This window comes from Cyrtonyx montezumae, unplaced genomic scaffold (assembly GCF_038088225.1).
Source record: "Cyrtonyx montezumae isolate F1298 unplaced genomic scaffold, pur_monq_1.0 scaffold_17, whole genome shotgun sequence".
In the NCBI taxonomy this organism is placed as follows: domain Eukaryota; kingdom Metazoa; phylum Chordata; class Aves; order Galliformes; family Odontophoridae; genus Cyrtonyx; species Cyrtonyx montezumae.
The window spans coordinates 9262039-9380681 of record NW_027071903.1 but is presented as its reverse complement, the minus strand read 5'-3'; the positions used below and the strand labels follow the sequence as shown (position 1 = coordinate 9380681).

The 118643-nt window shown below is 39.9% G+C and overlaps 6 protein-coding genes across 7 annotated transcripts; 4 read left to right on the top strand and 2 right to left on the bottom strand.

Annotated features, from left to right (window-relative positions):
• Positions 1–8494: 8494 nt before the first annotated feature.
• Positions 8495–21248, top strand: CUNH16orf87 (chromosome unknown C16orf87 homolog). Its single transcript, XM_065733212.1, has 4 exons — positions 8495–8584; positions 12482–12578; positions 14349–14531; positions 20701–21248. Exons 1-4 carry the CDS (start codon positions 8519–8521, stop codon positions 20817–20819), a joined length of 465 nt encoding a protein of 154 aa, XP_065589284.1. The 5' UTR covers positions 8495–8518; the 3' UTR covers positions 20820–21248.
• Positions 21249–28351: 7103 nt separating this feature from the next.
• On the top strand, positions 28352–54888 carry MYLK3 (myosin light chain kinase 3). 2 transcript variants are annotated; one of them, XM_065733207.1, is made up of 13 exons: positions 28352–28447; positions 39846–39936; positions 40900–41326; positions 43512–44077; positions 45390–45495; positions 46854–46947; positions 47266–47375; positions 48408–48549; positions 49577–49647; positions 50936–51064; positions 52070–52222; positions 53506–53638; positions 54660–54888. In XM_065733207.1, exons 1-13 carry the CDS (start codon positions 28355–28357, stop codon positions 54729–54731), a joined length of 2187 nt encoding a protein of 728 aa, XP_065589279.1. In that variant the 5' UTR covers positions 28352–28354; the 3' UTR covers positions 54732–54888. The 2 variants fall into 2 exon arrangements, with proteins under 2 accessions (XP_065589279.1, XP_065589278.1); XM_065733206.1 differs by lacking the exon at positions 28352–28447 and adding an exon at positions 36457–37069.
• Positions 54889–57076: 2188 nt separating this feature from the next.
• ORC6 (origin recognition complex subunit 6) lies at positions 57077–61225 on the bottom strand. The gene is made up of 7 exons (XM_065733211.1): positions 61030–61225; positions 60746–60875; positions 60422–60585; positions 59971–60060; positions 58917–59029; positions 57997–58068; positions 57077–57610 (listed from the first exon to the last, which is right to left on the bottom strand). The coding sequence occupies exons 1-7, from the start codon at positions 61191–61193 to the stop codon at positions 57438–57440; spliced, it is 906 nt and encodes a 301-aa protein (XP_065589283.1). The 5' UTR covers positions 61194–61225; the 3' UTR covers positions 57077–57437.
• Positions 61226–61290: 65 nt separating this feature from the next.
• On the top strand, positions 61291–82304 carry VPS35 (VPS35 retromer complex component). Its single transcript, XM_065733208.1, has 17 exons — positions 61291–61363; positions 66631–66729; positions 68107–68203; positions 69017–69140; positions 70021–70203; positions 70642–70855; positions 71513–71596; positions 72065–72174; positions 74537–74633; positions 74719–74867; positions 75383–75590; positions 76094–76249; positions 77000–77122; positions 77826–78005; positions 79131–79370; positions 80038–80181; positions 81397–82304. Exons 1-17 carry the CDS (start codon positions 61361–61363, stop codon positions 81574–81576), a joined length of 2391 nt encoding a protein of 796 aa, XP_065589280.1. The 5' UTR covers positions 61291–61360; the 3' UTR covers positions 81577–82304.
• Positions 82305–83969: 1665 nt separating this feature from the next.
• On the bottom strand, positions 83970–85045 carry LOC136047305 (histamine H3 receptor-like). The gene is given in 5 exon segments (XM_065734364.1): positions 83970–84187; positions 84190–84341; positions 84343–84594; positions 84596–84936; positions 85019–85045. Coding segments are annotated over 5 exon segments (990 nt in total).
• A 9679-nt stretch (positions 85046–94724) lies between these two features.
• On the top strand, positions 94725–107873 carry SHCBP1 (SHC binding and spindle associated 1). The gene is made up of 13 exons (XM_065733209.1): positions 94725–94788; positions 95151–95321; positions 95658–95773; positions 95969–96177; positions 96829–96921; positions 99126–99359; positions 99458–99626; positions 100936–101056; positions 103950–104081; positions 104849–104967; positions 105700–105786; positions 106127–106265; positions 107052–107873. Exons 1-13 carry the CDS (start codon positions 94743–94745, stop codon positions 107363–107365), a joined length of 1950 nt encoding a protein of 649 aa, XP_065589281.1. The 5' UTR covers positions 94725–94742; the 3' UTR covers positions 107366–107873.
• The last annotated feature ends 10770 nt before the right edge of the window (positions 107874–118643 follow it).

Below are 118643 nucleotides of genomic sequence, written 5' to 3'. Positions count from 1 at the left end.
TCCTTTCCTCCCTCTTTTCCTTTCCTCCCTCTTTTCCTTTCCTCCCTCTTTTCCTTTCCTCCCTCTTTTCCTTTCCTCCCTCTTTTCCTTTCCTCCCTCTTTTCCTTTCCTCCCTCTTTTCCTTTCCTCCCTCTTTTCCTTTCCTCCCTCCTTTCCTTTCCTCCCTCTTTTCCTTTTCCTTCCTCCTTTCCTTTCCTCCCTCCTTTCCTCCCACCCGCCGCCCGCTGCGGTGCTGCTGTGCTCCGGTCCTCCCCTCCCGCAGGAACCATCCGCTGCTCTCACAGTGCCTTCATTGTTTCCAGATGATGGAAATGTTTTTATCTCTCGGGTTCAGTTCTGCTCTCAGAGCGGGCGGCTGGAGAGCTGCCATCAATACAGCAGCGGCACAATTCAGGGGGCGGGGAGGTAAATGCTCCCTTGGCATCCGTGGGGAGGAGAAGGCCCGGTTCGCCCCTCGTGGGTGCCCAGAAGAGGCTCCTTGTTTGTGCTCAGAGAGTGGAAAAAGGGACCATTCACTCAGGAATATTCCTATGACCTCATGTTACCTCCCTGAAGAAGAGCTTGGCCTGCAAACCGGGCTCGTTTCTGACTTATTTCTGTAGAACCTTCTTTCTTGTCCTTTCTCTTTCTCCACTGACTCGGAGAATGGAGGAAAACAGCTTCCTATTTTAGGGACCTAATTAGATGGTTCAGGACTTGGGCTCTGTGCTGCATGGTTTGGTATCCTCCCCTGGCAGATGGAGAGAAGGAAGCTGCTTTGGCAACGTTTGGCTTCATTTTGTCCATGCCATTCTATCTTGACTCTTCCCGTCTTCACTGTTTCCTCTTTCTAATGAGCTTCTGCCTGCTGAAGCGTTTAGCTCTGTAACCATGTAGCTCTAATTCTTACTTTATTTCAAGAGCAATGCTTGAGCTCTTGCTCTGTGCTTCTTTAAAGAAAATTCCTTTGTTATACTCAGGGATTTCATTTGGTACAATTTCAGTTGTACTCATTGTATCAAAAGCTTTTTGTTGTCTATTGCTCAGCTCGCTAAGGCTAACAGGAGTCAGGCCCTCTGTGTCTTCTCCAGAATTCTGTACCCAAAATGACCCAGTGGAGCACTGTCTGTCAGAAATTCAAGTTCTAGGGAGGATGTTTTTGTTTATCTGCAGCTTTGATGACTGTTTCAGCACGCTGGAGTCTGCATCTCCTCCAGACTTTCTTTTTCCACATTTTAAATCTTATTTAACTTTTAAACTGTCTCATTTTGGAGCCCATACATTTGGATGCTGTTCCTTTATGGTTGTCATCAGTTGCATGTCTGGAATGCTGAGTGTTACCTGAATGTTGTTTTTTGACTGATCATTAACGAGCTGTGTTGTGGTGCTTTGACACTAGGTTTGATAATGTACTTCACAAGAAAAGTTTTCAAGCTGTGATAAAACTCGGCTAGGTAAAAACAACCAACCAACCAAAAAAAAAAAAGCTCACCACAAGACCAGAATACATTCTGCAATAAGATCTAATCAGTTCACTTGAAGTGTTTGCCTTATTTTGAATTTCAGCATAAATTATTGGAAAACTATTATTTCTATTCTCTGCATGTCAGTAGACTTGCTGGATACCTTAGTCTGAGTTCATCGGGGTCAAAATGCTGCCTGCCATATGAAAATCTAAGTCCAGTGGATTTGGAACCAGTGATTTTGTTAGGGGAAGTACAGAAATTAACCTTTGCTCTTGGCGTACACTGTTCCACCCCTAATCCACCCCCCAGAAACAGCTGGCGAAGCAGAAAGTTTCCAGTGCACGCTGCCGTGGTATCTGATTGATCCCGAGGAGGATGAGGCACAGGCTGCTGCCTGGCAGCCCTGGATCTGCCTCCAGCTGGCAGTCCAAGCAGGACCTTGTTTGCAGATTCTGTAATGCTGTTTGTTAGCACAGCAGCATTGGGAAATGGCTAACAGTCGTACAACACATGTTGCACAAGTCAAAACATATGCTTGTAATAAAACAGTTGAATGAATATATGCAGACTTGAAATTCAACAGTTTGATTAATTTCCCAAGTTTAGAAATGTACACAGTGGTAAATAAATAGGATGAGAAAATGCCTTCCCTATGAAATGTTATTTATGTTACAGAAATAGGTATTTATTTATGATATATCTATGTTATTTTCATATGGATACTTTCAGGAAGGTAATGGCATGTGATGAACTTGCAGTTCTGAGGTGAAGTTGTGCCTATCTTCTTGCCTTTGGACATTAACAGCAAAACTCAGAGTGACTTCAGGAGAGGTGACTCTGGAGTTGGTGTGACTGCATTTGTACGTGCCACTCTGACTTACTGAGGCTTAGCATTCCTACCCAAACAATGAGGAAAAGAAAGCTTAACTTGTGAGCAAAGGTACTGTGAAATTAGTTAATGAATGTTTGTAACAAAGTTGAGCAATGACCTATTAAGGATGAAGTGTCTTCTTGTATTTGCTTATGGAAATCTTCCTTTCTCTCACCCCTTGCCCCTGGAGTTGAAGGGCAGATAGCATGCATAGTCACAGGCTGCTGCTACACCCTGCGGAGGAGACCGTGGCTCTTGCACGTTGGCTTGAGATGATTGATAGGTACAATCATTGGGCAGCTTATGCAGTTGGTACAAACATATGAATGCAAGTTTCAGAAACTGGACAATGACAGTGGCACATACTGCTTACCAAGTGTGATTTTTTGATCCCCAGTGTCACGTCAGGTCTTTAGTTGTAAAGAAAGACCAAATTTGGTTTTCTTGCAGTCATGAGAAGCTAAAATGAATTTCACAATGCTATTGAGTGGTTGGAGATATGGAACAACAGCAAATGTTTAAATACATGGAAAGCTAGATACGGAGCTGGAGAAAAGCCTTGATAAACAGACCAACAGCTGTTGTCACATGTTTTCATGATGACAGACCTTCAGCAAGCTGCTTATCAGGAATGGGTGCATGGTTTAAACCGCATGATTGTAATAGTGATGTGGTAGCTGGACATTCGTTTTTCTTATGCTGTTTCACTTAAATAAATGCACTGGGTAGAAAACTACTCTTAAAATGGTGAAGTGGTTTTAACTCTACTTAAATAATAATTAACATTTGAATGGCATTTGATTATGATGAGACATCAAGTAAGTGAAAACCATGATGCAAAACTTATGTTTTTTTAGGCAAGAAGGCAAGCTGTTCTTGTGTTCTGTGTTGTACAAGTATGAGGAATGTTTCCTGTGGAATATTGCTGATGGTGGTAGTTCAGAATATAATGAGCATCTTCAGAGAAATTACTGTTCTGAGTATTCTACCAACTGAACAGAAACCATTACAATCTGGTTCAGAACTGTGCAATCAGTGGAAAAAGTGCCAGTTCAGTGACTTCGTATCTTAATGTTTACTGCCTCTCATTCTCTTACGATAAGCAAAAAGAAAGTCCAATCCGCAACCCAAAGAACTAACCCAGAAGGAAACATGAAACACTATAACATTTTCTTGTTAAGAACTGAAAAAGTACTCTATGAAAATAATGGAATTCTGTTTTGAAAAGGATGCTTTATATGCAAGACGTTTAAAATAAAACTGCTTGGGTGATTTTGTTGAAACCAAACTGTTCTGAACAATGTGTGAATTGTAATCATTTCTCACACCTGTGATGGGAAATCCATGAAACTAGGACCTTGAAACTACTTCTGGGTTTGTTTTTCTGTATCTTATACTGAGAAGGTTCAGATATAGCAAAACACTGAAAACTATTTAGTATTTCAGAGGGTTTTAACATCAAGCAACCATGAGCTAGAAATTTAGATGTTTCTTTTGAGTTCCAAAGGAAGCACAGTAGGAGTATGGGTATATGGCTTCTGGATTTTGTGCTTGTAAAATTGGAGTTGCATACCAGAATACTGCAGTGTGTAAGAACCCCGTATGGTAGGCATCTTAGTGAAGGAGAGAATGCTAAGATCACAGGCGATTCAGATCAGCCAGGCTGTGCTGTCGGAACTGCATCAAAAAGCAACCATCGAGAGCAGATACAGAACTTCACATGTAGCTTTCCATAAAATACATACATGGCATAGCTTTATTATTTTCTCTTTTAAATTAGTGTAGAACACATTTTAAGTGAGGCTTGGTCTTGCAAAGTACCGCTGTTACTGAGATAGTGGTTAGGTATCTGTACCCTTAAAAAAAATATGTTGCTTTTTCTCAGTGCTGAATTAAACCTCTAAAGGGTTACATAATTTTGACATAGCAGTAGTTTTTGACATTCTGAATTCAAAACTCGTGTGTTAATAAAATAGAATAACCAGAAAAAATATCACAGAACAGCACAGTTTGGAAAGAAGTGTGACAGATCATCAGGCCCAACCTTTAGCAGATGTCTGTACGGTAGATCTTAAATATCACTAGTCTAGCCACGAGTGCTATCTTGTTTGTGTTCTACAAGGAAATAACTTTTATTTTTTGTTAAAGTATTTGAACAGCTGTTGCTGTTTTATTTGCTCTCAAAAGAAAAGGAGTATATTGTAATAGGACTGTGGTAGTTCTTTTGTATATTCATTAACTCCTTTACTAGACGGTCACACACACTGCAGAGCCCCCTGCTGTTAAGGGCCATCCGAAGTATTTTTCTATGTTTTGCCATGCCTGAAACTTCTCAGTTAAGATGAAAAACAAAATCCTTAAATATTTTCCAAGTTCTCACTGCATGATTTCAGCCCAGAAATAAATCTGCCTCTACAGAACACAACTGTGCTTTTTGCAGCAGTCACGGTTTATAGAAAATGTAAACTTGTCTTTGTGTTTCTCTGGAGGAAGACCTCTGCTGGCAGCAGATTGGTATAGGCTGAAAGCAGTATACACAGCGACAAGGTAAACAAAACCCACCCTCAGAGAGATAGTTTAAGTACTGAGAAGAAAAGGAAAATGGCAAGTCTGCCAATTCAGTCACTCTGCATGCAGCAGGAACCACAGCATGGAGATGGATGCTCACAAGTGCAGAATATCTTCTCATGCCCTGTGTGGGAGCTGGACCTGGAGCAACAAACAGCTGTGGAGTTCATAGGCATGACTTCTAAGGATTAGAGAAAGAGTGGGAGAAACAGAGGGGCCACACAGCACTTACATTAGCTGTTAAGAATGAGACTCAAGGAGGAAGGGTAGAAACAAATCAGTAGGTTGTACTGTTCTAGGAAAGGATACTGCACATGATGAAAATGTTTGGTTCTTTATTCACCATACAGTAATTGTTAGTAAGGATGGAGTGGCATGACAAACTGACAATCTTAAGGGGACTTTCTAGGGCATAAATGTAATTTACTTCTGGGAAATTACATAGCAGAAGTCCAGCACTTTTCCTGTTGTTTAGATTGTGACAGTGGTAATGTTACTGTAGTAGCACACTGCTGTCTGAGAGCATCTACTGTGGAAGATGTCAGCAGGAAGAGGAATGTGCTTTGAGATTCTAATAAGGATGGTATGTATGTGGTAAGGAGACACTGGGCTGAGAATCAGGAAAATTAGATTGAACAAAACTGTACACTGTAGATCTTACATTTATCTATAAGAGATAAAGTAAATACTTATGTATGCTCATTGTGATTTAAAATGTGGCATGTAGAAAACCACTCTGGGTTTATTTGTGTGGAGAGATTATAATCAGAGTTCAGACATTAGTGTTGAACTACGCTTAATATTTAGGATTTTAAACAGTTCTAGGTACATTGTGAACTATGTATTGTGAACTGATTTTTGTTTGCCAACAGTTCATAGCACTCACCCATTCCAGCACTGCTTTCATTTCATAATAACATGTATGAAATGACCATTGCACCTGAAGTCTAACTACTCTTTGTTCCTGTGGTGTAAATCCTGGTTGCAGAACAGTTTAACAAGCATCTTCCCTCTTTATGTGGGTAGTTTGAATTCAAAACACTCAAATTATTTTATTGTCTTTAATATAAAATATAATGCAACTGGGAGCTGTTAGATCTGTCAGCATTTATCACCTGAAATAATTAAAAAAAAATCCTTTGTGCTGCAACAGTGTGAAAGCTTCCACTGGAACCAGTTGTGGCATGTAGGACCTTTAGTGGAGAACAAGTAGAAAACCACTTACTGAACAGAGCCTTGTGGTGATGTAGAACTTGCAGCAGTTTTACATTTAATCAGTTCTTTTAAGAAGAATGCAAAACAACAACTAAGAATTTGTACAGTTGGTCTGTTGCTAGAATATATATTTTTATGTGTCTTTATTAATGAAATAATATCTATTCATTTATGAATAGATATATATTCATAATATATATATTTATGAATATATAAAGATCTACTTATATAAAAATGTGAAATCCAGTATGCTGTACAAATATGGATCATAATGTGTTGCATTTAGGTGGCACATGGTGGCTTCATGAAATCCCTTTCCAATGCAAGGTATGCCTGTATCCAGTAGGATGCTTTGAGGTGGCTCTTCCCTCTTCAGGATGGCTGCTAAAAAAGGGTGTTGGAGTATGGGAGAAGTGGAAAAGTAGGCCTTAATGTTTACTGGTGATTTAAACCCTTCAGTTTCCTTGATTTGCATGTGAAAAACAGCATAGACCAGAATTGTGTTGCTGTTTGGCCAGGAGCTCTCTTGGGGGAGCTGCCCTGATGATTACAGAGATAGGCTGTCAACAAGAGAAGTCGGTAAATGATTGTGTATGATTGTAGGTGGACCTGGAACTGCAACTTCCCTCTTCAAACAGTACAAGTGGGACATCTCCACTCCTTGGGTCATAGTTAGTGTGAAATGAAAAAGATTTGTTTTTCAAATTTAAAAAATAATTTTTTTACCCTAAAATAGTTAGTTGTGCACTTTGTCATATGAAAAGGTCAATTGTCAGGATTACTGAGAGAAACCACGTTTCAAATGATTAAGGTGGGAATATACGTCTTTACTGTTAAGTTTATTATGTTACGTGACTTTCCTGTGTTATCTCCTAAATATTCTGATTTTCCTTAGTATAGATACATGAAATCTGTTCTGTGCTGATTCAGAAGACACTGCAGTTTTTACAGCCTGTGTTTAAGTTACGCACAGCAGTAATGTTGCTTAGAAACCTGTAATAAAAACATATTGCTGATGTACAGTATGTGTGGGCTTTCACAAATCTGGAACTCCATTTTCCAGTTTCACAGAACCTGTCATAAAACAGCGTCAGCAGCTGAGCTGAATAAATCAAGCGTGAGTGAGGCTCCAGATAACCTCACTTGGCAACTGGGATACCATTATCTGGTCAACACACCATGGGAAGGTAAGAGCATTCAACAGGCCTTCAGCTGTCGGGAGCTTTACTCTGTGAGGAGTTAGAGCATGTGCTGGTCTTCTGCATGAAGGAAGACGTGTGTTTTTCATTTGACAAGCAGGGGAAAGTGATTTGGGCTGTCCTGTCTGATGAATAGATGCTCTCTGTAGATTCCTGTTTACCAAGAGCTGACCAAATGCCTCAGAATAACTCAGCAGTGAGGTGGTAGACAGCATTAAAGTCTAAGTAGCTGTAAAAGTAACTTTTAAAAAGTGTTCCCTGAACTGCTTTTAGATGGATTTCCTTAACAGAAAAATGCAGACGGTAAACACCTTGCTAAAATGCCTCTCGTGCAGTGTTCTTCCTCAGTGTGTTGGTGCAGCAAGCTGAGCCCAGCCCTAACCAACAAAATCAGATTCTGCTACGCCAGGCGCGGTGCCAGCCTTGCAGATGCTCCCATTGCTGCCATGTGAAAGCACCGCAGGCCCAAGTGCTTCTTTCGGATTTGCTGGCAGAGGTACTCAGGGCTATTTTAAACAGCAATCTTTAGGATTTTCTCTTGAGGCTTCGGTATATAACAAAACAAAACAAAACAAACAAACAAAAAAGAGCCCAACTCTTACTAGAGGCATTGCCATTATCACTTCCCTCTTTTTTGAGAGGTGAGCTTTGCACAGGAATACGGAACGCTTCCATGCTGATGCGCAGCTCTAGCTTTTCGCAGTGGGAGGACTGCAACTGCTACTTTTCTTTGGAAACGTGTAAGAAATATAAGAGCGCAGCTAGGTTACGTCACGCTGCTAATATTACCGGGTGGGAGTGACAAAAAATACCACGCTCCTGAAAGAACATAACGCTAGCAAGCGTGGCAAGGCGGAGAGGCACAAGCGAGCAGCCGAACCGAGCCGAACCGCGGCCGTTAAGCGGCCCCGCGGCCCCTCGCGCTCAGCCAATCCGGCGGCGCGGACGGCTCCTCGCGCACGCGCCCCGCCCCGGCTCCTCCCGGGTGGGCCGGGCTTCAGCGGCGGCGTTGAGTCGGGGAGCGGCTCCTTTGTGGGCGTCGGGCCGTGCCCCGCGGAGGCCGCGCTCGCTACGTTGGTGCGCGCTCCCGCCCGGCGCCGCGCCCCCGCCCGCCTCTCCCCCCGCCCTCCCCGGCCTCCGAGGGGCGGGGCGGCGGCGCTCCGGCGGCGGCGGCGGCGGCGGCAGCAGCAGCAGCAGCAGCAGCAGCAGCAGCAGCGAGCATGTCGTCGAGCAGGGCCAAGAAAGTGAAGATGGCCACCAAGTCGTGCCCGGAGTGCGACCAGCAGGTGAGGCGGGGCGTGGTGCGCCGTGCCGCGGGAGCTGTCCCGCCCGGCGCCGCTTCGCCCTCAGCGCCCGCGTGCTTCCCGCCCGCCCCGCGCTGCAGCCCCCGCCGCCGGAGCTCCGGCTGGGAGCGGGAGGAGCCGCGGGCAGTGCGGTTTCGGTGCCCCCGCCCCGCGCCTCCGGGTCCGGTGCCCGTCCGGGCGCTGCCCGCTGTGCTCCGCCGCTCTTCCTGTTTTCTGTCAGCTCCTCTCGCCTGTGGCTGGCTCCCGATGTTCGTGCTGTAGGATGTGCGTTTGCAGCGGTAGCGCCAGAAGCTGCTGGCTGAGCTGCTTGGTTTTCAGACGGGGGAAATCCGCGCTGCTGTGGAGCAGCGTTTGTATGAAGCACGGGGTTGCTGCCTTCGCGGTCAGTGGTGCGTACTGGGCTCCTAACTCTGTAATAGTTAACTCATGCCAAAGGGTTCTGCGACATACAGTGTTGCTTAGGCATTGGTATTGTTTAGTGACGACATGATCTATAAAAATACAATTAACTGTACAATGCAGCCTGTTCCTGCGATGACTCACGCGCCTGGGGCCGGTCAGCAGTCCTCACTGTGCTGCTTTCTGGTGGAGTAGTTCAGAAGGAGCATAACTGGGAGCTTGGCTGTAATTCCTCTCGTGTGGTCCCAACGCGCGTGTGCGGCGTTGTTTACCTCTCACTGCAGTTGTGCTCAGCATGCAAACCGCAGTTGCCGTGTTTTGACGTGAGCAGCAGTTGGTCCGCTGGCATATTATGTGCTTGCCTTCGCATCCACTTCCTACTCGTGATGATGTTACTCATAAAGCAGACCGGCTTGTTACAGCAGTGCCACTCTGCTGGAACAATAGCACAGTGCTGCAGAAGGCTGCCGTGGGGCTCGGGCAGGGGAGAAGGCTTTCCCGTGTAATTATGGGAAACACATTTCTGTTGTTTGATCCTGGAACGTGACCGGTGTTCACATTTTCAGTTGAGACATAATCCAAAAAGCCCTCACACCACTTACTGAAAAAATTCTAAAAACCCACTTGTTCTGACTTGCATGGTTTCTGTAATGTTCCTACGCGTCCCGGAGCATCTGTGAGTATTCTGCTGCGTGGGGCAGCCTTTCATGTTTTAAGCAATACATGAACCACTGCAGCTGCTCACATGTTGAATACGTCGCTGCAGTGCCGTTTCTGAGAAAAGGAAGCTATGTGCCGAGTTCTGGTGATGGGTTGGTAAAAGAAGAAATGGAAATGAGTGAGGAGAGGTTGAGTGTGAGATGGGTGTTTTTTGTTTTGTTTGTTCGATTTAATGTGTATGACAAACTAGCAACACTGGGAAGGGCAAATAAGTATTACAGATTTTTTAAACCAATACTGGAACCCTTAAGACTAACCTAGATGACTTTTGTGTGTCAGCACAGACATGTTATTAGCAGGTCTTCCATGGCTAGAAAGGAATTATGTGCATCTTGGCCTGGCACACGAATTGCTCATCAGACCTCACTTTCCAGAAACAAGTGATTTCCAAGGCAAGAAGAAACTAAAACCTTCCCCTGCAACAGCTATGTCTTAAAGCTGCTCTTGAAAGCGAGGAGCCACTGTGCTGTGGCGAGGCCTCTCGGTGGCTGTGTCTTGTACCAGTGTTTCTTGCATAAACAAGAGCTTTGTGTCTGTTTGTGATCTCTGTGATACAAGTGATATACGTGGAAACACTTAAGACCACAGATATTACAGTGTAATACTGACTAATGTTTCTTAGGCTTTTGAACTTGTTTATTTCTGACATTTAGCTGATATATAATTGCCACTTAATGTCATTGTTTTTCATTTTGTTACTTTTTCTGTTAACAGAGTTTTGATTGTATTTTCGCAGCACCAATAAACTATGGAGCCTGAAACCCTTGTAGCCATTCATAGGAAATAATTAACCTTAATTTTCCTTTGAGTGATCAGTCTTACGTAAGAAACTCCTTTTTTTTTTTTGTTAGGAAAACATTGAACAGACTTAAATAGCATTTGTAGGACTGTGCTGCTTCAATGGTTGCTGTAAGATGGTTTGTGTAGTAGGTAATTTTCAAAGGGTGATTGAGAGCCTTGGGTGAATAAGCTTCTTCCCACCTGACCCTGCCCCCAAACGTTAGGCCCATCTATGTGCCAAACCTATAGCAATATAACTGTTAAATGCTGTGAAGTTAATTAAAAAACAAACCAACCAACCAACAAAACAATATTGGTTCCTCCAGTTCCCATTGGTTGTTTTCCACCAGCGGTGGGAAATTTATTTATTTATTTATAATTTTGGTGGAGCCCAGGGTTATAATTATTGGAGTAATCCAGATGTTCAAAAGTGGGTTTGTAGTGTGAACAAACCTTAAGAATGCAGTTGAACTGTCTGCTGGATTGAGTTTGTGATACTCTCATATTGAGACATGAACAGTGGGATAAGAGTGCACATAAGCCTAATAACTGTGATTTTAGGGTTATGTAAACCTTGATTAAAATTGTTTTTAATGTCAATGTTCCCATTAAAGGGAACAGGAATGTCTGTACTTAACCTGAACTGTATCAAGTCACTCAGTAATCTGTTCCTGAGGTGGTGCACAGGAGTTGAGATGCACTGCAGGAAGCAAAATAGCTATTTATTTGGAGTAATGAGTAAGTTCCGCTTTGTTTGTGTTTTAGCCAGTTGAATACTGGAAACCTTATACATGTCTGGTAAAATTCAGCAGATGGTCATCAGTCTGTACTTGCTGTTCAGTGAATGCTGGCAGACTTGTAGAGACCTGTTTTAATTTGGGAAGTTACCTCCTGCTTCTTTTCCCCACTCTCCTGCTTCAACATGACTTCATTAGAATGGGCAGGAAGATTGGACTAGATGTTCTCTAGAGGTCCCTTCCAACCCCTATAATTCTGTGATTCTGTGTTATTTAAGTCTATATCTGATCTTTGTTAATGGTAGCTTTAATTTATGTTTTCAGTCTTGAATCTAATCAACATTAGGTGGTTATTTACTACTTTAAAAGATTTTGAAATATCTTGGCTTTAGATGAAGCTCTCAAGGTTTGTCATTTGTCAGCATCAATCTTTTTATTTGCTCAGTCAATTTTGGTCATATTTCTTGTCAGTGTGGCGTTTCCAAGTTCTTGCACCTTGATTTAGACTGAGGCAGCGTGTTGTTCTGGGCTTCACTGCTGATCAAGGGAAGCTCTGTAGCCTCAGACTCTGTCTGCAGCCAGCTTTGGGCGAGCTGTGGCAGGTTATGTGTTCTGCATTAACTGGTCCTTCTGAAACTCCCTGGCCTTGTCTGCAGCCCCGTGATAGTGTGCTACTGCATCTGTTTCACTTCAGGCTCTTTTGAGTTTCTCTTGTCAAGCTGCTCTTTTGGACGAAGGAGTTGGTTTTGAAAGTTTCTGAGGGTGAATGTGTTCTAAATGTATTGGCAGTTTTTAATTTAGGTTTTCTTTTTTAAATAAATGAAGGAAGGAGTGCTGGGAGTGGCTCACTGCTATGGCTGGGGATATTTGTGAGCTCCAAAGAAAAAACACTTCTATTCTAAATTGCCCCTGGTTTGATGCTCTCTGCTTTCCCTCATCCATCCCTGCCAGCCTGGGGAAAAGGGCTCATGATGCAAAGCACAGCAGGGTTGTGTTCCGTGCTTGATTTCTGCATGACAACTGCATGAAGAGAAGGCTTCATGGGTGATTAATAGCAGAATCTGGTTTTACTGCTTTCAAATGTAACTATATGATGGTCCAGGATGTAGTTTTTCAATAAAAAACTAAATATGAAGACGTAGCTCTGTGTGGTTGGAATGCAATATACTGTTATTTTTTTCATCAGATAGGAATTTGGTCATAATTCAAACTCCTCTGAAATACTTTTCTTTTTCTTTCCCAGGTTCCTGTTGCATGTAAGTCGTGTCCCTGTGGCTACATATTTATTAGTCGAAAACTCTTGCATGCTAAACGTGCCGAGAGATCGTCACCCATTACAGGTAATCCTTAGGAAGATCTGGAAGAAGGTGATAATAGCTCTTCTTGTTGTGTTGGCATTTATTCTGTGCATGCTATAGCTGCTCATGTTAATCACTATGCAAAACAATCCCTTACAGAAAGATTTCTGTTAATGTTTTGAAGATAAAAGTCTACGTACGTCAAAGGGATCAGATTTCAGAGTATGTGCTGATTGAAGCTGGATTTTCTGAAAGTAAAATTGTTTTTTCTTTAAGTTATGCTGCATGTTGCTTACTCATGAGCACTAGGATGGCATTCTGTATAAAATTGGTGAAAGAAATAAAATTCTTTCTGTATGGTTAAATTAAAAAAATCAATTTTGTGTCCAGTTTACATTTCTGTTGTTGATATGCATGCTGAAAAATTGGTTGAGTATGTATTCTGTCATAATTAACATTCTCCTCGTGTCCAATTTTTTATCACTTCCTCAAATGTTAGTAGGAATTAGTGAGATCAAGCCCCTGTTGAGGAATTTTGGTTTTTAAATTGTGAACTTGATGTGAACTTTTTAGACCTCTTAGATAATTTAGAAACAAAACTGAAATTAAAATCTTGATATTTTTGTATTGATGTTCTGAAGGGTCCTTGTACTTCACAAGCTAGAGGAATTATATGTTGATATGATAATATTTAAAAATGGAACAGATAAAGCATACTGTGGTATTGTCTGGAAGGGTTGGTTAGTTTTTGCTCCCAATCTCCAGTTGTCTTAAATACAAGTTTCCAAATTAAATTGATGGCCACAGTGTGATAGAGCAAACTTCTTGCATAAGTCAGTTTTATACATGTGAAATACAGCTTTTGTATTAAGATCAGTGACAAGTTAGCATACCATCCAGTTTGTAGCCTGTCTATGTAAATGAGATGACAGAAGCAGAAGGAAACTGATTCCCCAGGAAGATATGTGTATATCTATATTGTGCTTGTAAGTAGAACTGCAGCTTCTTTTAAAAAACATTGTTCAAATCTTTTTACCATGCAGTTACTGCAGAATGGAGCTGCAACCTTGCAAATGTACAACTAGTTTGTGTTGAATAGCCTGTGGTATTTGTAGTATATAGGTAGTTGTATACTATTTTCTCTAATCAAACTCACTAATCTATAATTGAACATTAAGTGTAACTCCTGTAAATGCTCTTTGATGTGTAGGAAGATGATACATTTGTTCAGCATCAAGTAAAATGAGAGCTGGTCTTAGGCTGGATTTGGTGGGAGAGGTGTGTTGTGTAATGACATCCAGTGATAATATCCTTGAATCAGTATCCTGGTTTGTGTGAGCAGTGGGAATAATTTTATTACTTGTGTCAGAAGAAGTACTTTATTATATAGTTCAACTGATATTGATATCAACTGATGTTCAACATATGATAAACCAAATGTTTTTAACTTATTTTTTGGTAATGAAAATGAATGTAGTATCTTGATGGCTGTGTTCCTGAGAGTTTTTTTCCCACATCTTGTAATGGGAAGCTAAGAACTGGTGTACCAGTGAATGTCATATATTGCCAGATATTATTTATATTTGATTGAGTTAAAGGCTCAATCCCTGTAATCAAGAAATGCCACTTTGCATCTGACACCTGAATTTCTGCATGGATGTCATAAATATGTAATCGTTCTGTAACTGTATAGACCTGAAACTATTGTGAAGAGAAGTAAAGTAAAAAGGTTGGGTGGGGGAGCACTGAGAGTAAGTTACAAACAAAGATGAAGACAGCCACAGATCATTTAATCTCTGTTCATTTACACAGAAAACAAGAGTGAGGCCAAAAGGAGACGGACAGAGAGAGTTAAGAGGGAGAAGATAAATTCTGCTGTAAATAAAGACTTAGAAAACCGAAAGAGATCGAGGTCTAACAGCCATTCAGATCATAGCAGAAGAGGAAGAGGAAGACCTAAGAGTGCCTCAGCCAAAAAGCACGAGGAAGAAAGAGGTATGAGAATTAGGGAAATATTCTATTAAACTATTAAAATGGTTGGTTATTTTTTACTGTTATTAACAATAAACTTTTACACTGTTCTTCAGAGTAACTAGGCTAAGTCAGTCAATACCACATATAATATGGGGAAGGGACTATTACATATACATATATTCAGTTTTATGAATTTTTGGTGTTTGATTTGAAGGAATTCCTAATAATTAAATCAGTACTTTAAGTCACCATATCCAGTTTTATCATGTAGATTGAAGGCCCTGGGTCTGTAGTGCTTAGTGTTGTTGTTGGTGTTTTTTTTTGTAATCCATTATCCTAGATCATTAGGACCAACAAGCTGGTGGCTGTTGTCAGAGTGATTAGGGTGACAACATCACTTAAAAAAAAAATTCTTGAAACCCTTTAGGGAGCCTGAAGCAGAAAAGGCATGTTGAGTCACTGCAGGGACTTGAATGTTTATCCTGTTTTTACATAATGTTATTGCACAGGAAAGAATGCCTCCTTACTTATTAAGGTACCTGCTAGTTTTAATCTTTGTGCAATAAAGAGACTTCTACATGCACTGGAGTAATTTTGGAGTCCTTCAAGCATGTGGCTATCACTTAGACTCCCATCTTCAAAACAACTGTTGGTTTTACACTTTCTGCCATTGTTGCACGTGGCTTATTGATGTCTGCATCTCCACCAAATATGGAGCTTCCCTATTTATTATTGATCTGAGCTGAACTTTGTCTACAAGCACCTATAGGATCATTTCTGCACACTTTTCCGAGAGTCTAATTCATGCACAGCTATGGTTTGAAATTTCTGCATGCTATTTGGGTTGCCTTGTGAGAGCAAGTAATAATATGTCAGTGCTCTGAGGTGGAAAACTAGAAATATAGATGTAGTGAGGTCTTTACATAATAGTGGGTATATGTGTTTGTGTGGATTTTTTGTTGTTATTGTTACATGTCACTTGAAGACTGCCTTCATCTGCTTGTTCTTTAATGAAACTGTGACTACTGCTACTGTTTCCTCTTTGTCATCTGCAGAGCTGGTACAGAGCTTCCATCTGTGCCTCCTTGAAATGCATTTGCTCATCCCTTGTACAACACTTACTTGGCTAGGAATAAGTGGGCATCTGATATTTCTTACTTCTGGTGAATGTACAAATTAAAAAGTCAATAATTGCCTGCAATGTCTGTAAAAATGAATTTGGCAGAGCAGTCATCACAACATAAGTGATTCCTCTAAAATAAGTTATCCATGATTGTGTTTTATAAAATTGACTGAACTGCTATGTTGGGAGGAATCAGTGGGAATTTTAGAAATATTCTTTCTTCATTGATCTTGCAGCCTGATGGTTTTTTTATACAAAAGCACACTAAGCAACTAAAATTCTGTTTCAATTGAAGTGGTTTTTTGTAATGCTTGTTTAGTCCCTGTATCAGTGCATTGCATGGGAGTGTTTGAGGCTGCGTTACCTGATGCTTTTAGGTGGACACAGAACATCTACATTAGAATAGCATGCAAGAGCAGATAATTTGTCTGTCTGAAGACCACCCAGCTGTAAAAATTTTATTCCTAAAGATGTCTGTGGCTTTGCTTTGCTTCTGAGATTGCTTAATGCTCTTTTCATATGTTATGTCTGCTTTTGGCCAGTTCTTTTGTATCCTTTATGACTGGTTCACATTAGAGCAGCAGAATTCAGCAACAGTGAAGAAGAATGGGGAGTGCAGAAGGACTTTTTAAAATAATCTCTTTCCTGTAGATTATTTAAGAAGAAATTGGGGGGGGGGGGAGAAGAAGAAGATGACATAGATTTAGGGGATATGGTAGAGGGCTGGGACCTAGAGGATACTTCTATCATATGTTTCAGAGTGATGTGATAACCATGGAAAATAACTCACTGAAAGCTTGAGTCAGAATCGTCAGTTGTTGGTTTTTTTTGTCAAAATGCTGCAATATATTTTGAAAATAAAAACACTTCATTATAAGCTGATATTGATTTTGCTGCTGTTGTGGTATGATTTGATTTTGCTGTGTGGGACTGCTGGGTTGGTTTGCTGGCTGCCTTTTTATGTAGGTAACAACTCTGTATGTTTCAGTACCCTGGTACTATCTCAGCTGAAGTAGTTACCCTCCCCAGCAACTTGTTACGCTATTATTTGTACATGTGTTTACTCAGAGAGCACAGTTGAAGTAGTGCTGTCTTAGATAGAGTTCTTAGAATCTAAGCACTTTGGATTTTGAATCCATGCAAAATTTATGAGGGAGTAGAGTCCACATTTGATTTATGCATAGAGGACAGTTTAAAGCTCTGTAGGTCCAGAGTGTTGCATAAGATGTGGGAACGGTGAGACATGGTCTAGAAAGACTGAGTATTTTCTTCACCTTAATATCCTCTCTGTTGTATGACAAAGGACCTGATATTTTTAATGTATTACATAAATGGTATTGTGATTTTGTAAGACAGTCCTTTGCTAATAATAGAGAAGTGAGTCAAAACTACTTTCAGATAGGAATGTGAAGTGGAAAGTTTTAATAGTGTCTGTAGAAACCATGGTATCCTATGAATAGCTTATAATGAAATGTCAGCCAGATGCTAGTTCTTTACTAGCTTCTGGTGAAAAATGAGATAGTCTTGATGCATAAAGCTTATAAACCTGTGTTAAACCCCAATACCGTTTGTATAAAGATTTCAATTGATTCTTCTAAGTGGAAGCCTATTGGGACTGACTCTATAAGGGGCAGTAAGGAAGGGATATCTTGAAAAATCTGCTTGGCTAAGTCGTCTGTAGTATTAACCTCATTATCCATGGGGTGAGAAGGGAGTGTGATTTAATTTTTCTTTGTACTGGCATATACTGGGTTTGTTGGGATGAGGAAGTCTGGAAAAAAAAAAAGGGGAGGTCTTTAGATAAGAAAATGGGAAAGGTTAATGTGAAATGAGTTGTGTGTATATAGTAGCTGCACTGAGAACAACTCCCTCCGTTGTTAAAATATATAAAAATTGGGAAGGAGGAGGTGGAGCGTCCAGACTGTATGTACGTGTAGAAATTAGTTTCTTAGGTTGCTGGGTAGGGCTTATGGTGTGAAACTCCTTAGCTTTTCTTTCAAACTCAGTACACTAGATAATATGGCCTTGTATAGCTGGGGGAACCAACAAGAATCACATTGCAAATATCAAACATGCTTTGATTTCTATTACTTTGCTAAGGTGAATTTTATGTCTTAAATTTAAATGCTGATGCATCTTGTATCCAGGCTGCTCCCTTCTCATCAGGGGAAGAGTGAGTGATTTTGAGTTGCATAGAAATCTTTTAAGTAGAGAGTTCTGTTGCTGTGTGCATCTAAGTCAGTATTAAATCAGAACACAATGGTAAAGGATTTTTTGGTTTCTCTTACTTGGTAGTTTTAACACAAATGCTTGACTTCTCAGGGAAAGCAGTCTATTGGAATGGTGTTCTTAGCTGTACCAGACACTCAGATGTGAAGCCAAATGTAAAAACATAATTATGAGTATGAACCCAGTGGAAGAATAACTATGTAAGTAGATGGACATAAAATCATTTAGGTTGGAGAAAACCTTCAAGATAATCAAGTCTGACTGTCAGCCTGGTCTGCCATGTTCCTTAGTGTCAGAAGGACATAGATCTTTTTTCCATGTTGGTGCTTTTATGTATGGACTTTCTCTGTCTTCCCATTTGTGGAAAAGGCTTGGTCTATTCTTGTGAAGATTTTTCCATCTGGGCTTGGGGGAGCTTCCAGTCTTTCATCTCTGCTTTCTCTGACTACTTAAGTACTTTGCCTACAGATTTTACTGCATCAGAGATGAACAACTGTTAGCTTATTGATTAAGCCACCGTTATTTTCCTTTTTTTTTTTTTTTTTAATTTCTCACATCCATCACTGGTTTAGGCTTGTAGGTAAAGCAGCGTGCTGTGGTTGGAAAGAGTGTGTATGTGTGTCTGTATGTTAATGAGATGAGAGGTCGGATGAACATTTATTGTAATCGTTAATTAGACCAGGGCACTGTGGAATGTGCAGTGGAAATGGAGCTTCAGAGCTAAAAACTGTGAGCAAAGATCAGATTTGCAACTGTTCCTGGAGCCTGAATGTGCACAGTTCTGTGGGTCCTGCTGAGATGCATCCCAGAATCCTGAAGGAATTAGCTGACATAGTTACCAAGCAATGCTTGATGATTTTTGTAAAATCATGGTGGTCAGGTGAAGTCTCTGGTAGCTGGAAAAAAGGCAGTGTCACATCCAATTTTAAGAAGGGTAGAGAAGATGACCCAGGGAACTGCCAGTTTGTCATCTTTGTCTCAGTGCTGGGGAAGATCATGGGGAAGATCGTGGAGCAGATCCTCTTGGAAGCTATGCTAAGGCATATGGAAGGGAGGGAGATGATATGAGCTGACCAGCATGACTTTATCAAGAGCAAGTCCCGTCTGACTAAGCTTGCTGCTTTTTATGATGGTGAAACTGCATCAGTAGACAAGGGAAGAGCCAATGATGTCATCTGTCTGGGCTTCAGTAAGGCCTTTGACACAGTCCCCCCTAAGATCCTTCTCTCCAAATTGGTAATATATGGGTCTGATGAGTGGACTAGTTGTGAGATTGTACTAGAGAGTGGTAATCAATGGCTTGATGTCTGAATGGAAATCAGTGGTAAATGATGTCCCACAGGAATCAGTACTTGGATTAGTGCTCTTACAAGGTTCAACAAATCCAACCCCTACTATCAGTAAAAGCTGGGGGTAAGGATGGAGGACAGCCCTGCTGAAAAGGCCCTGGTGTAGACTTGTTGGAGTGCATCCAGAGGAGTGCCACAGAAATGACCCAAGGAATGGGACACCTCCCCTACCTGGGCAGGCTAAGAGCTGGGTCTGTTCAGCCTGGAGAAGGGAAGGCTTTGGGGGATCTGATAGTGGACTTTCATTGTATAAAGGAGGGCTATAAGAAAGGAGACAGACTCTTTAGCAGGGTTTGATGTGACAGGGCAAGGGGAAATGGTATCAAACTAAAGGAAGGAAGATTTAGATTGGGAATAAGGAAGAAGATTTATAAAAATAAAGGTGATGAGGCACTGGAGCGGGTTGCCCGGAGAGGTGGTGGATGCCTTGTCCTTAGGGGCATCCATGGTTAGGCTGGATGGGGTTCTGATCAAGCTGTTAATTGTCCCTGTTTGTTGCAGGGACATTGGACTAGGTGGCCTTTAAGGGTCCTTTCCAACACAATTCTATGATTCGAAGAAAACCACCCTTAGAACTGTATTTTCTGTGTATTGCTGTCTTCTGTATCTACAGGGCTGGTCTTATGGCTGACAAAACTGTTTTTTTATTGTTTTCTTTTGCTTTCTCTGAGTTGTCAGATACCTGTGGCTAGCTAAACTGAAATATAAATAGACATGATCTAAAGTGGTATTTATGAAAGCAGTGTTCTCAGTTCTGTCGTATGCTGCAGAGTTAGTTAAGCAAGCTCCCTTGCTTGCTGTTACGTGTCTGCAGCCCTGAAACAAGCCAGTGTTTTCAGAGTAAGCTGAGGGACCTTCCCTTGCTTACAGAGATTTGTGTTGTTCTGCATCTGGGATAAGATTGAAAATCTCCAGTACAGAAAGTGCAGAAATGATTGTGGCAACAAATCGGGATCCTGACTTGTGCTGTGTATGTGCTGTGTATCTGCTATTTGGGCTTGGACTCTGTAATTCATGTCTTTGTTACTTAGATGTAAAGCAGAGGTACAAAAAATGTTGTATTTAATGAGGATATTTTGAAACTTCATTGTTTTTTGGGATGGGGGCTGTTTTTGTAAGAGCAAAACAAACACAGCAAAACAACCCAACCAACAAAATCACAACGAGGAAAACAAACTGCAGAAAACCTGGAGGAACACTGGAACTCAGTTTTGTGCCAGGAATCAATATAGTGTTAATGACTCATGCTTCCTTAATCATTAAAGAATTGAAATTCAGTCATACTTTTGGGTGACTAATTCTGTGACTCTTCTAGCACCTTTTTGTGCCTCCCTCCCTTCCTTATCTCTCTCAGTCCTTCCCCGAGTAGGAGTTGGCTAATTTCTTTTGAATTACTGTACACATTATAATATTGTAAGTTACATAGTAGTTAATTTAACTTTAGATAATGAAAAAAGCTTCTAATAGTGACTTTTTTTTTCTTCTACAGAGAAACAAGAAAAAGAAGTTGACATGTATGCTAACCTTTCAGATGAAAAGGCCTTCGTATTTTCAGTGGCCTTGGCGGAAATAAACAGAAAAATTATCAATCAAAGACTTATTCTGTAACTTGTAAGCACAATCTGATGCATTTATATATGGAATGGCTAGCATATTTCCAAGGTGTCATGGACTCTCGGAAAGCATGTTGTCTGCGCCAATAAGGACCATAGTATTTCCTGTTAAAATTCTGCTGCTGTTTTTGGAAATCACATTCTGTCTCTGCAAAGTGAGAAAGAAAGTGTTCTCAAGATTGTGCTATGAAAATCAGAAAGCAGAAGGTTTTTATGCCTTGAAGACAAATGCTAGACAAATGCACAGAGAGACTGCATCCATGCTAGAGCACTTCTTTTAGATTTGCTGCCAGAAATGCAATATTTTAAATATTTTCAGAAAGTAATGATTTTCCTTTAAAATCATATATTTCAGATTTTTGTCTGTATTGCAGTTTACATATGTACAGTTCACTTAACTTTTTAATAAATTGATATTCCAATATTTTATTGAGCTGGAAGTTAAGTACATTTGTGATACTGTAAGTGTGCTGGTTTTAATCCTCTTAGAAATCTGGTGTTTGTTGTAGGGGTGGCATTAGCTTTTTTCTTTTTTTTTTCAATAGATGTGATATAATTCAGTAGGAAGAGACCTAAAGCCATTTCATTTTGTGTGATTATTCTGCTTGACTACTTAGTACTGATTATGAATTCTCTCTAAAGAAAAGAGTTCCTTTTTGCAGAGAGTTGTTTTTCAAAAATCATGTACAGTTTTTGGGGTCAGGCTCCTGGGGTTTGAAAGGCAAATACTTGTTCTGTAACTACTGTTTGCTAGGTATCTGTCTTGTCCGGTTGGTAAGTACTTAGTCCATATTCTTAATTGGTCCATTATTTAGTGGAAAGAGAGAGTAGGTATCTGTGATGTAGATTTGCATCTAGCAACTGCTCACTGATATTTCCAAAACATGATGTGCTGGTTAAATTTTGTTTTCAAAAGCTTTTTTTTTTTAATTATAGTTTTATGTAGTTCTTTGCAGCATTGTCTTTGGGCTGTTCATGTTAAAAAACAAAGCAAAGCAACAGCAAATGTGGAAAGATGAGCTGTTCTAGTAGAAATACATTTGGGAAAGATATTCAGCAATGGCCATTGTGTTAAAATGGTATAATGCAGTTTGAGCCCAAATTCTTCCATTAATATGTATTTTTTTTTTCCTCTAAGAATGAAACAACCAACAGAAACAAACTTGAAACTGTAGAAAACTGAAGAAGGGGAGATGTGGAAGGCAATTGCAAGTGTAAGATCTGACACACTTGCTTTTTATCACTTTTCTGAGAAGTGTGCACTTAAATGTCTCAGTTTTTAGTCTTACTCATACTTTTCAGTATCATTATTTTAATAGTGAATATCAGATTCTGCTACAGAGCTGATCTTTGGGTGGAAGCAGAGAATTTCATTAACAAATGAGGCTAGGCTATTGAACTCAAACTAGTTATTGTTTAAAGGAAAGAGCTGTGCTTTGAGTTAGTTAAGGCACAAGAGATGACTTAGTTGCAAATTTCTTGCAAGCAGAAGCAGAAAACATAGAAAGTGGCTTTTAATCCTTTAGTTATTTGTAACACTGGAGGAATGGGATGGGTGTGGAAAAGGACTTATACCACTAATGCGCACTTATCTTTATTCCAGTAAATGCGAATTTGTGAACGCAAGACCTACTTCCCTACATCATGTAAATTTCTGCTTTCCAGGGCTGTAGCCTGTCACAGATAAAAGTAGCAAGGACAGATGAATAACTTAAGGATAGAGAGAATGCATCATAACGGCTATCTGCATGGTAAGTTAAAGTCAGAATGACAAAAGGGAAGCTCTCATTTTGCAAACTAAAGATACAGTCAGGTTTATGTTGCTTCTGTTGCCTGAATGAGATTTGCTGTGTTAAGAAGAGAGAAAGGGAAATATTAATGTCCAGCTGTCTGTTTGGTGCTCTAATCTGCATTCCTTCAGGTGCCTCTTTCTTTTTACTCCTGTATATGGAATGAGAGCTCTTATAACAGATTTCTCTTCATCAGAGGACTGCAAGCTTATGTTGTTAAATGTTGTGTTAAGTTTTCTACACTTAGCCTGGTGCCTTTACTTTACTGTTAATTACTGAAAAATATATTAATATCTCTAAAATGTGCAAGGCCCATTTTCCTCTTCATTGGTGGATAATCTTGGACCAGTGGTCAAGTTCTATTTCTGTACTACTACGTTTTGTTTTCTGCAGGTCTCTACTGTAGTTCTTTTCTAGTTGTGGTCATGCTATTTTTCTTCTGGCTTCCAGTTTCTTTGCAGAAGCTGTGATAGTTGCAGGTTGTTCTGAAAGTATCCCAGGGATGGGGTAGCTCTCTGCTAGTGGACCAGAGTGAATCTTGCAAAGCAAGAGTCTGGACTTGCTCTTACCACCAGTCAGAAACAAACCACTGTTTCTTTTATAAATGGGACACTTTGGAATCTTCCTAAGCACTGGTAATTCTGTAACTGTAGTATCATAAGACAGACGTTTTTGGAATATGTTCAGTGATTGAACTGTAAATTGTCCTGCAAAGCAGGATTTAAGAGCTCTTCTTTTTTTGTTTGTTTGAGATGGTGGAAGGATAAAAACAGCACTAAATGATTGTATATTATTGTTAAATGTATTGCATCTCAGTCTACAAAACTGTAAAATAAAGTCAATGACAGCTAAATGATGATGGAGTAAAATCCTGTGTAACGCGAACTGTATTTGTGCCTGTCTTCTTAGTATCTCTGTCTTGGAAACTTTTCTCTTTTTCTTTTTTTTTTTTTTCCTTCTTATTTTCCAGAAGAAACAAGGTTAGCTATGTAACTCTTCAGGAACTAATTGGTGCAGTTTTTTTGGAGACTAGTTTCAGTGTTAAGATTTTAGGACCTGCCCTGCCTTGGAATGTCTCTTTGGTTCAGTCTGACTTAATCAGCTTCTTTGCATTTTGTAGCAGAAGGCTTCTTTGAGAAAGATTGCATTTTTTCCCATGAATCTGAAAGATGATGAAGTATTTCACCGTTATAAAAAATACTAGCTCACTTCTGTACCACCTCTATGCTAACCTACCTGTCTAGAGTGAATTAATGGTGTGAATGGAATGGTGTAGGATTTTACTGGAAAGCTGCCTGCTTAAAACTGCCATCTAGCAGGTTCTACTTTCTGTCACTTTGTTTTTTTTGTTTTTTTTTCCTGATGAACTGTACTTCCTATGTTTATGTATCTATGTAATAGCATGTGATCCCATCAAGTGGGATCACAGCTTACATTATAGCTTGGCGTTTCTCTGCATTTACTTTATTCTGCTACTAGATGGCAGCCTTATTCTAAGGACAATTACTATGTATGTTCAGGCATTCTTACTATTAAAAGAACATAGTATTCAATTTTCAGTGAAAGTACACTGGAAGATAGTCACTTTTCTTTAGAATGTCACTGGGAGGCTGTTAGTGTACATAATTGCATTAATCCTCATTTATGGGATCTACAGATATGCAGTGATCATTATTAGTGAGTGTTACAGCTGCAGTGGCATTTCCTTGTCTAAGCAAAGGAAAGAAAGTAATGGTGGCTCATTCCTCATATGGGGCATCAGGGACCAGGGTGACTGGGCAGGGAAGCTGTGCCTTGAAAAGAGCAGAATGTGAAATGGGGCAGGAAAGAGAAGGAAGGTGTTGCAGATGTTTGGTTTTTTTCTCTGAGGGCAAATGGAGGAATTTTTTTATTTTTATAAAAGGCTACCTCTCAACATTTTGTAGCATTTTCTTTAAAAACAAGCTGTTTAAGAGTTGGATCTGTTATGACAAACACTTTGCAAGGGGGAATAATATAAAACTAGATCAACCAAGCATTTTCTGCTTTTGCTGCTCATCTCCTCACTAGCGCACACCAGAAGGCTGTCTGAGTGTCCTGAACTTGCTGCTACTTGTAGGGTTGAGCTGTGTAGCAAGGATTTGTGCTATACAGAGGCAGGGTTCATTGTAGTGCAAATCTTTGCAGGCCAATGAAGTTAAAGCAGAGTTGAATCTAGCCCAATAGATACTACTCTTAAAAAAAAATAGAAAAAAATCAGCCTGCTTAAAGCAGTCTGCTACTGTTTTCCTTCCAAAACAGTGAGCTTGAATACTACAGGTTTAAAAATGGAATATGATTTATGAGCCTTCTAATCTTGGAGATGAGTCTATATGTAAATAGGATTTAAAATATAAAATGAATATTAATGAGGTGGGTAAGCTTTCAGACCTACCCTTTAATACGGATCCATTGCAAGTGGAGGAGCTTTAGAAATGTGCTGATACTGGTACAGAGACAGCCAGGAGCTCATTGTTCTTCACCAACCACAATATTCATAAACTTTTGAATACTAGTCCTGATCAGATGTACAAGGAACTCAAACGTTTCTGGTATCATTGCTCACTTGCTGATTTTATGTGCTTTTCCTTGGGAGCATTCCTGTTTGCTGGCATTTTGTTCTAGTTTTGTTGCATGGATGGGAGCATAATGAAAGGGTAAGTTTTTGATGGAGTTTGAGAATCTATTTAAAAAAATAATTATTAACCTTCAGTGAGATGTTTTTTAGTGAGTTTAAACTGAGTGGCATTGGTGTCAGTAGTTCCCTACTTGTAATTATTAATAGATGACAAAAAAGACTCAAATACTAAATCAACTTTGTAACTTTTAATAGTAAGAAAGAAACTTCCCCAGGGTCTAAAACTTCTACTCACTGATTGCCTTTTCAGGAGGAAGGATGCCAGTATTAACTGCTATGTTAACAGAAAGTTTCAGCTAAGCAATGTTGTTTATATTATAACAACTAAATGTGAGATGTGTTTGTGAAGCAATGAGCATCTTAACTAATTTGTGGAGCCTGATGCAGGGAAATCACCTTAAACTTGCTGATGTCTTTCATTTTATACTGTTTTTAGTGCAGGAATTGGTGTGTCTGTCAGCAGCTGGCTTGGGAAGGTAGTAAGACTGAATAGCCTCTTAGTGTTAGATTTTTTGCTTTTCTTATTCTGTGCTCTGAGTTGCAGTGATCTAGCTATCAAATGCTGTTAGAGGAGTTTCTGGAGGGTGAGCGTAGCAGATTCAAACAGTTGCTCTGGAAGCTAAATTGCTGTTGGCCGAAACTTGTGTTATTGTTGGAAAAACTTTGCATTTATTGTATACATAAATGACATTTCACGCCTATATTGCAACAACTGAGCACTTTTTTTTTTTCTCTCTGTCTTTTAGTGTTTCTTAGAGCAAGGGACCAATCTGTTCTTTGTGTGTAAAATCCATTAGACTTTTCTCTAGTACTGGAAAATGTATCCTGTATCCATGTTTTTTCTGTCCTCAGCATTTAATCTTGTGACAAGCAGACTATTTGCTTACTGTGGATTGAATGTTTTGTAGGTGTAGCTACTTTGTTTTTATATTCTTCTGCAAACACAGTCCAGAATCTGCATCATGAGATATAAAATGAATATGAGAGAGAAAAAATTAATTCCAGATGATAAAGAAAAAGCAAAGCTAGTGAACCTTATTGTAATTATATTCTTAGTATTGATGAAAATACTGCAGGAAGGTGTTGTTTTACTCTATGGTTCTGCATTTAGATCTGTTAATGGAAGGTTGCAGGCTGAGCATTGCTTGTTCCGGACAGCTTGCCAAATTTCCTGAAGAATTCTCTTTGTCATGTAAGCTTTCCCCTATGGCATGGTGCTTACATGCTGTACATGCCTCCATTGCCACATTAAGTAATATCATCTCTTGATTAAATCCAGAGTAACAACATGGTTATTTGTGCTACTGGAATAAGTTGTAAATGCATTAGAAATGTGTGTTCTCCCTCTGGATGTGTGCATCTCCTGACTCATGCATTAAGTTCTACACCTTTTTAATGGCTGTAGGATTTGCTGTTTTCATGAGATCTGTAATTCATACTCTCAGGTCCATACTGATGTGTGAAAACAAACAAAAATTAAGAGCAATGTTCAAGAAGCTCGTACCAGTGTGGACACTCTCTTTTCCTGTTGACAGTGGCTGGATAGTGTTCCCTGTGTAAATGCCAGGAATACTGCTCTAAGGCCTGCAAAAATCTTGTCATATCATAGGACAGTTTGTGTTGGAGGAGACCTTGAAGATCATGAAGTTTCAATCTGTCAGGCACCAAGTATCAAGACAAAATGGCTCAGAAACAGTATCTCTACTTGGAAGACCCAGTTTTGTTTTGCTTTTTTTTTTTTGTTCCTGTAGCTTTTGTTTGAAAAATTTGAGGCAGTTTTTTTGGGCTGGTTCTGCCTTTTAAAGGTGAGGAATATTAATAATAGATTCTAAAGCTCTGAAAAGCTGTCAGCTGGGGAGAATTTAAGTGAATTTTACAGGTGGAGAGGGCAAGGCACAGAGCTCAAGTTTGAATTCATGTGGCACTGTGGCAGTGGAGACCAGTGGTAAATTTCTGGAGCTTTCAGGCCAGTGTCTGAGGCAGCCTCAGGCCACCTATATCTCATAGCAGGATGTTAGACTACTAACCTTTTGGTACAACTACCTCACCTCTGTGGGCTTCGGTCAAATCATCCTGCACCCCAGGCAACCCCTGGCCTTTCATTTGTTTGTTGAATGGCCTGATAAACATTCCTTGCCAGGCAGTAAATAAATCAATAATGTTTCCAACACAGTAAACACAGCTATCTTATCCCTGGTTTTGCACCCGTGACTCATTCATCTTTATTACCTAATTTTGTCTGTAATTATATTAATTTTCTTTTGTTTTTAACAGTGCACTGGTCATCTTGCTGTACAGCACCAGGTGGAAATGAAGTCCTTGTTTTTGCTGTGAGAGGAGTAGCTAGTTCTGTACCCACACTTCTGGACCTGACAGCGCTTAGTTCGTAATGATAAAGGTACTGTCTCTAATCCCTGTTCTCTACTCATTTATTTTAGGGGAGAGTTGATGCGCACTCATTCTGCAGTGAAACATAATTTTATTTTGATTTAATCAATGAAGGCATGGTCCATGCTAAGTCCAGATATTGCTCTCTAAGCAGCTTGTCTATCTGTGCAATGTCACAGCCTACTCACACCTGATGTGAATTCTAATTGAGGATGAATCTTTGTCCTTTTTAGTCTATTTTTTGTTCCTTCTGCTTCTCTCTTATAGCTTAAGAAATTTGAAATGGAAGGAAAGATTGTGTATGATCAGGTTTTCAAAACAAGTATCATCTGACAGTAATAAGTGTCACTGAAGCGGGCAAAACTAAACTGAGGAATGGATAAATGCAAAAAAAGGATTCTTCAGTGACTTCTAGAGATTTGGATGTCGTCTTCTGTTACGTTGCTTCTGTGCTTTACAGTAGCTGTTATCAGTAGTTCAGGAAGTGAGCTGCTGAGTTGCAGATAAAGCTTAGTACTGCTGATAAGAAAGTGAAATGATTGAAATGCCTGGTGTAGTGCTAGATAAGATGGAATGCCTAGTATATCACAGAAGCAGTATTCTAGCAAGATCCACAGGCTGTACAGCTTTATTCAAGCCTAGAAGGCTTTAGGCTACCTGTGTTGACCACCATACAATCAAAAAATTAAAAATAAAATGGGAACTTTATATCAAGAAACTTCTTTGCACAGATCCCTTCGTTTAAGCATGGGAGGATTTTGTGTTTCTGATTACATCAAGAGGTTTACAGTAAGTATTTTGTTGTAATCCTTTTTAGAAAGTAAAAATTGACCAGATTTGATAGCATTGGCTACTGTGCCTTTTCTAAAATGTTGTTGTGTGTTAGATGTTCTTAGCCACTTTGTACAGTGTTCTTGCTTGCAAAGCATCTGCCGATGTCAGGGAGGTGCTTCTCAAATGAGTAGTGCAGGCTTTGCCTTTGTAAAGAAATACATTTCTGTGAGAACCTTGACACATTTGATCATTTAATCCAAATGATGTGTTCATAGTGTAGGATGTCAAATTGATGTTCAGATCATATGGAGGTCAGTTGTTACGACTTTTTGCTTTAGTAATCGTGTGTCTGAGAATTTTAAGACAATGGATCTGTTGGGCAGGCTTACACAGGGTAGTTTCATGACCCAAATTCTGCATCAGCCATTTAACCTGTGGTAAAAGCAGTGCACTCGACTGGAGTGCTGTGTGCTTGACACCTCAAATGTGTCTTCTGTGGTAGGTTATAAAAGTTTTGATATCAGAACTACTGTGCCAAAGGTCTGAGGAAATGAAGTGAGTCTGTCTCCAAAAAAATACCACTTACTGACAGTCTACTAACGCTGCAAAAAGAGACAGATATAAGGACTTCATGGGTGGAACAGAGAATAATAGTCTACTTTTCTGCAATTTGAAGCTATCCATCAAATAGCAGTGTTGAATGCTATCTGTAGCGTTAGGTTTTGGTTGCTATTGGTGCAGGGAGTCTGGGGAAAACACTGCTTGTTTCCTTCCATTTGCGTGTTTTTCTACTTAAAATTTTGGAGCCTTTTACCATCTAGACAGAAGCAGAAAAGTGAACTTAAGTGAACTTAAGAAGAATGCCATGTGATTCTGTGAAAACGATATTCAGTTAATGTTTTTTAAGAAGGTATATTCTCATGCAGAACAAGCATTGTATCAGATCGTTGGTTTTGTTTGTTTTTTGAAGAGGTTATTCTTTCAAAATTTTGAAGAAAGGTTTGCCTCATGTGTCTTATTTATAATAGCTCTAATGGACTTTAATAAAGAGGTTGTATTTGTAATCATCTTCATTCCATAACGGAACAACAGATTAGCTGAACTAAGTTCTGGTACAGTTGGAGAAATTGACAGATTTTCTTTTAATTTCAACAGATACAATTTTGTTCCATTCTTTTAATATGTTATATAGTGCATCTAATATGGTTGACACTACAATATGATTCTTCTCATATTGTTTGAATTTATTACATAAGCAAATAGGGTAGCTCCAAAGGCTATCATACATTGTATGTAAGGGGTTACTGATTTATTGTCTATTGCAGTAGAACAGGAAAAAACGGTCTATTTACTTGAATATACTAAATTGGCTTTAGAAGCATCAAAACAAATTATCCAGTTTATTTTTTTTATTTATTTGACTTGTTATGTGTCAGGGAAAGAAGTGGTCAATACTGCAGTTGTCTGTTTGCATGTTGTTCTGTGGCTTAGCTCTCTGAAGCCCAGGATTAGCATTTCTCGGTAACATGAAGGCTGTGCTGAATTTCGGAATATCTAATTTCTCTGTAATTCATCTGTTGGGTGACTGAGTAACTCTTTCGTATTCAATGATTCAGTTTCTTTTTAGAACTGGTGATAATGGTACTTTCTGAAAACATTGAAGATCCGAAGGTAGAAACTGTCTTAGATTTAGTTTGATTTTTATAATTGGTTTTCCTTGTCCTCAATGAGCTAAGAATCAGAAGTAACTCAATTCTGGTTGTCTTGCATTGGATTATCATCTCAGACCATCATACCAAACTCATTTGATTATCGCTTGGAAAATTATTCTTTGTTGTTCACAAAGCTGGTCATTCACTTTTATGAAACGGTATGAAAGGGAAGATGCTTTTGAAGAATAGGACCAGCAGGGAACCACATAAGATCAAATAGTGTCTTGGGCCATGCGTGCAGCTTCTACTAAAATTGATAAGAACTGCTTTAATCCAGAAACTTTCTATTAAGCATAGTGAGAGCTCACTTCTCCTGTGTAGAGCAGCAACTTGTAAGTTGTGTCTGAATCTGTTCCAGAAGGGGCTGATGAATGTGTGTATTCCTTTAATCTTACTAGTTGCAACATGGAACCCGTTTGCTTGTTTGTTGGCTGTAGTCTCTTTCTGTCTTAGTACTTGATGATCTGCCCGCTTGCACTGGAATGGCTGCCTCAGCTGGCCCTGGTGCTATGGAGGGATTTGTAATGCTAGCTAACTCTGAAAGCAGTGATAGAATTGTGTTTACAGTTTGCTTGTTGTTGCTCAGGTGTACACTAGAGGTGTTTCCTGTAGTTTATGCTTAAGCAGTAAGACGAACGGTTTGGTTTCTGAAATGAATCAAACATTTTGTTAGGACGGATGGTGAAAAGTGTGTTCTAAAATGTTTGAAGACAAAGTTGCCTTCTGAAGATCTTTCACGGCTGACATGGGTGCAGCATTCTGTGTGTGTGTGTATATATATTTTTAGCTAGACATATATACCTAAAGGAACATGAGTGGCTTAATTGTGGGTATTTGATTCACTGGGAAGAGTTGGCAGAACCACCAGCTTTTGTGCTCGAGTTTCCCTTACTATGAATCCTTTTTTGAAGTGCAGCTTGTCTTGAGGCTAAGCCTGAACTGATGAAGTTATTCCTGTGTTTGAATGACGTCAAACTGAAATGTCAGAGAGGTCTGAATCAGAAGGTGAATATAGCACATAACAGACTTTGTTATAGGAGAGGTGACTATTTATCTTAAATTGCCTTAACGTGGTATTCTGGTTATTACTGGAGAATGGCAGTGTCAAGAAGTGCTCTTATGTTTTAATAAATGAGTAAATTCCTCTGCTTAGTTTCTGGTTTAGGTTTTCACCAAAAACAGCACACAAAAAATAACAAAAAACATTATTAGTAAGTGTCTTAGTTTCACCTAGGATGGAGTTGTTTTCAGAGTGTCTGATATGATGCTATGGTTTGGTTCTGGGAGGAAAACAGTGTTGATAACACAGTGATGTGTATAGTGGCTGCTCAGCAGTGTGGTACAGAGCCAAGGCCATTCTCAGGAAAGAGCCCAAAGAGTTGGGAGGGAACAGAATTAGGAAAACTTACTTAAACCAGCCATAGGGAGATTCTGTACCATATGGTATCATGTGAAAGGAGTTTTGAAGGAAGTGGAAGTTCATCACACTCTTTGTCTGCTGGGGACCTGGGAATCGTTTGGAGGGTGGTGAGCATCACTTGTTATATATACACATATGCACATGGGCACATTTGTATGTGTAGTCATAATTATTATCCTTTTCTATATCTTAGTAAATATTTTTATTTCAACTTGTGAGTTCTTTTTTCTTTTTAAATTATTTTTATTCTGGAAAAAGGAAAGGATGGGAATGAGCGAACAATTGTGTGTTGCTGAGCCATCTACTGAGTTAAATCACAAGAGTAAGGAATGCTGAGTGCAGTACCTGATGCTTGCTGTATTACAGTGGCAACTGTTGGATGGGAATGGGATGGAGTTGGCTCTGGTGTGGCTGCTCATGAGCACAAATTCACAGTGCAGTAGCGTGCATTCTTCTCATAATCTTTCAAACTTGAATCTAAAAAGAAATTTTCCAAAATAGGAAGAGAAGATAAAACAGTGCCATTTGGTGATTTCCATTTTCTCTAACAAAAGCATGCTGCTGGTAAAGCAGAGACTTCGAGAGGTCTGACTGGAAGCCAATGATATTCCAAGTCAGCAAAGAATGTTTCTGCTGTTTTTACTGAGCTTTGGAGCAAATTCTGGATTATGCATGGTCTTCCTCTGAAAAGCTGACTGTCTAAAAATAACTCTTGTGCAACAGATCTGAGAGGGGCCTCATCTCATCACTTCAGTGGCAAGGATTTCCTTTTACTCTTTTTGTTCCAATTGGCCTTACTGCACAACCAAGCCTTACTCTTATGTGTTGCAGTGAATCACTTCTGACTTTAAATTGCACCTGGACAAACTGCTGCAGACACAACAGCTTCTGGTCATCTAAAAGACGCCTTAAGGTTCTCTGTTGAGTTCCTAGCAGTAGATGAGAAAGCATCTTGCAAATGAGAGGCGAGACAGTTTAATAGCAGATGGTCTGAATCAGCAGGCTTTACTGGGAACTGACAGCATTTGATATAAAATCACTGAATACAGAGAAAGCAGAACCAGCGGCAGGACTTCTCTATTCTGTTTTCCGGATAACTCTTTGCTGGAGGATGTGGAGGGATGGGAAACTTTACCAGTGGCAGTCTTCTGGTCCAGGCTGGTAAAATCTTTTAGTAGCTGTTCGGTTAAGAAACAAAAGAATGAAAGTTAAAAGCAGTGAGACAGATTCTTAATGCAGTTTCTGTGGGCAACAGACTTGATGGTAAGAGGTCATGACTCAGGGTCAGTTGAATAAATGTGAGCAGGCAACAGGTGCTCTCTTGGCCTCCTGAGAGGAAAGTAACCTGGAGGGGTCTTGTTAAGCTGTGTGGGCGAGAGATAAACACTGTTATCTAGAAATCTTGTTACTTTGATGTAAATTAAATGTCATAATTTTATCTGCTGTCAGCTGCTTGACAGAGGTGCATTAAGATGTGATCTCAAGTTCATTAATGTGTCCTTCGCTGTGCTACTGCCTATGAGCACTATGACACTATGTTAACAGTTTTCTGTCACTAAGCATAAACATAAAAAGGGAAAAGGTTTATATGATGAATGTTAATATTTAGTTGAGGGGGATACTATAGTAAAGTTGAACTTTTGCCCACTAGGCAGTATTTAAATGCGTCATGCTAGGGTCACTTGGGGGGACTGGTAGTGCTTTATAGACACTTGTACTGTGCAGGTGGTGTACTGTGCAACCAACAGCTGACATGAATAATACATTAAATGTCAGGTTCTTGGCCTTTTAAAGCAGGTGTGGTCTGGTTCTTAGTACGTCACCAAACATGGCAGATGGAGATCTTCTGTCTGATAGCAGCAGGAAACCCAACTATTTCACTGGACAGGCTTATCCAAGCTGTATGGCATATTTTGACCTTGGAAGTTATTCCTCTATAAGAAGTTGAAGCCTGTTTCAGTACTTGTTATTTGTCATGAGAACTGGTATCTAACTGAACCATTGCTCTTTGGATGTGATTGATTGTTTTACCTGTGTCTAGCAAATTTGCTGTTTGTGAGCAGTTACTCACTGATGCAGAGCTTGATTTTGCAGAAGTGTATGTACCTTAAAGTTTAGCTACCTCTCCATTTGCTCAGGAGAGAATTAAGTGTGTGTTAAGGAGCAACTAAGCTGCAACTAGATTATGTGTTAAGTAGTTTTTCAGCATAACTTGAAAAAATTGCCTGCTGGCTGCTGAATATGTAAAGGATATTTATGAATATTTTTTGCCTTAGCAATATTCAGTAGCTGTAGCCAAATTTTGAACTTGTCTGCTGTTTTTTGCTTCTTTTGTGGGGTCTTAGTGTTTACCACTTCTGGTTCTTTGTCTTCTTAGAACTCTGAATGGCAACCTTCACAAACTTCTCATGTCCCCACTGTTTCTATAAAGCTTTGGCTTTGTTTAGGCATTTTACTTTTTTTTTTTTTACATTTACCTCCATATTTTTAGTCATCTCCAGTTATACTACGTTACTGGAAGCAATGCAATAATCTAATGAGATGATCTGTTTGAGCAGCTGGTTTTAACCTCTGTGACATTTCTAGTTTGGGATATAAGCCTCTGGTATCACTGTAGCACATGCTCTTTGGTTGTTTTTTTTCCCCTTCACTTCTTCTTTGTTGCTATTGCTACTGTTTTTTTCATTCCTTTGTGTCAGAGCTAGCAGTGAGGGTTCATAGCTGAAGTGCCGCATCCTAGATTCTTAAACCATTCTTTGTGTTGAATGCAACTGTTTCTCTTGTTCCTGACATCAGTCTTTCACAACTGGGAGTGTGTGTGGGACTGAAGCCAAAGTGGAATAAACTCTCATTTCCCTCCTGAGAATAGAAGATTGTTTGGCATCACGGGTTGAAGGTCACTCACAGTTCTGGTTTTCCAAAATTTCTGTTCCTTTTTTTCATGCACTCCTGAAATATTTCATAGCCTGGAGATATTTTAAAGTTATCCTAAGGTATTTTAAAGGGATCCCAGAAGTTCATTTCAGTTCAACTGTTGATAGAATGAAGGTAGCTGCCTGCAAACTCCTATGAGTGTTCATTTTTTGTTCATTTGTTTGCTTTCCTAATAAAGGGATAAAAAAATCTAAGAAGCTTTATTCTGAGTTTACATTCAGACTGTGATGTGGCTCACCAGTTTGCTTAGCCAATGACAATGTGGGGTGACTGAGCAGAACTCTACGATGCACAGTGGTCCTGCATTAACTGCTGTTCGTAATCACTCATAGAACATTCTGCCTTCTTCAGATGTAGTTTGGAAGGTATTGGACGTGAAACAACTTCTGTAGCAGTGTCTGAGTACAAAATGCCATTCTATGCAATAGATTCTTATGAAGTAAGGGTGAGTTTAATAGGCTCGTACATTTCTTACAGTAAAGACACTTTTTTGTGTGTGTGTGGTATAAGGATGGTTACTCCGTCATCTACAGTGTGTGAGTTTTAGCATTAAAAGACTTGAGTCTGTCAGTGGAACAATGTGTTGAGCTGCCCAAGTGAGTTGCAAACATTGAGCACTAAATGTTCTGAATAAAAAATACCTTCTGTTGTTATTCAAAGCAAAAGAAGTGAAAGATTGTTGCCTGTATTTAAGCATGTTATCAGCCCTAAGGCAACACAATCAGATCCATTTAGGACAGCTTTTTTTGTATGTTTAACAGCTATTAAAAAGTTGGGAGTGGGAAGGAGGAAGGTAAATCACTTTGACTGATATTTTATATTTCTCATTATTGACCAATTGATGTTTCCTTTCTCTTTGTCCACCATCCCACCTGTAATTTCACAGGTGCTTATGCAGCACTACTTAAATCCTGCTATGTACCTGTATGTTGAACAGCTGCATCCGAGTAGGAGTCAGCTTTGGCTGTGTCTTCTCGGTATGTACCTCAGAGAACGCTAGCAAGGAAAATTCTCTTACAGAAATGACAACGACTAAATACTTCCATGAAAGGGTAGTTTTAATATTGTCACTACTGACTTCCTAGTGTGTGGAGGAGGGATTTTGATTTTTATAGTGTTTCATCTCATACAACAATTTCACTTTACGATTTCTTCCAATATGCTCATTATGAAAAATGAAAGGGATTGGAGACAAAGAGGTGCTCTGTATTACAAAGCACTCAAAAATGTGGGGATTGTGTAAGTATGAAATGACTACTTTTCTGTCCTCTAGTGAATGTTGTAGACATGCTAACGTTATTCAGAAGTGAAAGGAAGTCAGTAATAAATCCATGAAATACATAATTTAGTAATTCTGTTGCTAACAGTTGGACTTGCTCTGTGTCCTCATGAAGATTTTGTGCTTGGTTTGCTTTCACAGCCTGGGAGAAAGATATAATTTTAGAAGCTTCAGTTGACAAAGACGTGGTGGTGCTAGATACGTATTTCAGATCCTTGTCATTGTACTCTATTTTTAAATTCAAGTGCCGGCCAACCTAACAAGCACAGCTTGTGTCTATGTTGAGTGTCCTATGTCTGTCCTGGAAAGCTGAACTCTTCCAAACCTTAGCACAGTGCCACCAGATTTACTTCTTATTTGTTGTATTTTGTGAGGAAAAATGCTCCAGTAAGTTCTTTTCTATATCACAGAACTAAAGCTGGTCACGAAACTGCTTTTCTGTACAGAGGTCTGCTTAGGCACTGGCAATTGTTAAGATCCTTGCCTATCAACAGCCACTTGAGAAAGAATTTTAAATGGTCTTGTGACGTCAAGGAGACCCAAGAAAATATATTCTGGTGCCAAATTGCCTCCATCATTGAGAGCATGCAGTAAGAAATAGATAACACAGAAATAAATCATTTATGCAGTAGCTATTTAATGATACGCTCTAGCAACTTCAGTAAGTAAGATTGTCTGGTGTAGGCATAGCTAAAGAAGATTAACTTTCCTACCTTCATTTTCTAGTTTATGATTAATGAAAAGCCAGCCTAATCTATCTGACATTCTGCTGTCTGGACAGAATGTCTGCGGGTAGCTTGGACATGGCAGAGGGAAATGCCTTAACCAAGTTACAGCCTATAAAAGTGAATAATTTAAGTATATTGGATAAAAAACTGAATCTATTGAATGAGAAGATGGACAAACTGTTACACTTACAAGAAGACCTGGTGAGCAAACTGCAGCAAGTTAAAGGTATTGAGAATATAGAAAAGGGCATTAACAAGCTAACAGTATCCAGAGAAGCTCTCGATGAGACAGATGAAATGGAAAAAGGCCTGAAGCTATTGGACAGACCTCACCAGACCGATATGCAGAGCATATGCTCAGAAGTGTTGAAATTTATGAAAATTGTCCAGCTAGATGCCTTGAAGCACAAGGAGAGACTGGCAGAGATAGAGGGAAGGATTGATACAATGGATAAAGTGATTACATTAGTGGGAGAAGTATTAAAACATTCTAAAGTAGTGGATTTTATTATCAAAGGCACTGTGCCCTGGAAGAAGGAGGGTCTACTGGAAAGCCTTGTTGAGGTTGGTTTTCTTCTACTACTGTTGATGTTCTTTGTGAAGTAGCAGGTCTCTCCTGATGATTTTCCTGCATAACATTTATAATTCATCTTTTCCTTAAGAATTGCTATTGCACATTACTGACATGACCTCTGAATTATAAGCATTCTGTGGCAGAGACCTAGTCTTAAAATATGCCATAAAATGTCTGAAGTCCCCAAAGTGTGTCAGGAAATCCTGTAACGGGTATGGGGAGCAGACTGCTTCTGTCAAAGATTCAGCTTCTGCCGCTGCTTGGAGATCAGCAGTGTCATTCACATTTGGTCACAGAACTGGGGTTCCAGTGAAAGGTAGGAGTAATGTACTGGGAAGTAGCTACTGAAGGAAGCTGCTTCTATTTTCTCGATTGATGGTGAATTCCAAACACAACAAAAGTTAACAACAATTTATGCTGACTTTTGTTTATATGACTGAGCAGCTTTATATGTTTTCAGATATTTAAGTTGTCTTTAATTGAAACATGACTTCGTGAACTGTTTTGATGTTGTTCACTCCTCAAATCAATTAGTGCTTGAGGTTTTCCATGTGCAATTTCCATCCCTGTGTAAGGCCTAGAGCCAGGCACCATCCTTGTTGGGGTTTACTTGTTGAACTAAACTGACAGTGCACAATATCTTAGTGGCCAGGAGAAGATGAATATAAAGATTTCATTTCCAAATTGTCAGTTTCTAAGTGAACAGTAAGGAAGGATATAGATAACTGTGATTAGAGCAGTGCTGGAGGAAAGTTTCCCATGGACTTGTAGCACACAGTCAGGTTTTATTGTTAGCTACTGGGTACTGCCTCATCAATGTTAGTGAAAAAGGAAGTCTGGGGTCACACATTCATTCAAGATATATGGGCAAGGACTCAAATGAGAGGTGAAATGACCTGATGAAGTGGAGTCACAAGGAGGTCTCTGTCCCAAGCTTTAGCTAGTGCCTTGGGTGAAGACCTCTATATGTATTGGGCAAGTACACTTTTACAGAGCTAACTCCACTTTTCTGAAGTACCATAGTTGTTCTTTCTTGTTACTGGGAAATTTTTGAAATTGGAGTATAAGATTAGTTATAAGACCTTAAGATGTGTCTGTTCTTTGATCACAGGCTGCTGAGTAGTGTGATATTTGAACAGGTTTTAAATTAGAGAGGTAGTATGTGTGTGTGACCTAGCTGGAGTAATGTGGAGGAAAGCGTGGGTGAATTTTAAAATGCATTAGCTTGTGGTGAGCCCTGCGCTAACTTTGGTCCAGTTTTTTCAGCCTGTTCTGTAATACATCCAAAAAAATTCACAGTCACACTGGGGGTGCACACAAAGAATTTGATGCTTGCTTGTTGCTATTTTCCAACCTTTGCTGTTTTGTAACAGCACGCTGCTTATCACAGTTGGCTTTGCACAAGGTTGCTAAGAATGGGGATGGGAGTGGGGAGGTCATGTTTTCATTTTTGGGTGAAGCTGTTTGCTGATGGTATGACAGCATTCCCAGGATGCCATAGGAATGGTTATGGAAGAAGTGTTCAGAGTTGGAGTCAAATTAATGAACGGCTATGAACAGAGCTTTGTAGGATCCAAGCCTCTTTTTTGCTCATTTGTTTTGCTTGTTGTTTTGTTAAATAAAATTTGAACCGTTTCTTATCCAGGGCTTTCTTTGCCCATAGGATTTTGCAAGAATAATGTTCTCCCTGGTCATTGTTGCAGGTTTGCTTAGAGCTATGATAAGAATGGTAATAACATTTTACTTTTTTGGTCTTTTTTTGTGGTGGGGGGAGAAAAGGTAGAGGGAGGTGCTCTCTAGTGGAATTTGTAAGGTTGGGCATGAAAAACGCAGTAACTTCTTTTACTCACAAATAAAGAGGATGATTTGCAGTGGACTTCTAATTGGTTATCTGCAGAAAAATTTGAGACATTCCTTATTTGCTTATATAAATGAGGATAAGAGGCTGCTTATCACTTGTTTTTTAATAGACTATGCAGGCTGCTTGTCACTCAATTTTTAATAGGCCATCCAAGATATTATACCTTTTCCTATTTTTTTATAATGCTTTATGCTAAATATTATTTAATAAAATAATTTAATAATTTAATAAAATGTTATATTTTACAACAAATGTGTTGCTTTGTGAAATGTTACAGTGATCCTGTTACAAAGTAACCTTTCTTGCTGTTATGTTAATTAGAGGGTGAAATATGCTTAAAATAAAGAGTGTCTGGTTTTGACTATACCAAAGATAGCATAGAATAATGTTATGTATGTGTATGAGAGTTGTAGTAAAACTGAGGGCTCTTTGTATAACCTTTATTGTTGCTCAAATCATGAATCTCTAGATGCCTTGAGACAAATATATTATTGCACCTACAACAACATTTTTTATCTTTCAGCCATAGGTCAACAAGTGTCAGAAATACAGAATAACTTTATCTTCTAATATTTCTTGTTTCATATGGCATGGTCATATGGCATGGTTTCATATGGCATTTAATCAATACAAGTAAGAATGACTTGAGGCAAAATGTCTTACAAATAGCATTTTGGAAAATAGAGACATAATGTATTATTCTGTGCCTTCTTGTTTTAAAAGTATACCTTTTTGTGAAAGCAGGGAGAGATCAAAAAAGTGGAAAAGAAAAGCACAAGTAACTACAAATTCAGAAGTTCAGAGGTGTTGATACCCATTTTACAGGGTCTCAACATACAAGGAGAAACTCAGTGAGAAATAAACACCCCTTGGTGTAACTGTTATGTTTTTTGTCATTTTTTTAGGCCAAAGATAAGGCTGAAGAGAGTGGTGCAAAACCGAAGCATGTACTCAGTAACAGAGGAACACAAACAGAAAGCAGGAAGCCTTCTGAAGGTATGTACCACTCTGGGCATGCTACAGTCTCTGACTCTAGAATGTACTGCGGACCAACTAGAAACTGAATTTACAGAGAAATTATTATGAATGAATTATTGAGAAAATATGGATATTCTCCCCTTCTTTGTAATAACATCTGTTTCCCAAATCAACCCCCAAGAAACCTTGAAGCTCATGAAATTAAAAGCAGTATCTTTGGCTACACCGTTTCCTTGTTCTGGTATTACAGTGATCTGAATTAAGAGAGCAGTACTGGTTTGGAGATAGGTGATATTGCTGTAGCATTTTGCTAACACATAACCCCTAAATTTTTGCCTTAGAGCTGATCAAGCACTTTCCTCCCCCTTTGGAATGGGGGCATATTGACATTGGAAATACACTTTGTGATAAACAAGTTTCATTGCCACATCAGTGCTAGATTCCTCTTTAGAACGTAGCTGTCTGGACATTGCCGTATTGCATCCATTATTAATACTTGTGGGGTGGAAGTCACGTGAACGTGGGTTGAACAGGCCTAATGCTTTCAAAAGATGTCAGTGAATCCTTTAAATTTTGGATAGTCCCTTTTTAGTTTCATTTAGGAAGTGACAAAAATCAAGCACACAGTTGATCGCAGTTATGAGTTGAAAGCTACACAAGTTTGTGAACTAATCTTAGTAGCCTCTGCATACTGAACACTGAAAGAAACGAGGAATTCCTCTTATTAATATGCACAATAATTGTCCTGAGAGTGCTGGAGATCCTTTCCCTTTTGTGGAGTGCAGGTAAGCCTTTGATTAAACCATGAACATTAAAAATGACCAACTGAAGCCTGGACAAGATTTTTAGTGGCTTTCAGTGGCTACTTTATTCAGAAGTAGGTAATTGCTTAGGTTATTTTCAACGGATGTGTTACCTTACTCCCTCTTTTTTGCTATCACTTCTGCTACGGATAGCTTATTAATGGTGTGCTTTATTCAGGTATTAAAAGTGTGAAAAAGTTGGATGAAAACAGTGGAGGATGCAAGAAGGTGAACATTTCAAGTGCTGTTGCCCACAAAGCTGACTCCAGATCCCAGACCAAAGAGAGGACAGCACAGCAAAAAGCAGAAGGTACAGAAAAAGCATGGAGCTGTCAGCAGCAGAAAGATGTTGGTGCCAAGGCTTTGAATCAACGCAATGGTCTTCCCTTCATAAATCAAGATCACATAGGCAACCAAGATCTTCCTGTTAAAGCACACAGTATGGACAGAGCTCCACACTTAGATGAGGGCCACAAGCAGCTTTTTCATCAGAAACGCAAAGAGAATGAAAACAAACCTCCATCACAGAGTATGGCATCGCAGGAAGCCTTGCCCTCCACATCCCAGGCTATATCTGACACAGAGTGTGAAGTGACACAGACCAGGTAATAGTTTTGCTGGTAGTTTTCTGTATGATCTGAAAACACTTCATGTGTTAAAAGGAAAAAAAAAAAAAGAGAAAACAAAACAGATTACTAAAGGAGTCAGCTCCTGCTTAAGCATGATCCAGGGGAAAAATGGTTATGCTGGGAAAAGTGCAGTGGGACCTTATAAGTGGTTAAGGCAAAAAAAACCCTCAAAGTAACAAGAACGTCTTGTAATGTTTTTCTGAAGCCAATAAGTTAGAGAGCTTGATATATGGGAGATTTGATGTGTTGAGCTGCCATAGATATGAGGAGTGTGACTCTGCCCTACTGTTGCTTCTGTCGCAGTGGTTTTTAAAGCTTTTTTTCATGCCTTGGTCACCTAAAGGTATGAGTAGATTATTCATTTTTTAAATTCTAATAGTCTCATTTTCAGATAAGAATTTTGTAATGTGTCTTTTACAATCCTTTTCTTTTTGAATTATTTATTCACAATTGGATTTTCATTCCATTAAAAACTGAATGCACCAAACCCTACCAACCAAATCTCAATGGATGCCAATTCAGTGACAAAGTGTTGTGCCTTCCCGCTTGGGGCTGGCAAATACATATGTGTAGGTATGAATGGTATACACATTCACATGTGCATAAGTATACATCTGGCATCATACACCAACATAATAAAATGGGAGGCGTTACTTTTGGAGTACCCCTAAGACAAATTAATGTCTGAAGCCCAGAGAATAATGTGACAACTGCTTCTGTGTGTGTATTTTAATTTGAAGTTTCCACCTTTGTGGCCTCTTCTCCAGCGCTCAGGAGCAAATTGTGTACAGCTCATAGACACTGATATCTCCAAATCTGTTGCTGTAATAGCACGAAGAAACAGGTGGCCTTCCTGTGTTTTGCCTCTGGCTCATGAGGCTTCACTAAGTGGAGCTGGGACCGTGCTGCCTTGAAGGCTCCCATCTTGAGGCTGGCTCAGGTGTCTGTGAAGAAGCTTGTGTACAGTTGCTGTTGTCCCCATGGTTTGGTGCTGGTTAAACGTGATATGGCAGGAGTGAATTTGCACACAGAGAGCAGCTTTTGGAGCAGCTGAATGGTTTGGACAGAGGGAGTATGTGGGTACCAAAGAGTTTGGTGTAGAGAGTTGGGTACCAACAGAAAACCAGAAGGCAGAGCCTAGAGAAAATCCTGGAGAGAGACAACGCTCCTAAACAAGGTCCCTATTATGCTTGTGTGTTAAGTCATGAATGTAGTAAATGCAACTTTAAAATGCATGTTACTTTCAGTGAAGTCTGTCAGCCTGTTCAGAAGTGTCAAAAGAACATTGTGTTCTCCTGTTTGGAGACATGCCCGAGAGTCCTCTTGAGTTCAGGCTTGTCTAGATAGCAGTGGAAGTGTTTGCTCAGAGCAGTGTTCAGTGCTCTGAATAGCTTACTCCTAGTGCAGTTTAAATCCACAGCACAAAGCAGCAACTGTGAAAGGTGCTAAAACTGAGGAACTTCAGCCTTCTGTTATGCAAAAGTGGGAACAGTTTCCTCTGTATATTTCATAATAAATTAGCTTCTCTGAAAGAGGCATTAAATTCTGGGAAATGAGGAAAATATTTCAAGTTTTCTGGTAGCTGGAATGCCAAGGAGAATAACATTAATGTGGTGAGAGAGTTATGAAAGTTAACGTTTTTAACAGAAAGCTGAGGAAGGAATGCTGTCCTGTAAGACACAAACATGTTTGAGTGTGCAAGACGGCCTGCTGGAGAGGGCTGGGATGGATCCAAACACTGAGATTTGTAGTGCTGAATGAGCAGTTGGATGTTTGGATACTCAGCCTTTAATTGGTGAAGATAATCTCTATCACCTCCTACCAAGAGGAATGATATCTTACTAGACCAACTGAAATAGTTGCAAAAAGTTGGATGAGCTTTTCAGATGGCGGGTTTAGTACTTCAGAATTTGTGAGACATGTTCCGCTCAGCTGAGGCAGACAGGGGTGGAGAAAAAGTAGCTGCATGTTTTTCAGTGCTTTCCCCTAGTGCTGTATTTCATAAGGTGATTGATATAATTAAATTTCTTAATACTATAGAAATCTTAAGATTTCTAATCTTAAGAAAGAAATTTTAAGCAGTTTCTAAGTTTTCTTTCCATACGAAGTTGTGACAGAAAGTCTAGATATCTATGTGAAATGTCAACTGCTTGCTCTGCAGGATAGCCATCAATGTTCGTGTGACTGAATTGAAAGAAAAGAGTGAGAAGACCAAAGATGGAAACTCAAATGATTACAGACATGAAAATCCCAAAGCAGAATCCCTGTCCTCTGTACCATTGGAAGTGGAAGGATATAAACAGCTGCCTGGTAAAGCCAAATTTGAACAGGCTCCTAAGAACATCAGCACTGAACCAAATCAAGAAGTGAAAGGGAACAAGAAGCAAAATGAACTTGCACCAAAACCAGGGAAGCAACAGCCATTATTGAACAAGCCCAAACTAAGTAAAAAGACTGAAGACAAGTCAGAATCAAAATGCAAGCCTGTTGTTTCACAGAGTACCACTGCAATGGAGCCTAAGAAAGATCTGGGAATACAAGTCAAAATCCATCAAGGACTGGTAAAAGTAGAAGATTGCTTGGCAGTTACCAACTCTGAGAGGAGGGAGTCTGAGCCCCCCTGTTCAGTGGGAAGTGATGTGGGTCAGTGTGCAGGAACAGCAACAGAGAACGCTAAGTCATTGGAAGCTTGCAAAGAGCTTTCAACACAGGATGAGGTGATCATTGGTAAGCTGCTTGTACTTAATTTTGGAAATTTACAGAGTTTGTGCTGCTCGTGTGTATTGTATATAAACTAGTAGCTGGACTAGTGCATGCTACACCACTTGTACCTAAACGCTGCAGATGTCTGACAATCAAATGCAAGAGGATTAACATTAGTACTATTTATTTTAATAGTACCTTTCCTTCTAAAAGTTACTTTTGGCGTAAAAATCTCCTTTCAAATAAAATAAAGTGGAATATATATTTCCACTGAAGTAATATTGACAGAATCCATTCCTTCAGATACAGCATTTATTCTTTCAGGTGGAGTAAGTAAACTAGGTATGCTTCTGCAACTATGGACTGAAGAGGACAGTAGAATATTGCATGAGGAGTGTCTTGCTTGATCGTTGTGCTATTGGCCATAGATCTTCTGTCAATTATAGCGTTTGAACACTTCTGTTGTTTCAAGCAGCAGATTAGTTAGTCCCTGAAAGTACATATACACATGTGTCCTGATGTGGATCTGGTGCTCTCAGCACTGGTGGTAGGAAAATTAATTGCATACATGTTAAATTGCACCCCAAGATCTCTGGGGTTTAACTGTAAAATTACTTTGAATGAGCAACACCTTACGTGGGTGGCAGAAGCTTTACCCTAGAAGAGCTTAGACATTAAGATATAATAGTTAAATGATTTAGCTCCCAGAAACTATTGAACTTAATTGCTTAAATGTTTACAGCCTTTACTAGGATGCTGCTGGTAAAACAAGGTGTTGCTAGTAGAAACTTTCTCATTCTACCATTATCTATGCAGATATTGTCACTGTTGTGTATTCATGCTGCTTTTCCCAGTTAGCTTAACAAAATGAAAAGAAGATATAGTATAATTTTTTAAAAAACTTACAGATATTTTTCTTGAGTAAGCTCTTTTGTTAATACATAAGATCAAATGTTAACCTTCCTGGACTCTCTCAACATTGCTGTGTTAAAAAGACAGGCTTGAAGGCTAGGAGATGGGGTTCTATCCTCAGTTCCGGGCCTTTATCCATCATCTCTAGAAGACTGCTAATGGTCTGTATTTGAAGCAGCAGAGAGATTTTGAATGTTTTCAAAAAATAGTAAAAGAATTGCATGCTTAATGTTTGTAGATAGCTCAGTGTTTATCTGAATTCCAGTAGAAGGTGGGTACCAGGAAAATTAAAGGCAGTCGAGACTTTTCATTATACTGAGCAAATAAAATGAAGTGACTTGTGTGCCCTGTGGACTAGGAATGTTGGTGTGAGGGAGGTGAACTAGGGAGAAATGTCTCAATGACCAGATTTTCTCTGCTTTAGATGACAGCCCTTCTCCCCCAGCTCCTTTTGAACATCGCATAGTGAGTGTCAAGCTAACAGAGGTGACAACGTGCTACTCGGTGTGTCGCCATGAAGTCCTTGGAGGGTAAGTCTCTCTGCCCCCTCTTGCTGTAAGGCAGGTGGTAGTTAATTGTGGAGAAACTGAGTTAGCTTGGGAACCAGTGGTCTTCTTCAGATAGCTCCAAGATGCATTATGGGTGAGGCATGTGCAAACCCACTGCAGCCAGAACAGTTGCTTAATAGGACCAGAACGCAGCAGCACAGGGAGTGATGGATTCCAGCTGTGTGGAGCAAAAGGGGATTCAAATGCATATAATGTATCTATTTTTTGTGTGTCTTATGAATACTTTCCTTTCTTTTTTGGTGTCACTTTCTATACCATTCTTAGCCCTTTAAGCTTTGTAGAAATTGGTTGGAACTGAGACCAGAGCAAGAAAAGAGTAAATTTGGCCTACAGTAGTGAAGCAAGGAGAGAGAACGCAGATAGCGTGTCAGATTGTTCATCTCTCTTCATCCTCCAGACTTCTTGGGCTACCATAGTTGCCCTTTTATGTGCCTGTCTGTGAGGCACATCTAAGTCCCTTAGATTACTGGCTTCTGCCTCAGATCCATTTTCAGACTCCTGACTGTGCTCTTGGGTGTTGTTTGCATTTGTTGTAATAATCTTGGCTACAGCTGGAGTCTTGAGGAAAAACCTATAATCTCCAACCAGATTCAGAGCATTATGAAGTCAACAAAGCCCATTAGGGGTCAGACTCCAAAATCTTTATTCCATTCAGAACTTCATGTTAAAGAAAACTAAGGGTAAAAATTATAATTATGTAAACCTTGCATTTAATAATAACTCATGGTAACTGTACAGCTGCTTCAGTCTTTGTGTTCTTGTATATTTACTTGTCTAACAAGAAGTTTATTCATATCCAAGTATTGAATATGGCTTAAGTATAGGCCTGAGGATGCAGTCGCAGAGAAGATGATGTTTAGAAATCATCCCAAGGGGCATTAATGTATCTACGTGACGTGGGGGAGAATTTACAGCATGCAAGAAATGTGGTTTGTGGAGTGGGTACAGTTACTGATGTTAGTCATTTTAAAAGTTATGAGATCAAGACAGAAATATCCTTGTTAATGTGCCCACTAACACATCACTGAAGGACAGCAAGTGGGTACAGTTACAGAACTGAAAAAGAATATCATCGGGTCATCGTACCACGGTGAAATGTAGTAATATGGAGGGCATAATATTTTATTGTAAGCGTTGAACAACTGGCTGGAAAGATAAAACTAATCCTTCATAAGCTGTGAGAAAGAGGAGATTGATGCTGCTGGCCACCTGATTCTGTTCACTTTGTACTGGGCTATTTTTAATCAGTGATAAGAATAGTTTGAAGAAGTTCTGCAGTGAGCTGTGCTGTTTTCCCAGCTTTTGTTTGGTATCAACAGGGGGCGCTTTGGGCAGGTTCATAAATGCACGGAAGTATCAACTGGTCTCAATTTGGCAGCCAAAATCATAAAAGTCAAAGGAGCAAAAGAAAAGGTAATTATGTTTCTGTGAACCTAAATGAACGCATGCTGTAAACCATGTGTATTGCATTTATTTTAATGCTGCTTCACTGAACCACTCTATGAAATTCTCCTTGCATAGTACCAAATATGAAAATTTTAAATAGTGTTTTAGTAGTAGTAGCTTGGGCTTCATATGACTTTCGGTCATTTCCTGTGCTTGTAATTAAGCCATTTGTTCAAATGAGACTTGTGGTATAGCTGCTATAGGGTTTAAGATTATTGTAATCAAATATATGAAATTTAAGGAGCATATTTGCTCATTTTTTTGTTAACTTCTTATTTTTTTCAGGAAGAAGTAAAAAATGAAATTAACATCATGAACCAATTAAATCATGTGAATTTGATCCAGCTTTATGATGCCTTTGAAGCAAAAAATAATGTAACTTTGATCATGGAATAGTAAGTTTAAATGATTTCAGGAACTGGTGGATTTTGGGGTTTGCATTGATCACCAAAAGAAATGGAGAACAATAACTCTGAAAAAGACTTGAGTGGCTTTCCAGCCTATGAGAGTGGAAAATGCACGTTTTAAAAACAATTTCTTTGCATTAAACATACATCAGCAAGATTGTAGTTTAAACAGTTGCTAAGGAATGTAGTTATCTTCAAGTGTATGAAACTAATTACAAGACAATTAATGAACAGAAATTTGGTTCATTTTTCATTTGAATGCAACTCGGAAGCCCCAACATTGTCTCTAGCTACCAAATTACATACAGGTGTTTGTGGGGTAAGTAAAACCTGAGATAAAAAGTAAATGTGAGAATACAGAATATGGAAATGATGACAGGGAGGTTACTTAAAGTAACCTTGTTGATTTTTTTTGAAACTGAGTTTCCATTACAAAATGTATTGATGATGTGGAAGAAAAAAGTACACGAAATAGGAAAAACAAATGAGACATTTAAAATAGTCTATATTCAAATCTTTTATTTAAATAATTGTGATTTTTACCCTGCAGAACCTTGTCAGATTCGTGTTCCTGATGTAATTTTTTTTTTTGTGGAATCAGTTTCAGTTGTCAGCTGAGGTAATAATGGCTTTCAGTTTTAGAAGTTGTATAGGTTGAAAAGTTAGTTTCCTTGAGCTAATAGGAAGATGATAATGGGTACTTTGTTACATTCTACCCGTTTTCCTGGTCCTCATTTTGTCTCCAGATTGCATGGCTTTGTATTTAGGTTTTGATTCTCCTCTGCTATTCCCTTCCAGATGTTAGCAATAAGTCTTCCAGTGTGGGAAGAACTCTAGAATGATACTTAATTTCACACTCAAAAATAGATTTCTTAAAATCATTTAGTCTGCAGATGTGATTTATACTAGTTGTGTTGTTAGGACCTGTGCTAAATTAGAAACTAAGATTCCAACTTGGAAATAGATTTAGTTAATGAGGAACTTTAGTGTTTTTAATACTTCTCTATATTAAAATTGTAGTCTGGATGGTGGTGAATTATTTGACCGGATCACAGATGAAAACTACAATCTAACAGAGTTGGATGCAATCTTATTTACCAGACAAATCTGTGAAGGAGTCCATTACTTGCACCAGCATTATATTCTCCATTTGGATCTGAAGGTCAGTGATGTCCATTAGTGATGTTGTTTGGACCACTACAGTCTGTAATCACAATTATTTCTTATTTCATTCACTTAATTTCATAAGGAAATAGACTTCCTTAATTCAATAGCCATGGAGAATGAAATTCCAGATTTTTCAGTGTCTATTTAGTAGCTTGTATACAATCATGAAATAACAAGTGTCTGTGCTTTTTTGTTTGTTTGTTTGTTTTTGCTGTTAAGTCAGAAACTTTTCATTGTGTGAAATTAAATGATGACCTTCTGTTCTTTAAAAGCAAACAAACAAAACCAACTCCCACACATCTTTGGACAGAAATGCTTAGAAATGCTTCCAGTCTTCACTCCTCATCCACTTATAACTGTATCCAAACATATTTTCAGTCTTCTTCCTTTGTTTGTACTTTTTACTGCTTGGATCTGAACTGCACAATACTTTAACTGATTTGGTTGAAAACAGGTGGTATTTTTCTTGTTTATACCGTGTCTTACTCAAATGATATTATAGACCTGGTTGGCCTATAGGCAGCTCTGCAGTTCTAAGTTTGAAAACTCACTTTGTTCTTTGAAAAACAGTCACATTGGGGGGGGGGGGATAAACAAACAAATGGAGAATAGCAAAAAGAAAACAAAGAAAACTTTTGTCTTCAGGAACAAAATAGAGGGTAATTTTGATATGTTTCTTGTGACTTTTATGAAGCTACTTTTATAAATTCAGGGGGTAAACTGTAGCCATGAGACTGACTCTGTTGTACATGAAGGGGGTGCTTTCCATTTCAAAATCTGTGTATATTCAGTATGGGAATAATGTTGTACTGGAATGGAAGTTAAACTTTCTTACAGGAGGTCCAAAACCAAACCTTTCATTAACTCATATCCCAGTCCAATCCTTATTTCTCTGAAGAGGAATAGAAGAAAGAGAATCATCCTAAAAGTTATGACTGCAACATCTGAGATATTTTTCTTATTCTTGCTGAATTTATTTTTCAGTCATAAATTTAACTTAAAATATTCTCATCTTTTTGTAGCCTGAAAACATATTATGTGTAAATCGCACAGGGAACCAGATTAAAATTATTGACTTTGGATTAGCAAGGAGGTAAGTGTTCAATTATGAATTTATGTTAAAAAATCCCACTTAATTATGCACTTGGTAGTTCTTATTACATTTTTACACGTTTAGTGACTCCAAGGTGAGTCTGATATGTGAATGAGCTAAATATTACGCTGCTGCAGGCATTAATCTCCTCTGTGCATTAATTATTTAATTACTTTTTCAAGTAGAGTTTCTGTTGAATAAAGATATACTGCTGTTCTAATTGTCTCAGAATGATTCCCCTTCTAAAGCTTTTACTCTAGGGACTCCATGAAGGATTTCCCACATGAAACATTAAGCCCTCAGAGAAATAGAGGCTTTTCACCATTCTTTTATTTTGCTTGCTTGAGTTTGTTATTTGTTAGAGGAAAGCTGTGGAAACGTGAGTCAGTTCCTCTAGAATGGCAAGAATTGACTCCTGTTGGTATAACTATAAAAACATTTCTTTATTTCTTTTCTAAATGCTTTGAGGATCTTGTTAAGCCAGGACCTGGTATATATGTGCCAACACGTCCGTATGTATCAAATTCTAATAGAGAAGAGTTCCTGGATAGACACCAGAAGTATTTTCTAAAAACAGATGGATTCACTGAGGCTCGTTTATTTATGAAATGGAGGTTAAAGGTGTAATTTTTTATTAAAGCAGAATTTAAAACAAGATCTAAGAAACTGAGATGTAAAAGCAATGCTTAAATTGTTTTCTGTGTTCTTAGATGTAACTCCTGTTGGCATCAGTGAAACTTCTTACTGGTTCAACATCCATACCCTTTATTTTTAAGCAATAAAACAGAATACTGTTCTCTCTATATGCATCTGTTTTACATGTTGCCAAGCCCAAACAATCTTCTTCAGAGCCCCACCTTTGCAGTTGTGTTTTGCTCATATCAGCTATACAGACCTTTAACCTAAGATGTAACTGAGCATATCGTGCTAAGCAAATGCTCTTCAAACCTGTTTTAATGGAAACATGTTGGTTTGTTTTATGTCAGAAGACATGTGCTGGAAAGGTAGAACTTGGCAGAGAGCATACTTTCTCAAATACTGTGACAGAGGTCTCTGCAAGTTTTATTGCCCTTGGTCTTTTTTTCTGGTTTTACTCTGACAAGTGCATAACTGATGGTCTTATACCTGTAGTCAAAGAATTCGCTTACTAATCCTCAAGGTCTGAAGAAGGACCTTAATGCTGTCCTGGTTGTCTTGGTGACTGCTATGCTTGCTCCTTTTTTGGAGGATGAGGTGTTTGTTTCCCCAGCCTACTCTCAGCATTGAAATCTGTCTCTTTCTGTTAAAGGTACAAACCTCGAGAAAAACTGAAGGTTAATTTTGGAACTCCAGAGTTCTTGGCACCTGAAGTGGTGAACTATGACTTTGTCTCTTACCCAACAGACATGTGGAGTGTAGGTGTCATCACATACATGCTGTAAGTAAGCCTATGAGAGGTTGTGGCAATGGCACCAAAGCCTCTATGAGAACAGATCAGTGGAAGATGGTCTCTGGAACAGGAGCGTGGCAGGTGCTGAGCCCATCAGAACGGGACTCCTCCTATTTCATGCCGTTAATAACAAATAAAAAAACTCAGAGCTGCAGACCTTTAATGTAAAGGTACCTCAGTGTTGGTGTTAAATCTCTGAACAGCAAATAGCTCCTCTGATAAATATGTAAATGTTCTTCTCTTCAACCCCACCTTATTTAGTGAGTTAAAGTGGATCATAATGTGATTTCTCAGAAATGTGGCCAAGAGCTTGTCAGAATTTCCATTTTAATTGCATTCTTGAAGATGTAGTTTAATTTTCAAATTTGCAGTCTGATAGTTTTATTAGCTTGGACTTAGTCTGCATCTGCCCAGAGGAATTAATGATAAGTGCTTGGCCACAGGTTGTGTCAGATTGGAGTAAAACTTAACAGTGGCAGGATGGCTGTGGGAGGCTCTGATGATCCGAATCTGTCTTGGAATTTTTCACAGATGCTTTTTGTGAATGGAATAAACGGTTAAACTTGTTGGCCAAAAAGTAACTGAATGAAATAATGAATTATTGAAACAATAAATCTAAGCCTACAGACTAATTGAAAACAATATGCTATGGTTCAAAAGCCAGTTTAATTCAAGCCAAACTTGGTTATAGGCTTTGGTTTAGGATAGCTCTTGAGCCCTCCTAGCTTCCCTAGTTGGGAAAGCACTGAAATATGTACTGAGATTCCTGCTGGACCTCTAAGAAAATGAATTCATTAATGGTGCTCTCTGACTGAGCTGCTAGGCAGTAACATTGACAATACAGTTCTTGGCAGGGACTGAGAAGTAGGACCTCCATGACTGAGAACCCTTCCACTTGAAAAATTATCCAAAACTATAAAGAAGATGATTCAGGAGAGAAGAAATTAATCTTGCATATAACTACTTATCTCCCACTTCACTCTTTTTTTTAAGGCTTAGTGGTCTGTCCCCATTCCTGGGAGAAACTGATGCGGAGACGATGAATTATGTAGTCAATTGCAACTGGGATTTTGATGCAGAAGCTTTTGAACAGCTATCAGAGGAAGCAAAAGATTTTATTTCCAGACTACTTGTGAAAGAGAAAAGGTACCTCCTTCTCTGATCTTGAGTACAGTAGCACTTAATAACATTTATTTTCTTCTAGCTCACTGTTTGAATTACAGTCAACAATGAGAACTTAAGTGACATTTTCTTTTGCTGTTTCTGTACTTACTGGACAGTTCCTCAGAGGCAGAAGAGAGGAAATCTGGAAGGATTTGCTGTGTAGAAATCTGTCTTTAATCTTCCTTCTCTGTGTAAAAGCTTTTTCTTTTGTTACTTTGAATTCTTCTGAGCCCTGTCATAAATTGTGGGGAAAAAAGTTTCTTGAATGCTACAGAGGATAAATAGAAGCTGCAGCTATGAAAATGTGCATAGTTTTCTTTTAAAGTGGTCTACATTCATTTGGTAGATATTAAGAAGCATTTACGGCTTAACTCTGCATGTGGCTTCCCATTTTGGGATCAAGAAAAAAAAAGTGATTGTATATATGAAATGACAAAAGAATGAGATTGATTCTGATGTCAGAAAATGGTTGTGGGGTTGGGTAAGTGGGTAGAAAATCTTCTCTTGCTGAGTGGTGAGACAAAACTAATCAAAACTGGAATGATGCACACAGTAAGGCAGTTTGTGTGTTCAAGGGGAATTTCAAGGAGTGCTTGGAATATTTAACATCTTCCAGATCATTACCTGAATCAGATAAATCAGTTATAGTACTAATTACATTTTGAGCCATGAGTCATAGGGCTTGCTTTTGCAAATTAAACTTTTTTTCTTCAGTCTTGTCTCCCTACCTACCTCACAAGATTTTTCTGTTTCTCAAAGCTCTTGGGTTTGTTTTCACATCTAGGGCCATTGTTGAATGTCAGAGTATAACATATGCTTAGCTTGATCTAAGTATAGAATGAATAGACATTTGTGCTTTTTAAATATGAGGCACAGAATAAGCTTGCACTCTCGGGACAGCTAAACTTTACATAAACCAATGAACCTGTACAGCTTCAAAACAAAATCCAGATAAAGGAGAAATAGAGTATTTTAGCACAGGACAAGCAACCCTCTGCAGACACCTTCAGCAGCTTTTCACTCCACTAACTGCCTACACTGGAGAGTGCAGGATGTTGTTAGGACTCCATGTACTGGCATAAATAGCATCTCAAGAAGCCTTTCCACTCACTTGCATTGGTTTACTTAAGTCAAACCTTTATTTAATCTGTAGATTAAAGAGCCTGAGGTTCAGAGAAAATGGCAAGAGGCAAAAATAAATTGTGTGCCAACATGGTACCAAAATGGCTGTGCCTACATGGTACATTTTTTTCTTTTTCCTGCAGCTGCCGAATGAGTGCAACGCAGTGTCTGAAGCATGAGTGGTTAAACAATCTGCCTGCCAAAGCCAAGAAATTCAAGCTTCGCCTGAAGTCCCAGTTGTTGCTGCGAAGTTACATAGCTCAGAGAAAATGGAAGGTAATTAGCCTGGAAAATCTACCTCTAGAGGCAAAATCAGTTCAACACAGGCATGGCCTGCTTTTTTGAACATTGGCTCATTTTTACTTAGTTTTTGTAAATGCAGTTTAAGAGTTCTGCACTTTGGTATTTAAAGTTTTACAGTTCTTTTATTTTCAAGTTCAGTTTAAATGCTATTTATCTTACTCAGCTCCTCAGGACTTTTGCGGTAAGCTCATGATTTTTTGGAAGCAAATTGTGGGTGAAGTAGTGATAGATCAGAATTATTACTGGAATATCTACCTATTGGTTTGTAAATAATTGATCCTGTAGGGTGAGCATAGTCATCTTTTACAAATTAGCAATGGAGGATATGTAAAGAAAACTCGGCTCCATCTCCTGTCCTGTCAGTGGAGAATTTTAGTTCCTTATCAAGGAGGTGAATCTTATACCTTCTTGACTCTTTGACTTGAGCTGTTTCACTCTTCTGTATTTGTGTTTTAAAAAACACAACATCTGAGACATAACACTGTAACTGCACTGCTAGTGCAGTTCCCAGTACTAGCTTTCTGTTCTGCAGTAATCAGTGGTTTCTCAGTACAAAGCATTGCACTACCTCCTTCAGGCAGGATTCCAGTATCATCCTTCAGGAATTCAACTAGTGGCAGATAATTTTTTTTGCTTTGCACTGAGACTTGTATACCAAGGTCAAAACTGCTGCAGCTAGTGCCTGTTACATAGGTAACCATGCTGTGTCCATAGTTAACGTTTCCTATGGTGCAAAGACAAGGACTGAAAGCTTACCAGCCTTTGCTCCAGCTTTTCTTGTCTTTATTTGGCATTTCTGTGAAGGAGGGATGTCAGTTAGCTACATTAGCTACCTTTATGGCAAGGACATGTTGTGGACTCATGTTCTACTTAAGTGTCCATGAGGACTTTTAGGTGAATGGATTGTATTTTGCTGAAAGATAGTCTGTGTTGGCCAGAGAAAGTCCTTTACCTCAATTACACTCATACTTGAACTGTTCTGTTTTGTTCACAGAAACATTTTTATGTGGTGGCTGCTGCTAACAGACTGAAGAGATTTCAGAGTATGTCTGTCAAGCTCACGTAAGGTTGTATGAAACAACAACTACCACATTTGAAGATGGATGTGAGACCATTGGAGAAGAACTTGGTATCTTCAGTAATTTCTATCCCTTATATAATGTCAAGTGTTGTATCTTTCTCAGATACTGTGTGTTAGTGCTTAGGTTCCTGAAATGCCTCAAAGCAGACTATACCTTGCTTTGTTCTTACAAGTTTTTAGTTGTACATAGTGATGAAAAACGTAGGCAGTTAGTGAGGCTGACCTCTTCCTGAAGGGTTTATTCTGAAGATCATTTATGGTCTGTTTTTACCAGAAAAGACCAGCAATTTTCTGACTTCTCACACCAAGCATGGCATCTCTGAAGACTTTCTTTGCAATTGCTGTGTACATAATCAGTTTGCCACAAGAATAGCACAGTATTTTCCCTCAGGTTTGTTACTTAGGCAGAAAGATCAAACTTTTACTTTTGGGAGAAGACAGGTGAAACTGCCACAAATAGAAACTAGGCAATGGCTGCTGAGTTGCTGTAAAAATATCTCATGATGTCTGGAAATCCTTCCTGGACACTAAATTTCACGTTTTCAATGTGGAAATGCTTTTCATCAGGTGTGACTGCAGCCCTTAGTTTTGTAAATCTTATTTTGAGAATTTTCTCCTTTTCAACAATTTTAATGCTGTTTTTCTGGAAAGTTGATATGCAAAACACATTCTAATGCTGTTCAGTACCAGTGAAATGGTGTATTGCCAGACTCTGCCTTTGGCTCAGTTGGGAAGTTGAAACCCATTTTTTCCCAATTTGCTCTCAAGTGTTAAGACTTTTTTTGTCACAATACGAAGTGTTAATGATATTTGAAGAATTGAAGCCACTTACAAGTTCTCAGTGTAACATTATTTATTAGACCTATGGTTTCTTTCATTCCTATTCTAGATTCTATAGAGCTCAGTGTAATCTGAATAGGCTCTTTCATAGTGACACTTTCTGGTTTTCCTAAAACTAGCTTTTTGGCAAAGGCATCTAGCCACTGCCAAGCTCCTATTAACATTATAGACTTTCGTATCCCTTGAATTAGCAAAAGTGTTGACTGCTAATAAGGAAGGTTTTAAGAATGCCTTACCCTACCCTAGTTATCTTTTTTCCACTTTAGTGCTTCCCACATTTTCTAATTCCTGTATTCTGGACTTGTGCAGTATTTCTAGTATCAAGACAGTGAAAAATGATTAAAACCCGGTGCAGTAACCTTTACAATGTATCACCTTCTGTGAAGGCCCACTTTTGTTCATATTTTCCTTCCACAGTGGTTCTGCATGCTAATGTGATTATATTCTTTGGTCTGTATATTTCTGAACTAATAGTAATAAATTACGTAATAAAGGAACAGGCCCATTCCTCCATTTTCGTTTAGAAGACAATCAAACATGAAAGCATCTTTGATAAGGTCTTACAGAATGTTAATCTTACCCCTCCACCTTCTGCCACATGTTAGATATTATTAGCAGATGTTTTATTACAGCTCTTAGTGGGGGCTGATTAACTAAGCTTTTTCTCTGCATGACAGGCATTGGTTTGGAGTCTATTCCACAATAAAGTTACTACTACATTTCAGGTCTCTTATCAGGTATGAAACTGGCTTTTGCTATTTAAAGGTGACCAGAATTTCTTTCTTTTTTTTTATGCTTCACTTACACTGTGAGATAAAGTGAAAGGTAAATTGCTAGTAAGCTTCAGTGTACCACTTACTTTCTGTTTTTCTAAGATAGTAATATAAGACAGCAGAGACCATCTATATGTATTTCCTCACTCAGATCAGGCTCAGATGGGGACAGTGTTTCAAATCTAAATGCTCAGGCAGGAGTTATTTTCCTGTTTTGAAATGATTTATAAAAGTTAACTTGTTTGTACAACTCAGACAAAAAAAAGGGGCAGCAGAACTGGCTCGACTTTATTACAGTAATAATTATTACAGCCCTGGACTGTGCTTTTCTTTCAAAAAGTCACTTTAAGTCATAGTCTGAATAGGTGGGATAAAAATATAAGATTGCAGAAGTTGCCGCTAAGACCTATGGGTTAGGGCACTCTTCAGTTGAAGCTTATTTCCCTGAGATGCAAAAAAAAAAAAGTGTCTCCCAGCATCCCCTCGGTTTGAAGTCCTTCTTTCCCGATATCTTCCACACGTATGTCCTCTGTCTTATTTTGCCCTCCTAAAGTCTTACATACGACGAGCATGTTCCAAAAAAATGCATGTCTTAATACAAAGCTTTTGCTCTGATATCTTTATTGTTTCTTGTAACAGCTGGGCCCCCTTACATACACAAGAGACTTCAGTCCTACACAGGCATAAAAGTCTTTAATTTAACAGGCATAACAGTCTTTAATTCATCTATTGTTTTTGCTGTTTAACAAGGCACAGTTAGTCTCCTCCCACTCTGTTCACTGGCTGCTTCCAGCCAGAGGCACAAGGATATGTAACTTCTTTGTTCACATTTAGCATGGTATTGGAATGCCACCTACTTCTTGTAGCAAGAAAAATGAAGCTGTCCTACCACCTAATGTTACAGCTGCTCAAGAACCAGCCTGGCAAATAATTAAATATGCTTCTTCCAAAAATCACCTCAATTGTCATTTACTAAAAATAACATTTAAAAATGAGCTCAAAAAATAAAATTAGCTGAATACCAGCCAGTCACCACTTGTATGCTACAGGAACTGTTACAACAAAAGGACTGTTAACATTATGAGCAAACAGCAGAGATATTACAAGGTGGCACTACAGGAGCAGTACTGCTCTTTGTCTCTTGTGCCTTAGCAGCATTTTCCAGGATTCTCCTTTTCCATTCTTCGTAGTCTTGCTTTGTTTCAGTCTTTGGCTGTTTATGTGGAATCTCATCATCATCATCTTCAGAACCTGTTTGGTTTAAAAAAAAAAGTCAGTGATGGGCTATCAGCAAAATGTTGCTGGGAATAACCAGGATGACCTCTGTACATTGTCTATCCATGTACTGCAGTATCTGAACTCTGTGGTTTCCTTCTCTGACTACCTCCTATGACAGTCACCTTTCACTTTTTTGAGTGTAAGAGTTGTTTCAACTCTACTAGGACTACTCAGTATAAGAAACATTGTCCTTTTGCTGTGTTTAATTAGTCCTTTTATTATAGCATATTGCAGAATGGTGTAAACTGCTGTCAACCAATTCTTACTGCTTATTATACAATTAAAATACCACTATGCAGCAACAAAACCCCAGACTACTCCAGTAATCTGATCTTAGTTCATAGCTAAACACAACCTACCTTCTTTCCCACGCTGCTCCAGGTCATCCTGCAGGGTTTTAGATGTCTCTGCAGCTGATGCAATATCCGCTTCTAAAAAACAAAAAACCAAAAGAAGTTGCTTTACTTCTGAATGATGTGGGGGAGAGCAGCAGCTTTGGTTTAGTTTCAGGCAGCACACTCTAGAAAACACAGTGGTGTCAAATATGAAGTGAGGTGGAGGAGGGATACAGTCAATGAGAGAGCAAGAATCACAGAACCGCAGGGGCTGGAAGAGATCTGTAGAGATCATCTAGTCCAGAATAAAAATCCTGGTGAAGGCAAGAAGAGATAAATAGGAGGGAGCAAAGATACAAAGATAGGAAGGAACATATGTTTCAATCTTTGTCCTTTGCTAAAGAGTGAGGAGAGCTGCAAGTTCAACAGTAGGTGAGAAAAGACTCTCACACCTGCCTACTGTGTGTAGAGGCACAGTGTCAGGTAATGACTGAATTCCTACTAGAAGATCAAGGCTTATCTGTGTCTATTCCTGCAGTAGAGGAAAGGGAGACACAGAAACATCAGTCAAAGCAGCAGAGGTAGCAAAATGGTTAATTTCCATGTTACGTTGCTATGTTACCAGGATGAGGAAAGCAGGCAAGGATGAATCCAAAATGCATCAGTGGTACTGGAGAAGGAGGGAATAAATTTCAGCAGCAGAAAAGGTAAGGAACAGTGAGCATTACAGAAGAGGATAGGTATTTTTAACCTTGCTATACTCTAAACTGTTGTGACTTTCCCAAAAGCGACAACTGTGACTGGGAACTATGGGAAATGCTGGAATGAGGGGAGTAGGATTGGTTGAAAGGAAATAGCTGAAAGTGATCAAAATGAAATCACCAGGGGATGCTGTGAGGTTACATGATGGGTAAGCTATGTTAAGGGTCAGGCCAAAAACATACTGCTGAGTTGCCGGCTTATCTTCTCCATCTGACTGCACAGACGATCAAATATGGCTTTTTTCACTCCAGATACAGCCACCATCTTAGCTTTGTCTGCTTTCAGCTTCAAACACCTGTAACAGAAAATTCATTTATCTTTCCTGCAAGTATCACTCAGGTGAGATGACATTTATTACTTTACCAACACTGCCTCTGGGAATGAAGTCCAGATGTTAGTTCAAATTACGAGGGGAAGTTCTGTGAGGAAAAGGTACTTCAGAGGTTTGAAGGGAAGCAGGGCAAAATAAAACTTCTGCAAAGAGCTGAATGGGACTGCTGTCAAAGTATTTGTCAAGAGCAATGAAACTACACAACACCTGAACTGCTGACTGTTAAAAGGCATAACACTGAGAGGGAAAATGTGTATGTGCAAGCAAATTCTTCCGAAGTGTTGTGTAGCTCAGGCTCTCTGAACACCTATCTCCTGAGCTGATGCTGGTCTGAAGCTAAGAAGTCCATCTCCCAAACGTTAGAGCCTCAGAATGGGATGGTGCAGGTGCTCAGAGGTAAGCCACCAGCAGTCATTCTTTCACCTTGAGCAGTATGTCACTAAAAGCCTTGCAGAAGTTTTTTTTATGGCCAGCTCAAATCTATGCTGACAAGGAAAAGAAAGTAGCAGTTAAATCTGAAAATATTACTATGGTTATACTGGTTTGGCCAACTTCTTCACTATTGCTAGGGATAATATGTCCAAATGGAATTATCCACTTCATCCACCACACACCAGCAAAGGCAGATTTCATTTCTTCTAGGACAAATAATTCAAGATCCTCTTCTGTATTTTTGATGCAATGCTTCTGTTCCCCCCAAATGCAAGTGTAATGTAGGCTGGAGATTTCCCTATAAAAGGGTTCAGGTGGTAGGGATGTCTTCAGTTCCAGGAGTAGAGATACAGAATGTGCTAGTGAAGATTAGCCACGCTGGACTGATCCGCTGCTTACACTGTTTGCATTATTTCTGTTGGAGGTCTTCCTAGGTATCTAAGCCCATAAAAGACCCCTCAAGCAGTACTCACCTACATGCAGTGAACAGTGCAGCTGTTGTAAACAGTGGTTTTGAGAAATCAAGGTCCATTTGCTGTGCTTCAGGGAGGCTGGATTCATACCTGGAGAACACCACAGTGATGGCTGTATAATGCATTTGCCTCCAATGAAACTTTTGAAATTAATTTGTCACATGGAATGCAGCAGTTAAATATTGGATATCGCAGTCCTCTGTAACCTAGTCAAGCACGAACAGCTGCTACTGGCTAAGAGCAAAACAGACTAGGGAAAAGAAAGGAACGGGGACCACCTCCTCTTCTTGAATTATAGGTATTTTAAGGTAGAGATCTGAATCAAGGCATGCCAGTATAATTCCTCTTGTGCTACCCATCTACGCTCGATTTTATCTTTTAAATTACATCTAAAAATTACGCTAAGGTATGTTTACACAGATCTGGGCGGGGCCTTACCGGGGCTGCTCACCTCTGCAGGATTTCCGAAGCCGCGTTCACCGCCTCCGTGCAGCAGAACTGCACCGCCAGGTCGCGCATTCCCAGCCGGGCGTTCACCCCCAGCAAGCACTCCAAGGTCTTCACGGAGCTCTGGTACGCGGTCTTGTTCAAACCGGAGAGCTTAATAAAAGAGCTCTTCTCGAGGTGAAGGAAAAACACGAGAATTAGCAAGGCTCCTTGCCAGTACCGTAGGCAGAGGCTGGAGAGAAACCGCGCGCCGTTTTCCAACCAACTCCGGCTGCGGTACGGGGGAGCCGTGAAAGGCGGGGGGGGCTCCGGGCCGGCTCGGGCTCACCTTCGGGGCGGGGTGCTTGGTGCAGCGGGCCGCCAGCTCCAGGCACATCACGGCGACGGCGGTGGCGGTCAGGTGCGCCATCAGCCCCGAGCACTTCACGTGGGACAGCCGCAGGTACTCCTCGGCTTTCCTGCAAAACACCACGGTCACGTGGGAGGTGGCAGCGGAACGCCCGGCCGGGGCCCGCTCGGTAGGTGACTCCGGCTGCGCGGCGCTCCCGGGGCAAGACGGGCACGCTCCTCTCTCCGCCCCGGTATGGGCTCCCGGGCCCCGCAGCGCGGTACCTGACGATGCGCGGCTCGCCGAGCCCCAGCCGCGCCGCCAGCGCCCGCACCGCGCCGCGCTCCATCCACCTCGCTCCCGGTTCCCGCCCGTTCTGCCGGCGGCGCGCGCCTCTCTCCCCGCCGCCGGGCTCGCAAGCTGAGCGGACAGTCCCGCCGTCAATCATCGCGTCCCGCACCAATCAACGCTCAGAGGAGCGCTTCCTCGGCGCCGGCCAATGGAAAGGCTGCGGCGCGGCGGAAGGGCGGGGCGGCGGAGGCGGCGCTGTCACATGACGGCGCGCGGCGCAGTGGGGGGTTGCTGCTGGGGGCGGCTCGTGGCGGCGGCGCGACCATGGTGAGGGGCGGCGGAGCTGGCGCGGGGCGGGGGAGGGTGGGGAGCCCCCTCGAGTTCTGCTGCCGCCCTAAGGGTGGTGGTTGGGAGCTGAGAGAAGGCCCGAGACCGGGCCAGGCCCGGGGGCTGCAGCTCAGAGCGCCGTCAGCGGCTGCGCGCGGCGGGACCGTGCGGGGGGGGGGGGAGCGCGGCGGGGCCCTGAGGGCCGTGAGGCCGCCGCACGGCGCGGGTGGGGCTGAGGCGGGGCTGGGCTGGGCCCTGATCACCGCCTGAGCCGCTGCGGCCGGGATCGGAGTAGGCCGCTCCGCAGCGTTGTAAGTGCTCGTTAAGGAACCTGGTGCAGCGCTTACCGAGACGTGCTTCTGAATGCTCAGCAAAAACAAAAGGACGCCTGTGCTTCCTGGCATTGCCCACGTTGAGTGTATTTGCTGTGCTGTTTGATATAAGGAGAGTCCTCAGTAGTACATACTATGGCATCTCGGCTCGCTGAGCCGTCCAGCTGCAGTGCGAGCAGTGCTCGCTGCGTCTGCACAGTGAGGCACGGGCACACTCAGTGCTCCAAACGAAGCCCGGGGTTTCTGGGGCAGGTCTGCGTTCTGAAGTTGGCTGTGTGTTGGAATGAATTTAATGCCGGATCCTCCAGAAGCGTGTGTGTGCGGCTGTGAACCCTGCCAGGAATGCAGGGTGTTTAATTGGGTAACAGGAAAGGTGCAGTCTGCAGGTGATTGGCCTGCTATGGAAGTGCCGTGGGTACCTCGTGGCTCTGAGCTGACACTGCTCCCTTCTGTCTGTTACTTCCGTGTCTGCTCTCTACCCTTGTCTTGCTAATAACCTATGGTGTGTGATGGAGGAAGAGCGAGACTAGTGCCCTTTTAAACTTAGGGAGACTAGTGCCCTTTTAAACTTAGGGTGACCCCCTTTACCAGATCGGGCTCTGTTGCTGTGTCCAATAGCCATGCTCAAAGCAGGGCATTTGAGTACCTTAAACCAGATACGGGGTTTCTTGCTGCTGTCAGTCATCTCATGAATAAACAGCACAGCCCCTTGATTTCTGTTAGTTGCTCGTGGCTTCCTGTGGAAGTAAATGCTAGCTTAAGCCTGTGAAAAAGGTGTTCTTCTCTTTCACTTATCCTCAGGCTCCTCTGTTGTGAGATTTGCAAGTTCTGGTGTTGTAGAGTGATGCTTCCAGTATGGGATAAAACGCTTGCTCTTTGTTTTTGGTTAGTGCCAAGCCATGTTGTGATGCTTACAGCATTCTGCTGTGTGCTGGCTTTTCTGATCTTTTGGAGCTAACCTGGTGTCTGCCTTGGGTAAATGCTCCTGTTACGTGGGCAGTGACAGGGTGATTAGTGTCCTAATGAAGTTGCTAGGAGGTAGAGTAACTTTGGTAAGTCTTCTTCATTGTGGTACCAAACACAGGCATGTGAGCAAACAGGAGGAAAGTTATGTGGAATATGATGAAAGCACACCTAAGGAATGATTCTTAGACTAGATAAAAAATATGTTTTAGAACAGAAGCAAAATCTACTTTGTTGTACTATCTGTACCCTACATTCAGTATAAGGTTGGAGCATACTTATGGTGTAAGGATATCCAGTATAAGCACTGCCAGAGTACGGACTGCTTGGTAGGTTCCTCAGGGTCCTTCCTGTTGTGGTTTGGTGCTCTACAGTTCTGTGGAGTGCTGCGGTTTGCCTGACTCAAAAGTGGAGTGTCTTGTCACCACCGTGGCCTGGGATGTTAATCACCTCCAGAGTTCTGCTGTGCCTTAAATATAAAGTAGGCTGTCCTGAGTCTTCTCGTGGAAGTGAGAATTAGAAACCAAGGAAATCATATGCTGTATGTTTAATGATTGCTTTCTGTGCCCAGCACTAGCTGTTACTGTAAGAATGTGCTTGTCTAGAACCATGTTTGCAGAACCCTGTACAAGTTATCTTTCAGGTAACTGGTATTACCCTGTGATCAGCCAGGTAGTGTGCTCCTTCCAAGCTAGTTTGGGGTTTAATTTTTTTCCTTTCCAAAGGCAACTTACAGCTCACCAGCATCAAACTGGCAGAAAGCAGCTTGGAGAGTTAAGGCTCGAGCGTTTAAGTTGGACTGGCTGCATAATTGCTGGGAATTATCTTGTGTTTATGCAGTAACTTATATCTTGCTGTACTTACTACTGAGAAGGGAGGCTGCTTTGTGCCTTGATTACAGAACACTGCTGCTTTTCTCCAGTGTCAGTGAATCTTCCACTTCAAGGGTTTAGATTGGAGTAGGATTGCACAGAGCGGTTACATTTCTGGTTTAATAACACTTGCAACTAACACCTAGGCTCCTGCTATGAAGTGGAAGATACAGGACATGAGCAGCTTTATTTGAAATCGCATTTGCCACAGCAACTGCTTCCCAGTTTGACAGGAGCCATGCTAACTCTCAGGATATTTTCTTGCTGTATGCTCTCTTTTCTTTGGTCTCCTTTTGCTGCTGCTTCCTCAAACTACAGCAATGTGTCTCAGGTGCTTGGTAGTAACCAGAAGTGCCCTATGCTTCTGAAGCTTATTACAGTAGATAGAAAAGAATAAGCTGATGCTTTTCAGATTCCAAAGTCTGAATATTTAGGAAGGAGCTGGGACTTGTTTGGCAGTGCTGCTGTTCAGCACTTTGCCCCTTTCAGAGGCAAAGCTGCTACAGGCTGTGCCTCTTGGGCTGCCTCAACTATGCTTGTTGCAGTCAGGGTACGTTTTCTTGCCACCTGTGCAGCTGTAAAATGCCTCCATTGCCTTTTCTTTAGACACAGAAGTGCAGTATCCCTGTAATGAAGACATTGTGTAATGAACAATCCCATTCCCAGGCTTCAGATCAGAATTGATACGAATGTAACGATACCCTGTCTTGAACAATGTGATTCTGTGGTCATAATGTGGAAGTGCTTCTGTGATGAATTCAGTGCTGTGAGTGCTTATCTCAGTCCTGATGTTAAATAAAGTGTGGGACCTTGTTGATCAAATTTAGAACAGGAATGAGAATGCCATGCATGTCTCCTCTTGATGCATATGGAATATGACATGAAGCTGACTGGTTCATTTTAATTGGTAAAACTGGGTCTGACAGCAGTGCTCCAAGACGCCGTTATTTCTTCAGCTGTTGTTGGAAGACAGTGTCTGAGGTTGTGAGAGGAAGTGCCTACCTTCAGTTAGATATTTCTAATGAGATCCTCACTGTAATCATCCCGAATGTAGCCTCTGGCTAATGGTCACCATAATGCTTCAAGCAGTGGTTTTCTGGTAGACTAGTTTTTCTAGCAGACTAGTGAATGGTAGGCCCTGATCAGCTGGGCTGCTTTCCTGGCCTCTGCAGGGGATCTTTAAGGTCCCCTCTAACCCAAGCCCTTCTGTGCTTCACTTCATGGCTTGTGCAGCCCTCCCAGAACCATGTGACCCTGTGAACAGACAGGAGGGAAGCGTGGGAGCTGGGAGCCCTGCAGGGAAAGTGCTGGGCAGCTGTGCTGGGGTTATCATTATTCCACTGTTTTGACTTGTGCTCTGACTGTGATGTGGTTAGAGCATGAGGCGTTGAGGTCCGTAGCAATTAAAACCCAAACTAAAATCTTGCTTCCTGAAAGGTGCTTATGGGAACTCCAAACAAGGGGCATTTGAGATGAATACTGGAGATACTGGTTTTAAGGATGTCAAGATGGTGTAATTGATGGCCTTTTAGATTCTTATCCAAGATATTTGATTACAAAGAGCGGAGACCAGAAGCCTGCTGAACACAGTAGAAGAGGAAGGGGACATGTATAAAGAGCTGAGATATTACTGAAGCTGTGGGCACAGAGTACCAGCTGCAGGATTCACTGTGTGCATAAATGCTGTTTTTCAAGGCCAGAGAAGATGCAGTTGAGCCACAGTGTCAGCACTTTTATCTCTGACAATAATTGAGTGATGCCCTCTGAAACCAAACCCTGGGGGGGGGAGAGGCTGGAGAAGTGCTAATGAGATGCTGCGTGCTGGCCTGTGTGACAGCAGGGTGGTGGTGCTTATTTTCTGGGTGTTAGATATGGGGAGTGCTACTGAGCGCAGTGTGTGAGCTGCTGGGGGCACTTAGAGGGAGCTGGGCATGGTTTGCGTTGAAGTAGTCTTGAATGTCCTGTGTAATGTAAAAGAAGGAAGCTCCACTGACCTCATCGATCTGGCAGAGGAAAGGAAGCAGCTGCAGAAGGGAGTGCCTGTTCCAGCTGGGTGGGGGGATGTGTAAGGCAGTGGATCTAATCAATATAAAAAATGTAGTATGACCCTTGGGAAGGCAGATGAGTTTGTTTTTTTTTATGTTGAAGGCCTGGAATGTTCTTATTTGAGGAGAAACAAAAGGAGGAGGGTTGCTGGGGGAGGTCGGAGACATGAGGAAATGATGGCTCTCATTGGGTTTCTGTTACTTCTGCAAGTCATCTCTACCTTCCATAAGGAGGTAATTGTACTTTATCCTTTGCTCTGCTTATCTGAAGTTAGGCCTCAGCAGAGCTTGGGTAGCAGTTAACTGATAGCTTGTGACCTGTGTGTGCAGAATAGGATCTGTATGGTCTGCATTTCATGACTTGCTTTGATCTCTGGCAGAGAGTAATGATGCTTGCCCTCGGTGTAGTGGTGCCCTTGTGTTCTCATGAACCTTCTTGTTGCCAAATACTCGTGTTGGATTGAAAATGCTGGTAATGGAGGGAAGGGTTGACTGTTCCGTTCTCTTGGCTCTGTATTCTAAGAAGTAACAATGCCCACAGGCTGTCCACTACTCATCTTGTCCCTGCACTCAAGTTCATAGAATGGCTTAGGTTGGAGAGGACCTTAAAGACCATCTAGTTTGAACCTCCTGCCATGGGCAGGTTGCTACCCACCAGCCTGGCTCTGTGCCCCACCAGGGATGGGGCAGCCATAACCTCACTGTGCGACCTGTTCCAGCACCTCACCGCCCTCTGAGTAAAGAACTTCCTTACATCTAACCAAAGTCTCCCCTGTTTAAGTTTAAAGCACTTGTCCTGTCGCTATCAGACTGTAAAAAGTGGCTCCCTTCAAGAGCTGAAAGGCTGAAGTGAGGTTTCCTTGGAGAAAATAACGTTTTTGCAGAGTAAAGCTTTATCCCTTAAATAAACACTTAACTATTTGACAACTCTTAATGGTTTTGTTGCAGTGACACTTTCTAATGGCACTGTATTATAGACTATGGGAAGACAGTTTGAATCAAGTCATAGCTGGATTCATAAAAAGTGTTGTTTTTTTTTGCTTTTTTTCTTCCAGCCAACAACACAGCAGTCTCCTCAGGATGAACAGGAAAAACTCCTGGATGAAGCCATTCAGGCTGTGAAGGTGCAGTCTTTCCAAATGAAGAGATGCTTGGTAAGAATGTAACTTAAAAATACAGTGAAGCTTCTCATCTGCTAGGAGTAAAAGAGTAAATCAATACCAATCTCTAGTGCATTGAGGGAACTTAACTCTTTGTGTTAGAGCCTTTGCAAGTGAATGAGGCAGCTACTAAGTGGGGCGAGTGTTCAGTATTCCTGTTTTTGCCACAGTGTTGGACAAGATAGATTATAAAGGTGCACCTTCATTAGTTTGTGCTTTCATTTGAGTAAGCCTGCTTGTTGTCACCAGAAGTTTACTCCTCAAATGCACTCCTTGTGGAGCTGTATGTTGCAAATTCTTATCTGTGTTCATTGTACTGTTGCTTTTCAACTGTAGTCTTTTCACAAGCTGCAGACTGTGAGGCTAATATTTTGTCTGCTGCAAAAGAGAACTTTTATAGGGATTAATTGTAGACTGATGTATGAATTCTCCTCTAACTGGGGAACAACATTGACTGGGGTTCTACGGAGATATTTAGCTTGAACATGTAGTCAGTGCAGACCATGGTAGTATAATCATGTGAAGCTTTCTTGGCTTTGAGAAACTTAGCTTTATGTAGAGAATTATTAAAAGAAACGGCTTAAAGCTGCAGTGACAGAACTTAAACATTCCCATATATTTTCATGTGGTTAGGCAAGCTTACTTTGTGGTCAGATGATGGCAGCAAGGAAGTCAATCCCTTTTCCAGTTTTCTGCTGCGTAGAATGCTTTTGTAATGTTGGAAGCAGCTACCTCTGAACTTCTATGTGTGACTGAGTAACAGTAAGCTAAATGTATAACCCTAGCACTTCATCCACTCTTCTCCAAAACTTAATGCTGTTTTCTGTGTGTTCAGTAGTACGTATAGGTGGTAGATTGGAAGTTTCTTGTATCCTGTGGTGCTGGGTAGTCATTTGCATTGTAAGCACATGCTGTGCATGACTCTTGCTTTCAGTAAGTTGTTATTCTTGGGTGAGGAGGGGAAAGGAGAAATCTCACAGTGGCTCTTACTGGCATTATGTGTGCTCTGACTGCTGGAGCTTTCTTCATGAGATCTGAGAAAACAGCAGGCTGGATGGCTCAGAAGTAGTTCAGTTTTGCTTGCTGAATAGAACTTGAGTGTTGGATGAGGATTTCTGAATAGGAAAAGGTATCTTTTTATAATATAGTGCTTTATTACAATAGCTGTGCTTTAGCTTTCTAGTTGCCTTCAACTTAGTTTGGAAGGCAGATACTAATTTAATTGAACTATCACTTTCCTGATGTTTAGATACTTAACATTTGTGAACTTCTATTATAAAGCTAATCTTTTAGTTGTGTTTTTACTTGTTTACATACTCCGGTTTCTGAGCATTATTAGTGATAGACTGTTCTTTCTTACCTCCTCTGAAGGACAAAAACAAGCTCATGGATGCTTTGAAACATGCATCCAACAAGCTTGGTGAGCTGCGGACTTCTATGTTATCTCCTAAGAGCTATTATGAGCTCTGTATCCTTTGAAGATCAGAGGAACAAGAAGTTGAAATGCTGAATATGGAATGAAATGTTCACCTGCTTTTTTGTTGTTTGTGGTTGTACAGTTGTCGTCTCTTTTCTCATGTTTTTGTTAATGGTTCTCTTCTACTAGATAATCTGGATGTACTGTAAGAGAACATCCAGTTGTTTGCCCACTGTTTGAAGTTCTTTTCCCTTTGGTATGAAGGTGTTTAATGTCTTTTGTATTTTCCATTGCAAGTTTTCAGGAGTATAATTCTATAGTTGTACTTCTATAACAATTGCACGTCTATAAAAAAAAATTGGGCTTGCTGTATGCTGCCTGAAACTACTGTAAAACCAACTTACGTTTTGCCCTTTTGTGTTTATAGAATCTAAGTCAAATGCTGTCATCTATCTACTTGTCCATGTTCTTGTACTTGAACAGGAGGTTTTTCATGAAATTTGAGAACTGAATGTGAATATATTTGAATACTGCTTTCTATGTGTATGCTGTTGAAGGTGTTCTTCTGCACCATGTAGCATGCTGTTACCTCACCTAGATACTCTGTTACATCACATTCACTTGTTTACTGTTTTAACTGCTTGTACTTCTTACTATTTTCAAATATGTGAAGAATGGGAATTGAAGTTTGGGTTTATTTAGCACACTTATGCCAACAGCAATGAATTTTTCTGCATTCTACCTACTTGGCCTTGACTTTTTGCAACTTGAGATTGTATTTAAACAGCATCTTTCCTCCGTGGTGTGATTTCTCAGTAGGTCTATTGTAAATGTTTGAACTAAATTCCTTAACCAAGATACAAGACATGGCAATTTCTGATGAACTACACTACTTGGAAGTCTACCTGACAGATGAATTTGCCAAGGGAAGGAAAGTGGCAGATCTTTATGAGCTAGTACAGTATGCTGGAAATATTATTCCAAGACTGTAAGTGTGGATATATTTGGTATTTTCTTAAATAAAAAACCTGTCAAATAATGGTCACATTATGATGATAGACTCTGTGCTCTTGCTTGCAAGTATTGTCTGCGCAGTTTGAGTGGATTCCTAGTAGATCTAGGACAAGGGTGCAACTTCAGAAAGTAGTTTGTTCCTGCCAAGATTTTGCTTTTGCAGGTGACTGAGATGGATGCACTTTACAATAGAGCAGACTTCTGGGTAAGGAGCTCATCAGCAGGAAGCTGAGTACTCTGTTCTGTTCAGTGGGATTAACTACATGTTTATTACTTTTTTTATTTTTCAGATATTCTTATTTTCTGAGAACCATAAGGGTTTTATTTTGCTCTTAAGCTGAAGTGGAGTCTGAGTATGCTGGTGCATCAGTCCTTTATATCTTGCATGTTCCTTCTACTCTTGAATTAATGCAGAGATGCTGAAGGACTATGTGCAGGTGTGAGGGATTTCTGAGGAGTGTAACCCCTTTTGTGCTAAACTACAGTGTGAAAGAGGTTTAATGCTTCACCATCATACATACCTTATCTTTGTGCCAGAGTTGCTTTCCAGTCCTGCAGGGTGTTGTGAGTATAGGCAAGCAATATTTCACTGCTCCATGCATGCTGAGTATGTGTACACTCCTTGTGTAAAGAATTGCAGTGAGGTAAATCAGCTGTTCAGACTAGCTGTGCTCTGTAGCAGAGAAGAGCAGGAGTTGAAAGCTGGCAAAATATCTCACATTATGGTACCCGGATGTCATTTAACTGCTTTCTGCACTTGGGTAATGCTGTCAGGGTAAAAGTGGGCTGCTGCCTTTAAGTGTGGTATTTTAGTGTTATTTTACATTTGTTGTTCCGTTCTGTGCCCTTTGCAGGTATCTCCTAATAACAGTAGGTGTTGTGTATGTCAAGTCATTTCCACAGTCCAGGAAAGATATTTTGAAAGACTTGGTGGAGATGTGCCGTGGAGTGCAGCATCCTCTCAGAGGACTCTTTCTTCGCAACTATCTCCTGCAGTGTACCAGGAATATTCTACCAGATGAAGGCGAGCAAGCAGAGTAAGACAGAACGTAACTTTAAAAACAAGTGTTGTTAACGTAATGTAGTTACACACTCTGTGTGACTGTTTCAGGTTCGAAAGAAGTAGATATCATGGAATCATAGGATGGTTTGGGTTGGAAGGGACCTTTGAGTCATCTAGTTCCAACTCTCCTGCTATAGGACGGGACACTTCCCAGTAGACCAGGCTGCTCAAAGCCCCATCCAGCCTGGCCTTGAATGCTTCCAGGGAGGGGAGCATGTGTTGAAACTTAAAATTGTTGTCAGAACTACGGAGTTGTTAATTTGGGAAGGAAATTCTTAAGGTTTCCTTTTTGTAAGTGAGAAGGTGAACTGTTCTTATGAACCCAGACATCCTGGCACGTGCTTCTCTGACCTGTCTTAAAACCAGGGTGGGCAGAAAGCTTTTTGTGTTCCTAACCTGTTCTCAATTGCAGTGAAGAAACCACTGGAGACATCAGTGATTCTATGGACTTTGTGCTGCTGAACTTTGCTGAGATGAACAAACTCTGGGTGCGAATGCAACACCAGGGCCATAGCAGGGACAGAGAGAAGAGAGAGCGGGAAAGGCAGGAACTGAGAATCCTAGTAGGAACCAACCTTGTTCGCCTCAGTCAGCTGGAAGGTGTTAATGTGGAACGATATAAACAGGTAGGATGACTATCAACCCTTTCCAACTTCTGCTGCTTTTTCCCACGTGGAACCAGTTTGGGCTTCCAGATGAGCAGCTTGGGAAGAGTTGCAGTTGTGCTAAAAGCTTGGTGATCACAGTGCTTCTAGAACTGCTTTTCACTTGAAATTCCTAAAGCTAGTGAAGTTGTATAATGTGTTGAGAAGCTAAGCTAAAGACACTACTTATGCATTTTTCACTTAGGCACTTCAGTAGGATTGGCATGTTTTGACTTGATTTCACTGATTCCTGAAGTAATAATAGGTTGGTTTAAGAGACATGTCCATATACAGTGTTCTGTGGTAGACTTCATGACTCCTAAGTTATGTTTTCTGAATTGTTTGGGAAGAATTGTTTGTTTCCTGAAAGGATAGCCAACTAAAGTAGTATTCTTGCCTGAAAGAAACTTGCATGTTTTGAATTAGTACCATGTGCCAAAGGGGCATAAATCTGGGAGCAGAAGACTCTTTCTCTGAAAGATTCAACTGCTCTGCTGAACACTGGGACTTCATCAGAAAGTCTTTATATAAAGAAAAGCTGAAAAGTATTAGAAATACTGCTCTACTTGGATTAAATGCATCTGTGAATATAAACTTCAGGATGCTAAGAACACTACAAGGCTCTTCTTCTTATTGCAGATTGTTCTGCCTGGAATATTGGAGCAGGTTGTAAATTGTAGAGATGCTCTAGCTCAGGAGTACCTTATGGAGTGTATCATACAGGTGAGCTGCTTAAATTCAATTGCATTATTGATTTTGAACATGGGTATGATTGTTTCTGTGCTTTTAGTCAGGTTCAGACTATTTTTTACCTCTTCCTCATGAACTGGAAAATTTCTTCAATGGGACTCCTTCTCTTTGGCTTGATACATACTACTTTCCACCAGGTGGACAGGGTGGTATCCATTTTGTGCTCCTTCAGTTGCAGAAGCTGGAAAGCTATCTGAGCAGCCATGTCTGCAGATCATGAAGAATTGTGATAGGTATCCAGGCCCTCAAGTTACCAATGTGTCTTTTGCCCCTTGCTTTACATATTTAACAAGACAAGGCCAGCTTGGGAAACCCTGTAACTGTCATAGGACTGTATTTAATGTGTGGCTGTTTGCTTTTCAATTACTGTTTCATTTTTCTGCTGTGTGATAGTGAGCAAAGTCAGTTAATAACTTGATGATTACTGGTCTGAAATTTCAGGTTTTCCCAGATGAATTTCATCTCCAAACCTTGAACCCATTTCTCAGAGCTTGTGCTGAGCTGCACCAAAATGTTAATGTGAAAAATATAATAATTGCTTTAATTGACAGGTAAGTGACCAGGGGATGTGGAAATTGGCTCAGAATGAAATATGTTGTGCACAAGCAGATGGTAACTCTTAGTATTTGAAAGCTTTCAATCTTTAATATTATATTCATGTTTAACTTTGCTGTTTCCATCTTTATATCATCTGTAATTAAGACAGTGAAGGATATTATTCATGTAGTTTCTGTTGTCTGGACTCTGTTTTAGCAGCTTCTAATGTGTCCTACTTTCAAGGACAGATTAAAACTAGTAAACAGATGAAGGCAGGAAACATGTTTAATATTGACCAGCTTTGCGTTTTTGAACTAAAGTGGCAGCAGTGTTCTGATTTGACAACCTCTTCAGAAAAGAGCTGGTAGGAAGCAGAGCTAGTTCCTTAATTCTTACTTTTATGGAAATACTGCTTAAAACTGCTTGGACTGAACTGAAATATTAAGGGAGGAATCCAAACGAAGCTTTCATTTGTGTCCTGAATGGAACAACACAGGTGTCACTTAGTAGCTGTACTTTCTTACTGCAGAAAGATGCACTTCCAGGATAAGATCATAATCTTGAATCCTCAGGAAAACTTTCTTGCTTTTGCACATCAATGTACACGTTTGTATAATGACCATGCATACCACTGTAGGAAGCTCAGTCACTGTAAGGGACCTCTTGCTAGGTTCTTTATGTTATCATGTAGCAGAGTAATTCTTGCATGGAGGCTTTCATTTTGTACCCCCTGCTGTCACATTTATTTAGAGAACTTGAACAACTTTGGTATTGCCTCCACAGTGTTTTCTATTCTTACTCTTACAGATGAGCAATAGTAAGAAACTGAGTGGCAGTGAACCTGCTGTCCTCCTAGGCTTATCAGTGCTGTGCTGGCTGCTGTTAGTGTCTTCTGGAGCCCCCTCATTCAGAGATAGGATAGAAAGGGGGTGGTGTGATTATCTTCTTGTAATGTGTCAGTTTTGGTTTTTTTAGGACTAATGTTATTCCATGTGTTGGCAGATAGCAGTGTTAGCAGTTCTTAGAATCAGTGCATGTGGGGAAGATGTTGCCTTTCTGTTCGGTTTGCTGTTTGGAACAATCATGCAGTTCAGTACTGTGCAGTTAAGTCCTAGATGTGTTCCATACAGGTTATGCTGATTGGATTTCTCATCTTGATTTCTGTCATGAGACAGTTGAAACTGGACATGAGCAAAACAGAGAAGCTGGTGAAGCTTTAGCCTCTATTCCCATGAGGCTTTCCTTTTTAAGGAGTCTTCCTGAAAAGACTTGTTGCTTTGGGATCCCTCTTGACATACTGTGTCATTCATAGCTTTTAATTATGCTGCCATCTGCCTGCAGCGTGATGGTATTTGGAAGACTGTCAACCTTACTTTCTGAGTTGTCAAGAAAAGCTGTCTTGTCCCTCTGAGAAAAGGCAGTGATTTTCCTTGGCTTTAGAAAACCTTCTTGTTACCAACTCAACAAAATGTGAGTAGTTGAATGTGTTTTCCCTGGCACTGAGTTTTTTTGGTGCCTCAGCCTGTTCTTAAATGTCTTCTTCGGACCAGAAGTTCATTAAGAATTGAAGTTTTTAAACTATTTCTGTAAGAAGTAGTTGTAAAACTTTAAGCAGATGACTTTTCCTAAGTGTTTTGTAGATCTTTCTGTAACTTAGAAAAGAACAACCTCTTAACAGTAACAAAGCAATAGAAGCAACACTAAGCTTTCTTCAAGTTGTAGCTTTCATCAAATGCCAACTTCCTTCAGAGATGATTCTTAATTTTTATCTGATTTCTGCAAAGGTGATGATTCACCTTACTCTTCTTGTCATTGATTGCTATCCAGCAAAATTCTAGAAGATGGTGTAAACCATCTCTCAGCTTTGCTTTTTTTGGAGGAAAAAAGTGATCTACCTCACTTCAAATTTACTTTGCATTTTGCTGTCCATAGACAGCAGACATCCTAAGCCTGTTGATCTTTCATTCTTTTGGAAACAAGGAATAGTTGAGTCATAGTTCAGTTCCTCTCCCTCCTCTGGAGACTGTTTAGCTGAAAATGCTCTTGGATGTCTAACACCACTGCAGAACATCTGCTGTTCCATCAGGCTGCTCTGTAATTTTTCTCTGCTGGAAGGAGACAGACATTTAACTGCTAGGTGAAGAGCACAGATGATGAACCTGTCTTGTTCTTTCTTCATTTGCTGTCTATCAGCACTCTTTTCTAGGACAGATATTTACTTGCCTCAGTGGTTGATTATGGCCTCTGACTCAGGTGACTTTCTTTTTTGTTTGTAACAAAACATGCATGTATACCTGAAAACCTGCTTTTTTTTCTGCTAATATCTTACTCTGACCAGCATCTGGGGTTGCTTTGTTTGTTTCCTCTTGTTACCAGGTTAGCTTTATTTGCGCATCGTGAAGATGGACCTGGTATCCCAGCAGATATCAAACTGTTTGACATCTTTTCACAGCAGGTTGCTACTGTTATACAGGTATGCTGGATATTCTTGCATGCAGTCTGTTCTTTTTTGCAAAGCTGTGTGCTTTTGATCAACTCAGTGCTGTCTTAAATTTCAGTCTCGTCAAGACATGCCCTCAGAGGATGTGGTGTCCTTGCAAGTTTCTCTCATTAACTTAGCTATGAAATGCTACCCAGACCGTGTTGACTATGTTGATAAGGTGTTGGAGACAACTGTAGAAATATTCAATAAACTTAATCTGGAACAGTAAGTAAACACCTATTGTGTTTTCTCTGGAGTAGTTGTTGACTTCTATGTCATATATTTATAAGATAAGAAAGAGGCACGGTTTAGATTCTGCATCTTGGTACAAGAACCAAGCTGTAGAAGTTCATGGTAACCTACAATGGGGAAAGCCTGACTCACCAGGATTTACTCATCTGTGTGTAAATCTTCCTGTGTAGCTCTACAGATGCACAATGCTTATGCCAAGCTTTATGTAGTCATTATCTATTCTTTCCCTTACAGTCCTCTAGAGTTTTCCTCTTGCTGAATTTGCAGCCACAATCTATTCCTGCTGTCAGTGACTTTAAAATTTGTAATTCTCACTGTGTATCTCAAAGAGCAAGATCCTATTTTTGGTACTTTATTTTTCTAATCTTCTTTGCAGTGGGTTGCCTAGGTGTTGTGGTCTATGTCATAGTTGCTATTGGGGTAGGCTGAAGTCTGCCTGTATATGTGAACTAGTAATTAATTGTGGTTTCCCATGTATTTTCTTTTAGTATTGCAACAAGCAGTGCTGTTTCAAAGGAGCTGACCAGACTTCTGAAAATCCCTGTTGATACTTACAACAATATTCTGACAGTTCTGAGACTAAAACATTTCCATCCCCTGTTTGAGTACTTTGATTACGAGTCCAGGAAGAGCATGAGCTGTTATGTGCTTAGCAATGTGTTGGATTATAACACAGAAATTGTGTCCCAAGAACAGGTATGATAAAAGCTTGCTTACGCGGTAATTCTGGGTATCTAAACTACTGTTTGAAGACTTGAAATCATACTAAGGGATCTCATGTAGAGTATGCTTAGTTTCTGTTCCTCTCTTCCCCATTTTATTCGCACAGGCTTTACCTAGCTTGATATTTTTTCTGCTGAAGTTCTCAGGTATCTTGTTTTCATGTATCTTGCTTACCTCATCCTAGAAACTCCTTCTTAAGCTTTAGCAAAGACCTTGATTTTCCCCCTTGAAATTTGGCCTTTTACCTGAAGAAGGCTGCAGTCATACTTCTAGAATCTGAATTTTGTCAGTACAGCTTTTCTGCCTCTGCAGAGACGGACTCTTCAGTGTAAGAGGCAAGTCCTAAAGCATCAACAATTACCACGTGTTCTTAGTTGTTTGTCAGCACTATGAATGGCTGTAAAGGCACTTCCAGTTGCTGTCAACTTATGCTTGTAGACTACTCAGATTTAAACAGCTCACGTTACCTTTAACAGGTTGATGCTATCATGAATTTGGTATCCACGCTGATCCAGGATCAGCCAGATCAACCTGCTGAAGACCCTGACCCTGAGGACTTTGCTGATGAGCAGAGTCTTGTGGGAAGATTTATTCATCTTTTGCGTTCAGATGACCCTGACCAACAGTATAAGGTATGGCATTAGTGCCTCTGAGTGTGTTCGTGTTCTGCCAAGTGTCAGTTTCTGCATTATTTCCTATAAAAGAGTTAGTAAAGCAGGAAGCTGGGATATCACTGCTCTGACACTACAAACTCAATATACAACATCATGTATAAGTGTAAAAAGCTGCTTATTTAGAAGTAGGGGGTTGAGTACTTTAAAACACTTGTGAATTTAAGCTTCTCGTTCTGAGGGATGGTAATTTGGATGCAGTTCCATTAATCTAGTGTAATTCAATTAACCTTCTAACTGCTTCATATAACCATCTATCTAAAAAGCATCAAGTGAAATTTGAATCTCATTGAACCTAACTGCTTTATAGTTTTTTACAGGCTACTGTAAGAAGGGATGGTCCTTTTTTGCAGTTTGTGTTATTCTGAGAATAGAAGGTCTGTGCAATTTTTAAATGTGAGCCCAGGCAACTTCCATCTCACTATCCAATCCAGAGTGTATCTGTACTTAATACAGTATGAGCATTGCCTAAAGCTTATTAAGCAGTTACAGGAAAGGGTTTTAGTGCTCGAAAAGCTACAGGTACTGCATAAATGTAATTCATGTTAAGCAGCTTGTATGTCTTCCCCATCACCCATAATAGACTGTAAATTACATGATACCAACTCCGTGTCTTCCTGGTTTTCTTGTTCCATGGCGAGCAGGTTGTTGTAGGTGCAAATAACATAAATCTTTAAGAATTCTCTAAGCTTCCAGTGCTTCTGTTTTTAGATCTTAAACACTGCTCGAAAACACTTTGGTGCAGGTGGGAACCAACGTATTCGTTTTACGCTGCCACCATTGGTTTTTGCAGCATACCAGCTTGCGTTTCGCTACAAGGAGAACTCCAAAGTGGTGAGTGGGCTTCTGGCTGTCTTATGTATACTTGTTTCTTTTTGCCTGCTTCTTTAAGAAGAGCAAGGAGTGCTTTGTCTAGATAGTGTGCAAAAGCTTGACACAGTGTTAGTGCTTTTTTTTCCCTCAAGGTAGACTGCACATCCTCTGCTGATTACACTTCTGTAACTACTGCCCAAGTTACACTAAAACTACTTTTCTGTTTTTGTCTTTTTAATGCTTGCTAATTGAAAGTAATAGCTTAAACATGCATTTCCCCTTATTGTGGGGGATATTTGTGAAGAAATAAGATGTTTGTTAAAAGCACTCTTAAAATGCAGTGTCTTGAAATTCTCTTGTAAGTGTGATTTACTGCTCCAATGAGTAACTAAATAGGTCTCTTTCACTTAACTACTTTACTTGTTAGGTTTTTGCTCAGTTGTGTTCTTCTAAAAATGGCTGAGGTAACTGCAACTTGGTATAGACTTACAGGGAAGGTTTCTGTGAGGAAAAATGGATGTGAGCTTTTTGTAAATGTTTTGTTAAGACCTGCTGAGATCAACACATGTTGGCTAGGGCCACATATATCAGCCCACACTAATTTCAGTAGTTGACTGGCATCCAGAAGGGAGCGGACTGGAGTGCTTAAGTCTTTGTTACAGTTCAGATTCTTTTCTCTCATTGCTGTGGTTTTGTTTGGACTTTAACTTGTTTTATTTTCTAGGATGACAAATGGGAGAAGAAGTGCCAGAAGATCTTCTCGTTTGCTCATCAGACCATCAGTGCTTTGATCAAAGCAGAGCTAGCAGAGCTGCCTCTTCGTCTCTTCCTACAAGGAGCACTGGCTGCAGGAGAGATTGGCTTTGAGAATCATGAAACTGTGGCCTATGAATTCATGTCCCAGGTAAGTGTCCAGCTGTTACAGTCACTGTCCTGCGCTACCGTAAATTTGACTTGGATCCATTTCCTGGACTTTAAACAATCTAGTGTGCTTAAAACATCAGACATTACAGCTAACACTGTTGGGTGGAAACTCCTAATCTTCATTCTTGCTTCCCAGGGTTCTGTTAAATTAAGCTCCATTGATACTATTTTGAATACTCAGTCAGGCAATATTAGGTATGTTGCAATGCAGCCACCTCCTCATGCAGCTGGTTTGCAGGAGGAGTGTGGCTTTCTCAATGTAAAATGCTTCTTCACTGCTTTTAAGACCATTTCCCAGCTCCTCTAGCTAGTATTGTACTGATCATAGGCACTCTTGGAAGTTCTGTAAAATCTGTGGTGTTCACAGCTTTCATGCTTGCCTTTACTAATAGCAGCCTTTTTGTTGAAACTCCTTAAATTATTTTGAAGTCTACCTAGAACTTAAGCCTTTTTCCCCCTTGCCCACATAAGATGAAGAACTAACTTATTAGCTCTGTCTGGATTACAGGCCTTATCTTAATCTTTTCTCTAATACTGCTGCTAATACACATTCTTAAACTGAGTTACAGATAACACCTTGTTTTCACTCACTGTGGATCAGTTGCTATTCTGGTGCAGCACAATTCTGACAGGGACCAATGTGACAATTAAGTGCCTTCTATTAGAAATAATAGTTTGATATTTCTTTAGTGGTACATTCTATTCTGAAGGCTCTTTATCCACATGGCAGCAGTGCAAACATTTTCCTTACCTACTGTTCAGGCAGTAACCTACTACTTAAACTTCTGATGTACTGTTTTGCATTTCAAAGAGTCTTCTTTAATAAATATTTGTTACTGAAGTTCCTTATTTTAACAGATACTTGAAATAAGGAGAAACTCAGTCTTTGGATCATAAGAGAACTACTCATATTTTCTATGGCTACTTAAATAAAACTGTTTCTCATAGGCCACATTTCCAGTCTGTGGTTTTGATTTGATGGTGGCAGTCTCTATGGAATGTATAAATATAACAGATATACAACTGGACACTTTGTGTCATTAGCAAATGTATTTTCTATGTTGTTCTGAAGCAATAATTAAGATTTGCTTTCTCCTCTGACTAGGCTTTCTCTCTGTATGAAGATGAAATTAGTGATTCAAAGGCACAGCTGGCTGCAATCACATTGATAATTGGGACATTTGAGAGGATGAAGTGCTTCAGTGAGGAGAACCATGAGCCTTTGAGGACTCAGTGTGCATTGGCAGCCTCTAAGCTCCTTAAGAAACCAGATCAGTGCAGGGCTGTGAGTACTTGTGCTCATCTGTTCTGGTCTGGCCGAAACACTGACAAGAATGGAGAAGAGGTAAGAATAAAAGAACACAGAACAGCACACTGTACCTCAGTAATGTAGCTGTGCCTTCCTTCAGAATGCAATAGCTTCTGAAGTGAGCACAGTGTTGTGATGCAGGCGTGGCTGGAATGTGTTCCAATATATGAAGCTTTGAACTCTGTGCATAAACATAGAATTAAAGAAAATCAAACTTACAAGTGGAAGTACCATGCAAGATTTTGTGAATGTCAAGTAGTTTAAGGCTGGCTCCAAGTAACCTCTTGCATTTCGCACATCTGTACAGTCATTTGCACATGAATCAATGAACTTTGGAGGGACAGATTGTTGAATTCAAAAGAAAGAAGGGTGCTCTTCCCAACTGAGCTGTTGTATTCCTGAATAGCTGTTTGAAATTTGCTTTACAAGCTATGCATTTAGTGTACGTATTTACAGAACTGGATTTACTTCAATACCTGAAGGCTTTCAGCAACTGTTTGTTATTGCCTGACTTAACAGAAAGCTTACCCAAACTCCTAATGATTGAGAAAGGTACAGTTTAATGGTAGCTTGTTCTGCAGTTTGTGTAGTTCTCTACAGTTTTTGTGGTGTATTCATCAAGGGAAGAAACGTTGGTACTCCCTGTTCTATTTCTTCTATTATATTCTTCTTTTATTTCTTGTAACCTTATTTTTCCTTGTAGCTTCATGGAGGGAAGAGAGTGATGGAGTGCCTGAAGAAGGCTTTAAAGATTGCAAATCAGTGCATGGACCCTTCTTTGCAAGTCCAACTTTTCATAGAAATTCTAAATAGATACATCTATTTTTACGAAAAGGAAAATGAGGCAGTGAGTAAAAATGCATTCTTCATTAAATCTGTTTTTAAATAGCATTTTCTAACATCTGTACTCATCTGTACTCAATTTATACCCTGTATCATGTCTGCTCAGCTTGGTAAATAGTAATGCAAAGTGGTTGACTTTTGGTATGCTAGTAAAATACAGTGCTCTTTTATGTGGGGAAGAAAAATGCTTGTAATCTAGGCCTGAATTTAAATTGTGAGACTTGGATACTTCTATTAGATCAAAAGTGACTACAACTTAGTCTTACTGTATTTTCATCCAACTTCAGAGGTGTCTAACTTAATATGCACTAAAGGAAATAAAATTCTTGGAGCTATTCCAGGTCACTGTTGAGAGTGCCACAAAAGATTGGTGTAAACTTCTAATCTCAAACTGGTATGATGGCTCACATGCCAGCCTCAGTTCTGTATCTGACATCTGAGATAGCAGTTGCAGCATACTCAATTTTTTTAGTTTGTAAAGTGTGGTTTGTATGGTAATCTTAGTGTCTGAACTTCCTATGTCATCATTTAGTAAAGAGCTGATGTTAATAAATACCATGTATTTCTGAGAGAGCATTTGAAGAGATTTTAGGGATTTGATAACTTCCAGGAACTGAACTAATTTCCATCTACCACAGTAGCGTTGGAGTTGCTGGATCTGTGGATGAGGGCAAAACGTTGTGTGAAACACAAAGGGTTGAGCACATGTGTAAGAATAGTCCCTGTTGTACTGGCAGTCTGCAGTGCGTTTTGTACTGTGGTGCTCTCTGTAACGCTGGACCTGGTGCCATGTGCAGCTGTACTTTCATAGGCCATGACTCGGTTCCTAAGAATAACTTAATCTACCAATCCTCTGCAGGAGACAGACTGCCTAGACAATTTGATTGTGTGCTTTATTTGTTTGAAGTTATTAACATTTGTAGTGAATGAACTGGAGTGAAATGGCTGTTAAGTTACAAATCTGTAGGTTTTATCACTTGAAAGGCTGTTCATGTGTGCTAGGATCAGGGGAGCTTTCACAAAATTCTGAAGCCTGAAGTGTTGTGCCTTCTAGGAGGAGCAAGACAAGGTGCAGAGTCCAGCAGCTTGTCTACAAATGTTCTCAGTAACAGTTCTGTGTCCAAATACCCATAGTTTAGAGAAGTCTGTTAAAAGTAATATTTATGTACTTATACAGAGGTCTTGTCAATTATTCTGATGCTTGTATCTTTTCCTGTAGGTGACAATTCAAGTTTTGAATCAACTCATACAAAAGATAAGAGAAGATCTTCCAAACCTTGAATCTACTGAAGAAACAGAACAAATTAACAAACACTTTCACAACACACTGGAGCACTTGCGTCTGAGGAGGGAATCACCAGAATCTGAGGGGCCAATCTATGAAGGTCTTGTTCTTTAAAGAAGATCTGCACTGTACTTATTTCTTTTCATTTACGTACCGTATGTTGTTTTTTTTTTTTTTTTAAGATAGATTCATAGATTGTGCCTTTCAGAAATGTCAAGTTAACATTCATGTGCTGAGTCTGGCACTTCAAACACTTGTGTTAAATATTCTAACAAACTTGAAAGGTTGGACCAGCAACTACAGGTTTCATCGGTTAGCATGGCTGAGTCTTTCTTTGAAATCTCTGTGACATGGTAGGGCTCTTCTGTTTTTGACTTCTCTTGTCTGTTTGCTGTTGCTTCTGTGTCACTAGAGTTCTAAACTGGCAGTGACTGTCATCGGAAACTGTGACTGATCCTTACAGAGCATCAGACTTTTGGGATTATTGTATGTCAGGTTCTGCTTGTGCTTTTCTTTTAATGCAAGTTAAAACTAAGTGTAATGTTTTTCCCTAAAAACTAGAATATATTAATGCATGTTTGGAGAGTTTTAAAATGCCATGTTCAGAAACAGAAGTTATATTTTGCATATTAAGGCTCTGTGACATTCAGTGAGAGCCAATACTGTGCACAGGGCGTATTTATCAAGATAATTTTGTTCCAAATAGTATAAAAATAGAGAAATTGCAATCTATATAGTTATGTATAACCTTCATTACTGTAAATTTAGGGGAAAATGCATTACACAGGTTTATTCAGTATCATGATTTTTGCACCAGTGAAACAATAAAATTGCTATTAACACCTGTTGTTTTGTCTGTTCAGAGCCCACTGTTGAACCCAGTACTATCTTCTGATAAAAGCAGAGGACCTTCTGCTTTGAAGGGACAAAGAAACAAAGGCATGGTTAATGTGGACAAACTAAGGAGGGTGCTAGCTGTCCTGATGTAGAAAACTATAATCCAAAATCAATTTCTGCTGAAAAGTGTATGTTCACACCTCAGAGTGCTTTTCTGACTTGAGAGTGGTGGAGAGTCCTACTAGATTCTAGGTCTATGCTAAGCAGGTATGTGGCAATTAAATGTTGAAGCTGTAGAAATTTGAGTGGTAGAACAATTCCCAGTGGTATGTGAAGACTGATCTAGTTTTAGACTAATACCTTTTGCTGAAAACTTTGTTGAAATGTTGCTTCTTGACCTTAACTGACTGCAGTGTTCTGAAGCTATGTGGCTGAACTTCCTCAGTCCTTGAATTGGTCACTGTTATAAAAATGGCCTAGGCTTTATTGGATAAGGAAGTCAGACTTGGCTGGGTTTTCTAATAATTTAGTGTTACCACTTCTTTTTGAAAAGAGCAGATATAATCCTCAAAAACCTAAGAATTATGGATATGATAAGCATTAGATCATTGCTCTACTGGTTTGGAGGTGGAGGAGAAATGGAGGGAATCCAGTGGCCTCGCTTGCTTTGTGGTGTAATTAAGAAACTTCTGAATAGCATTACTCAGTATCCGCTGATGCTGTCCCTTGTTTAAGAGAACAAGTTAAAGGAGATTCTTTGTTAGTAAGTATCCATAGAAACACGTGATTATGTTCACATTGATAGATTCATACGGTTGGAATATGCTCTTTTAGCCTAGAACATCTGTGAAACCGTGTTTAATTCTCAAGAGGATTTGTAACCCAGGAGAGATTTTTTTAATAATGGTTTTGTGGTTTCAGCTGCAGTTCCTGTGATGCTGTGAGGCAGTACTTTTTTTCCATGTGCTCTTTGTTAAGATGACAGTCATAATGCTTCCACAGTTCGTAATTAGCTTTATTGAAATATTACAAAATGAACTTCATGATTTGTGGACGCTAAGATCAGCTGTGCTAACATGCTTTGTGGCTGTGGCAGTGAGTGGCTGTGGATGTTCTGTAGCTACGACTTGTCTGCAGAATGAAATGTCTGTAAAACTGTAGAAGATGCTATTTAAGGTGGAAACAAATCACCTTTTCCACCCAAGTTAGTGCTCCTTTATTGGTGTGCTTGTTCAGCTTTCCTGGTAACCTGACTGTTCTGGTACCTCTTGCTCCAAGCTTTTCTTGGGTACTGTTAGTTATTTAGGAGTTGGGGAAATATCCTTCCCAAAATGCATACGTTTAGCACCTAAGACCCTGAGGTCCTTACAGAATGGGGCTGGGGGTAAAATATAACAGATCCAAACTAATGTTTAATTAAATTCCTTACTGTTATTACATAGAAATATTAAAAGTGAGACACTCCCCTTCCCAGTTATTGGGTACGACTTTTGTATTCTCTTTGTCTCTTCAGTGCTAGTACACCATCACCAGGAAGTATACTGTTGGCAAATCCCCAAAGAGCTTTGAGAAATTACCTTTGTTTTCACTGATGGTTATTTCTGCAGCTACACAGATAACTGTATTCTATACATTCCTGAATACTTACTTACCAGTGTTCCCTTAAATATTCAGTGCACAGTGCATTTAATATTTACAGATGAGCATTGACCAGTTTGTGTTCCCACTGAAAGCAAGATGTACTTACTGACAAATTTCTTTTTTTTTACATAAAAATGAGGATGAATTTTAACTTTTCCTGGACACAGGAGTTTGATAAAGGCTTTCCTGAAGCTTTTGTAGCATAGCAGGTATAGAGTAGGATTAGTGGCTGAATTCACCCACAGAGCCAAAACAAAGTCTCATAAAGTGAATGTAAGTCACAGTGCCTGTGGCAAGCTGCTCTGATGATCACTAAAAGTGTATAAGATGCCCAGCACAAGCTGAATACACTGACAGTAATTGTTAAAGGCTTCGTTACTCTTTTATCTCGAGAAGGTTTGTCTGTTTGCCATAGCAGTGTCTGCCCTGCTGGTGGTGTTGCCTGTGTGTTCTGTAGTTTTATCGAAACTGTTCCTCTGAGGCTCAGTCTCTACACCCACCTGAAGTGGTGCAAGACCTCTCTTGACATTCACATTTAATGACTGATTGTCAAATTCCTGTGGGCTGAGCCTTGAAGCCTTCTGCAGGGGAGAAAGGCTGCTTGCTTTCTTCTTCTCATGTTTTTGTCTGTTAGCAGGTTTTACAAAAAACAAGGTGTTCCCTTTTTTCCCCTCGGAAACTCACTTCACAGTCCTCTTGGCCAGATGGTAAGTTTTCATTTCTAAGGGATATGCGTTTCTTAATGTTGAGGTAAATGCTTAAGTTGAAGTATGTAACAGTGATGAAAGGTGTAAAGAATTCAATGGTAGAAGCAATCATTAGGAAATACCAGTTGTAGAAGATTTCTGCATGATGTTCTCCTTCTGGAAGGATGTTCTGGGCAGTGTACTCCCAGCTCAGAATGGCTGGACTGTAGAGAAGAAAAGAGGCAATCCATACAATGATCATCTTCAGTATTGCATTTCTGGTCTTCCCTTTCTGTGCCCTGTAACTCACCTGAGAAAGAGAGAAGTCAAGTCACGTATATTAGTGGTATCTCAAGTGGTTCCATGGGTATGTTGCAATATGGACCTCTTACCTTTTGAAGGTTGGTGATGGTATACATTGGTTTGGGCACAGGTTCATGGGCTCACCAAAACCATGGAAAAGGTATTTCTGAAATACGTGTTCTAATAAGCATTATTAATATTATAACACGGTGACAGGCGTTCTGAGAGCGTGCGTCAAGTCTTACAAACTAGAGAACAGGCTTTTCTGAAGTAAATAGCCATTGCAGTTTCTAGAATTGGCTGTTGCTAGTTGCACGTATTCTATTGCATAAGCTATGACACGAGTTTACAGCTTACCAAAAGACAACTCTTCAATATTCATCAATGTATTTTATATTAAACAATTTAAAAGTTTAAGAATAGAGCTTGCAGGGGGATTCTGTGAATGCAGACCCTCACTGCTTTGTACGGACAGCTGTTCTTTCTTAATGTGAAAATTGCCCACAAAAAGAAGTGATGAAGAGCTTTTGTTTGATACCTTTATTTTCATTCTGGTGATTACTTGCAGAACTGTTACCTCCAAGTGAGATTTATAGGAGTGTTGTGGTCTGCTTGCTTTGCGGGAAGAGTGATTTTCCTTATATGGAAAATAGGGAACCTACAGTTCTGTGAACCTGAGGTGCCACACAAGGGTTGCTATGTCAGTAAGTCAATGAACCACATCAGCATTTGTACAGAGTAGAATCTCAAAATATCTAAGTTTTCATATTCTGATTTGCTGGTGTATTGGACAGTGTTCATATAGTGAATTGGAATTCAGTTTTTACATCTCTACACTGGCTAATCCCAGGCACTTTTGACACAGTATTTTGAAATATGAAGTCCTTGAGCTTGAAATCTCCTTGAATTTATGTCTGTTGCTCCAGTCTATGGATTTTGGTCTTCAGAAGTGATGCTGTTTTGGTTAGGATGGCAATACAGCTGAGGAATTCTGTGGTTTGTCTGAATTGGGTCTGATTTTTGCAGTCCTTTTCAAGACTGCTCCTGAAATCATTAGCAACTTCTGTAGGAAGATTAAAAATTTCACTGAGAGAATAACTTAGAACTCATTTGTGTGTTCTTATGTTACTGCATACCAGTGGACAGATTCTGTACTCTTGCTTTGGGAAGGATTTTCATATGTTTATTTGAAACATTTCAAAGGGGCTGAACTCCATCACTTACTATAAACAATTTCTGTTTCTGAAACCAGTCTATATATTTATACTATGTGTATAGTCATGAGTGTGGCTTATAAAAGTAAAATTCATGGCTGATATTGAACTTAGAAAATAAAGGAATGTTGTGTTGACTATTTGAGAATCTGTTCATTTCTCCCTGCTGAAAAACTGGTTGATGAAATACTAAGTTGCACGTAAACTACTTAAGTGCTCTTGTTCTAGTTTCTTTTAACTCTTTACTGAAAAGGTATCGTTGCCTGATTGTGATTTACTTTGAGCAAGCAAGCTAAATTAATGTTTTAAAGAAATGCAGGTGAAATGGAACTGAAGGATAGCCACGAACTGCTTGTTGAAGTATGAGGCCCAGTAACAGAGAGAATGTGTTGTTTTGGTACCATGGAGGGGCTCAGTACCCATTGTAGAGCTCTGCCTTTGCTGTAGGCTGGCAGTAGGTGTGTTGCTGTGTTCTGAGGGAATGCTCTGTTGCATCTGGGTAATGATCTTAAGCTCTTCTAAGGTGTGACTGCAGAAGAAATAAGAAAATTCTGCTCTTCTAGCAGTACTGCCTGTGCCACTTTCTAAATCAGTGTGGAAGTGAGAAGCAGCCAGGTCAGTGGGACCATGAGCTGCTCTGTGATGGCTGCTGGTGGCTGCATGCCCTTGGCTGTGCCTCTTGCTCGGTGGCTTTTTAGGAGCAATCACAACAGCTTTCTGGAGAGAGGACAGCAGGAGCAGTGTGAGGTGAGGTGAGCTATAACAGCTCGTCCATTGTGCATCCCCGGTGCTGCTCTCTGAGCAGTGCGGCCTGCTGTGTCCTGCCTGCTCCCATGCTCAGAGCAGGCTGTGCTGGAGGGGGAGCACTGGCAGGATGAAGTGAAAGAACGTGAAGAGCTCTTTGTGAGATGCTTTTATGTAGGGCTGAGTTGTAGACTTCTGAAGACAGATTTTGTTTCTGATCTTTATTTAATTCTCAGCAAGAGTTGATTTATTAGAATTGTTAAAGAGGAATGACAGCAGCCCAAGACAATGGAATTCAAGGCAGTGTTTCCCAAGGCGTATCAGTACCGTGTTCTGAAATGTGAAATTCTTGTTCTGCGATTCCTGGAGTGATGTTTTAATTTCCAGAAGATTTCTTTTAGCCCTTTTTGAAGAAGGGAGCATTCTGATTCATGCTGTTTCCCACGACTAGTGTACATGGGTAAGCATATCTGCAGAAAAGATAGAAAAACAATGTTTTTCCCTTACCACAGACAGGTGACTTTCAGAACAGATCGAGTTCGTCTTCCAAATAGACCTGGGGAAGCTGCTTTGCAAGGGGGTATCCTCCAGCTGGCTGCGAGTTGTGCTGGTTCAGAGACCTCTGAAGTGCAGCTGTGGTACTAAGCATACTTAAGCTGCACGTTTGTAGTATATCAATTCAAAATTACATGGTTGTGTCTTTTACCAAATAACGTGTTGTGCATTATAGTTCTTCCTTTGCTCATTCCCTTTAAAGATATTTAGTTCTGCTCCCAGGACTTCATGTGATGGGTAATTCTTTCCTGGTGGGCACACAAGCAGACTGGAGCCAAAGCTTTAAGCTTTTGCTTTCTAGTGGACTGAAGAGCAATTGCTGCGCATCTCAGTGAAGCAAATGAAATCATATTGTAGCTGGAACTTTCACTTATGTAAAGGTCCACATTAACTAATTTGTGTATTTCTGAAAAGGTATGTAACTGCTAACAGCCTCATTTAAAGTTTTAATAACTGTTCTCTAGTTATGCTTTGGAATTTCACAGGAGGAAAAAAAAAACCTCCTTGGCCAGGAGCAGTGGAATGATTTTTTGATTGCTTTATCAACTGATAAATCAAATCCTTCTGTCAAATGGATCTGAGCACAGCTAAATGAACAGGGAAACTAAAGCCCATGATGATTATTTCCTGTTAAGTTTATACTCTGCCTGTCAGGTTTTGCCGATGTCGTGGTTCACTTTATTCCCACTGATGATGCATTTTCTTCTGATCACTAAAGAACATTCAGTCCAATTCAGTCCTGAGCATAATGAGGGCTGTGGGGGTGCAAGGTTTGGTGTAGGTATCGGTGCTAACAGCCGGCCACGGGGAGCCCCACCTGCCTTTAAGGCACACGAAGGCATGATTAGAGCTTAACACTGAGACATTTGTACACCTTTCCATCCAATTCAAATGTGATTTGCTGCTTTATGAAGACCTGTTTTGCTTACGTGTGTACTAAGATGCAGTGCTGAGGAGGTAATAGTGCTCAGGCCGGGCTGGTTGTTCTTGCACTGGACACGGTACTTAGAAGTCTTTCAGAAACATTCTAGAAGCTACAGCTTAGAACGTTTAACGTTCACAGCTAGACAAACTTGTAAAACAATGCCAGCAGAACAATAGCTCCCACGTCCTTCTTCTGTTTAGTTAAACGCCAAAGGCAAGGCAGCTCCCACCCGCTGTGTGTTCAGATGTATTCATCGCTGCACGCGGCGATTAAGCAGGCTGTTCCCATTAGTGTCAGCGGAAGCTAAATAAGCAGTTACGGAACATTAAGAGGAAGTGATAGCCTTTAATCTTCCTTTATTAAAAAAAAAAGCAACCTAAAACTGAACAGACACTTATTTCTTTTAAAGAAGTCATTGCTTTAAGTTCATACTTGATTATGTGCTAGCAAATATCCCTGTTCTGTCTTAAACTCTGTGCAGCAGTATTAAAGCCATTGCTTCTGTGTGGACCTACCTCTGTGCCTTCTTAGCAGTTCTCCCAGCTGTAATGTCTCTGTGTTGGGCACAGCTGGCTGAAAATGTTTTGCTAAATGTGAATGTTTGTTCTGTTGAACACCGAATTTATTTCTTCAGGACAGCTTCATGTCTATAGTGGACAGAAAGTTTAGACCGAATAAAAGTAGGGAATTGTTTTCTGTGATGGAATGTTATGTTTGAAGGGCATTGCTTTGTAATGCAATAGTTCAGCTTTTCAAGTAAAGGAAGTTCTCATTTCAGATCTGTTACAGTACTGCGAAGAAAGAGAAAACTGAATAAAATTATGAGTAGTTTCAAGCATGGAACTAAGAAAATGTAAGAGAAGTTCTTTTTCCAGGAAAAAGTTTTTGCATTTGATGCAAATCAAATCCTTTTATAATCTCTTCCTGTTAAGCATGTTATGAAATAGAAATGGACAACAGGATTATTTCAAACACGTTCTTACAGTTTACCGGTCATCCTGATCCGTGCTTCCAGCAAACGTGAGTAACTACCTCTCCTAAGAAAAGCCACGTGTACTGGGCACGCGGAAGTTGAAGCGAGATGCTCTTCAGTGCTCTCATGTAAAACATTTGGGTTTCTTGTACTGCTGCTCAGTATGTAATCCCTCTAGCTGAGGCATCAGGGATGGGAATTGAGCCTGTGTGCTTGGATTCTCCAGCTCTAAGAGAACTTCAAGGCCCCAGGGGTTGCAGTTAGGGTTGGTCTGCAGTGGATTTGAGACCCTTGTGCGTTTCACAGCAGCACTGATGCGGTGTTGGGGCTGTTTGTGGTGGGGAGAGCTGTGAATGGGGCTTTGCTGCTATAGTCAGTACTGTGTTGTTTGCATCGTGTGGCGTTTGGAGGAACTTCCAAAATTACTGGCTTTGAAATTGTTACAACTACTGAAGTAGGTTTGAAGGCTTTTGAATTAGTCCAGACAGTTTTTCAAATTGGGAATCTTTACCCTTATAGATTGGCTTGCAGTGATGGGCTTTTTCTGTGTTTTTCCTTTATAGGATGGTAGCAGGAAAGCTTGCCAGGGGGACACGATCCTTACCAACTGCCTTACTTTGAAGGCATTCTTTTGTGAAAATGCCCGACTGTACTGGTGTGACTGATCCTCATTAGCACACAGTGCACTGCTTTGCTGCTTTAGTGGTAGATCTTAAAAAGAGCATAAAATAATATCAAGTTTCTTTTTATGCTGGACAGGAAATATTTTCCATTTCAGTTGAACTCTTTTCTACATTATAGCCATTATTGCAGAGTGGCGGCATAAACAAAGGGAAGAAATAGAGTGGCTTCAAATACATATCAGTGTGTCATTTTTGTTTTTCAAATAAATGAGGACCTGTGTTTGAAGGGTAAGATTTCCAGATACGGGAACATGGGAGGAAGAATTAATCTGGATGTCAACCATTCAAAAGAAAAACATTTTGTTTTTAAACTACTTAACCATTATTAATTTGGATATAGTTTAAAGACCTTTTCATTATCTTGTTTGAATTAAAGCATTTATTCTAGGTCTTTCCAACCTTAATGGTTCTATGATAACCAAAATATATTCTGATCTTTTGAAAAGAAAAAAAGCTGTTTTTGATTCAGGTTGTTGTGTTAATTGAACTTGATCCAGATCTTAAATTGTTGCTCCCAGAGGTTCCATGTTAACTGCATTTACTTAAAACTGAAACAAAATTAGAAAACCCATGGGCGCCCATCCTGAATGAACTACGATAACCACAGAGAACCATGACTTTCAGCAAAGGAATTTGTTACTAACGTTTCTAGAAGTGTGCATGTGGATGAATCCAACTGCCTCCAAACATATGTGCCATCCTACCTACAAGAAGTAAGAGATTTGCTGTTTTTATCTAGATCAGAAAATTGCAGTCATTACGAACGACTGTTGCTTTTTCTGTCAAGTCTTAAACATATCTTTAAAACTTCAAAATATTTTAAGAATTCCATTGCAGGAAGAATTGACTTTCACATCTGAGCATGTGTGCAGTTATATGTTGCTTTGTAATTAAACATAATTACACGTTTAAGCAGTATTGAGTATGTTGTTGTAATTATGCACAAATTGTTAAGCAGATTGAAAGCACAGATGATGAAGTCCACTACAGAAAAGCATCTAGAAAAAAATCCAGGGTTACTGTGCATACTGTGTTCTGCTTTATGATGTCCAGAACAAACTGGCTGCCTGCTACTGTTCTGACTACCAGCTGAAGTAGCACACTTCTGAAAGGCTGGAGCTATCTGACTGCCATCTGCTAAGACGTAATCATAAGCCAACTGTCAAGTGTTTGTCAGAAATCACTTCATGCTAATTGGTCTCTTTTCTAACACACTTCAGTAGCTAAATTTTAAGACCCAAGAGCTGTCGTTACTGTACTTTCATCGTCAAGATAGAGACACAGCTGTACTACAGATAAAAAAACAACTTTAAAGCACTTGAAATACAACAAAATCACAGGAGAATAATTTCTAAACAGCCATGTTCAAAATTTGAACTGAGATGAAGCATTGATCACAGCAGCATAATACCCCATCACCAACAGCTGCATTCTTTTGCATCTTTAGTAACTTTAATTTTGTTTTGTTTACAGTGAATGAAGAGGTGCAGTGATCACACAAAATCAATACTGCAAGCAATTTTCATTCTTTTTCAAGCATGCCTCCTTCCTGACATGCTTATATCCAATGATTTATTGTGTTCTGCATCTGTAGTAATGATGATTTCATCCCTGTCTTTAATCGTTCTTTCAAGGATAGGTCAGCAGCTCTCCAGGGGCAGAAAGTTAAGGGGTCACTGATGGCAGTGATGCTTATTCTTATGAATGCCAATGGGAAATTGTGATGGTTATGTGGCAACATGCAGCATTCACTGTGTTGTGCAGTGTTAAATGCCTGGTAAACAGTGCTCCCAGTGTTAGTCCAGTGCTGGCCTGTCCAGCGCTCAGGGAGCACGGCTCGTGGCACTGTCATTGCAGGTGAGTCTTAGTCAAGTAATCTGAGTAGACTTGAATTTTCTGTTATGTAGCTTTCTTCTGAAAGTCATTATCCAGATTGAACATCCCTCATTCTGCAAATGAGGGCAGTGTCAGGTGTGTTTGTGGGTAAGAGTAAGTTGATAAACAGCAGGTGAAGTAGCACAAATCTTGAAACTCCTTAGTTGGATTGCAAGAAAAGAGGTGTGTATAAACAGAAAAATCCAGATCTGTAGTGCTGTTACTGTGGTTTTAAGAAATAAGGTGTCTGGTGGACAGATTTTAAGTCTGTGTAGCACGTTTCTGAAGAAGCCAGTGTTGAGGGGATTCTGAAAATAAGCTTAAATTATACCAGAGAAAGCACTTCAGAAAGCATCCTCTGCTGATAAAGACAAGCAGTAATGGAAGTAAATGATTTCCAGCTCTAATTTTTCTGACTTTCGAAGATACATTGGCTGCAGTGGTATGGCTCCATCTGTGATATATGCAGGTGTTTAGGTAAGAAAGTACTCATATGTGAAGCTCCAAAGCAGTTCTTTAAAAAAAAGAAAAAATCCATGAATTGGATTTGACTTTCTCATGGGATGAAGAAATGAAGCTTAGAGGTTTGTAGAAGTTTAATTGTTCTTCTGGTTAGATTCGATTTATTTAGGCTTACAGTGATGCAGTACCTGTCAAAGAAGGTAATTTGTAACTAATAACCCAAATAATTAACAGCAGTCTACAGTTACATGGCATGTTCATCACCAGATGTAAAAGTGGTTTATCAATGAGTTAGTCAAACACATGCAGTAAAAAAATAGTCTAAATTTTATGATGGACAAATGGAAGCCTAAGGAGATTAAAGTTATTGCCATGGTGACAAAAGGGATTTGTGTCAAGCAGAAATGTATGCAGTCTTTTTTGCTGCCTTATGTACCAGTCTTTAGATTTTTTTTTTCTTCTGTGCCTTTTTATTGTTTCTTTCCCATCACTGTGAATCTGTGCTGGCTTGTATCAGCCACTTATTCTGCACATGTTTGACAGACACTTTCAGATTTACAAGCCTTATATTAACTAACCTTTTTTTGTTCCATTACATATAATAATTTAATTTGATCTTTTGATACTTGTTGTATGTGAAAGTTGCCTTGTAATGAGAGGCAAAGAAAATATTACTGTAAGATACCTTAAAGCAGAAGCAGCCTGTGTTCTCTAGTAAGATTTGCTTACATCCACAAAGGGGAACTGCTGTTGAGGAGTCCATCATCCTGCAGTGAATTAAAATAAAGATGTTGTTTCTTTGGACAGGAGCACCGGATAAAACACTCTGCTATTTTTTAGTTTTTTAACTTCAGAATTGAATTTCCAGGCGGCATGAGCAGACACAGCTCCAGTGAGATCAGTGGCACATAATGAAGTTCTGGTCCAAACTAGCCAGGTGAGTTTGTATCCTGCATCTATTTCTGCAGGCAGATGCTTTTTCTTCGTAACCTCATGGATAAAACTAAGGGCTGCCCTGACCCAATAAACTGCCTGCTCTTATCTTTAATAACTTGCAGCAATCAGGCTCACACTTGAGATCTGAAGCAACAGCTCAGAAGAATTTTCCCCAGCAACTTATTTCACACTGCATGACAGCCCTGCTCCGCAGGGGTCACGGGCTGACTTGCCTCTTCAGCAGCCCTCTGCCGTGCAGCTTCCCTGGGCCAGGGCTGTGGGTTACAGCAGCCTTTGAGCAAAGCGTTTGGGTGATGTCTATGACACCTGCATTGGAGCTGCTGTGATTTGACTGCTTATGAGGTGTGTGTTGTCTGGGCCCCCACCTGGCCAAATTGCACCTGTGGGATCTGTTTCACCTTGCTGTTCCTGCCAATAAAAACGAGTGAAGTATCAGAAGACACATGTCTCCTTTTTAATATCAACACTGGGAAGCTAAGCTGGTTAATCGCGTTGTCAGAGATGTAAGGCAGCCCCCTTGTGGCCATTTCTGTTTTATAGCCATTGTGGCTTCAGAAAATAAAACCGAACCACTTAAAATAGCCATTGTTTGCAGGAAAAATGAATGCTTCTCACTTTAAAATTCCTACTGTGTACTGTTAAGCTTACCAAAGGGGTGCTGACCGTGGGCCGAGCCAGTTTTTGTTTTGATCTGAGATAGTTTGATTTCCAGGAACAGCTCAGCAGAGCACCAGTTCTACATGCACTGACAAAGTGTGCTGTTCTGCCCAAACGTGTGATGCTGTGTTCTGTCACAGGACACTGATCTTCTGAATTGCTTTGCATAGTGGTCTGCGTTTTCTTGCTGGAGCTTCCTAACCTTTTTTGTCTATTGTTAGTTGCTCCCTGGCCTCAGCTGTGGTAGAGATGTCCAGTCACCTCATCTCTGCTAAATGCCCACTCTGGAAAATACAAACATCTTCCAACTGCTTTGCTTGACCTTACTTTCTTTGGGATCGAATCCTTCCTGTGAGCTTATAGGAACATTACTTTCAGATTCTTGATAGCGGAATCTGCTCCAAAAAGACTCTTATAGCAGACACTGCAGTGCTGAACGTGAGCAGGGAGGCAACTGGCTCGTCTCATTTACCCCTGTTTGAGGGGAGATTTGTTCCTATACGGACAGGATAACTAATTTTATCAAAGAACGCGTATGTTCACGGCAGTTTTAATTCTTAATAAGGCGGACGTTGCCGGAGCCCCTCAGATACACAACGTCCCACTGCTCGCGGCCGAACGTTCGCGCCGCCCCCGCTCTCAGGCGCCCCGAGTATAACGGCCCGGCCGCCGCCCGCCCCTCCGGCAGCCAATGAGGGCGGGCGCTGACTGTGACGCACGGGGCGGCGGCGCAGACAGTTTGAAATCCGCGCAGGCGGAGCGGGCGGCATGGCTGGGCTGGGGCTGCGGGAGTGCGCCGAGCAGCCGGAGCCAGGTACGGCCCGCACCCCGCCGGGCTCGGGGAGCTGCTGGGGGCTGTGGCCGCCCGTTCCTGTTCCCGTGAGGCGTTGCCGCCGGATTTGGGAAAGCAGTTTGTATTTGCGTGAGGCGGCCGCGGCCTTCCGGGAATCGGCTGTGGTACTTCTGCAGCGATACTTGGTGGTTAAAAGGGCCTTGTAGTTTTCAGCGCCTGACTCGCAGCGTTTTAAGTCGCGCGCTGTAGGGTTTGTCACGGAAGGCAGGCGTGTGATAGATGGATCATGGGCGGGGAAGGAGTTGTTTGGGAATAGAGAAGCAAACAATGACTGCGTGGACGTGATGACCTGCGGGTTTGCTTTGTCCCCACTCCTCCCCCAGCTCCCACCCAGGAAGATGAGGACACCTGCAGCGATTATGGAAGCCGTGACAAGCCGGGCACTGCCTTGGGAAGGACTGTACCAGATGGGAATGCCCTTTTTCCAGATATTTTTCGCACAGATCATCTTTTGTTTTATGAGAGATTTAAGGCTTACCAGGATTACATCTTGGGTGAGTGATTTTAGTAGGAGAAGAGTACGTGGTCAGGTTTCTTAAGGCTTGTGCTCTGGGTCAGTGCCACGTGGAACGCTCACTGTTAACAGCAAGGGCTAGAGCATCCATGGTGTATGCCATCACTGCTGGGCTGCCGTGCTGTAACCTCAGCTGCTCTGGCTGCTGGGCCCAGGAGGGAATGGCACACAGGACTTCTCTGTGTGTAGTGAGACTCCTTAAGGTAATGCAGAGGCTCTGCAGCAATAGCACTGAAATGTCCAGTGGTTTTCATTTTTCACTGAGGACTTTTCATTCTTTTCTCACCTGAATGTTCTGCCTTCCATTTCATTTTAGCTGACTGCAAAGCTTCCGAGGTGAAAGAATTCGCAGCTGAGTACCTGGAGAAGGTCCTTGAGCCGTCGGGATGGCAAGCTGTTTGGCACACTAATGTGTTTGAGGTCCTTGTTGAGGTAAATGGAATGCGGCTGTTGAAGCATTAGTCTCCAACAAGTGTCATTTACCCCTCTAACAGGTGTATCGTGTAGATCTGTGTGTGTCAGCTAGTACTTAGTGAGGTCTGCCAGATTGTTCTCATTGTGATCACCTTCCTCAGCCATATCTATGATTCTGCCTAGAAAAATTCTAAGAGCTATTCATCCCAACAGGTCGTTGATGTGGAGTACTCAGCTCTGAAGGTGGTTGTGCAGCTCTGTGAGCCTTTCCTGTGTGAGTCACAGGTTAGCACCTTCACGTTGGAATGCATGCAGGAACTCTTGGAGCTGAAGGAGCATCGGATACCACTGCAGGAGCTGTGGGTTGTTTATGATGAATCGGGGGAGTTTGATCAGACAGCACTCGCTGTGGAGCATGTCAGGTAGGAAACTCCTTGAGGGCTAATTCTTGTCTTGGGCAATTGCACTCTGGTAGTATGTAATGTGTGGTGTCCTGAGTTCTTGAGGCCATGCTGGCAGCCTCACATGCCTAGCTTTCCACAGTCAGTACCGTGATTTTTACCTTGAGGGCTATCAGGAGTCTGATCACAGAGAAAATTTGTCTGACTTCAGTAGCTGAAGGCAGTTGCACAAAAATGAGGTTCATCTATCTGAGAAGAGACTCATTCTGCTGACCATTGCTCAGTAGTAGAGACCTAAGTGTATATCACAAAAGTGGCAAACTTCTTGTGGAGAGAAAAAGCTTAGTGTAAGGATGCCTAGCCAAAGCCAAATAATCAAAAAGCCTCAGAACCTTGTGTAAGTCTTTTAAATCCAGCTTGTACTCGGTCTCTTGATGGAGGTCGGAGGGACTTGAGCTGTTATGGATTTTGATCCAAGAAATACAAATTAAAACTCTTCATACGAAAGGACAACTTGTGTCTACTAAATGACTTACGGGAGGGTGATGTGACATTGCAGAAAGTTTTCATTTGCATTCTGGAATTGATTACATTTGTTTTTCTAGTGCCGTTGTCTCTGCTTGGTTAAATGTAGCCTCCTTTGTGTTTAAAAGCTTACTTTGTTTCAAAAAGGTTCTTCTACGAGTGCATCTGGAGGACCTGGGATGAGGAGGAGGAGGATGATTTTGATTACTTTGTCCGATGTGTTGAGCCTCGACTGAGACTGTAAGTGTAACACTTTTTGTATTATTAGGTGGAACCAAGTGGAAGGTGATGTGGGAATAGTGGCATGCATAGATCTCAAATAAATGGTTTCATTAGTAAATTAAAGTAAGCCTGTTCTAGTAGCAGCCACTGTCTGATGCTCTATTTTCTTATAGAAGAGGGTATAACTAAAGTTGCCACTTGATTTCTGAACCCTTGTTTTCCTCCTGTAATCCCTAACCTTCCATCAGATGGCGCTCCAAATCCATCTATTGCCTCCTTAAACTTGCTGGAGTGAGTAATGTAATCCTGTCTAAAGCCGGCATGGAATGCTCTCAGCTTTGGGCGTAGAGTAAGAAGCAGAATGGATCAGAATGTAAACAAACACTTGTAAATCGTTCGTCCTGAAGGAGGACTATGTGCATTTCTTTTCTTTGTGGGATTAGTTGTCATTAGGTTTCCTGAAGGTGGATTTTTTAATGCCATCTGGCTGTATATGGAAATAGAGCAGTGCATGAGGACACAATGTTGTGCTCAAGGGGGTTAAATAGCACAAGCACGCTTTTTTAAGTTATACTGTGTTTAAAATAACATCAGATGCATCTGAATGAGGTACTCATATCACTATGATGCCTTGAAACTACATCAGCAAATATTTACACTAACCCTGAAATACTCTTCAGAATGTAATATCAGGTGTGCTAGAATACAGTGTAAAGCACAAGCTTTACAAAGGGAATTAGTACCATTGCCTGTACTGTAAAGGTGGCTGTGGGTCTGTTTCTAACAGGGTACAGTGGTGTTTGATATGCTTGCATTTCTGAGCGATCATACAAATGAGTGGGATGTGTTCCATGTGCAAACTATACATGTCTGTGAAGCGTTTATGCTTTACACTCACAACACATGGTTATTCTGTTGTTGAGGTTTTGGATCTTCATAGTCTTTGCATGGAATTAACCAGGATGCAATGGTTTGCCAAGAGAGAATGTTTTCGTCTGTGAGTGACCTTGGTGTTGATTTATTTAAAATCCAAAATGGTTAAACAACATCTTCAAGTAGAGAAGAAAATATTATCTTTTGTCCCCCACCATGCTTAATGCAAAGCCTGTCCTCCAAGCTGTGTTGATGTGAGTGCCATCCTTTGTTGCTATTGAAGCGCCCATCTGTTGACTCAGAAACTGCATGGAAGCATGTGATGCTTTAAACTTTACCAATCTCTGATGTGCAGTCTTTCAATCAGAACTGATATATCCTAACACTACACGTGAATTCTATACACGGCAAGTAATATGAACTGTTTAACTGAAGCTTGGGGGAAAAAAGTAAAAATGAAGATCAAATTTTGCGCATTTTCACAGTGACCAGCTCTAAAGCAAAGTATGCATCTCAGGGCCAAGCTATGTGTAACTTTTAGCTTCCATCAAATATTTTATTTCTGCATTGCTATAAATCCTTTTTCACTTAATCATGCTGCATTAACATTCTGCTGCCTCTGATTACATTGCCAAAATCTTGAGAGGCTTTTTCTTTATATCCTCTTTGTAATAACTGCATCCTTATTTACGGCTCTGATTATAGATTTTTTTTTTCTTGCTCTTTTCTGCATTTAATGCACCATAAGATCTTCTGAACCTTGAAGATTTGCCCTTATTTCATGCATTTCTTCAGCAGAGCTATTTATGCTGTGTTAAGTTTGCTCTTGACAAAAATGGTGGGAGAACATTAAATCTTGTTTCATTTTATGTTGTTATTGTCCAGCATTTCTTTTTTTTTAATGACCATGGTAAGTTCTGCATAACTGCCTGGCACTGTCTAGCTGGCAGATCTCTTAATCTTAATGCAACTTCAGGCTGGCGTTTTCTGCTCTGTAATTTCCTTTGTGGAAGATACTTCTGGGACAAAATTTCATACGCAGTGCTTTCACATCTTTGTCTCATGCAGACACTGCTGTGAAGTTTTTATTTTTGTAGCTGTACCTTTTGTTTTAGAATACATTTCTTACAATTGTTACCTATTCACCATGAGGGGTTATATTCTATATAGAGGAGAAAGTAAAATATTTGTATGTGTCTGAGGGTTTTGATTTTGTGTAGTGTTGGTGCAGACTGCAAAGAATTTCAGCTCCAGTACTGATACAGAACATCTCGAGTTCTCTCTGGGTTTGTATTTGATCTTTCAAAATGGAAATGGGAAATCAACTGCTCTCTTGCTCTGAATTGCAGGCATTATGACATCCTGGAGCACCGTGTGCCTTCTGGTCTTGTTGCTGATTACCACAACTACTTGTCTCAATGTGAAGAGCTCTACAGGAAGTTTTTAAATGTGAGGAACAACATAGCAAGCAGTGATTCAGACTCTGAAGTGGAAAATGTCTCCATGGTGGAGGGGCTAAAGCTGTACGAGCAAATAGAGCACTTGAAACAAAAACTAAAACTAATTGAGAATCCTCTGCTGAGGTACTTATTGGGTTTAATGGAAGGAGAGTCCTGGTTGGGAAACCACATGTAGAAGGTTTTTTTCTGAAGAACTAACTGTAGCTTTGTTCTTGTTCTAGGTATGTGTTTGGTTACCAAAAATACAGTGGTCTCCAAGCTAAAGGGCAGAGACCAACAGGTATCAAGATCACTCATGTTGTATCCTTAACTGTGATGGCAAGTCTCTTGCAGTCTTTGATAAGGGACAAACTTTGCCCTGAATCTTGTGATGAAGAACTAGAAATACAGGTAAAGTAACAGCAATTGTCTGTTCACCAATGCTTTTTTCTACTCAAGAAACAATGTGAACGAATCATGTACGTGAAAGGTGATACATTTGCACATTGTATTTTTGAGTCCAAAAACAGTACTGTAATTTAAACAATAAATGATAAGACTGAATGTTGCAAGAAGGGGTTGGACTCGATGATCTCTAGAGGTCCCTTCCAACCCCTATGATTCTGTGATTCTGTGTGATTTCTCTTAATTTGTCTGCTTAGTGCTCTATATGAGCAGTTTTCTTCCAGTGTGTAGGAAATAAACCTGTAATAATTCCATAATGAAATGTGCTGAGGAGTAATACCCTAATCTTTAGCTACCTGTGTTTTTTGATGTTGATAATGATCTAAGGTTTCAAGAAGGAAGTGTCATTCTATTGCTGTGGTTCTATGTAGAAACTTACTTAGAGCACTTAGTTTTAGTGACTTCAGATAGGACTTAACACTTCAGCATTTAGAACAGTCTGTAGTCCATGGGCCCAAATGAAATAGCTTGCTGTGTTCTGATCGAGTTCATGAATTGCCTGTGGGCAGTGCAGACCCAAATGGAGCATTCTCTATTAACTTTGGGGCTGTAAATCAGATTGTCTCAGTTGGCAACTGAAAAATTCTCCTACAGTGTTTACTGTAGAATTTCCTAGAATTCTTGCTAGAAGCAAGAAGCACCTGGTTTTTCTGTACTATTTGTTATCCTTCCATGCAGAATTGCTCAGTAATATTTCTGAAGGATATCAGCCTGCACTCATTAGGTACTGAAGTCTTTTTCCAGATAGAGCCATGCAGACCCAGTGTTTGCCACTGTAATGTCTGAACTCTGTTCTGGAGTGACTTGCTCTAGGGATAGGGCTCTATCAGTGTTAGAACCAGCTCAAATCTAATTGCTGAGTTGTTTGCTTTTATTGACTTTTTTCTTTCCTTTCTGTCATATGTTTCTTCAGGTGATTTGTAGCATGTCACTTGAAGCAGAATTCAGATGTTGGCCTGGAAGCCAGGCCATATTGGGGTCTGCTTTCCCATGCATATGCTCTTCAATCTGCCACTCTGCCCCAGATTTCTCATGGAGTGAACATAACACAAAGGAATGCTTCAAGGCTATTTTTATCTAGAGTGCTATGATTCTAGAACTCAAAGTAGAAATGACCTGTTATTGGTGCCATTATAAAGGATTTCCTTTAGGCAAAGACAGCAACATTTAATTAAAGAACAAGTTTAAGGGCATAAATATGTCTATTTTATAGCATTTTTTTTCAAGAGCTGATTATACTGTTTGTCTTTTACAGTTCCACAGTGATCCGCTGGCAGCTGTAAATGCTTGTTACGAGGGAGACACAGTCATCATCTGTCCTGGTCATTATGTTGTAGACGGCGTGTTCTGCATTGCTGATTCCATTGAAATAGAAGGTAGAAGTCTTGCTGAGCTCTTTAAAAACCATATAAATAGAAGGTCCAGGGTCTCAAACGAACTCTGCATAGAGGCTTTTTTTTCCCGTGGAGCTCCACTTGTGTGTTTGCTTTATACTTTGAAGTGTTCCTATTTCTGCTTGTAGAGCTGTCTATTTCAGGATGGAGTAAGGTATTTCATTAACTACAGTTATTTCTGGAAGTGTGCTTAAAGTTTTGCTGATGAATAGCAAATTTGCTGTTTTCTTCAGTTAGTCTGAATTATATAGGTACAGCATCTAGTACTATTACCCATAGAACTAGATACTATACCTATATCTGGAGAGGATCCAACAGAAACACAGTTGCATATTTTTACATCTAACAAGCGCAAATCATTCTGAGAGGCTTCATTTTCAGGACTTGATGGAGGTTCTTGTTCTCCTTTACATGTCTTAGTCTACTTCAGAGAGAGAGAGTCTGAGACTCACTGCCAGATAGTACTGGTGAATATAGAGGGAAAAAGCCAAGTTCTGTCAGCTTAATTTATGGCATTTGTTGTGTCAGCTACGCTTGTGGGCTGCTGATGTAGATCTGTGCATTATGTGAAGTACCTGGATAGAAAGAGCTACTGATTTAGTATCTGTTTGTTCTGTAGAAGTGGACACAGCATATGTGATTCTATTTTTCTCTCCAAGTATTTGTTTCAAATACTCCTGCGTTGTCTAGGTTATGCTGCTGTCTTTTCCTCATAATTCTTGGTTTCTCAGCATAATTTCTCTGCTTTAGTCTTGCACACTGTCATAACATAATTGTCTGTGTATCACTGGGGCTTAGGTGGCTGTTCAGATTCTTCTTCAGCTGTAACTTTATCTTGTCAAAACTTCATAATGGGAAAGGCTGGGAGTTTAATTTCCTGCTATTTGGGATTATATTTTCCTTGCCCTTGTTTTATGAGTATCACTTTCTTTTTTGCCCTTCTCTTGTGTGTTTGATTTATGTAGAGTTGCGTGCTGATGGACAGCATAGGTTAAAGGACCTCAAACTGCTTGATTTGCTTGCAGAAATGGTATTGTTCTAAAACTGTGTGGAATGGTATTTATGACAACAACTTTCATAGTTTTGAGTAACACAAATGGTGAAATAGCACTCCCATTAAAGAATGAACTGTGCTATTTTAAGAAGGAAGGCATATAAATGTCTTTAGTACAAACCACACTGAATAATGGATATGTCAGGGTACTTAATCTTCTTATATGGACTTCTGTTAGAGAAGTTTTTATAGCAGTAATAGCAGCCGAAAACATTTGAAGTAAGAGCATCAAGAAAAAAATTGCTGGTACCAATCTGAGTAGCTGGGTATAGCTGCAGTGAAGTTGTGACTTATCAAAGACATAATATATTTGTTTTGCTTAGTAGTTAATTTTTTTTCTTGCACTGTTCAAGTCAGTACTTTGTTTGAAAGTATGAGGATTATGAAGTCAGGAGAAAAAAAATACTTAGGAAAACTAGGGAAGGTTAAAGCTGTAGCAAACACAGGAAATTATAGTAAGGAAAAATTAAGCACTTGATAAAGGTATGCAGCAAAGGTACCAAATAAGTACATCAATCCTTATACCAGTGGTCAGAGATATGGGATGGCAGTTGCCATCAGCTCCTGTAAGTTGCTTAGCTGCCAGGCTGGGTGTACAGCCTTGAGCTTGCTGTGTATTGAACAATGCTTGATGGCAAGAGAATCATTCCCTCTCTGTTGCTTGTCTTTTCAACAGCTTCCTTACTCCTAGAGCAGCTGCTTCATAGATGAGGCAAGATAAAAGCTTGGTTAGAAAGTCTGCAGGTAGTCTGGACGATTTATCCTAAAGACTCTTGTGTTGGATAATAAATAACCTAATTCTTTTGGGATGTATAGCTAAATAGGATCTGCCACTTAGAGTCCCGTGATGCTCTTTCTTTGCATACTGAAGTAAACTGTCCCTTGCTACCTCTTCTCTAGAAGCCCTAGAAAAAGATTACTGGCTACTGCAGTATGCTGAAGTGTCACTAAACTGTGTTCAATTTGCTGTCTCTAAAATGTTCTCCCAGCTCTTGTTCAAAAGCTTTTTCTTTTTTTTAACCTTTCTACTTGCACATTAGAGTATTTCTTTCTGTACTTGGTTAAAAGCTAGCATCCTGTATGGGCACTTCTTATCTAAGCTTGTGTGTGCGTTCAGAAAATGATAGGACTCATGCTGCTTTAATAGATGTTGCATTATTGCTTTCCTTATCATGATTCTTGTCAGTGACAAGTAATAAAAGCTTTACATGCTCATAAATTTCCATGTAAGTGCTTCAATGCTGACAAGTGCGGATGGCTTTAGTAAATCAATGGTGGCATATGCTTTTGAAAGTTGCTTTTTAGTCTGGAAGTCCATGTAACACAGGAATGTGTAGTTTTGACGTAGGTTTCATCTAAAACAGGAAAGTTGACTGAAGTTTAGGACTAACATGAATTCCTTTTGCTTCCTTGTGCTGTGGTAGTGACTGCGTCCTCAGAGCCCCTGCTTGCACTGCTGTGCTTATCTGTTTTGAAAGCTGACTGCATGTGCACATGTGACCTTTATTACTGTACTCCCTCAATAGCGTTGCAGCTTTGGGGAGTGAGAACTTTGATCTCAGCAAATGTGATCTCTTCTACGTGTCTTTCAACTGGCAAAAATAATTTGGTTTTTAATATGTTTGATAGAGGGTAACTTGGAATTTTGTTAGGTCCTTGGACCGTGGTGCAGAGGGGATATAAGCTGTGGCCTGGCTAATGGAGAAAAAGCTATTCAGAATGTTGAACCTTAAGTTCTAAACTCTCCTTATTTAGTGTGAATGTCTTCCAGTGTACCTGATTGTTACCAGTTATTCATCAAACTTTCACCTGTGCTTTAAGGCTATGGCCTGCCAGATGATATTGTGATAGAAAAGCAAGGAAAAGGAGACAACTTTGTTGACTGTACAGGAGCCAATATAAAGATCTCCAATTTGAAGTTAGTGCAACATGATGCTGTGGAAGGGATTTTAAGTAAGTATAAAAACACCTTGATGTTCTTATGAATCTTCTGTAATTTTCTGTTAAAAAAAAAAGAATCTGATGCACAGAGCTTTCTCATTTTAACTTTCAAGTTGTTGTGGCTCTCAGGCTTTATTTTCGGGTAACATAATCTTGGATAAGATAATCTGAGTTCTCTGCTGTTGGTTCTGCAGTGGTAGGTCAGGTTTCACTAGGTCAGGCTGCCTGGAAAAGGAAATAATAGAACTACCAGCACTGAACAGTTCTCCACTGAGGATCGATATGAACTTCTGAAGTAGCACAGCCCTTTGTTTTCTGACAGCATGCTCAAATTGAGACTCAGATAATCCCAAGTTGTAAGCAATGAGTTTGTTGGCCATGGCCTTCTCTCTTTGCAGAAGGTACTAATTAATACTAAGTCTTGGCAGGCATTTGTTTTAAAAAGTGTTAATGCTTGTTCAAACACCTGTATGCACGTATCTAATAAATTATTATCACAAAAGTTAAATAAATGCTGACACTTTGGAAACAAACGACAACCAAGTAAACTAAAACTTTAAGTCAGATCTTTTGATTAGTGTTCAGCTGCAGTGTTCCTGCTTATCCTAGCAAAAAAACCATGAGCTCAAACTGTGCCTGAACAAATCAGTGAAACTTGCATACAATGTGATTAAAATGGTCATTTTAACGTACTGCAAAAAATGTTATGAATCATCTACCTCTAGGTTTGCTTTTGCATATACGATTCTTTTAACGCTATTTGGTGTGTGTGTGTGTAGATGTTCATCAAGGGAAAACTACGTTAGAGAATTGTGTGTTACAGTGTGAAACTACAGGCATAACTGTACGAACTTCAGCTGAACTATTAATGAAGAACTCAGATCTGTATGGTGCCAAGGTATGCACACATTTTTTTTTACTGTCTATTTCCTAAATTTAAATGAAGAGTTTTACTAGGAAATAACTCTCAGTAAAGGGGTGGTTTCATTCCCTCTTGTGAGAACCTTTACAGGTTGTCTTGGACAGCTGTGTGTTAAGAGCCTGTTCCCAGGCATCTTATGGCCTTCAGTAGCATCCAGTGAAGTATGTCATGCTGATTGGTGTGATGATATAACGATGATGTGATCATGGATTATCTATGAAACAGTGATTGAACACCATTGAACTGATTTGTGTCCTGCTGTACCTTTAAAGTGATTTTCTGTGTTTGTTTTTTTTTCCCCTGCTGATTATTAACTTTCTCATAAATCCTTGCTTGGCAAATGAAGTGCACTTTTTAAATGTTTTATCCTTTTCTTCTGGTAGATAAATACAGAATTGAACTCCGATTAGCACACTTGGAAGGATGATAGGGCTTCAGGTTAAGGTGGATGACTGAACAGCAAGAAAGCAATAAAACACTGCATAATTATTCTTTGCTAATAATTTTGTAGACTGACAATGGTAGCAAAACTTGTGGGGCCTCAATATTAGATATTGCTGTTAGTTGGCAGAGCTGTGAAGCTGGAGTGGTGACAGTTTTACAGCGTGCAGATAAGTGAATGAGCACCAAGATCAACCACAGAGTTGTCAAGCCAAATTGTATGCATGCCTGAACTATTTATGAACTGCAGTTGGTTTTATCTTGTAGGGTGCTGGTGTGGAAATATATCCTGGTAGTACATGCACCCTGTTGGACAACGGCATACACCACTGCAAGGAGGGAATACTTATAAAGGTCAGTTCAAGGCAGAATGTACTTTTTTCTTTAACTTAAAAACAAAAAAACACAAACTTTTAGCTGACAGAATTGGTGCAAGTAACTTGTGTTGAGTTTGGCTTTTAACCTTGCTTCCTTATAGTGGAACTCTCGTGTATTACATCTCATGTTGCCTTGAGTTTGTACAACATAGCAATGTTTTGTTTTGCATCTCCCAGAAAGAGAACGTTTTGCAGTGTTACTTGCATAGACTTAAAACATTTTAGCCAGCGCAGAGAGCTAATTCTGTCTAAAAATGAAATGATTTGCATCCCATTAGGTAGACGTAACAATTTGGATTTCTCTTTCTTTGCTATAGAACTTCTTAGATGAACATTACGACATCCCCAAAATAAGCATGGCCAATAATGTGATCCATAATAATGAAGGATATGGTGTGGTTCTGGTAAAACCATCAGTTGCCTCTGACGTAGGTGCTTCAGCAGACAGAACAGCAGGTATTTTTCTCTGACTTCATAGAAATAAACAAATAAAAAAACCCGCCAACAATAAAAAACTCCTTAAACCTAGTATACACAAGGTCTTTTGAATTCCATGATTAGAAAGTGTGTCTTTCAAAAACTTCTCACAATGTCTATTTTGATTTAACTGGAATAGATTTCTGTAATGATCAGAACAATGGAATATCCTGAATTAGACTTACTGCAGATACATACTGTGAATATCTGTGCTCCATGCTGTGCGTGCACTTAGGTATTTTTTTAAGTCCTTACGTGTTTTATCTATGCTTCCTAGTAAACAGCCTATATAACTAAATTGGTTGTTCAGAAATAAGAGTGTTGATCAGCAGGAAAGCAGATGTGGCTTCTCTAACAGCTCTTCTGGTTCATAAATCTCTGCTCCTTTTCTTCCTTTCAGCACTAGAGCTGAGACATGCTGGTTAGCAGAGTCTCCCAGCACAGAAATTGTTGCATGCAATAAATAAAATGTGACAGTTGTCTTTCTCTTCTTATGTCTTATTCAAGAACTGCCACAGTCTCAAGTATGGTATATAAACACTCTCTAATGTCACTGTCACTTGGTAGCTTGAAGTCCTCTCAAGAAGAAACCCTTCCTTTAATTACCATTTGCTGTATTTGAAATATATGTCTGGCGCTAAACAGCTACCCAAATGTGTGGGGTATGCAGATGTTAAGACTGAAGAAAACTTAATTCCAGGAGTTCTAACTGATTTGGCTATTTTGTGTGATCAGCGATGACATTCTCATTGTTCTCTGATTTAGGGAATGCACAGTCTACCCAGTCAAGTGATGAGAGAGCACGTGTAGAGGGCTTCAGCCAAGAACTGCTACCTGAGTGTGTAGCTGATGAATTGGAGCTTTGTAAGCAAGCTGAGATTTCTGAAGGCAATCATGAAATTGTAAGTGAACTTGGTGCTACTTCTGCAAAGAAGAGTCAGATGCGCAAGAAAAGGCTGAGCGAACTGGGAATCACAGAAGCTGATGATAACTTAATGTCACAGGAGATGTTTGTTTCTATTGTGGGCAATCAGTTCAAATGGAATGGAAAAGGAAGTTTTGGTACTTTTCTCTTCTGACTGTCCTGACTCCTAGTGGCATTGTAATAAAGTTTACACAAGCTGTTCTTCTCATCACTGCTTTCTGAGGAGGTAACTTCCATCAGCTTTCCATAATGTTATTAAAATATTTATTAATTTTATATAAATACATACATATACAGCATGTGAAAACTGTACTTCCTTCATACATGCATGGGCAGTGCTGGTAGAAAACAGATCTCTGCTAATCTATGGACTTGCTCTTTGCTAGCTGTCTTTTTAGTTTATTTATTTAACTCCTTTAGTTCTTCTTTCTCAACAAACAAAAATCTTTCTACAAAGAAAAGGTTCACTGTGGAAGAATGGACACAGCACAGCAATTAGTGGTACGCCTTCCTCTGTGGTTTGTTTTTGAAGTGCTGTTGGCATGTTTCTGTAAGAGAATGATACAGTGAGTTTTGTGTGTCGAACAGAAGCTGGTGAGCTGGTCAGTTGTGTGACGTATAGTAGTTGGCTGCTGTGCTTTATGCTTGTAGGATTTTTGAGAAAAATCAGCATCTGGGAGGTTAGCATTGCTGTCTTCTTCAGAACTGACAAGCCAGCACACAGCAGCAGCTGCCACTGCCTGTGCACCTCTGACTTGAGGATTGGTGTCTAACTAAAATTCTGAGTAAGAAGAGAGCAGAACAGATGTTTCTCTGTATTAGTGGTATTCTGCTATACCTTTCAGCACATTATTATGAAATATTCAAAACTCCTATGCCACTTGTAGCAGCAGACCTCTTGGAAATAAAAGGAAAATTAAAAAGGAAAAAAAAAACCCAAAAACTTTGCGCTGAAATCTCATTAGCACACAGCTGTGAAACATTCAGTAAAAAACAAAAGGCATTACAGTGGCTTACTGTTCATTATAAATTAACTAGAGATGAAACTTGTCTGGACTGCCTGCCCCAGGACTTGGCCTTCTCAGTGCTTCTCATGCCTTTTAAATAGAAATCTAAGTACCTTATTCAAGCTTATACTGCCTTCAGGAGTTGTATTTCCATACACCAGATCAAAATCAGTTCTATGTGTAAGAAAATACAAATTCCCAAGTAATTCAAGGTGGTGCTATAAACTGCAGCATGGTGCTGAGAAGAAGGAACATGTCAGCAAGAGAATTTCAGAATCACTTCTGCAAGTAACATTGCAAGTATACACCTCTCCTGGCAACGTGGTGCTTTGCTTAAGGTAGAGGTGAGTTGTGTACTCCAGGTTTTTCACTCTACCCACTTCTGAAACTGCTGTGGGAATCAGTATTCTCTTGAGTCTATGACTTGTTTTAGTGTGAGCAATTGATAGAAAAGGAAAGAGAGAAGTGTAATTTAAAAGCATTTCTTTTTCTGCTTTTTTTTAAAAACACGAACCACAGCATTAATTGCAGCTTTCCTATCCCCCTGTTTTTGTTCTGCTTGGCACACTTGACTTCAGGACTACGCTTTTGAGTTTTAATGAGCCTGAATGCCATTACAACATCTTAACATGCACAAGACTATAAATATTTCCAGTTTAGTGGCTATAACTAACTACTAGACTGAAGTGAAAACCCAGTACTCAGACTGACAGTAGTGATCTTATTGGGATTTATTGTGTCATGTGCCATGTTTAATGCTTTGATGTTATGCTTTTAATTCCTGAGTGTAATCCTAATTAAAGATCTAGAGCTAAAAACTGATTTTGTGGTTTTGTAGTGAGCTGCCTTGGTGATATGTAGGTTGCATTTCTTTCTCTTGCAATTAATTTTAAAGCTGGCTTCTGTTGACAGCTTTGTATGTTCCTTTTTTATATTCAGCTTTAAATTTATGAAGGCAGAAATTAAAATATTGTTTTTTCAGTAGCACTGTTGTTTTGTCTGCTCCTGTGCCAAATGCAAATGGTGATGCTGTTGTATGGGTTGTCAGCAGGTGAGGATTCAGAATGTGAAAAATTAGGCTTTATGCAGGAATTCTGTTAACAAATCGTGGTTTAATTCTTGATGACATTTGAGGTTTGAAGGAGCAAACTTCCAACTTTTTTGTGGACTTTGCCTTTACCCCTGTTTTCTACTTCAGCACACTTACCTTCAGTGCAGGGTGTTGTTTCAGAAATATTCCCACAAGCTGTAATCCTAACCTGTAGTTTCATCAGTCTTTGGCACATTACATGTTTATTTTCTTAATTATGTTCCTCCTTCATTCACTTCTTTTGTGCTTCTTTCAAGGCTGCGCTATCACTTTCTTGCCAGGCATAGATGAAACTGTGAATTGAATACATCACAGAAGCACATTGCAGACAGCTTGATGCGTTAAGTGGAATGGCCATAGGCCACCACACATTCAGATGGTGTTGTGGAACAGAGATGATCTTTTCACAGAGCCGTACTTCCCTTCTAGTTGTTTTTTTTTTGTTTGTTTGTTTGATTTTTGTTTTACAGGAAGCAAAGCACCAAAACCTCTTTTGGAAGGCGGTGTTAATTCTTTTATTTTACAAACATTTTTGTACTACCTGTCCTCTGAGCTGCCTGACTGCTGCAGACAGTGTTTTTCATGTTTTGCAATAAGAAAATAAAAACAGTTCAGCAAGCCCTGATATATTTCCTGTCTTTCCTATTGCCCTGTTTGGTACTTCTGTGCCTTCCTGCTTCACAAGGTCCTTGGGCAATGGCCATTTCTGCACTCTGCTCTCCCCTCTTTCGTGTACAGGGTTTTCTCGTAAAGCACTCCTGCAGGCTGGAATTGATGTTGTCTCTCTAAAGTTCCCCTCTGAAGTGCAATTCTGTTCTTCTCTAAGGCATTTTAATATAGTGCACATGGCAAAAAGAATTTTATTTTTCTTACCTGAGATGAAATCAACTAGTGCTGCTCTGCTGTCTCAGAACCAGAAGATATCTGCAGGCCTCAGAGCATTTGTGAGCAAAGCTACAGCTCATGCAATGTGGGTCAGAAAACAAATTCTAATTTGCTGTAACTGCTTGCAGTAAGCTGAATAGTTTTTAAGTGTGCCCATGTGAAAATGTTGAAGGAAATTTAATCTCTAAGGCTCTTGACTTTTTTCCATCATTAAATTTTCAGTTTTCTAAGAGAACTATGTATGTGTCAAGGCAGAGTTGTATACTGTATGTAAAATAAAAAGCAGGGCAAGGATCTAAGCTGGCATTCACCACCAGCAACAGGAATATGCGTGTGCATGTAGGAATAACCAGTAAGTACTGAAAGATTCTCTGTGACACATCTTCTGTTTTCTTACAGGCAGGGAACTGTGAGAGTGCATCCAAAGGTGATTACTCATAAAAAACAAGTTGTTTCTGTGATGCCTGTTATGGTAGGAATCCGATAATCTTCATCTCCTTTTTAAGAAACAACTGTAAATAAAGATGCATTCAAATGTATCCGGAATCTAGTGGATTTAGTGGCAGTTGGTTCCACAAGGCAGGCCATGTGTTGTGTTGTCAGTACATCCCAATACACTGATAACAGGCAGAAAAGCAAGGCAGAAGTGCAGAAAAAGAGGGAGGTATTGCAAGCCTTGATCTTGGATTATGAAGCAGCCTAGGAGTGTGTGCCATCCTTTCCTTGTCTCTGGGAGTTGATATTTGACTTTGGAGGTGGACAGAACTGATAAGTGTTTTGTTTGTTCTTTTTTGACTTGTTTGAAATATAGGGATGAAATGCAACAATTTTGGCCTTAAAATGGAATGTTAGGAGTTGGATTTTTTTCACTTGCTTCTTTCTTCTTTACTTTTGATCTTTGAAGTACTTGGTGCTACCTGATCAAGGAGAAACACGCTGCACAACACATGACTGCATCAAGCACGTACCATTCCAATGCATCTTATGCTCCATTTCCATTCCTGGGGTGATTTCATAGAAAACCATGTTTTTCTTTTTGGTATTGTATCCTGTAGCACTACACTGATTTTACTTGTGAAGCTCTGCATGGTCTTTGGATATGAAACAAGTCCATAACTGGCTTTTGGTGAGTAGGTTCTTGATGATTTTAATTAAAATAATTAAGCTGAAATAACCAGACTTAGGTTGTTATATCTGGTTATCTGTTTATACATGGGCACTCCATGATAATAGTTCTTATACTGGCTCTTCAACCACATACACCAGGCTTACTATTGCTGTTTGCTGAGTTGTGAAGTGATAAAGTAAATGACTTTTCCACTGTTTCAGTTGCATTTTATTTCCAGTGAATAAAGAATTTGCTCAAAAAGGTGCATGTGAATGTGAATTTTTGTTTTTACCATTAGGTATATGAAGTACTTGTATTTTTAATGACAAATTATTTCCTAATGACAAATCAATTTCAGCATTTTAATGCATGGTAAATTCTGTTTGAGAGCGTTACTTTCCTGTTTTCAAGATTGAAAATATTATGCATTTGTCTTCCTTCACTGAATGTAATTTGTGAAAGCCTATAATTATTTTGTTAGTGCTATACAGAATTTCCATGTATTGATACTTCAGTGGGAAGTCTTGTCTTAAATGACTTTAATGTTATGGTGTAATTATAGGGAAGGCAGAGGAAGTTATCTTTCTCTCTGATGAATGTATGCTATAGTACATAAAATGTGATAGGAATCTCACTGAGGCCGATAATCTGTATAAGGGCCCTTTATTATGATGAAATACACCATTTCTCTTCCCAGCCTAATGTCAAAAATAGCTAATGGAGGAAACATTTTCTGGATGTACCTTACATTGTTTCATAAAATGTTTGGATTCTTAGAGTATAATTGCATTACAGGTTGGATGCCAGCTTAAATTAGGCTGCATCTTCTTGTAATAAGGAAACATGCTCTCTTAGTTTTGCAATTGTGACACTATTATGACAGAACTTTATATAGCATTGCTTGTTCTACTTTTCCGTATGTATCTATTAGTCTTTATCAATACCATTTCTCACTATTTCTTTCCCACCAATTACACATTTTCAAATCACGTTTAAAAAAAAAATCTTTGTTTCATCACAGCTTAAATTTCTTTTTCCAGAGTAGGTCAGATCTATTTCTAGAGCATCATTTCAATGTTTATAAAGCAGGGCACTGGAAACATGCACATACAAGGTAAGGAGGAAGAAGAGGGGTAGGGAAGTGGCAGAAGAATATGTACTTCAGTATCCTTTGTTCTGTTGCAGTGAGGGATGTGGTAGTTTTACCAAGATGCAGGCACTGTCATCTGCTGCTCTTTGTAAGGTAGGGTGGCTTGTACTAATGACCCTGTGATACTTAGCACTTGCTTTGATTTATCAAGATCAAGAGCAGGCACTGAAGTCTTGTCTCACTCACACACTGTTGGAGATGAGTTTCCTGCATCAGAAAACGCTGAGGAGGAGAGAGCACCTGAAGCACTTGCAGAGAAGAGCAACCCAGGAGCTCCCAGCTGTCAGCCACTCAGCACTCACCACAGGTACTGTAAACACAGTACCAGGTACAAAGTATTTTCCCTCTTAAAGCAACATTTTTTTCACAAAACATTAGTTTTAAAATATTTGTCATAATGCTCTTGTCAAATATTTTTGTTAGTTTATTTTTAGGAATAAGTTCCATGAAAAACTTTGCTATGTTCAGTCTCCAGTTCTAGTAGATACAAATCCATTGAAAACATGCAGAATAGATTTCTCACGAGCATGTGTTTCTTTTATTTTCCCTCTGATGTTAGTGGTTTACTGCTGTATACTTAGATGATTCTAATATCTCTGTGTTCTCCCCCCTAAAATGCTTTTTTCCTTAAAAAGGAAGAGCCTTGCAATTTAAACTCATGTAGCCTAAGTTAATATGATTTCTGAAAATGTATATCTAGTCAGATAACGATGTGAATGCATATTCACATTGAAATCAAATTAACAAATCAAAGAACTAATGGAGGAGAGAATAACCTGTGTGAGTTAATGCAAATCCAGACAAAAAGCATATAAGGATGTTAGGAGGCACAAATGAAGTTTGATTTGGTAATAATCAGATTATTTTTTTGTCTTTCTAGTACTGTTTACACCTATTCAGGTCATAATTAGGGAAAAGTACTGATGCTTTCAAATGGATCAGGGAAAAAAAAGGTTTTAGCAGAATTTCCTTAGCACTTAGAGGTGGACAACTTTGGTTTCAGCTGGGGGTCTGTGAGGAGTTCACATTCTTGCTACAAAGCAGTGAGACAACCATTTGACCTGTGTGCAGGTCTGATTTCTTTACAAGAAATACAAATAATGAAATTACACAATAAGATCTTTAACACTCAGTGAGATGCTTACCTGGAAGGTGTTAAAAAAAGAAACAAAAGCCAAAAAAATCCAGATAGCCACATAAATGTGTGATACCAGATGTGCAAAGAATGAAAAAGGAGCCTAAAAGTGCCCTAAAAGCTGCTTTGAAGAGTGTTTTCTTTAACTTTTCACCAAGGCTCTTTGTATATCTGTAGTGTAGCCTAGTATGCATTATTCTCTGTTCTAAACTTTATTCTAAAGTACTTCAGCCACAGGTTAAAAAAAACCTCCAAACAACAGAAGTTTCACAGGATCACAGAATTGTAGGGGTTGGAAAGGGACCTCCAGAGGTGATGGAGTCCAACCCCCTTGCAAAGAAGGCTCCTACAGCAGCTTTCCTGAAGTTAAGGTTCTCATTAGATGCTTTTTCTTTGTAATGTTCATTATCTTAAATCTTTTACGATACTGTTAAAACTACATCTCAGTTGTAGGCAAATATCTGTAACTTTCTTAGTTTGCATCTTCTTAGATGCAAGCAGGAGCTTCTGCTCCTTTAGCAGAACTTCTATTTTCTCTGAACTCTACAATTATATAACAATAACTGTAATTTTGGAAAATATTTACCATTTAAGATAAACAAATTCAGAATTTAACGCTGACTGATGTGCTTCAGAGACAGCCCTGTGCTCAGAATGCTGTTTCATGTCTCTGAACAGTAATGAGGTGCCGTAACTTAAAAATTCATAGTGAAAATTCAGTCTCTTGCTTCATTAATATCAGTCATGTATTGCATCTGTTCTGCTAATGCAGCCAGTAAAACATCTCTCTCCTGTGATGCAGTAAGTTCTTTTTATTCATTTGGAGATCTGTGACTACATAAGCAATTCATACAGTATTTGCCTCAAATTTCTGTGAAGCCCTTCCTGCAGCTGGTTACTATAGCAACAGGCAAAGGAGGCTGATTTAAATTTGTTAGTTCACAATGGGAGAGGTTTTATATTTCGTTGCATTTTCCTTCAGGTAGGAAACATGCTGGTGTAACATCTCCATGCAAACAGTTTAACTCTCACATAACTCAGTCCTCTGGGAGGTGCAACATACTCCGTTTGCATAAAGCATTTACCAGAGTGCTCTACTATACTACTTCCCCACTCCTCTAAGTTACATCAGTCTTTTTTGTGTGCAAGGCTGTAAGATTATGTCATAATCATGGGTATTTTTTTGTCCTTCCCTCTTGCAGCATGAACCTTTAAATTATTTTTTGGAAGTGTGCTCTAAGTCAAGGTGAAAGCATCAGGAAATGTGGGTGGACATAAGTTAGACAATTTTATATATGGAAAGTACAATTGGATCTTACAAGTTACTGTGCAGAGTGACAGCTATACCAACATACTGCGCAGAGTAAACGTCTCTAACTCAAGTAGTACTTCTACTAAAAAAAAAACACTAGTCAAATGTCTGTGCAGGGCAGGTTCTGATGGAAGAAAAGACTTAAAATGAGTGAGTGATAACTAGGTCTTTTGCAGATTTGCACTGAACCTTATTCAGGAAAAAGTTTCTGACAACTTCTAGTTCTCAGCATGAGAAAGGTTTATGCAAAGCTGCTGGGGACCATCCACCAGTGATCCCCATTACAAGTAAATTATGGACAAGTAAATGGGACAGGTTTTGTAGTCTGAAAACCTCTTACAAATTAAGAGAGGGGTATGATGAAAACAGATGCTTTCTTTCTTCCATGTAGGTTAAATTTAAATAAGTACCCAGTTGAAATGAGACACATATCCACGGACAAATGACCTAGTCTGCCTGGGAAAGGATTTAGTAACAACTGCATAACTGATTTAGTAGTTCAGTGAGTAGGGATGGTCATAGGAGGATGGTTGGACTAGATGATCTTGTAGGTCCTTTCCAACCTAATGAACCTATGAACCTATGAAGCAGTCATACCTTATCTGTTCTGTATGATTCTGCTGAGCATTGCAGCAGAATCATACAGAATATAAATGAGCATTGTAGAAATTCCTGATAGATACTGCCTGAGATGGTAACTCATTTAGATGTCTCATCTGCATACAGTGCAATGAAAAACAGCTTACTGTTATGTAATGAAAAGATACTTCTTCTGTGTATTAAGTCAGTCATATCAGGGAGGTGATTGTCCCCCTCTACTCAATTCTTGTGAGGCCCCATCTGGAGTACTGCATCTGGGCCTGGGGCCCCCAGCACAAGAAAGATGCAGAGCTCTTGGAATGGGGACAGAGGGCTGGAGCACCTCTCCTATGAGGAAAGGTTGAGGGAACTGGTCTTGTTTAGCTTGGAGAAGAGAAGGCTCCGGGGAGACCTCATAGTGGCCTTACAATACTTGAAGGGAGCTTATAAACAGGAGGGGGAATGACTGTTTATGTGGGTTGATAGTGATAGGGGGAATGGTTTTAAATGAAGACAGGATATTTAGGTTAGATGTTAGGAGGAAGTTTGTCACTCAGAGGGTGGTGATGCACTGGAACTGGTTGCCTAGAGAGAGGTTGTGGATGCCCCATTCCTGGAGGCATTCAAGGCAAAGCTGGATGTGGTGCTGGGCAGCCTGGTCTGGTGGCTGGCAACTCTGCCCCTGCCAAGGAGGTTGAAAGTAGATGATCTTTGAGGTCCATTTCAATCCAGGCCATCCTATGACTCTATGATAAATGAACTTCCTGGTATTCCAGAGTCTGTGGAAAGTTAGTTTCTTCCTATTCATGATAAGTCCCTTTCTGCCTCTATAATTGGGAAAAGGTGCTGCAGAAGCTTTGATGTTCTCATGGTCTTGGCTTAATTTTTTCATTTATTGTGATAACATTTAATTGTAGCATATGAGATCAATTTAAAAATTTTATTGTAGCTATCTGGTTAGAAAAAAAAGGCATTTCATAGTAATGGCAATACAGAATGTTAACCAAAAGAAGATAATTCTGCAGAATTTATGCTCAGGCAGATACTTCTCTTGAATCAGTGCTGCAATCAGTACAAAGAATAAGGAAGTATATGGCTTCCTGCTGAAATGTTCTTGAAAGTCTTTTTAGATTTTATTTAGAAAGCCTGTGGGATCCAACTCAACACAGAGATTTGGAAGACTGGCAGGTGAGCGATGCCTCCTGAATGACCTTGCTCATTCATAAAAAAACAGAAGTGATTTTCTTCTTCAATAGAAAATGCAGTGTTTGCCTAAAATTCATGTTGTGATTATGATAAATTATCTGTTCTTTCCTGAAGCCAATTCACTGGAGTTAGATAAGTGAGGTCTATAACATTTCTCAGAAGAATACAAACAGTGCTACCAGGCTGAGAAACTCCTAGCCAGCATCTCAGCCATTTTATTTCTGCTTGGGCTACATCCAGTTCTCTCCTGGTGTTTCTTTTTCTGCTGTTGTAGCATGTTTCCTGTTGGAAAGGTGTAAGTTCAGTGGAGCAATTGATTTATTCACTGTCCTTATTCTTTTTGAGTATCTACATTGGTGCTCAGGCTACCACATTAGTCCTTTTGTATTTTTTTCCCCTACCTTTATGCAAGGTCTCAGAGTGCACCTTTGAAGTTGAGAAATCTATCCTGTGTTTATAATAGTGTCCCTGTAGGGATTTGGTGAAACTTGGCCAATTCAAATCCTAGCTTAATTGCTACATGACAAAAAATATCCTTATTTTTGATGTTAGGATCTTTTAAATAGTTACCTGGAATTTTAAATTCTCCTTAATGAATTTGTTACTGCTGTGCTAGTTGTTGTTTCAATTCTTTACTTAAGGAACTTTATTTTGGTTACTATAGTATTTGCTGTCAGTAATGGACAAAACATAACCTTGAATATAACCATAAACATAACCATGAATATTCTTGTGTATTGTTTAAAGCTAGTAAAGAACAGCCTTTCCTCCTGGACCTTAGAACAAACCATAGGATCTTATACATCTTTCTTAAAATTATTCCTTGTGATTTTTAGTGGCAATGTGATATCTGTGAGAAAAGTGGCTTATTTTACTGGCACCCATTAGACTCTCTTAAGTATATGCTAGAGATTAACTCGCAAGACATTTTAATATATGCTACTTGATAAGTTTACATGGGCTTAGTGAGCATCATTGCTGTGTTGCTGGATATCATAGGTTCATAGAGGACTGAAAAGAATACACCATCATCATCTTTTTGCTAATCGGAGACAGGATTTTTCCACTACTATTTGGAGGCATTTTAATTAAAAAAAAAAAAAGGGTTAAACCTTTCATTGTAATTTAAGCATGTCTCACATGGACATGTATTCACATGGACACTGGAAATTTCTCATACTCCCTACTCCTGTTGTCAGTAAGCTGTTAGAAATCAAAGTGAAAATCTTTATTTTTCAAGTTATTGTATTTCTTATTGCATTCTGATGTTATGTCAGTTTTTGATTGCCTTAATTACCAAACTGTTTTTTGAGCTCTGCAATAATAAACACCTGCCTCACGTTTCCTTCACCGTATCACTTTCCCCAGTGAAAATATATTTTAGAATCAAGGACGTGCTCCAAATTCTTTCATGAATGTTAAGGCAAATAACTTATTCAGGCCTTCAGCAATACCAGCCTCATCTGTCACTATTACTGCATTCATGTTCCTTAATGACCTTCTTGACTTTTTTATTTCTGGCTGCTTGCTTCTTTTTCATGTTTACCATTATTCGTTTTGAAAATTACCCTTTGTATTTGCATTTTGATGAATATTCTTATCATTCCTATCTTATAAGTCTTAAACAATCAGGTTTCTGGAATCAAGCAATCAGCCATATTGTTGTAAATAAGAAAAGATTTTTCTTTGTTTACAAACATTGTCTTTGTTATTTGTTCTTTTTCAGTTAATTGCAATAATAAGTCTGTAATTCTCATGTTTGTGATTTGCATCACAAATGACTTGTGTCCTTAAAAAGAATTTTCTTAAAATTGTATAATAGGTAACCATTAGAAAATCTGTAGCACATTGCAGGGATAAGTAAGGTAGGTGCATTCTTCTCAGGAAATCCAGTCGGGAGGAAATCAGTTTTCTTCCAGTAAATGGAGGAACAATGAGTTCATAGCAGTTGTTCAAAGCA

Coding starts and splice junctions, on each gene's coding strand:
- SHCBP1 (XM_065733209.1), top strand. CDS start 94,743: ATGGCTGGGCTGGGGCTGCGGGAGTGCGCCGAGCAGCCGGAGCCAG. Junction 94,789..95,150: donor CGCCGAGCAGCCGGAGCCAG/GTACGGCCCGCA, acceptor CTCCTCCCCCAG/CTCCCACCCAGGAAGATGAG. Junction 106,266..107,051: donor TTCAGCAGACAGAACAGCAG/GTATTTTTCTCT, acceptor TCTCTGATTTAG/GGAATGCACAGTCTACCCAG.
- ORC6 (XM_065733211.1), bottom strand. CDS start 61,193: ATGATTGACGGCGGGACTGTCCGCTCAGCTTGCGAGCCCGGCGGCGGG. Junction 60,876..61,029: donor GGCGAGCCGCGCATCGTCAG/GTACCGCGCTGC, acceptor GGTGTTTTGCAG/GAAAGCCGAGGAGTACCTGC. Junction 60,586..60,745: donor CCAAGCACCCCGCCCCGAAG/GTGAGCCCGAGC, acceptor CACCTCGAGAAG/AGCTCTTTTATTAAGCTCTC.
- VPS35 (XM_065733208.1), top strand. Junction 74,634..74,718: donor AGGTTGCTACTGTTATACAG/GTATGCTGGATA, acceptor CTTAAATTTCAG/TCTCGTCAAGACATGCCCTC. Junction 80,182..81,396: donor ACGAAAAGGAAAATGAGGCA/GTGAGTAAAAAT, acceptor CTTTTCCTGTAG/GTGACAATTCAAGTTTTGAA.
- CUNH16orf87 (XM_065733212.1), top strand. CDS start 8,519: ATGTCGTCGAGCAGGGCCAAGAAAGTGAAGATGGCCACCAAGTCGTGC. Junction 8,585..12,481: donor GCCCGGAGTGCGACCAGCAG/GTGAGGCGGGGC, acceptor TTTCTTTCCCAG/GTTCCTGTTGCATGTAAGTC. Junction 14,532..20,700: donor AAAGCACGAGGAAGAAAGAG/GTATGAGAATTA, acceptor TTTCTTCTACAG/AGAAACAAGAAAAAGAAGTT.
- MYLK3 (XM_065733206.1), top strand. CDS start 36,560: ATGTCTGCGGGTAGCTTGGACATGGCAGAGGGAAATGCCTTAACCAAG. Junction 39,937..40,899: donor AAGCAGGAAGCCTTCTGAAG/GTATGTACCACT, acceptor TGCTTTATTCAG/GTATTAAAAGTGTGAAAAAG. Junction 41,327..43,511: donor TGTGAAGTGACACAGACCAG/GTAATAGTTTTG, acceptor CTTGCTCTGCAG/GATAGCCATCAATGTTCGTG.